Consider the following 121,896-nt stretch of genomic DNA (forward strand, 5'->3'; position numbering starts at 1 on the left):
CTATGGTATGGAGGGCACTTCTGGATCTTGGTATCACGGAGCCAAGACATGCTCAGACCACACTGAACCAGAGCACCCCCCTCTGACAGGCAGTTATAGACACTCCAATCAGGGACAGAAGGGAAATACCACTGAAATGACAACCCCAAGTCAAGGCTTAGCTTCAGTCTTAGGCTGTCATCCTGGGACATCCGGGATGACCTGGAAGCAAGCCAGAATAGAGAAGACTAATTTAGAGTGAGTGCTCAGCAAGTTTAGAACACTATCCAATCTACAGGGGATACAGTATGCTTCTCCCTGTGGGGGAGCTTGCCCTGGCCTTGTCTCTTAGCTCTAGAAGGCCAAGGATCTTTGACTCATTTATTCGTTCAGTGAAACTTTACTGCTGTCTGTTCTGTGCCAGACTCTGTGACAGGCCCCATGCCGGGTGCAGAGGACAAAGAATCGGACACAGTCCTTACCTTCAGGGAATTCAGAATATAATAGAAAAATCATATATTTATAAAGCAACCATTGTGATTCAAGGTAAAAAGGACAGAGGGAGGATTCATAGAGACTTGGCCCTCAAGGAATTCAGAGCCTCGCAGAGGCCTACAGGGCACAACAACAGAAATACATGGCAAACTGTGGTGATGACCAAAGGGAGGCTTCCACTGTGCACTCTGGCAGCACAGGAAAGGATGGCATGACATCTACTGACTAATGCAGTGGGGAAAACTCACAGCCTACTGAAGAAGCCTGAGCAGCCTAATCTGGCTGAAATGGAAGCACTGAATCCTACTACCCTGGAAAGGAGGCTGCGCAGCCTTAGGCTGACCTCTATGGGTCCCTTAGGCTACCCAACAGACAGGGTGCCATGTCTCTGATCTGTGGCTGCAGCTGCATGATATCCCATGGATACGAGGGGGGATTGGTGACCAGGAGAAACAGGTCCAAATATAGCATCCAAATAACGAGGGCCTGAAGTACATAATAGTGGCCTAGGAGTGAGGGCATCAGGAGTTGGGGAGCATGAGCAGCACCAGCAGGTTGAAGGGATCGGAAGATGATCTGGGTACAGATCAGCAGCAGGAGGTCCCTACCTATGCTTTCCTGCACTCCCAGGCATGGGCCATGTGTACTGGATGGATCCATTCTAAGGGTCCCAAGACGGGGGGGGGGGGGGGGGGACATCTACAGGCAAAGGACCACAGCCTCTGTAGTCCTCTCTTCACACTTCTAGATTAGAGGCCTCCAGTCTGCTGTCCTTTTTTCTTCACAGCTGCCATCACCTGCCCAATATTTTTCATTCTACCAACCTGAAAGGGCTAGAAATGGGCTTAGTTAGGATACCAGTATCATGGCATTGGACCCAGGGCCCCGAAGGCTTGGGTAATTGGCACAGAGTTGGAGTGCCTCCAGCTGTTTTTGTTAGTCACGTGGAACATGGACAAGTTGAGCCAGCTTAAAGTTACAGGGCTGGGCAGGAACTTATCTGTAGCCTAAACTGTGGGCCCATGCAGGCCTCCTTCCCTTTCCATACGTGTTGGAAACAGCTCCAGCCTGTTATCATTTCTTCTTCACAGAGGCTTCCACCTACACCATCTCTCTAGCCTCTGTCTCTATCTGTGCCACATTCTCTCTCTTCCTTAAGGTGCCAGGACTCCTACCCTGCTGCTCTTTTGCTTCAGAGCCACCATTGCCCACTCTGTTCCTCTCCCTAATCCTCATTCTGGATTACTTCTGTAATTGGATTACAAATGTCGGATTACCCAACCCTCTTTTCTTGCTATTCCTGAAATATACACACAGGCCCTTTGCCTATGAGGAGTTTCACTGCTAATCACGAAGGAGAAGCAAACATGAAGCAAAGGGGAAGGAGAAAGGGAAGGGCAATTCAGAGATGGAGAAGACATCTAATGAGTGCTGGTACTGGACGGCTGTGGTCCACACTGGCATGTGACTGAGGTCCCTCCTTGGATGGTTCCAAAGAAGTCTTGATATTTTCATTTTCTCCATCCCTTAGACCTTGTTGGAGAATGGAGCCACCCCCCTGTTCCCATCTATTTGGGGATGGTGTTCAGGAAAGCTTTGCAGAACAGGAAGTTTCTACTACTACTCAGGAGAGGGTTGCCCTTCCCCAGCTCCTCTCTATACCAGCAGCTCTGTCACCCCCTCCACTGCCATCTCGACAGAGGTCTTCTCTGACAGTGGGCTTCATATGAAGGAGAGATAAGTATTCATTACCCCACCCAACAACTGGCAGCCCTACATGCCAGACAAAATGTAGACACCCTTTAGCAGGCGATGAAGAGCCACAAATAATTTTCAACCAGGGAATGTCAATAGGAAGCACCTTACATTATGCAAGGCTCTCAAGAATATTTAGGTAAATGTACAAATGAGTGAATGAATGATCATAACTGTGTGCTGGGAGAATAACTTTGACAAATGGCTGAGAGGCTAAGGGAATTTTAAGAAGTCACTCTAAGCCATGGACTTAAGCCATATGCAGGAGTAGGTGAAGTTAATCTCTGCTTTCATCCTGCACGACTCTTCCCCATAGGACTGGGGCACCGCCAACCCCTAGCCTCCTAGGCTATGCTCCAAGACTAACACTTGCTCTCTGGGCCATTATTCAGCACCAAATATAGTTCTCTGATACAAGGTATTTTTCTCCTAAAATAGGAGGAAAACCAAGTATCTCATGATAGAATTTCTGTTACAATAATAGGCTATGGGGAAAGAATCTAAAATAAGAACAACCAATCTGGTATCATCTGAGAGACCCACCACTGGCAAAGTTTAGCCCCAAACCTATCAGACAAAGAGGCAGCCCTACTCCACAAACAGTATTTGTAGCAGGTCCAAAAAAACAGGCCTGATTCAGAGGTCTGAGGTCCAGAGACCTTCCTAATGGTCTTCCTAAAGACATCCTCCATGGGTAAAGAAGTGGCTAGGCCAGAACAACATTCTGAGAAAAATGGGCCTGGGGGAAACCCAGAAGCCTGGTCAAGCCCTGGGGCAGATGACTCCAAGCACAATGAAGATGCAACTAAGACAATGACATCAAGAGCTACCATCACCTCAACTTAAAGCCCAACATCTACAAACTAGCTGCATTGATCTTCTTGAATTTTCTCCCACTTCTAGCCCCATAAACTGTGAGCTCCTTGAGGGCAGAGACCACGGGAAGTTCTGTCCAATGCTTTAAAGTCCTAATCCATGTCCTTTTCTCATCAGGAACCATCCTAGTAAATGAACTTCAGGTTCATCTTCCATAAAAGTAATGCCATCAGAAACAATATGTGCACCTGGGTGGCTCAGTTCATTGAATAACTGACTTTGGCTCAGGTCATGATCTCACAGTTTGTGAGTTCGAGCCCCGCGTTGGCCTCTGTGCTGACAGCTCAGAGCCTGAAGCCTGCTTCAGATTCTGTGTCTCCCTCTCTCTCTGCTCCTTCCCTGCTCATGCTCTGTGTGTGTGTGTGTGTGTGTGTGTGTGTGTGTGTGTGTGTGTCTCTCTCTCAATAATAAATAAATGTTAAAAAAAATTTTTTAAAATATGTGCCATTATCAAGGGCCACTGGCATTGAGCTTCTCATTTTCTCCTTAGGGAGTAAGCATTCCAGATAAGGAAGAAAGATTGAACACAGCTGCAAAGCTGGAGAAGGTAGGTGACCTCATGATCCTACTGTTTTGCCCAATTCCTCTAGGACAGAGAACTTATAGAGTTCTAAACATGATTAAAAGGGTGTGTGTGTGTGTGTTTGTTATTAAGAACAGAACAAAACATCCAGATCTTCCTTCGTGCCAGAACACCTGCTTGTAGCCTCACACCTGGATGAGTGGTGAGTCATTGGAAATGATGAGTCCTCTGACTTCCCTTTTGAGATCAGAGTCTGCTACGGAGCCAGAATTTGCTGATCATGGAGCATGCAGACACTCTGTCTTTCCTAGAAATGAGAAGAAAAATCCCAGAACCAATCCTCTCATTTTACAAATGGAGACCTGACGCCCAGAGAGTTCAGGTGATATGTTCAACATCCCTCAGCAAGACAGTGGCACAACCAGGACCACATCATGGTTTCCCAACTCATAGTTCTTTCCACTGTAGTAGCTATGAAAAAATTTTCATTTTGCTCCTTGGAGGAGAAGGAAAAAAGGTAGGGAGCACAATATTAAGTTTTTGGATTCTCTGTAGGCTTCAATAACTTCTGTTAACCTGGCCTCCATTATCCTGGCTGTGGTTACCTTCTGTGGTTTCCTTTCCATGGAAAATTGGGTCCTAAGTCAGTTTTTAGCTTTCAATTGGCTCAGGGTTCTTATCAGGGCTGGTGAAGTCCCCATGCACATGGCTCAGGATCTCTCGGTCTGTAAACAGGCGGAAGGCAATCTGCTCACACTCTCGCTTGGTCCCACATTCAAACAGACACCCAAACAAGCCCTCCTTTTCCAAAGCAGCCAAATCAGAGTAGCCACAGGGCCCGCAGTGCAAGATCCAGGGGTGGGACCAGCAGGCAGCACCCAAGGGGGTCTGATTGAGGTAGATGCCTAAGTTGACCCTCCTCTTCTTACAGGTTGGGTGTGAGTACAAGAGCCATGATTCAGACAGTGTTCCAGCTTCTTGCTCTAGCCTTAGTGATCTGTCCAGTAGAGGGCTCTGCTGAATGGTAGAAGCATCTTTGCCATTAGGGTCCTGGCACCCACGTAAGATCTCCGGGGGCCGGAAACTCACCACACTGCCTTGGCAGCCATGCGGGGGCTCACAGAGCTGTCGGCTCAGGGCTAGTCTCTGAAAGCATTCACCACGGTCATCGCTGAAAGCCTCCGCCCGGCACCTGTTTGATGTCCGGGCACTGCAATACAGCACGGGGTTGCCACCCCTCCCAGTCACCTCTGCCACTTCGCACTCCACTGTTGCCATGGGCTGAATGAGCCTGCCGTGGTGCCATGTGGCCCCTAGGTCATCACTGTAGATCATCAGGGAATGAGGCTTGGCTTTACATGGTAGCCGGAAGCAAAAGAACCAGTAAGGGATGTAGTAGGCATATGCAGGGATGACCAGCCTCCCCGACTGTAGCTGGATGCCATGACCTGGGCCCACAGCGAATGTGGCCCAACGCTTCACCTCTGCACCAATAACCTCTTCAGTCAAGTCCCTCACCTCGCTCCATGAACAGCCAGTGTCTCGACTGCAGATGAAGCAGAGGCGGGCTGCATTCCTGCCTGACATGACCTGCTGACGCTCGGTGACATGGCCTCGCACACAGATGAAGAATAGGTATACACAGCCGTTTTTCTGCTCCCACACAGGACAGGGGTTCATGGTCCGATGCCCAGGTAATGTGGCTTCCATCAGTGGCTTCAAAGGTCCCCACTAGACAAGGGGAAGGGGGAGAGAGCAGGAGTGAGAGACTACTAGGAATACATGAGGCTCATTAAAAGCATTAGTCTTTTTCAGTGATAAGAAAGAAATGATATTAAAATCTACGAAATCATGAAGGCTCAAGTATTCACTAAATTCTCAAACATTACAGGATGATTTATAAGGCTGGGAAGAGGTAATGCTAGATATTGTATAAGCTGTCCCCTCTGTCTAGAACACTTCCTCACTTTGTCTAGATGCCCAATTCACCCTCCAAACTCAAAAGTCCCCTCCTTTGTAAAGCTTTCTATGAACTTCCTCTGCTCCCCTCCTCTCACCAAAGCAACTGGTAGCTTCCTCTTTGTACACACAGAAGAGTTATAGAACTTATTATATAATAATCATCCTTTTTTGTGTGACTGGCTCCCTTCCTAGATTATGAGTCTTTTGAGGAGTGCCCAGCACATGATAGGAGCTAAACAAATATTTTTTAAAAGAAAGAAAAACCAAGAAAAGTAGAAGGAAGTAGAAAAAAAAAGAAATGAAGAAAACTAAAGCAAAGCGGACAAATATGAAATTTAGGCAAATAAAGGGAAATTTAAAACAAAGAGTTTTTCCTTCCTCTACTATCCTGGGGAGGCAATTCATAACACTGGCATTAAAAACTCAAGCATGGAGTCAGAGATACCTAGTTCAAACCAGCCTTCATCACTCATTGTGTGACCTCAGGCAAGTTACTTGAACTTAACTTTACCTCAAATTCTTTATCAATGAAGTGGAAAATGTAACAACATGCTCACACAGGAGTTGCTGTAAGGCTAAAATGAGATAATGCCTATTCAGACATATTACAAAGAAAGGCCTAATCTCCTTAATAGATTTTTAAAACTGTATTATAAATTGGTAAAAAAAAAAAAAAAATTCCAGAAACCCATCTGAAATGGGCAAAGAGGAAGACCAGACAACTCACAGAAAGAGGAAAAAACAACAAAAACATGTGCAACCTCACACATAAAACAGAAAAGCAAATTAAAATTAAAATTGATGTAGTACCTTTCATCTAACAAACTGGCAACGGCATAAACTTTGACAATATTCTGTTGGCAAAAATGTGAAGAAACAGGTACTCTCTTATATCGACCAAAGTGTAAAATGCTTCAACATTTACGTAGGGCATATCAAAATTCCAGATGCATTCATCCTTTCCCAGCATGCCTAATTCTGGGAATTTATCCTAAGGTATATCTGCTCATCAAATTAAGTATATACAAGATTACTTACTCACTGTGGCATTGCTTGGAAAAGCAAAATATCATGAACCCAAATATTCATCAACGGGACTGGTTACATGAACACACAATGCAAGAGATGCAAAAAGAAAAAGGAAGGCCTCTACACCTTGAGATGGAAAGATCTCCCTAACATATTGTTAAATGAACAAAGCAAAGTACAGACCAGTGGATGCAGCATGCTACTTTTTGCATCAGAAATATGGAGGAAAAGGGCTTCCTGTAACAGCGACCTAGGTAATTTGAACCAACATTTCCATTGAGACTGGAGACGACAGATAAAATATTAAGACAAAAACATCTGGCTAAAAGCATCAGGGAGGAAACAAGACAATGAGGAATTATAGGCCAAGAACTGAGAGAAGTTCATTCAGAGAGGTTGGCCTGGTATTTCAAGTCCTTTTTCCTCTCAGGGTATCTCTGCTAATTCTCAAAGAGATAACTGAAAAGCTGAGAAGCTGAACAATTTGTTTGACAGCCTTATGGGGCTAGGAGGACAAAAATTTGGGGCCCTGGTAAACCCCCATGCTTTAAGATGGAACTTTAAAGAGCTAAATGCAGAGCAAGGGTGAAACTGAAGTAGACTAGCCTTCACAACCACCACTCTAGAAAACTGGCTAGCATTATCTCCTGAAGGGGAACATAAACATACCCTATGATCCAGTAATGACATTTCTAGGCATAAGTCCAGCAAAAATGCATGCACGTATTAGCAAAAACATGTACAAGAATCTTCAGAGAAGCCTGTACACAACAGTTCAGATAAACCTCAAAAATACTGAACAAAAGAAGCCAAACATAAAGAATAAAGATTAAAAACAAGCAAAACTAAACTCCAGAGCTATAAATAAGGATAGTAATTTTCTCTGGGAAAAAGAGGGGGGATAAGAGAAGGTTCTGAGGTATTGTTAGTATTCTATTTCTTGAACAAGTGTTGGCTTTGTCAGTTCACAGAGCAGACATCCATGTTTTGTACATTTGACATTTATGTTATGTTTTCTACATATGTGTTACCACTCCACATTATAAACATTTTAAAGAGGAGTATTGGGGTACCTGGGAAATCTTGTCACACACTACAACACACATGAACTTTCAGGACATTATGCTCAGTGAAATAAGCCAATCACAAAAAAACACACCTACTGTATGATTCCACTTACACGAGGTATCCAAAGTATCTAAAAACTCATAAAAACAAGGAAGAATGGTGGTAGCTAGCAGATGGGGCAGGGGGAAATGAGGGTTGTCCAAAGAGTATAAAGCAGCAGTCTCGATGAAAACGTTGCAGAGATTTGTTGCACCACAATGTGCCTATAGTTAACAAAACTGCAATGTACACTTAAAATGGTTAAGATGGAAAATTTAGGTATATCCTACTACGATTAAAAATTTTTAAATGTTTGGGGCGCCTGGGTGGCGCAGTCAGTTAAGCATCCGACTTCAGCCAGGTCACGATCTCGCGGTCGTGGGTTCGAGCCCCGCGTCGGGCTCTGGGCTGATGGCTCAGAGCCTGGAGCCCGTTTCCGATTCTATGTCTCCCTGTCTCTCTGCCCCTCCCCCGTTCATGCTCTGTCTCTCTCTGTCCCAAAAATAAATAAACGTTGGAAAAAAAATTTTTTTTAATGTTTATTTATTTTTGAGAGGAAGAGAGACAGAGTGTGAGTGGAGGATGGGCAGAGAGAGAAAGGGAGACACAGAATCTGACACAAGTTCCAGGCTCCTAGCTGTCAGCACACAGCCCGATGCAGGGCTCGAACTCACAAACCATGAGGTCATGACCTGAGCCGAACTCGGACACTTAATGACTGAGCCACCCAGGAGCCTCGATCCTACTACAATTTAAAAAAATTTGGGGGGGGGGCACCTGGGTGGCTCAGTCGGTTGGGCATCCAACTTCGGCCCAGGTCATGATCTCACAGTCCATGTTTAAATAAACATTAAAAATTTTTTAAATAAAAAATATATATAATGTATTTTTTTTAAACCAGCAAATTGTGAAAAAGATTAAGAGGTTTTAGCTGATGGTCTACTTAACATTAGTCAACTGTATTATGCAGCTGCCAAAAAAACAAATGCTATTTTATGTATTAAAAGACTGCATTAAAAGGATAAAAAACAGGATAGCCACCTCATTGCTGAGCTGGTCAGTCTATCCTTGGAGCCCTAAATTCAAAGGACCATTCTTTGAAAAAGGACACTGACATTCCAAATCAAATCCCAAAGACAGTAATCACAGCTTTCAAGGGCCCAGAAACGAAATCAAGACTGTGGTCTTAAGAGCCACTAAAAGAATGAAGCTGGCAAGCACCCAAATCAAAAGACTCAGAACGTATGAATACTGCTTTCAGGTACATCAAAGAGCATTCTCTGGAAAAGGGACTTTCTATTATGTATAGATCAGATGTCCCAGAAGCTGGAACAAGACCAATGGGTAATTATAGAGAAGTACAGGTTGTCTCACTCCAAAAACAAAAGTTAACAGTTGCCACAGGATTAAGTTCCTCATCTGAGGAGGTGTGTAAGCAGATCCTTTATAGAAGATGACTAATGTTGAATTCCTACTATGCAATTGCTATTATTAATTACATTTTATAGATGATGAAACAGAGAAGAGTCAAACGTCCCAGGTCACATGGCCAATAAATGGTAGGTCTTGCCTGACTCCAAAGCCATGTTCTTAACCCCTAAGATATTAGTAGCTACCAAGGGAATACAGAAGATCTCTTTACTGGGAAAGAAGCTAGGCTGATGATTCTTCTAACTTCCAGATTCTACAGACAGATAAATCAGAGAACGGAAGGGATAAAATACAGAGAAGGGAGAATGAGTTCAAGTGGACACATCTGTGAACGTTTCTGAGGTTACACAACAAACATGGTCCAGTAAAAAGTGCTCAACAGCCTAACTGTTTGCAATAGAAAGCAGGGCAACACGACCGCAGGCAATGCCTGTCCTGGAGGGAATAAAAAACTAGAACTCCAAGGTAGGCTGCCCGCTTGGCCTCTCTGGAGGCCAATGATACAAGCAGAGGTGTGGTCCTAGGAAGCAGCCATGAGGAAGGCTCATGACAAGATGGGTGAAAGAGCAGGGACTGAAAGTTCCCTAAAGTAAAAATCATTCCCACAAGGAGATGTGAGCAAGTCATCCAGAGCAGAGACAGGGGTTGCTGGCAAGGCCCACATTCAGCAGAAAAGCATTTGCGCTGTAATAGCAAAAAAAGAAAGAAGAAAAAAAAAAAAGTCATCCCTATAGAGGTAATGTTTTCATGGTGATATCTCCATGAGTAGAAAACCAGCAGGATTAGAGTGCCTATTATAAAGATACATGTTTGTTTGTTTACAAAAGGCTCTCAAATCCATGGTCTCATCTGATCCTCACTTCAACCAGCTCTGCAAGAGAAAAGAAAAACGGGATCTGAAATAACCCTATACTCACAGGCCCAAGGGCAGCAATCATTCTTTGCTCTCGAAAAATGCAGTAAAAATGTGCTACTTAGGGGCAAGGGCTCCAACCCCATCTCTGCTGCTCAGTAGGTGTGTGTCTGAGGCAAACCACTTTTAATCCCATTTCCTCCTTTACGATGGGGATAGTATGTACCTCACATAAACCATGCAGAAGGGGGAGGATTGTTGTTATCCTTGCCCTCACCATCTGCTAGTTGTCTTGAACAAGCTACCTATCTCTTGGAATACCAGGATCCCTGATCAGAAAACTGGACTAACGATGCTTCCTTCCTTCCCTGGATGACTTATAAGAACAAAAGAAAATGTGAATGAAAAACACACCACATGTTAGCTGAATTTGAATGAACCGTGGAGGCCTCTGGAATCAGAGATGGAATTTAAAGCCTGTTTCTGCTGTTTTATTACAGCTATGTGACCGTGAGCAAAGTGGCAACCTCTCTGAGCTTCAGTTTCCTCATCTGCAAAATGTGACTGACAACCGTGCCTATGTCACAACAGAGCAGTTATCGAGAATCTAATGTGCACCTAGCACACAGGAAGTACTCAGTAAGTGAGAGCCGTTGCTTTTACTGTTTCTTTTTTTCTTCCTCATCTCCCACGCAGGGTTCTTCCAGCACAGATGGGAAAGGGCACAGGCCCTGAAGTGCTCTAAGCAATGTGGAGAGAGATTGAGGCTGAGAGCCAGATCTGGGATGAGGAGTCACCTGTACCGAGTGCCCAGTCCTCAACCCCCGCCTCAGCACCAGGTGGAGAGCATCCTCATCCCTGCTCGTGGAGCGCTTCTCTGCAAAGGCCAGGAAGGTGTGGGTGGGGGGGATGTAGAGCAGGGCTGGGATCCGGTAGGTGATCCCTCTCTTGTCTTCCTGCTGGAACAGAGGGCTGCTGAAGGAGCACGATGTCACTTCTTCCATGACCTCTGCAAGGATAGGAGGCAGCTAAATGTGGGGCCATACCCAAATGCTGGCCTGTGCACAAGTTCTGCTCTATCATTCTATTTCTGAAGATCACACACAGGGAGGCACGGATGTACTCAAATGTTTACTTTTTTGTCCAAAGGTAACACCATGGTCTCAATAGCACAAAGCAAGCAATACGCATGCTCATTGAACAAATCTATCCTCCACACTCTGGGGAAATCCTATGCAGCCTGTGTCAAGTATGTCTTTACGGAGATTCTGCATGGGCTGCTGCCAAGCATCCAGGGGTATTACCAGCCTGGGTGGTTTCCCATGTCAATTTCTGTGGAGGTTTTAGGCCATTCGGATAATATAAATATAAATCCAAATCCATATGAGGAAAAGCCTGTGGTTAAGAACTCTCTGGGGAAACTTTCCCCCTCTATTAGAGCCTAGGATAAGAGGCAATCTTTATCATCTCTCTGTGTCAGCAAAAAGAATTCTTTTTACCTAGTCCACCATACCAGCGGGTGCAGACTTTCAAGGGACCTAGTTTCACGCAGCGATCTTAGTTCCGCTACACCATGTGGGCCCACAGTTTCATTCACTGCAACAGCAGGTCTACTAAAGCCCAAACTTCTAGGTAAGTGAGAGCAGCAAACATCCAGGGCAACTGAGGTCAGGTTACGGGGCTAACTAGTCTGGTTTTCAGTTTACTCTTGGCTTCTAGGTCCCTGGGAATTTCTCTTACTTTCTTGCAATTTCAGCTATAAAGGACTTTATTATATTTTATCTACAATGTTACAGGTTAGCTAGCCTGTCATAATGCTGAAGATGTAAGTCTGCAGGTACACTTCTCAAAGAAATCAGGGGTTCTACTTCTCAGAGGCCCAAAAAGGGAATCAAGCCAGACAGAAGCAGGCTTAGAATTTTTTTATCTTTCACTATCTGTCATTCAAACCCTTTCATATAAATCACTTGTAAAAATTATCAGACTATAAAAATGAGGCCCAGAAGGCCTTATTCATTTATTTAGTAAATACTTCTGGGTGCCCACTCCAAGTCAGGCCAAAAGGTAGGTGCTGAGGCGACAAAAAGGAATCAGAAGTCCCTGCCCACATCCAAGTGAGGGAGACAGACATACAGGGACAATTACAATATCATGCGATAAGTGCCACATTAGAGGTCAACATGATAGCGTGTAGGAAAACAGAAAAAGGATCTGTCTAGATCAGGGCAGTGGAGGGTTTCTGGAGAGAAAAAAACTGAGTCAAGTGAACTCCTGCCTCATATCCTTATGCTCTGTGCCTAGAACATTCTTGTTTCACATAACCACAGAGTTCACTCCCTAAACTCCTTCAGCCCTGTTCCAATGTCATCTAATCTATGAGGTCTTTCCTGACAACTCCCCTGCCCCTCTCTATCCCCTCTCTGCTCTCTTCTCCATGCCACTTATCATCCAGATTATACTTGTTTAATATATACTACACAACAGAAGCTCCATAAAGGGCAGGGATGAGTCTGTTCTATTCACCGCTACACCATTATACCTAGAACCATGCCTGGTAATTGATAGGCACTTGACGAAGTCATTATCTGTTAAATGACTGAATGAATGAGTGAGCTGGATCTTAAAGGATGAATAGCGAGTCAGCCAACTGAAGGGTGAAAAGGGCAGAGGGGGTGAATGTGAAAAGCCTACAAATGATAGAAAACAGTGAGCTGTGGGGACTGTCGATAGTGCAGCATGACTAGAACAGAGTGCAGAAGTGGGACTGAAGGGGTCAGCAGAATCCAGGTCCTGGGAGGCCTTGCTACCTTATTAGGGTGTTTATCCCACAGAGAGGGAGCCACTCAAGAGTTTTTGGCAGAGGAATGGCATGATCAGGTATGCATTTTAGACCAATCTCCCAGGTAGCCTGTGGGCAATAAACTGAAAGAAAAAGTTGCACTGCTTTTGGCCACAGGTGCCTAGTGTCAATCAAGACAAACTTATCCAAAGGCATACCAATGATTCACTTGGTCACTTGTTTCTAACTTAAAGAAGAACCGTGACTCACTATCATGAGAGGAATGGGGAGTTAGCCTCCGGAGTCCAGAAGAAAAGCCTCCTCCCCTCACTCCCAATTCTGTGCTCTCAGTAGCAGAATTGAAAAGCAAGTGGGAATTGTCTTCTTCACAAAGTACTAGAGCACACTTCTCTCTCCTTAACTCAGGCTCTCCTGCCAGAGAAGGTCAGGCTCTCCTAAGTAAAGATCTGTCCTTGAGCCAAGCTGGCGTGATGGTTAAGAACATAGGATTAGGACCCCACTAGGACTACCTGACTTTGGGCATGTTATTTAACTTTCCTAATGTTTCAGGATCCTCATATATAAAATTCAGTAGAGTTGTAGAGAGAATTAAGCTAAAAATTGAAGTGGCTGTTACAGAGCCCATGCCATAGTATGAGCTCAATATATGGCAGTTATTATTTTTAGACTGTCAATCACTACATATTCTACAGTTGACTGTTGGACAACACAGGGATTAGGGGTGCTGACCCCAACTCTGGGGGTTATAAACTTTTTGTATCACTTTTGACTCCCCTCAAAACTACGAATAGCCTACTGTTGACTGGAAGCCTTACCAATAACATAAATAATTAACACATATTTTGTATGTATAGATGTATTATATACTGTATTCTTACAATAATGTTAGAGAAAAGAAAATGTTAAGAAAATCACAAGTTATAGAAAAAACATTTATAGTACAGTACTATATTTATTTAAAAAATGCTTCTTTAAGTGAAACTGCAATTCTAAGCTGTGTTGTTCAAGGATCAAGGGTAGTCTTATTTCTTGAAACCTGTGTATGGTGATGATGATGATGATGATGATGATGATAACAGTTACAACTCTTTCTTAAAAGTATTTAAATCCATCTACGCCTCTGGGAAAGATTGTATTTAAACTCTCATGCGCCCACACATTAATTACAAGTGAATACCACACTATTAATGATCAGTTAACACATGATTATTAGTTCACACCCATGAATTCCCTGGGTGATAATAATAAAGCAAAGAATAGGCATGGAGTGGGGAGGAGCAACTAGGAAAAAGGAGAGGGAGAGGTAGTGAGGACAGCACCAAAGCGGAAGCACAGCTTCTCATATGGGGCTTGATTCACATCCCATCTATACTTCCGTGTGACCTGGTGCTAGTCACTTAATCTCTCTAGGTCTTGGGACTCCTATGCTTGTAAAATGTAGATAATACCTATATAAGATGACCAATATGAAGAACTACTCAAAAGTGCTTTATAAACTTTAAAGCACTATATAAGTAAAAATATTAAAACTTTCGATGTCTTCACAATTTCACTTATGGCTTTGCTATCACTATAACAATTAGAATCACTATCATTAACTTTTTGTTAATTATGGTTATGTTGATCATGGTGACGACAGTGGTAAGCAGCATAGACGACTCTGGCACTGAAACCCAAACTTTCACACAAACCATATACTGGGAACTAAGGATAGAGAAGGATTAGATACAGTTCTGCTTTGGTGTTGTTCATGTTAGCAGAGGACTCAAGCTATTAATTGCTACTCCATATAATCCTCCCTGCTCTCTTACTGGGAAAGAGTATAGTGTAGCCTGGACTTTGAAGTGTAATGTGGTTTGACACTTACTAGCAAGTCATTTTATCTCTGAGTCTCTTTTTTCTGACTTGTAATGAGGATAATGCCACCTATTTCTCAGCATAAAAGAACAACGTAATTCCAAAGACTCCAGTTAATTCAGTGCAGCAGGCAGCCATCAGTGAACCCCAGAAAGAGGCCTCCCTAACTCATTTATTTATTCCTAACAATTAATATTTAAAAAGCACCCATCCTTTGTCAGGCCTGTTGAGATCCAGCACTCCAAATCCCTCTCATTGTACACATGGGAAAACTCAGGCCCTCGGAGGGGAATAAGCTTATATTAGGCCACTTAAGTTAGTAGCAGCAAGCCTGGACCAAGATTCAGGTCTCCTAAGTTGCAGCTCGGGACTCTCTACAACCCATACAACCCTTTCTGGTAAGGGCTGCCCCTGGCTCGGTTCCCTTTCATCTCTAAAATGGTAATTCTACGGTTTAGGTTTGGCTTCGTTGGAAGGAAAACAAAAATAGACTAGCCAAGAATACTCTCTGGCCATGTCTGAATTCCTGGCCCACTGGAGGGCTCTGACTCAATATTCCCCTCAGACTGGATTTCCTAAGCCCAGGCGGTGCCGCCGAACCTGTCCCCACACTCAGAGTGCCCCACTTTTCGGGGATCTCTGCAATGTCGCAGCCCCGCTCACCTTCACGGGACCCCAGCTCCTCCATCTCTCTCGGAGCAGAGCTGGGCGCCGGGCAGCTCTCACGTCTCGGACACCGAAGCGCGGGAGAATGAACCACGCAGCGGGGAGAGGGAGAGAGACTGCGGAAGACACGGAAGCAACACGAAAACTGAAAAAAAAAAAAGGGCGACACGGCCACGGAGAGAAGGAAACACCGACAGACCCGGACGTCCAGACTACCCAGCCGGGAAGCGATGGCGGGGACGCGCGGAGGCGGCAGCCGGCCGGCGGTTGGACCCACAGTTGGCCGCTGCCCAGAGTCGGCCCCGCCCCCATGGGACGGGCGCAGGCGAGGCCCCGCCCCCTCGGTGCCCGGCGCCGCAGTCCTTTCTCTCCCGCGCCCCTAGCCCGGTCCCAGACACCGTGTGGACCTGCCCCTTGCTCTCCCCGACCACCACCAGCTCCAGCTTAGCCCCGAGACTGGCTTTGGCTCAGGCCCTGGGCCTACCTCTGCTCCCGTGGGCCGGGCAGCAACCTGGCTCCGCCCCCCACCCTTCCATTTCCTCCCCCTTCATCCCTCCCCTCAGTCCCCTTGCCCCACGCTCGTATCTATTGGTTGCCTGTCAGCTCATAGGTATCACCGCCTAAAATTTCCCCAAACAGCCTGGGAGTCCAGCAAAGGTTCCGGCCCGCAAGAAAGAACTCCACAAAAAGAACCAGAGATCCAGCGCATTAGACGAACCCCTCCCCCTAAAAAAATTAAAATTATATGTTATTTTATACGTGTGTACATGATTATATGTTGACAAAATAATAGTATTATAATCCATTGAATAAAAACCCATGAGTTCATATTGACATAATTCTATAGAATTCCAATTAATAAATGTGGACTCTGCTCAGACGATGTGAACACAATATAGCTTATTCTGAACACCTGCTTTTCTTCTGAGTCTGGAATTTTGGTACATGCCAGGCAGAGGGTGCAGACATACCAGTCCCCAGATTCCCTAGGCAGAAACATGGTGCACATGCTGCATTTTCCTTGCTGGGGGAAAGTGTGCTTAGTGCAACCCCTCAGGAGGAGAGAGCATACGAAATACACATGGATTCCTTCAGACTCCACTTGTGTCTTTTTCTCTTATGATCCAATGTGTCTTTACTACATTGCTGTAATAAAGTTGCTGTGAGTGCAACTATTAGGCTGAGTCCCATGAGTCCTTCTAGTGAGTCTATGAACCTAGGGGTGGTCTTGGGAACCCTTAACCAAATACCATATATAGTTTTAAAACTTGTAAAACAATACCATATAGTGTTGAAGAAAATGCATAGGAATAATAAATACTAAATTCAGGGGAGTAGTTACTTCTGAGAGTGCAGGGAGTAGGACATGATTAAGGATACCCAAGGGACTAATTTTTTAAGGTGGTTCATTTTATTATTCTGTAAACCTTATTATTTGTCTAAAACATTTGTTTTTAAAGATTGGCTCCCACAAAGTCCTAGGGCTCTTCACCCAGACTTCTCCAAACTCACAATCACCAATTCTGTAGATCAACCACCAAGTCAATTTTAGAAAAATATCTAAAGCTAATGCCAGATTTCTGTCAATTCTTTGACTGGTGGTCTTGGTCCTATGCCTGAGACAGTGAGTTGCAATCTCTATATTTGGAGGCGATAAGATCTTGGCTCAAATCCAGACTTCCCACTCCCTACCTCAGTGACCTTGGCAAGTTATTTAACTCCTGTGCCTCAGTTTTCTCATCTGTAAAATGGGCACTCTTGGCACATCCTCATTCATGGCTCAAATGAAACAAGTTTCACTTCCTGTAACCTCCTAGGCCTCCATGTTAAAATAGTTACTCCTCTTCCAACCATCACAGTACCTTACACATCACTTCTGATGAATTTTGTTTGCCACTCTATTGGCCACCCTGATTAATCTGACAGAAATGGGACTTAATCCATCCTAAAAGGATAGTATCAACAAAACTCCAAGCAACAGGATGAGACCAATCTACAAAACTGACCTTACCCATACCCAAGGGCCAGGGCTCAACTAGGTAGAAAAACAAACAACATAAAACAAAACAAAACAAACAAACAAAAAAACCAAGAAAACCAACCAACCATAAGCCATCAAGGTCTGCTTTAGAAAGCTGGGTGCCATTCTCTTATATCTGTATTGACCTTAAACCCGGCCTGAGGCATTAATCTGGGTACAGAGAATGTATTAGTGTTTGCAGACTCTACCTGGGCCCACAAGGAAGTCAAGGGCAATTCTATCATCCATAACCACATTGGCCAGTGAACTGAGGCTCACCCAAATGCCTTCCAGGGCTGAGGTGGTATCATTGTTGCCTTCAGCTAAAGTCAGGGATGAATTTCATATCAACATTTCAAACAGGATGACCCTCAAGATAGGATAACTTCTTGCAGAACGTGCACAAATAAATCAGCCAACCCTCCGGGAAGTTCCCCTATGTAACCAAAGGCAGCTTCATCTTGGAGGAATCTCTACAGTCATCTGAGGACTACATGATCTAATGGTGGTTCTTCTTTAAACACTTGAAGGTTGCTTATGACCCTCCCTACGGAACAAGGCACGATGTTTTCAGGGAGGGGGCAAGTTAATGCCTGACTTCCACATAGAAGGTATAGTCCTGAGGTCATATGTGATACCCGTTTACAATTGTTGGGACTTCCTAACTGGGACCTATTATCAATTAGGGGACACAGGTTGACAGTGTCACTAATGAGGCCTCCTGGTACCTGGTAGGCTTCAGAGTCCCCATCCACTTAAGTATGATTGAAACCAGGCCTTATTTTTGGAAAGACGGTCTGATGGCAGTTGGCCCAAACTGTCCCATATGTCCACACCAACAGTGAGGTGGCATTTGTCCACCCCATAAGGAAACAGCAATAGCTACAAGAATGGGGGTGACGGAGACATGTAGAGGTTGTGCATTTTACAGAGAGGAATAGGAGCTGCAAGTGCACCTGATGTTTCCGATAGACTTCTCAGTAGGTTAAAGGGAATGACTATCAAATTGTGGTCAGAGCCATCTAGTGGGGGATGTCAAACCAAGTAGTCAGTCAAGTTTATGGAGTTTGCAACAGCTTGGTAGAATTGTACTAGGCCATTTTCCTTTCAGAGAAAGGCTCTAGAGGTGACTCTTTTTCCAAATGTCATGATCTAGGACCATGTCAAACCAACGAGAGAATCCAAGTGCCTGAAACAGAATTCAATGAGAACCAGAATTCAATGTGACTAGGCTGCCACCTGGAAGTTGTAGTAACAAGGTGGGCCTGGGGATGCTGTTAGGGCAAATATAACATCATGCCTAACAATGGTCAGGGCTGAAAACATAATTTTCAGGATAAATCTACACAACACTCTCCAATCCCTCTCATTTTGATCATTACACCATAAGCAGCTATGAGAGTTAATTTTATGCATCGATTTGACTGGGACACGGGGTCCCCAGATATTTGATTAAGCATTATTCTGGGTATGTCTGAGGATGTTCCTTGATCAGATTACCATTGACTCAGTAGATCCAGTAAAGCAAACTGCCCTGTCAAAAATAGGTGGGTTTCATCCAATCTGTTGGAAACCTGAATAGGACAAAAGTTGGGGTAAAGGAGAATTCACTCTATCTGCCTGTCTTCAAGCCAGGAAATGAGCCTTTTCCTCCTCCTGAACTGGAACTTATACCATCAGTTCTCTTGGTCCTTAGGCCTTTAGATTCAGATTGGAACTACACCACAGGCTCTTCCGATCTCCAGCTTGCCAAGAGCAGGTCCTGGGACTTTCCAGCTTCCATAATCACGTGACCCATTTTCTTATAACACATCTCTTTATATATTCATGAACATATTCATTCTTTTTTTTCTGGAGAATCTTAATACTGCAGTAAAGACAAAGTGACCGCTTCCTGGGGACAGCCACATTCAGTGGCCAAACTGCTTTACAAAGGTGTATTGACCAGGACAAGGTAAGTGAAGTAGTCAGAAATCTTGTGACTGTAGGCTGTTTTTTCAGTAGGCTGTCCCAACATTCAACAATAGTCGATGCCTGTGGATGGAGGAGTGGAAAGTCAATCAAATACTTTGATTATCAGCCCTCTGCTGTTGAGTGGTTTTCACAATAAAGATTCACCACTGTCAGAATGTATGTGGTCAAAGAAAACAAAATCATGAGACAGATTAGTTTCAAGATCAAAACAGGGTAGAGTTGGCTGATTGACTAGAACAGCAACACTGTAACCTGAAAAAGTATCCTGTTGAAGCACTATTGGTAACCTCAAGAGGGAACCAAAGGCCTGACAGAGTTAGTCAGCCAGAAGTGGATGGAGGCCATGCTTGGGCTATGTGGCTTCACTCATGGCTAGACTAAAAGGACTTTTTTTTTCTTTTTTTTAATGTTTATTTATTTTGACAGAGAGAGACAGAGCATGAGCGGGGGAGGGGCAGAGACAGAGACACAGAATCCTAAGCAGGCTCCAGGCTCTGAGCTGTCAGCACAGAGCCTGACGCGGGGCTCGAACTCAAAGACTGCGAGATCATGACCTGAGCTGAAGTCGGAGGCTCAACCGACTGAGCCACCCAGGTGCCCCTAGACTAACAGGACTTTTAACAGGAGTCACAAACCTGGCATGTAGTGGTAGCCTCTGCACCAGAAGCATAAAACTTTTACTCTGTGCCCAGGCTATGATGGTGCATGTAATGTCATATCTGGTATGATGATGGATACAGGCAATGATGGTGGCAATCTGAGTGGTTACAGGCTCCGTCAGCAGTTTGATTCCAGTTGGTCTTCAGTGAATAAGCCCCCACTGTGAGCATCTACATGAGTGATCCAGACAGTTCAACTAATAGCTGCAATTCATTTTTAGTTTGTGGCCCCCAAGAATGTCTTTAATCTGACAGTCTATGTCTGCCAAGTGATAGACCATAGCCCGAGTCAGTAAAAATATAACATGTTTGGTCTCTAAGGTCCCTTGCTTAGGACAAGGGTCATAGCCTTCAATTCAGCCCATTGTGCTGACCAGCCTTTACTGTAGTCAGTTTCCAGAAACATCACTTGACACCGACAGCTCTTAACTTAGCTGGACCATAAGTGAACCAGGCTCAGGCATCTGACTGGGAAAGTCTCTGTAATCAAGGGCCCTTTTGAGCCAGTGGCTTTGCTTCAGGCAGCTGAGTCTTGGAATACAGTCTTTCCAAAGGAGTGGGTATCACTTTTTCAAGTAAAACTAAGATGGGCAGTGGCTGCATCCCCAAAATGCATCATTTCCATTTGACTAGGGAAGGCTGCTGGGCTTTTTGTTAATTTCAAGTTTGAGTTCGTGTAACCCAAAGTGGGGATGTTAGGCCAGGTACCAGGCTTCTACAGGTCAGACGTCATTTCAACAATAGCAGTAGTAGCCTCCCAGCTGTCCAACTTTTTCAAAGGGTGTACTTGGTGCCTGCAAAGGATACGTGGCACTGCTATATTAGGAAATGGGCTGAGTACTCCAGCAGTCACCAAGTTCTCACCTAACTAAAGCTGTTGATTTTCCTTTCTCACCTCTTAGGATTCTGTATTTTGTTATGCTACTCAAGAGGAAACAGGAATCACTTCTCTATAAGCAGTAGTCCCTGAATGGGAGACTTGCAAACTTTCACACTTCAATTTAATGTATAACTGCTGTCAATAACACATTACTGTGAAAGCCATACAACAGTAACACTGAGCCCGTGTAGAGGCTCCCCTACAGTTATTTAGTTTTCCTTTCCTACTACAGACTTTGCCCAAACCCTGCCAGGTGAAGTCAAGCACTCCCCCACTCTCCCCACCAACTACAGGGACTCAGACCAAGCAATCTGAGACCGATATTGCAAGGCACAGCCACAGCCACCAAGAAATCATGTTCCAACCCAAGAGTTTGAGGAAGTCACAGGAGTAGGAGAGGCTAACCTGCAGGGGGCAGCTGGGTCAGCAGGAAGGTCTTTTCTCTGACTCCTGCTCTGGGGTCAGTGCTGCCTTTTCCCTAGTGTACCTCTTGGCTCTGAGGAGCACCTAGGGTTCAGGGGCTATTTTTTTGTTTGCCCACCTTGCATACTACCATGGATCTGTCCCACAGTCCTTGGTACTTCTGACCATTCCTGTGCCCAGGGCTCCCTGTGCCCATGGGACCAAGTAGGATGGTGACTTACATGCTTATATTCAGTAGAGTTGTTAAAAGGGAGTCCCTCTCCTCCTCAAAGATCCCCAACATAAATAGCTTCTTTCCTTAAAACAAAGGGAGAAAAGGATCAGGGGTTATAGAGAGACTGGCCTTGTGCCAGTAAACAAGGTCATGTACTTACTTTCACTTCAAATGGCTACCTGCTTGGTCATAACAAACTCCTAATATATTTGGTCCATTCAAACTCTGTATCTTTATTGCCATTTATTTCACCTTCGGGGAACCCTCTACTCATCAGCCACAGCCATAGAGCCTTCAGCTGGGGCCACAGGCTTACTGCCTTGTTGTCAAAACATTCTTTCCTCCTCCTGTCCAGAAAAGAGTGAACAACAACCTAAGTACCATTTGGGCAATGTGTTTCAATCCTACCTCTTGCTGTTTTGCCTCAAAAATTTCATTAACAGGTGGGACAGTGAAGGACCCTTACCCACTTGCTCAGCAGTATTTCCTACCAGACCCCAGGTTATTTTCTCACATCCTCTCACCCAACCCATGTCCTTTCTCTTGTAGAAAGCCATGGCTACCTGTATCCTGTCCTTGTTACCCAAACTGTCAGAGTAGCCTATGAAAGGGCTACAATTTTATCCTACTTGCAACTAACAGGTTAGCCTACTATTTTATCATGGATACTGGTAGAAGACATGAGACTCCCAGATCAAACACAAAGAACTTTTACACTTACAGGAAGCAACGTGAGCAGGTTTGTGCTAGTTCTTCAAGCCCCCCTCCCCAACAAAAGTGACTTGGGGTAGGTCTAGATAGATGGATGCCTACACATGCAGGGGGATGTGTCACAGGAAAAGAACGCTGAGCTTGGGAGATTCAACATTTTTATAGTGCAAAGTAGGGAAGAGACATTACTTCAATTCTCAAGATTGCTTACTGCCAGAACACTAAGATATGCCCCAGGAAGTGGTCAGGGTCTTACATTCACATGAAGTGAGAACATGCAGGGGTGCTCAGGGCTCATGGTAGATTGCTTCTCCTAACAGTTCTTCATTCTCTAGTGGGTCCCCTTTAACAGCATTATAAGCCAAATCCAGGGAACTAAGAGCTTGAATACTACTCAATATTCATCAATGGTTTCCCATTGTCACAGGGTTTGACACAGGGAACTCTTCCCAAAGGGCCAAAGCTCCCTCACAGCAGTCAAGACCCCCTGCAAAAAGTTCCCAGTCCTTTACTGTGGTCTCTGAACAGATCTAAGCTTGGCCTGATAAATTGTAGGAGGGGTTTGGCTGTTAAGACAACTCAACAGTTGCCATTCTTCCTTAATAGGCATTCTGTACCCGAATCCCTTCTCTCCCAAGCAAACTAGCTGAAGTTTAGAAAATTCACCTGGTTTCTGCCCACAGAAGTAAGGGATTTCCCTCTTTTCATGCTCCTGTAGGGGTGTGTCTGTAACTGCTGTCTGAAAGGAGGAATCTGCTGCCCACTCATGATGAATATTAGTGTCACTAGTTATAATAGGGTGAAGAGCCAAGGCTGCCAGATTAGTGAGGAAATCCATTAATGTTGGGATTCACCGACTGGAAAGTAAGCAACAACCAGGGCACCTTCTGAGCAACTACCTGCCTCTGAACCTACTTTCCCAGTACTCAGAGCTTGCAACCATCTTCTCCAACCCTATTTCTAACAGGGAATAATGTATTTAAATGTGTTTATGGATTTCCGGAGGAGACAAGATAGCAGAACAGCATGGAAGTTTTTTTTGTGTCTTGCATCCATGAAATACAGCCAGATCAACACTAAACCATCTTGTACACCTAGAAAACTGATTTGAGGATGAACACAACAATCTGCACAACATGAACCACAAAATTAAGCAGGTACGCAGCGCGGACAGGTGAACTGGGGAGGAGAGAAGCCGCAAAGGGCAGGGAGCTGTTTTTGCTTGCGGACAGAGAAGATGAGGAAGGGGGGTGGGGAGTATGAGAAAAGCACCCTCCCCCCAAAGCAGCTGGAGAGAAAGTGGAAAAGTGGAAACAGCCGTAGGGACTTAACTAAAAAAGGGAGAAAGGAGAGGGCTTAAATTTCATTAAGGCTCTATAAACAGGGGGAGCAGAGTTTGAAACTCCACAGCTCAATACCTGGTGGTGCTCTGGTGGGAAGGGCGAATCTCCAGGAGCAGAATAGCGTCCGGGAGGTCCACGGGCCACACAGAGAGAAGCAGTTCCATTGCTGGAAGGACATTTGGTAGAGACTGTGTGGCCACCTGGTCGCAGCAGACCCCAGAGAACACCCACATTCGCTGGTGCTGGAACAAGGTCGTTAAGGGTGAAACCTGGTACCAGATGTATGTTGTGATTTTCCATAATCCCTGAAACGCTGGTGCTATATGATCGTGTTAACTTTTTCTGGGGCAGGCTGGCACCCAGTTGCAGTCTCCGGGCATCGGCAGCAGCACAGTCCTGCGAATATTCCTGGGTGTGGCCAGCACTGGCCATTGCTCGGTGAGACCCTCTCCCAAAGGATCTGAGCGGGTCAAAGCCACAGTCCCTCAGAATTGAGGGGTCAGGAAATACAGCCACATCTGAGATAAAACCCAGGAGAGAGGTGCCTCCTGGCAAACTGAAGGCTTGGTCACAGACAGTGTAAAAGCAGGGAGTGGACAGAAGCCGGAGACAAAGGACGGGTGTGCGATTGCTGGTTGGGGAGAGCACAGAGTTCCCACACTTGAGACTGAATAGCTGGGCGAAGCCATTTTCACTCCTCCCGCGCATGCGCATACCCACCTACAAGCACCATAACAATGCACCCAGTAAGGTAAGCAGTGCCATCTAGTGGAGAATGGAGCCGTTTAAACTAAGCCCCGCCCAACTGGGCCAACCTTACTTTTCAGAACAACACAAATCTCGCCGCCTGCTTAGTTTATGGACTATAAAGTGCTTCATAGTTTGACCTCTAGGGGAAAACAATGTAGTTTCAATCGTATTTCAGTCTGTTCACTGTACCTCTATTCAAATTTTTCTTTTTCATGAATACAGAAAGAGAAAAAAATTATTTTTATTTTCAGTTTTTATTAAAAATATTCTTCCTTATTATTTTCTACTATATGTTTTACTTTTTTTTATATTTTTCAAATTATATTTTACTTCCATCATTTCATTTCACTGTTATTCATTTTCTCAAATTTTCAAATGTTTTTTTTGTTTTTCTTTTTTATCCCTTTTTTTTCCTAATCTATTAAACTCCTTTCAAGAACCAGACCACAACACACCTAGGATCTATATTATTTATATGATTTTGTGTGTGTGTTGTTTTTAATTTTTTAATTTTTTTTTTACCTTATCAATTCCTTTTCTTCAAAATGACGAAACGAAGGCATTCAATCCAAAAGAAAGAGCAGGAAGAAATGACAGCTAGGAACTTAACACAGATACAAGCAAGATGTCTGAACCAGAATTTAGAATCGCGATAATAAGAATACTAGCTGGGGTCAAAAACAGATTAGAATCCTTCTCTGTGGAGATAAAAGAAGTAAACGCTAGTCAGGATGAAATAAAAAATGCAATAACTGAGCTGCAATCTCAAATGGATGCCACAGCAGCAAGGATACGAGGCAGAGCAGTGAATCAGCATTATAGAGGACAAACTTATGGAGAATGAAGCAGAAAAAAAGAGAGAGACTAAGACAAAAGACCACAATTTAAAAATTAGAGAAATCAGTGACTCATTAAAAAGGAACAACATAAAAATCATAGGTGTCCCAGAAGATGACGAGAGAGAAAAGGGGTAGGAGGGTTATATGAGCAAATCATAGCGGCAAACTTTCCTAACCTGGGGAAAGACACAGACATCAAAACCCAGGAAGCACAGAGGACTCCCATTAGATTAAACAAAAACCGACCATCAACAAGGCATATCATAGTCAAGTTCACAAAATACTCAGGCGAGGAAAGAATCATGAAAGCAGCAAGGGGAAAAAAGCCCTTAACCTACAAGGGAAGACAGATCAGGTTTGCAGCAGACCTATCCACAGAAACTTGGCAGGACAGAAAGGAGTGGCAGGATATATTCAATGTGCTGAACTGGAAAAATATGCAGCCAAGAATTCTTTATCCAGCCAGCAAGGATGTCATTCAAAATAGAAGGAGAGATTAAAAGTTTCCCAAACAAAAATTAAAGAGGTTTATGACCACTAAACCAGCCCTGCAAGAAATTTTAAGGGGGACTCTCTGAGAGGAAAAAAGATAAAAAGATAAAAAAAAAAAAAAAAAAAGATCAAAAGCAACACAGACTAGAAAGGACCAGAGAACACCACCAGAAACTCCAACTCTACAAGCAACATAATGGCAATAAATTCATATCTTTCAGTACTCACTCTAAACATCAATGGACTAACAGCTCCAATCAAAAGACACGGTAACAGAATGGATAAGAAAACAAGATCCATCTATATGCTGTTTACAAGAGACCCACTTTAGACCTAAAGACACCTTCAGATTGAAAGTAAGGGGACGGAGAACCATCTATTATGCTAATGGTCGACAAAAGAAAGGTGTAGTAGCCATACTTGTATCCTTGATACTTGTATCAGACAATCTAGACTTTAAAATAAAGACTGTAACAAGAGATGAAGAAGGGCATTATATCATAATTAAGGGGTCTATTCACCAAGAAGACCTAACAAGTGTAAATATTTATGTTCCAAATGTGGAAGCACCCAAATATACAAATCAATTAATCACAAACATAAAGAAACTCATTCATAATAATACCATAATAGCAGGGGACTTCAACACCCCACTTACAGCAATGGACAGATCATCTAAACAGAAAATCAACAAAGAAACAATGGCTTTGAATGACACACTGGACTGGATGGACTTAACAGATAATTCAGAACATTTCATCCTAAAGCAGAGGAATATACATTCTTCTCCAGTACACATGGAACGTTCTCCAGAATAGATCACATAATGGGACACAAATTAGCCCTCAACAAGTACAAAAAGACTGAGATCATACCTTGCATATTTTCAGACCACAATGCTATGAAACTTGAAATCAACCACAAGAAAAAAATGTGGAAAGGTAACAAATACTTGGAGACTGAAGAACATCCTACTAAAGAATGAATAGGCTGACCAAGCAGTTAAAGAGGAAATTAAAAACTACATGGAAGCTGATGAAAATAACACCACAGCCAAAAACCTCTAGGACGCAGCAAAGGCAGTCCTAAGAGAGAAGTATATAGCAATCCATGCCTCCCTAAAGAAGAAGAAAGGTCTCAGATATACAACCTAAACTTACACCTTAAAGCTTGGAGCTAGAAAGTAAAGAGCTGGAAAAAGGACAGCAAGTAAAACCCAAAAGCAGAAGGCAGGAAATAATAAAGATTAGAGCAGAAATCAATGCTATCGGGGGGGGGGGGGAGAGATCAATGAAACCAGAAGCTGGTTCTTTGGAAGAATTAACAAAATTGATAAACCCCTAGACAGTTTGATCAAAAATAAAAAGGAAAGGACCCAAATAAATAAAATCAAGAATGAAAGAGGAGAGATGACAACCAATACAGCAGAAATACAAATAAGAGGAGAATATTATGAGCAATTATACACCAATAAAATGGGCAATATGGAAGAAATGGACAAATTCCTAGAAACCTTTAAACTACCAAAACTGAAACAGGAAGAAATAGAAAATTTGAACAGACCCATAACCAGTAAAGAAATCGAATTAGTAATCAAAAATCTCCTAAAAAACAAGAGTCCAGGGCCAGATGGATTTCCAGGGATTCTACCAAACATTTAAAGAAGAGTTAACATCTATTCTCCTGAAGCTGTTCCAAAAAATAGAAATGCAAGGAAAACTTCCAAAGTCAGTCTATGAAGCCAGCATTACCTTGATTCCAAAACCAGACAAAGACCCCACTAAAAAGGAGAACTACAGACCAATTTCCCTGATGAACATGGATGCAAAAATCCTCAACAAGATATTAGCCAACTGGATCCAACAGTACATTAAAAAAATTATTTACCACGACCAAGTGGGATTTATACCTGGGATGCAGGGCTGGTTCAATGTCCACAAAACAATCAATGTGATTCACCACATCAATAAAAGAAATGACAAGAACCACATGATCGACTCAACAGATGTAGAGAAAGCATCTGACAAAATACAGCATCGTTTCTTGATAAAAACCCGTAAGTAGGGATAGAAGGATCATACCTTGAGAGCATAAAAGCCATATATGAAAGACCCAATGCTAATATCATCCTCAGTGGGGAAAAACTGAGAGCTTTCCCCCTAAGGTCAGGAACAAGACAGGGATGTCCATTCTCGCCACTGTTATTCAACACAGTATTGCAAGTCTTAGCCTCAGCAGACAACACAAAGGAATAAAAGGTATCCAAATCGGCCAGGAGGACGTCACGCTTTCACTCTTCGCAGATGACATGATACTCTATATGGAAAACCCAAAAGATTCCAAAAAAAAAATTGCTAGAACTGATCCATGAATTCAGCAAAGTGGCAGGATATAAAATCAATGCACAGAAATCAGTTGTATTCCTATACACCAACAATGAAGCAACAGAAAAAGAAATCAAGGAATCGGTCCCATTGACAATTGCACCAAAAACCATAAAATACCTAGGAATAAATCTAACCAAAGAGGTGAAAAATCTATACACTGAAAATTATAGAAAGCTTATGAAAGAAATTGAAGACACAAAAAAATGCAAAAAGATTCCATGCTCCTGGATAGAAAGAACAAATATTGTTAAAATGTCAATACTACCCAAAGCAGTCTACATATTCAATGCAATCCCTATCAAAATAACACCAGCATTCTTCACAGAGCTGGAACAAACAATCCTAAAATTTGTATGGAATCAGAAAAGACCCCAAATAGCCAAAGCAATCTTGAAAAAGAAAACCAAAGTTGGAGGCATCACAATCCCAAACTTCAAGCTGTATTACAAAGTTGTAATCATCAAGACAGTATGGTACTGGCACAAGAACAGACACTCAGATCAATGGAACGGAATACAGAACCTAGGAATGGACCCACAAACGTATGGCCAACTAATCTTTGACAAACCAGGAAAGAATATCCAATGGAATAAAGACAGTCCCTTCAGGAAGTGGTGCTGGGAAAACTGGACAGCGACATGCAGAAAAATTAACCTGGACTACTTTCTTAAAATTTTTTTTTTTTTCAATGTTTATTTATTTTTGACAGAGAGAGACAGAGCATGAACGGGGGAGGGGCAGAGAGAGAGGGAGACACAGAATCGGAAACAGGCTCCAGGCTCTGAGCCATCAACCCAGAGCCTGACGCGGGGCTCGAACTCACGGACCGCGAGATCGTGACCTGGCTGAAGTCGGACGCTTAACCGACTGCGCCACCCAGGCGCCCCAACCTGGACTACTTTCTTACACCATACACAAAAATAAACTCAAAATGGATGAAAGACCTAAATGTTAAGACAGGAAGCCATCAAAATCCTAGAGGAGAAAGCAGGCAAAAACCTCTTTGACCTTGGCCACAGCAACTTCTTACTCAACATGTCTCCCAAGGCAAGGAAAATAAAAGCAAAAATGAACTATTGGGACCTCATTAAAAAAAAAAAAAAAAAAAAAAAAAAAAAAAAAAAAAGCTTCTGCACAGTGAAGGAAACAATCAGCAAAACAAAAAGGCAACCGACAGAATGGGAGAAGATATTTGCAAATGACATATCAGATAAAGGGTTAGTATCCAAAACCCATAAAGAACTTATCAAACTCAACACTCAAAAAAACAAATAATCCAGTGAAGAAATGGGCAGCAGACATGAATAGACGCTTCTCCAAAGACATCCAGATGGCCAGCCGACACATGAAAAAATGCTCAACATCACTCACCACCAGGGAAATACAAATCAAAACCACAATGAGATACCACCTCACACCTACCAGAATGGCTAACATTAACTACTAAGGCAACAACAGATGTTGGCGAGGATGCAGAAAAAGAGGATCTCTTTTGTGCTGCTGGTGGGAATGCAAACTGGTGCAGTCACTCTGGAAAACAGTATGGGGGTTCCTCAAAAAATTAAAAATAGAACTACCCTATGACCCAGCAATTGCACTAGTAGGTATTTATCCAAGAGATACAGGTATGCTGTTTCAAAGGGGCACATGCACTCCAATGTTTACGGCAGCACTATCAACAACAGCCAAAGTATAGAAAGAACCCAAATGTCCATCAATGGATGAATGATAAAGGTGATGTGGTATATATATATATATATATATATATATATATACACACACACAAACACACAATGGAGTATTACTCGACAATCAAAAAGAATGAAATCTTGCCATTTGCAACTACGTGGATGGAACTACAGGGTATTTTGCTAAAGCAAAATTAGAGAAAGACAAATATCGTATGACTTCACTCATTATCAGGACTTTAAGATACAAAACAGATGAACATAAGGGAAGGGGAAGCAAAACTAGTATAAAAACAGGGAGGGTGACAAAACATAAGAGACTCTTAAATATAGAGAACAAACAGAGGGTTGCTGGAGGGGTTGTGGGTATACATTTCCAGCTATAAAAGGGGTATAAAAGAGGTATACATTTCCAGCTATAAAATAAGTCACAGGATGTAAAGTACAGCATAGGGAATATAGTTAATATTATAATAACATTGTATGGGTTCAGATGGTGAGCATTGAGCATTTCAGAATGTATGGAAGCATCGAATTACTATGTTGTACACCTGAAACATAATATTGTATGTCAACCATACTTCAACTTAAAAATAAATAAATAAATTGGGGGAAAAATAAATGTATTTATGCATTTCAAGCTCTCATTCTGAATGAGGGGCCATAGATAACACCAGACTGTGAAAAAGATCCAGGGCACAAAAAAAGGTTATGAATCCTTGCAATTATTCTTAAAGTAGTTGTCGATATCAGAAGTCATCTGAGTTGAGCACATGTACCTTTGGGCTGGGTTGTTAAGAATATTCTATTTCATGAGGCTGTCAGCAGCAACAGGATGGATAAGCTCTACAAAGAATATTGTGATTTAGCAGTATTCTCAGATGGTTTCCATCAGGGAGACAAAGTTTGGGCTAGGGAGAGGAGTGTCTAGCCAGGGGTAAACAGTTGTTGAGAGAAAGGGCTCTCAACTTAGGAGGAACCTGGACCCCAAAAAATACCACTGGTGTGTGTGTATTCAAAGGAACTCTGCATTTTCTGCCATTCTATCAGGTTGTTCCGAAGCAAAAAGACTGTTTCTAAAACAAAGATATGTAAAAGCATCAAACATTAAATACATGTTAGCAGTTGAAATTTGCAAATAACATTAGATACCTTTCCCCATTCTCCTCACAGTCGTCTATATTTTGGAAGATGCAAGTCCATCCTAGGTGGGTGTGGGGAGTTGACAGCCAGGAGGAAAATGTGATGGGGGTCAGAGTTTCCCAGTGGGAGGGGTGCTGCAGACCTACTCAAGAGGGAGAAGAGCAGCCAAGTGGCACTCAAAATGGGCTGGGGTGACCACTGGCTGCTGTAGGTGCTGAAAGCTGGCGAGAGGTGCTCTGCAGTCCCACAAACGCACGCTGAGGCTTGAGCCTGTTCAAGTGATGTAAACTGTCATAAAATACCACAAGTGGGGCAGGGGGTGGGAAGAGGGGCTGACCAAGTGCAACACATGGCCGGGCTGCTAACCCACTTCTTTATTTAGAAAATCATACTGCCTCAAATGGTTTCTGGAGTCAGGGAAAAAAGTCCTTAAGAGATCCATGCAGCTTATGAAATCTCAAAGTGGGGTTTATGGGCAGATTGAAGGGATTACAGGACTTGTATCTTCATATTCCTAAGAAGTGTTTTCTATGTGGGGCATGTCCGGGGGTAAGGAGCCTAAATCATCTCAAAAGATACTTTTGATCTTTTGATCCAAAACTTCTTTGACAGGGTCAGATACTTCTGAAAGAAGAAACGAGATTTGTTGGAGGTCACAAGTTAGAATAAAGTTGGAAAACAACCCAGGTTTCTGGTCTCTCTCAACTTGAGGACCTACTTTCCCCCCCTCTCCCCTAAACTCACTCCTCCCTTGGAATAGTGAAAAACTAGAAACAAACATATCTTCTAATAGGGAAATAGTTACAATGTTTATACTCTGGTAGATCATGCAACTATTAAAAATGAGTCTGACCTGGGGTGACTGGCTGGCTCGAGTGGTAGAACATAGGATTGGTCTTGGGGTCTTGAGTTCAAGCCCCACGTTGGGTTTACTTACAAAAATAAAAATAAAAATTTTAAATAACAAAAAAAAATGAGTTTGATCGATATATACTGACAGGGAAAGTGCCTAAGAAATATTAAGTTAAAAAAAAAACAAAACAAACCCAAGCTACAGGTGGGGGAAGAGAGCAGGAAAAAACAAAAACTGTAGAACATATTTCAACATAATTCAGTTTTTGTAAAAAACAAAACAAAACAAAACAAAGCAAGACACGGGTCTGTGATGAAAACAAAAAGGTACACCTGGTATGAGAACTCAAAGGAGTCACTGTGGAGAGGGTTATTCCCTAGGCCCACAAGCCCTGGGACCCTTGTGTCTAACAATAATTCCTTCATTGTAAAAATACAATTATCTAATTATACACTTTCAAAAGCTCCATAGCTGACAGAATAGGACTATCACCTTAAAAAGAAAGTTAAAAAAAAAAAAAAAAAAGAAGAAGAAAAAAGGAAACTAGAACCTCAGAGAATTACATGACTTACCCAAGGTTTATAAGAGTAAAGAGTATAGAATCCAAGGCTTCAGCTCCCTGTTCAGTGATGTTCCATATTCCCCCCACTGTGTGGCACTATATAGATAGGGCAACATTCCCATAGGAAAATGTGATAAGCGTTAATTTCTTATAAACTGAATATAGTTTTAGGTACTAGGCTCAGCTGGAACTGTACTTTTGTGAGCCAGAGGGACAATATTCCTACAGGTCAAAGGAGTTGGGCAAGTGCTCAGTCTTTTTCCGACTGTAGTGGGAAAATACTGGAAAAGATGCCAACTCACAACTCTGGAGCCACACAAACCAGGTTTAAATCCTAGTTCTAATACTAGCTGTGTGACAATTATTCAACTTTTGTGCCTCAGTTTTCTCATCTATAAAATGGGGATAGTAACAGTCCCTACTTCTTGGGACTGCTGTGAGCATTGATGAGTTAATACACGTCAAGTACTTGGAACACTGGCTGGGCACAAAGTACTGTGTCATTACTGTTATCCCTGGAGAGCTAGCAGTTCCTCACCAACAGATTCACACAGGTTTCTGACCAGTAAAACAGCCTAGAAAACAAAAGGAACCTATAGTAGTAAGCCTGTTAACACTTGCTGCTCTGTTCATTCCTTTCATCAAGACTATGACTCCATTTTTTCACATCTTCTTTCCTTTTATTGAAAAAAATTTTAGAAAATGGCAGTTAATAAAGGGCACAAACAAATCAACAGGTACATACTAGTGGAAAACAAGACAATATAAAACTAAAAATGCCACTGGCTTCTTTAATTGGTTAAAAGCACAAAATGTAACAGGCAGAAGGTCTGTTTTAAACAAATTAAAAAGCTGTGGTTTTTTCCCAATTCTCCCCCAAGTCAGATATATACACACCCACAAAAATGGTGTGTGAAGGAAAGCTGTCATACACAAGAAGTTGTATCCTGAATTAAGAGAAATAGCTGTTGAAACAGGAATTAACACAACAAGGTCAGCAACAGGTTAACAATTTTAAAAATTGAGTCTTCAAATGCTGCATGGCACAAAGCTATGTGATATAAAGTACTGCTGGGTAGGAAGAAGTCTGTATGGCTAGCAAAAATGCTTTTCTAGAAAAGCAAATCAAAACAACACGATCAGCAGACCTAGGAGGCTAAAGCTAGATATCAGAGCTACAACTTCTCATATCTGAACTAGAAAATCCTATTTATCCAGAATGGACTAAAATTTCAGGACAAAACAGGGACATTTTTAACATATCTTACTTTATCCATTTTAAGTTCTCTGCTTCCTTCTCCCTCATCCCGAAATTCAGCATGATCCAGCAGAAAGATGGCTGCTTTTAAAATTGGCTATTTTATTTTTCTTTCTGTGGCAAGACTGTCGTGGAGCCTGGATATTTCAGGCTCATATGCATCCATGACCAGTGTCCCGCTGTGGTCAAAAAACTTAGCAATGGACTTGGTGAACTCGGCCTCTCGCTGCTGCTTTGTTCTTCCACTGATGAAGGTCAACTTCAGAGTATATTTGTCATCAAACCTAAGCAAAGATAAGAAGTCAAAACCCAAACATAGAGATTCAACTAGTAATACTAGAGCATCAACTGTTTTTGAAGAAAGGACTGAGCTCGCTACTGGTGCTATAGGTCATACACAGATCTTTAAAATAAAAAAAATTAAAAAAAAATTCCAGAGGTTCCTAATTGCCTTCAAGATACAAGTTCTGATGCATTGGTATTACCGTGTCTGCCTTACTGTGCACCTCCTTTACCTTGTCATAGACTGTTCAGTTATACAGACCACTCCTCTTACCTCTGGACTTTGCCCTTATTATGCTAGAAGGGTCTTCCTAGTAGACATTTCTCTCCCATCTCACCGGACTAGTTCCCATTTATTAATATTAGGGCATAAAGTTTTCTGGGAAAGCCTTCCCAAACTGGGTCAGATGTCTCACCTTTGTCATACACTGCACCATCAATCGTCAATTCAACTATTAAGCACCTATCAGATGCAAGGTCTAATGATAGCTCCCATGTGGTCAATGAAATTATCTACTGAAAGGATGTTTGTGTATCTGTGCTCTTCGCTAACCTCAGAGATTCTTGAGGACAAGAATTCTGTCTTATTTGTTTTCTACTCTTAGTTTAGCACTTGGTAGACAATCAAATTTTTATGAATAAATGAAGAACTACGTGTTTTCACAGATGTTCACCAATTCTAGGCTGTTCACAACTCTAGTGCTTGTTCTCTATAATCAATCTAGTTCCAGGTTCTACCTTATTCTAGGACAGAGGGTATCTTTTACTATATGAATTCTAGAGATTCTTTACCTACACCTTAAGGTACCTTGAGGTCCTTTGCTATATCCACCAATTCAAAAGTGTTAATAAAAATCAACCTCTGGCAGGCTGACATTCCTCCCCTGACCATGATCTAACAGTTTCTATCTCCATTTAATTAGGGCACATTCAGTAGATTGTCAAGCTGTTATTATCTTTACGGAAGCAACTGCTTAAGCGTGTTTCTGCATGTTTAAAATAGGAAAACTACCACATAATTTTCAAGATCACTGCCATGGTTAAAACAGTACCTATTATTAACCAGTGCTCAAAAAATCATACCTCAATAAATTATTGTCTAAGAAATAACAATTGTTGGTAAGGATGTGAAGAAAAAGGAACACTTGTGGACTGTTGGAGAGAATGTAAATTGGTGTGGCCACTGTGGAAAACAGTATAGAAGTTCCTCAAAAAATTAAAAATAGAATTATCATATGATCTAGTAATTCCACTACTTGGTATTTGCCACCCCACTCCCCCAAATGAAAACACTAATTTGAAATAGCCTGTATTTGTTGCTGCATTATTTACAAGAGCCAAGATATGGAAGCAGCCCAGGTGTCCATTAACAAATGAATAGATAAGAAAGTCACAAAAAAGGGATGAGATCCTCTCATTCAGGACGGACAATATGGATGGACTTTATGGGTATTATGCTAAATGGAAAAAGAGGAAGACAAATACCACATCATGTCACTTATATGTACAATCTAAACAAAACAAATGAATAAACAAACAAAAAGCAGAATCAGGCTTGTAAATACAGAGAAAAAACTGATGGTTGCCAGAAGGGAGGTAGCTGGGGGATGGGCAAAATACGTGAAGGGGAGTGGGAGATACAGGTTTCCAGTTATGGAATAAGTAACAGGGACAAAAGGCACAGGAGTATAGTCAATGTACTGTGACAGCACTGCATGGTGACAGATGGCAGCTACCCTGGTGAGCTACCTACAGAGCTGATGAATCACTATGCTGTACACCTGAAATTAATATAACACCATGTGTCAACCATACTAAAAAAAAAAAAACAAAAAAACAAAAAATCTTGGCCAGCCAGTTATTCCCAACCCGAAGAGCTGTGAGTGATGGTCTTTAAACTATTTTCAACACCTCAAAATTTTTCTCAAACTCCAGCCAACTGCTGTTAGTTGATTTCCGTAATTTGGGACTTTTAGGCCCAGTTTCACTGGCAGTTCCATGGCTTTGATGGTAGGACATGATCTGATGAGTTGTAATCTGATGCACTTTAGAAATAAATACTCATTAATATTTTATTATTATATGTTATATAACTTACATGTAATATATAACAATTACATCTAAAATATTTTCAGGAAAATATAAATGTTATTATATAATAATTATGTAATACTTATTCAGTACCAACTACACATGTCAAGCAGTTTCAGATGCTAAGGATATACAGCAGTGAACACCACAGACAAAGCTGTGTCTTTTGGGACTTTAACTTTAGCGTATATGAAAGAACCAACAATAAAACAGAAAATATGATGTCCTTTTATTTTTTTTTAATTTTTTTTTTAACGTTTATTTATTTTTGAGACAGAGAGAGACAGAGCATGAACGGGAGAGGGGCAGAGAGAGAGGGAGACACAGAATCGGAAGCAGGCTCCAGGCTCTGAGCCATCAGCCCAGAGCCCGACGCGGGGCTCGAACTCATGGACCGCGAGATCGTGACCTGAGCTGAAGTCGGACGCTTAACCGACTGAGCCACCCAGGCGCCCCTATGATGTCCTTTTAAATATAGCAGGCAGGAAAAGGGTTCACTAAGCAGATATTTAAGCAGAGCCCTAAAGAAAGGAAGAACAAGTTTTCTGGAAAAAGAATAATCCAAGCAAGGAAACAGCAAATGCAATAGCCCTAAGGCAAGAACATGCCTGGAATGTCTGAAGAACATGACGGAATGAGAGAGGAGAGCCACAGGAAATAAGGGGTATGTGTGCTTATGTGTGGGGTGCAGAGAATAGAGGAGTATAGACTTCTAAGCTGGACTTAGGAGTTTAGATTTTTCTCAGAGTGACAGGGTTTTGAACGGAGGATTGAGTTGAAGTGCCTTATGCTCTAAAAAGATCACTCTGCCTGTTGTACTGGAAATAGACTATGAGCAGGGAGAGCAGTTGTGGAGGTCCATGAGGACATTATTACAGTGACCTGAGAGATGAGGGTAGCAGTAGAGATGGCAAGTGATCAGACTGAATATATTTAGAAGACAGCTGACAGGATTTGCTGACAGACTATTGGAAAGACTGAGAGAGAGGAGTCAAAATGACTGAGTACTGGCCGGAGTAAATAGGAGGATGGAAGTGCCATTTATTGAGATAGGAAAACTGGAGGTAGAACAGGTTTGGATGAGGGATAGCAGGCTTAGGTTTTGAATATGTTAATTTTGAAATGCTAAATAGGATCCAATGTCAAACAGAAAAGTGGAGTTCAGGATAGGTCTAGGATGAAAATACAGATTTAGAGATTTTCAGTATAAAGATGGTATTTAAAGTCTTGAAAGTCTAGATAATATTACACTTAGTGAATATAGATAGAGAAGAGGTGCTAGGAACAAGCACTAATGTGGCATTTCAAATTTAGAGCTGTTCCTTCAAATACTGAAGAATCATAAAAGTGACTAGAAAAGCAGACATTAAGGTATGAAGAAAATTAGGAGATTATGGTATCCTAGAAACCTAGTTAAAAAGCAAGTGAAACAAGGAATGAGCGATTCACTGTCAAATGCTGATTGAGTACAAAGATGAAAGAGATATAAAGACAAACAGATCCAAGAGATACAGAGAGAAGAAATGGGGAGCAGAGAAATAAGACCATGTGGGGAGAATAAGGAGAACAAAACCAATTTTTTTAGTTGGAAGAAATTACAGCATGTTTGTATGCCACAAGAAATGATCCAGCAGAGAGGGAAACATCATGTAAATGAGAAGGGAGAGAAGCTAGTGGATAAATGGAGAGGAGGCTTTAGATGGGAACTCCGGAAGAAACAGACTATGATGAGCACCACAAGCAGGTAATGATGGGGGCTTCTGACTGCTTTGATTTTCTCAGCAACAAAAGAATAGGAGGGTAAATATGAGAGAGTAGGATAGGTATGAAACAGAGGAGAAGGTATAAAAGATGCTTTAGGACAGTGAGAGTAACTGGACTACAGAAATGCCATGGAACCGAAGATGGGTAAGGAGGAAGCAAGACAATGAAAGACAAAAGAGACAGTGAAAAGGTGGGAGGCTCAATGCATTAGAGATGCTAGTGAGGCTGAAGAACCACTGGGACAAGAGAACTAGAAAAATAGGAAGCAATGGTCATAGAGCGGGATACCAAAACTGAAATCATTGAAGGTAATTAGTTACCAGTATCAGCAAGGTTTAGGATATGTCCAGGGAAGTAAGTGTTTGAGCCATGGTAGAAAACAAGATGATCAGAGGAGAGGCCAGTGAACAGGAATTATCAACTATTTGGATAATGAAATCACCAAGACTTCCAAAGGAGCTATGTTAGAGAGAATGCCAATGAGCCAAGAGCTATCTTCTTCTTCTTCTTTTTTTTTTTTTTTTTGCCAGGAGCTATCTTCAAGGAAAGAGAAGAGAGTCTATATTTAAGTGCAGTGAGAAGGAACAGAGGTGGCATACCTCCTCACCTCAGGAAACAATAATGTGGCAGCTGGTAAAAATCAGCAGAGAATGTGGAAAAAAACAGAACCCTCGTGCACTGCTAGTGGGATTGAAAATGGTGCAGCTATTACAGAAAACAGTCTGCAATTCCTCAAGCAATTAAAAGAGTTACCGTATGACCCAGCAATTCCTCTCCTAGGTAAGTTACCTGAGAAATGAAAACATTATGTCCACACAAAAACTTGTAGATGGACTGTTTATAGCACCATTATTCACAACAGCCAAAAGGTGGAAACCACTCAAATGTCCATCCACTGATAAATGGATTCACAAAACGTGGTATAGCCATGTCATGGAATATTTGGCATAAAAAGGAATAAAATATCGACACTTGCTACACCATGGGTGAATCTTGGAACATTATGCTAAGTGAAAGAAGCCAGTCACAAAAGATCATGTATTATATGATTCCACTCACATGAAATATCTGGAACTGAGAAATCTATAGAGACAGAAAGCAGATTAATGGTGACTGAAGGCTGAGGGAATTGGTGTGGGGGGGGGCAGGGGAGCAGATTGCTAAAGGGTACAGAGTTTCTTTTTGAGACGATAAAAATGCTTTAAAGTTGGCTGTGGTGATGGTTGCAATATCTGAAAACACACTAGAAACCAATGACCTGTACACTTAAATGTGTGAACTGTACGGTATGTGAACTATATCTCAATAAAGCTGTCAAAAAAATGAGAATGTGTGTATGAATGAGATGAAATGCGTGAATGGAAATAATGAAATCAAGATGCTGCGAGGGTATAGAATTCTACAACTGTTTTAGGGACCTGGCACAAGGTATAGACTTATGATGGCTGAGTTCAAAGGGCAGCTGGGGGCCCTGCCAGGAGAACCCAGCTAGAACATCAGAATCACATTCTGCTCCTCCTCATAGGCATTGGCACAAGCCAGTAAGGAGAGGCTGTTTGGTGTTGATGCTATGCTTACCATCATATATATGAATAACCATACTTGTAATTTGAGAGCCTACTATGTGCTAGGAACTGTGCCATGTGTTTTTAGGACAGTGACTAAGAGCGTGAGTTCTGGGCTCAGATATGGGCTGGAATACCAGCTAGAATTTACTTTTGGGCTCTAGGAATTAATTAAACCCTTTGGGTCTGTGTTCTTACCTATAAAATGGGTGGTTCTAAGATTTAAATGAGATAATGCACTTGGCACGATACCCGGTATATGGTTAACGCTTCACCAACGTTTGCTATTTTTATACTTGGTATATGTACCAGCTGGCATCTTCCCAACAACTCTATGAGTCATTCTGGATCCGGTTTTGACTAAAGCTCAAATAGTTTACATGATATACCAAACATCATACAGCTAGAAAGAGATGAGCTAGGACTTAAACCCAGCTCTGGATACCTAAAAAGACCTCAGGTGTCAGTTGTACTAAGTTATACCCACAGCTGGTCAGGAATTTGGAAAGGTGATTCTCTGAGTTGCCCAGTACATTGCTGCAAAAATTTCTGACTACACAGACTGTAGTCAAGATCACGGAAGATATAGAAGCTAATGGGGTTCTTCAAAGATAATTCACTTCACACTTTTGGCCTTCTTAGTTCTGCATTCTAATTGGCTTCATTTATTGGCCACAAGGAAAGAGACTCATTCTTCATCCTTCTACCAAAGTACTTCCTCCAACAGTTTATCCTCAGAGCACTTCTGTGATAATACAATCTCAGAAGTACAATGTTAGGAAAAACCTTCTAGACCATTCATACCCCTTTCTTCATTTTACATGACTGGTACTATGATCTGCATGGAGTAAGCATACAATAAAATAGTCTGTTGAAAATGACTCAACTCCCAGAGAGAATCCGACAGCAGAATTTAATAGTCTTTGAGGATAGTCATACCTTTTGAGACTGGAGGACAGTTGCCAAATATCATCGGGATCCATTCCTGTAGGATCTTTCCTGTGGGCCACAAGAAAGATGCTCTTCTCCTTATATGAGGTATAAATGGTCAGGATCCCCATCATCACAAAATAGGTTCAGATAAAGTTAAGGAAAAAACACACAAACACACACAAAAGAACACACACACATATACATATATATCTGTATGTGTGTGTGTGTGTGTGTGTGTGTGTGTGTGTGTGTGTGTGTATGCATTTTTAGTGTTGGGCACAGAGAAGTCATTACCATTACATATGGAACCGACACGATTATAAAAAATACCATGATCATGTTTACTTTAAACACCAAACAAATGAAATTTTATCACGGTAGTTCTCTTGGGAGGTCATATATTTATAATTATGTTGCTCTCATTGTTTAAACCTCTTTTGGAATTCCTTTGGGGACTGTCTCCAGAACCTACAACATATTCTCTGGAACCACCTTAATGGTGAAAAAATTCATACTGGGATGATTTATCTGATTACTGAAAGAAGTCAAGGTGCCAATTCTGGGACTATAATTTGGGATCAATTTGGAGAATACCATTTTTAATCAGGGCCTGCTTTATTAAATGGCTTGCTAGAAGAAAAATTCCCAAAGTACATTTTTTTAGAAATATTTCAGGGACACCTGGGTGGCTTAGCTGGTTAAGCACCTGACTCTTGATTTTGGCTCAGGTCATGATCTCACAGTCATGAGTTCAAGCCCCATAGTGGGCTCTGCACTGGACGCCAAGCCTGCTTAAGATTCTTTCTCTCCCTCTCTCACTGCCCCTCTCTGGCTTGACCACACAAGCTTGAGCACTCCCTCTCTCCAGCTTGCGTGCACACAAGCACGAGCTCGCTCTCTCGTTCTTAAAAAAAAAAAAAAAAATCTTTGTAATTCTGAATGTCTATTGCATATGTATGTAACTGAGCAGCATTCAAGCAGACTCCAGTAAGTTCTTAGCACAAGATCACAAAACAACTTCCATTTCAAACCCAGGTCCTCCAGCTCCAGAATAGGATTTAATTGTTATACAAGCCACACCTCTACTCATGCTCACTAACTCTCAGTCCAGCCCTTCAGCTTCAAGGAAACCTGAATCTCCAAAATCTGATCCTTTTCTAATATCCCGGAATGAGTGTCTTAAAACAAACTGGGTCTAATGGAAATGCGGTAGGCTAGAAATGAGAAGAACTGGGTCTCACTATAATGTGTGGTTTGCTATTAGGCACTCACACATGGATTATAATGACCTCTACATTAACAAGTAAACAGAATTAAAGATAAAATAACCACACTAAATTTAAAATATCAATGATAATTACTACCTACAACTACAGATGCCCATGGCTCATACTGTTAAATTCTAACAGTAGCAGGCCCCAGAATCAAAGTTTGTTTTTTGTAGGGAGCAGGGAGGATGATCAGTAGAGATTCTAATAAACAGTCACTAGAGAACAAACCTGAGCATAAATAAAGGATATGATACGACACACAAAGCCAGAACAGGCTTAGATTCTGGAAAGGGATGCATATAATCCCAGATCAAAGCCACTATGGCAAAGAAACAGGAGATGGTACAGATGGTGAGGCGACCGTCAATCAGACCAAAATTCTCCACATACTTGTACTTTTCCAGAAGTACCTAGTAAAAAGAACAAGGAATCAAGCTCACAGAATTGCTTCCTTCCTAGTACCTGTTTTTAATCTTGATTTCCATGTAAAAGTTATATTAAGGATCATAAAAATTACCAAGTAGTTCTCTCCAATCAGGATTTCACCACTCCAAGCAAAAAAGACTCAAGCTGTTCACAATGATCCCAGAGAAAAAGTTCATTAACTTCTCACACATTTTGGTTTTTTTTTTTTAATCCTCAACTTTTCCCGTGGGATGAAGGGAAATTTCTCTTCCCTTTTTAAATAGAGAGATGACCAATCATGAATGAATATCCTATATTCCCCTCAACTCTGTTGGCTCTAGGCTAATTAACCTCAAAAACAATAAACTACCAGCTTTCTGTAATTCAAAAATTAGAGAATTTGACAGAAGCTTGAGGTAGCTAACATTTTAATGCATATTCCCTCATAATAACGTTAAGGATTTTAGAAACTGCTTTATGGCTCAATTCCTACAACTAAAAACTACGGTCATTCCCAGTCACAAAAGAAAAAGATCCTGCAGATGTGCCATAAGCTGTACATATGTTAACAGACTCCCTACCTCAAGAAAATACTTTTTTGGAGCGCCTGGGTGGCTCAGTTAGTTAAGCATCCGGCTTTGGCTCAGGTCATGATCTTGTGGTCTGTGAGTCTGAGCCCCATGTCGGGCTCTGTGCTGACAGCTCAGAGCCTGGAGCCTGCTTCAGATTCTGTGTCTCCCTCGCTCTCCGCCCCTCCCCCGCTTGCACTCTGTCTCCCTCTCTCAAAAATAAACAAACATTAAAAAATTAAAAAAAAAAAAGAAAATACCTTTTTGGCAGAATCATCCAAAGAATTCTTCACAGCGGATCCATCCCATTTGTCAATTTTTACAGGCTTATCATCAATTTTCCACTGTAAAACAGAAAAGTTGTGCATCACCAGGCATGGCATCTTATTGAAAGTAACATGAACTACTTCCTTAAGTGTTTAAAAAACAACAACACAGGCCCCAAATAGTGTTCACTTTAAAGACTCAAGACAGTAAACTAAGACCTAGTACCTAACTGCAGTTTCAACTCCCCAGAAATATATCCAGTTAACACAGGAATTTCCTGGTCAGCACTAGGAAATTTGCTGATAGGCCCCTTCCATTCTCTTAAGGGTGATCTTGCTTAAAACAATGGCTTCTTTGCTAATAATTTCCTTTTTTTCCACTCCCTCTCTAGCTTTAAAAATCTTTGTTTCTGTAGCCTTTTGGAGCTTCCCTCTACCCGCTAGATGGAATGCTGCCTGATTCATGAATCGATTAATAAAGCCAATTAGATCTTTAAAATTTATTTGAAGTTTTTACTTAACAAGACCATCTTTCAAGTACATGTAACATTTACTCTTTGTCCTCTGATGTTACACAGCTAAAAGACAAAACACTTAAAAATGAAATTGAAGGAGATTAGGTCACTAGAATCAGGTGGTACTCATATGATGTTGCCAGTCTTCTATGCTAGAGAGCTCAATCTGGGCTACAGAGACTACAGTGTGAACTCACATATCCCATCCCCATTTCACCCAAATGTGGGAATAGGGAAGAACTCCACTTGTTCATCCTTTCATTCTGTGACCACAAAACTCAGACAATATACACCCATGAACTTTCAGACACTAACAAGATGAGGAACATCTCTTTTAATACATGTTCATCAGCTAACAACTTTTATATTTTACCAGTATGTCTCAACTGTAGGAAAACAGCAAATCCAGTGTAGTCTGTTGGAAAGAACATTTTGAATTAAAAATCAAGTCCTATTATTAGTTATAGGACTTTGGACAAACTCCACTTCAATTTCTCTCATCTACAGAGGTTTAGAAAGGTTCTCCAATACTGTGCTAGCTAGAAGCAAGTGATTGTCTCACACACTGCTGGTAGAAATTCAAAATGGTATAACACCTACTAAGGCAATTTATCACCTTGGATTCCACTTCTGGGAAATTGTCCCTATGTGCATACACAGGAAATAATATACAAGGCTACTCACTGAAGCAGCATTTGTAACAACAAAAAGTAACTCAAGTACTCAACTACAGAGGACTGGTTAAACAAACTTGTAGTGTACCCAGATATCTTGAGAAGGTAGAAGGACATGGGTGGGACTGACTCTTTAATGTATGCCTTTTTAATTTTTAAACATGTGAACATTTCATATAGTAAAAAAAATTCTCAAATGTGAGTGATTCCATGAACAAAGCTTAAGTGGAACAGGGTGCTACAAATAATCTGATAAACCTGTCTTTTATAGATCACAATGCCCAACTTTAAAAAAAAATTTTTTTTTAAGTTTTGTTTTTTTTTTTTTAATGTTTATTTACTTTTGAGAGAGACAGAGACAGAACATGAGCTGGGGAAGGGCAGAGAGAGAGGGAGACACAGAATCCAAAGCAGGCTCCAGGCTCTGAGCTATCAGCACAGAGCCCAACGTGATCTCACAAGCTGAGATCATGACCTGAGCCAAAGTCAGATGCTCAACCGACTGAGCCACCCAGGTGCCCCAGCACAATGCCCAACTCTTAGTTTTTTATATCAAGCGAATACCGCATTTCATAAAAATTACAAACCAGCAGGCCAATACAAAATAGGAATAGATTTTACAGAAAGAGAAGAGAACTTCACATTTATCTTTCTGATTGAGCACAAGTTCAGACACTGCATATGAGAAATAAGGAGACAGACTAAACATCTGTAGAAATATAATACAACAAACTTGTTTTTTAAAACTGTGATCCTATGTACTATTACACAAAAAAGAAAAACTGTTCTGTGAAGTTTGTTGAGAGAAAAAACATGAACTACAACAGCCATACTTCAAGTGATTAAAAGTCAATCAAGGTTTTTTGCCTTTGGTGTCTCATAAAAACAAGAATTTTGAGAAAATTACTCGTGGCAAATACCATTTTGATAACAGCAAGCAAAAGAAAGAACCTGTACAGCCAGAATTCATACTTAAAATTATTTGTGAAACAAAGTCATTAAAAAATTTTGGGGTCATTCCAAAAAGAAAAAATCATATTCTCATAGATACTCAGCTACACATCACTATCTGCAGTACATTAAAGAAACTTGCCTTTACAACTTAGAGGATAATTTCTCAGCAATCTGGGGGGATAAAACACAGAAGCTATTACAGCATGTGCTGAAATAGCCCCAGCTCTACCTCCACTGTCTGGCAGCTAGAAGAAATCTTCAGTAAGTGGCACAGGAACATTTCCACTGACTCACAAAGTTTATGATTTCTGAAGAGATGGAAGCATGATCCATTTTGTGTGCATGAAAACCTTTAGCCTATTCAGAGAAAATAGCATCTCTGCTATAGTACAGAGACACATCTAGAAAAAGGGCAGGAGGATGGACATTAGATGCTTACTTTTCTGACTTATTTTCTGTCATTCTCAAAAACTGCTCAACTAAAATGTATACTACTCTTCCATTTTTCTCTCTCCTGCTATTCAGAGCATTTTAAGAAACTTTTTTTTCCCTCTCTCTCTTATCTTCTTACACCATAAGGGCAATTGCTTTCCTTTTGTAATAAAAAAGACAAAGCAAAGGTTGGTTTCTTTCATATGGGACCTCACAGGATAAATTACCAAGAAAGGTCTGTGCAGAAAAGAGCTAAGATAGGCCTGAGACCGCCATCCTTAGAAAGGCCTGCTTCAAAGGCTGGCCCTTGCTTGGTATTTGGAAAGTTGGCTGGTAAACAGTGACTTACACGGATATAAAACTTTCCCTAAGTGGTAAGAGTGGCTCATTGTGCTTCAGCTGTTTGTATAAATGATGTAGTTTATGCTACACACGAGTTTTCTTTCTAGGAGTCTGGAGTTTTGCCACAGGCTAGGCAGAGGGTGCATACTTAACCAGCTCCCAGTAAAAAACCTGGACACTGAGTTTGTAGTGAGCTTCCTTGGCAGACAACACTCAACACTCCATACGTACTGTCACATCATACTGTTACTGGAGGAATTAAGCACAATTTCTAGGACTCTACTGGCAGAGGGCTCTCAGAATTTTGTACTTGGTTTCCTCCAGACTTCATCCTATGCACCTCTTCCTTTTGCTGAAATAAATCTTGCCTACAAGTAAAACTACATACTCAGTCCTGTGAATCAGTCCTAGTGAATCACTTGAACCAAGTGGACTTAGGGATCCCTGATACAGGCAGTACTGCCAATTAAGATATAGCAATGCTGTAACTTCACACAATTCCTCTTTCCCACACTCCCTCTTGCATGGTACAGTTACATGTATACTGGGCCCAATCAACAATCATAGGCATTGACTTTAAGACCATTGCTATTGTCAATTCCCCTCCTCAGACACTACTTTTATTTCCTTTTGGCTGAATTTTTTTTTTAATATTCATCTCTATATTGCTTTAAAAATTGTTTACATTCTTATTTCTTAATTTCTCAGTTTTTGGCATTAAATCTATTGACTTCTCACAACAAAAGAGGAAATTGAGCCCTTTCATCCCCTGCCACACTCACATTAATTTTCTCTGCTCCCCCCCCACCATCTTTTTAATACATCATAGTAGATCACTAGTGATTTGGTCTTACACCTTAATTTTGGCTAGATTATCCAAACTGTACATTATAATCATAAATGCTATTCACAGATGAGTCATGTATTATACTAGGATTACTTTTTCTTTCCTGATAACTTTTTGTTTTCCTTGGAGCTACTGTTGTTTTGGTTGTTGTTTTCAATCAATGTATTTATCATCAATATAGTGATATTTCGAATTCTCACCCAATTGTTTAAATTTCCTGTCAATATGTGCGAAAGTATTCATCATTCTGTGAATTTCATCTTTTTGGAGTAATTGGTCTTAGAGCCTCCTGACCTACTTTGATCTGGGTGGACTGCTTTCCAGGCTTGCTGTATAGCTATCATCCTGGAATTTCCCTTCACCATCACCCTGGGGGTTCCCATAACCTCCTCTTGGGCTGGACCCCCTTTTCTTAGATACCATGTCTTACTCTCTTCTCAGTTTACTATTCCCTTGATCTGGTGAACACATCCTCTAGTGGGTCCTTGAAAAATGCACACGGGAAATCAATTTTGAGACTACACATCTGAAAACATCCTTTTAGTCTACCCTCACAATTAATACAAATAATTTCTCTTCAAAAAATTTAAAGTTTTATTCCATTGTCTCAAGAGTTTAAGGGACTCCTGAGATTCCTGAAGCCATTCTGATTCCTGATCCTTCATATACAATGTTCTTTCCCTTACAGGAAGTTCTTTATGTTGTGTGTCTAAAAATTTCAGGATGATATCCCTTATGCAGGTCAATTTGCATCCACTGTTAAACTGCTAGTACCACTGATAGGCCTTAAGCAGATTCTCAATATGGAAACCAGTGTCCTTCAGATTAGAAAACTAGAGTCCAGGGATATTAAGCATCACACAGCCAGTAAGTGACAGGCAACTAAATTACTTAGGGCTAACTTATAAACACATGATTCACCATAAAACTGTCCCTTCTTCAGTGATAGAAACTTACTTTTACTTGCCTTAATCTCTGAACTCAACCCCAAGGCAGATTCTGTTTGTGGCCTTCTTCTCAAAGACATATTATATTCAAATCAGAACCTAACTGAATTTAGATTCACTACAGATGTAGGCAAATGCATTCTTTCTTCACTTAATAAGGCAGCCCTTACTATGCAAAGGAGCACAATATAGTGCTTAAAAGATACAGCTTTGGAGTCAGACTACTTGAGTTTTAATTCTCACTTTCCTATTTAATGGATGATATTGGGCAAATAATTTAATCTTTCTCTTAATGTTTATTTTTGCAAGAGCACATAATTTAATCTTTCTATAGCTTTAGTTTGCTCAATTGTAAAATAAAGATAAAAATATCTATTTCACACGTTAGTATGAGGATTAAATACTGTAATTAAAAAACAGCAAAATGCCTGGTACACACAAGTAGTTATTAAAAATTAGCTACTGTTGTTGCTATTAATTATGCAAAGCTAATATACTGCATCACAGTTAGCTGGATTTATATAACATCCCCCTCACTGGGTAACAGGGACTACATGTTTTACATTCTCAGAGTCAGGGACATAACAGTGTCAACAGCTACTTTTTGAAAAGATGTCTAAACAATCTTATAAAGAAAAAAAAGGAAAAGATTTCTAAAATGTTAACTTTCAGTTTAAATTTAACAAATGTATACGTGGCTGAAGTAATCTCACTTGGTTCTTATCCACAGAATTTGAGGGAGGTATAACCAGAGCTATTACTGAGTGCACAATGTGTCCTATGTATTGTGCTAAATGTTTTACATACACCATCTCTTTTAATCCCTATGATAACGCTACTAAGAACAATTACCATCTGCTATGGACAAATGTTTTTGTCTCTCCCCCACAGATCAGATGCTGAAATTCTAACCCCAATGTGATAGTATTGGGCTGTGGGCCTTTGGGAAGTAATTAGGTCATGCGGGTAGAGCCTTCATGGGAGGGATTAGTGCCCTTACAAAAAGACACAAGGGGCGCCTGAATGGCTCAGTCAGTTAAGCGTCCAACTTCGGCTCAGGTCATGATCTCACAGTTCGTGGGTTCAAGCCCTGCATTGGGCTCTGTGCTAAGAGCTCAGAGTCTGGAGCCTGCTTCGGATTGTTTCTCCCTCTTTCTCTGCCCCTCCCCCGCTCACACTCTGTGTCACAAAACTTTTTTTTCAAGAACATGAGAGCTTGTTTCTATTCTGTTTTCCACCATGTGAGGATCCGAGAAGGCTGTCCGCAAGCAGAAGGGCCTTTATCAGAACCCATGCCGGCACCCTGAACTCAGACTTCCCAGCCTCCAGAATCATGAGATAAAGATTTCAGTTGTTTAAGCTACTCGTTCTACGGCATTTTTGATAAGGCAGCTCAAACTGACTAACATCCTTCTTTTATAGATAACAGTAAGGGTTTTAGAAATTTGCCCAAAGTGACAGGAAGTAGTAAAGCCAGACTCAACGGAGTTTTCATGATTTCAAAACCCATTCTCTTTCTCATTATTCCACATTGCTTCCCACAAAGTATAAGGTGCTTCCCACAAAATATAAGGAAAGGAATTATTAGCTATCAAAAACAAAATAAAAAGGCATAAATCCCTGAAGTGATAGCCGTATAGAGGATCCTGATTCCTACCTAATAAGTTATAGCTAACATAAAAAGAATCTAAAAAATGATTTTAATCTTGAATATACCAACAAAACCCACAAAATAGATTTTGAATCTTCCATTTCCCTCCATTTAAAACCAACTGAAATTTAACTGAAAATATAGCTCAAAAAGTCCCATTTAAAATAAATCACTTCCTTGTCAGTACCAACATTAAGAAATAAAAACACTATTGGACCAGCATACCTATTGCCAGATCTAGACAGCTAACCAGTCCACAGAAAATATGCATTTTTTAAACTTTTTGTTAAAGTGTACTTATTTGGGGGGGGGCAGGAGGGGCGGAGAGAGAAAGAGAGAGAATCCCAAGCAGGCTCTGTGCCACTAGTACAGAGCCGAATGTGGGGCTTAATCCCACGAACCACGAGATCATGACGTGAGCTGAAGTAGGGCGCTTACCTGACTGCACCACACAGGCGTCTCAAAAATATGCATTTGATGGTTTTGACTAAACATTACAAAGACTCATTTCAGTTACAATTCTCTGCTGCAAATATGAATAAAAAGTTCTACAAAGATACTTCACTGCAGATATGGCATTAAGAACTTCACTTTTCAGGGCGCCTGGGTGGCTCAGTCGGTTGAGTGTCCGACTTCGGCTCAGGTCATGATCTCACGGCTCATAAGTTCAAGCCCCATGTCGGGCTGTGGTGCTGATAGCTCGGAGACTGGAGCCTGCTTCAGATTCTGTGTCTCCCTCCCTCTCTGCCCCTAACCCACTTGCATTCCGTCTCTGTCTCTCTCAAAAGTAAATAAGCATCAAAAAAAAAAAAAAAAGAACTTCACTTTTCTAAGGACTTCAGGAGGATATTAAACATAATCCAGGTCTTGAGAATATGTAAATAGTACAGGAAGGTATTTTTTTATTTAACCTATTTAAGGATTACAGGCTTTTCCTTTTCCCCATGCATCTTCTGGCGTTAAAGGCAAAAAAAGGACAAAATCCTTGGTCATTAAAGGTATGTCCAGCAAAGCAAAATTGTGTTGAGTATTAAATAACATAAACACTTCTATTTTCTTATTTTAATAGCAGTGAAAACAGAAGTAAGTTATGTAGTGATAAAGACCTCCATGGATTGCTTCATGAAGTTCCTTAGCTTCACAAAGGCCAGTACACAAAGCTTGACAAAGGCTCAAAAGATTCCTCGATTCACACTGAAGAGATGAAGGCTACCAGAGATTAGTGCCAATAGAAGGACCTTGCTCTGATTTACAAAGAGCTGAGTATGACTCTAAGAAACACTAACACTTTTTCTCTCCCTTCTTTGTAAGGTCTCTCCCAGTTTAGAAAAGGGATATAGGCTCCAAAGGAGGAAAAGTAGTAGATGAGGCACTTAACAGGGAGTATATATCCTAGATAGTCTTGTTTAGTTTACTATGTTAAAGGACTTGGACTTTATTCTGAGACAAACAATTGAGAATACTTTAAGCAGAGGAACAAAATAATCAAATTTCTGTTTTTTAAAGTCATTTTTTAAAATATTTATTTTGAGAGGGAGGGAGGGACGGAGGGAGAGAGAGAGAGGGAGGGCGAAGAGGGAGAGAGAATCCCAAACAGGCTCGACACCGTTAGAGCAGAGCCCATGCAGCTCAAACTCATGAACCATAAGATCATGACCTGAGCAGAAATCAAGAGTCAGATGCTTAACCTACTGAGCCACCTAGGTGACCCTAAAAGCCATTTCTAGTGGCAACCTGCTAGATGGTCTGGAGAGGACTAACAATGGAGATAAACACATCAGATTCAGATGACTGACTAAGATGCAGGGCCTAAATAAGAGCAACAGCAAAGGGATAAAAAATTCAGACTTAGGTAACTGAGCTAACGTGATTTTCTAAGAGAAGGTACACAGATGCAAAAAGGAGAAATACCCATTTGTACATGTTGAGTTTGAGATGTTTAAATTCCAGTTATACTGATTTCAGAATTTTCTAAACCAAAATAAGGAGATTATGAAAATTGACGGTAAAGTCAAAAGGCGAGATTACTACATGAGTTGGAAATATGGACCCCCTACCACCCATATGAACACATTTAGCAAAAGATGAAAAGACAGTAAGTTCAAAATAAGAAAAAAATGTTCAATCTGGGGAGAAAATGATGTCTGTCTTGAGAATGTGCACCATCACCTAACTTAGATCCCAACTCGGAAATACCATGATATCTCAAAGAGAGAGATTAGAGCTCTTGACAACATACTTAATTTTCAATTTCAATCTATTTTTTATAAAAATGACCAAGAAATACTGCAAAGAAAATTACTTAATTTTCTTTGATGAATGAGTGGCTTATTAACAGCTGCATTTATCACTGGAGTTAAGTTGGAAGTTAGAAATTACCATGTGTTAATTATGAACATGAACATTAGTGGCAACACCAGAGAAACTGGAAGTAGACTGACTCTGGCTATTTATTCTAATATGCCTATGAGATATCCATGTGAAGATGGCAAGTAGACAGTTGGACACAGAAGTCTGGGGCTCAGAGGACAGGTCCAGGTTGAAAACACAAATGTGGAAGTCATCAACTTACAGATGGTATTTAAGCCATGACACTGGTATCTCTTGGGATGAGTATAGATAGAGGAGAGGGGTTTGCCAATATTTACGGGTCAGGAAGACAAAAGAGTAACAATAATACAGAGGCCAATGAAGGTGGAGGAAAATCAGGGGCAAATAATCTTCTAGAAGCCACATTAAAAAAAAGAGAAAAGTTCAAGAAAGAAGTGTTCAGTGAGTCAAATACTACTGAAAGGTCAAATAATATGAAAAACTATTAGTGAAATTTGACAAAACAAAGGTCAGAACAGAGAAACAATGTAGGCAACTGCTAAAAAAAAGGGGGGGGGGCTGGACAGATGGAGATTGTTAACATCTGTGATATCACTCTTAAATAATTGTGAATGACTGGCTAAGAAAATAGTAATAATTTGAAAACTTTAGAGGATACTCCATAAACACTGTAAAGACAAAAAGAAATGAGTTTTTAAAATTGAGATACAATTCACATACCATAAAACTCACCATTTAAAAATGTACAATTCCAAAAAATGAACTATTGGGACCTCATCAAGATAAAAAGCTTCTGCACAGCAAAGGAAACAATCAACAAAACTAAAAGTCAACCAATGGAAGGGAAGAGGATATTTGCAAATGACAGATCAGTTAAAGGGTTAGTACCCAAAATCTATCTAAGAATTTGTCAAACTCAACACCCAAAAAACAAATAATCCAGTGAAGAAATAGGCAGCAGACATGAACAGACACTTTTCCAAAGGCATCCAGGTGGCTAACAGATACACGAAAAGATGCTCAACATCACTCATCATCAGAGAAATACAAATGAAAACCACAATGAGATACCACCTCACACCTGTCAGAATGACTAAAATAAACAAGTCAGGAAACAATAGATGTTGGCGAGGATGCAGAGAAAGGGGAACCCTTTTGTACTGGTGGGAACGAAAACTGGTGTAGCCACTCAGGAAAACAGTATGGAGGTTCCTCAAAAAATTAAAAATAGAACTACCCTATAACCCAGCAACTGCACTATTAGGTATTTATCCAAAGGATACATAAATGCTGATTCGAAGGAGCACATGCACCCCAATGTTTACAGCAGCGCTATCAACAGGAGCTAAATTATGGAAAGAGCCCAATTGTCTACTGACTGATAAAGGGATATATATGTATATATACATAAAGGGATAAAGAAGATATATGTGTGCACACACACATAGGAATATTACTTGGCAATTGAAAAGAATGAAATCTTGCTTTTGCAACAACGTCAATGGAACTAAAGTGTATTATGCTAAGTGAGAACAGAGAAAGATAAATATCATTATTTCACTCATGTGGAATTTAAGAAACAAAGCAGATGAACATAGGCGAAGGGAAGGAAAAATAAGATAAAAACAGAAAGGGAAGAAAACCATAAGAAACTCTTAAATACACAGAACAAACTGAGGGTTGCTGGAGGGGAGGTGGGTGGGGGTCTGGGCTAAACGGGTGATGGGCATTAAGGAGGGCACTTGTTAGGATGGGCATTGGGTACTATATGAGTGATGAACCACTGGGTTCTGATTCATACGCTGTATGTTAACTTGAATTTAAATAAATTTTTAAAAATAAATAAAATGTAAAAAAAAAAAGACAATGTGCAATTCAGTGGTTTTTATTATACCAAGGTTGTGCAATCATCACCATTAATTCTAGAACATTTTCATCACCCCAAAAAGAAACCCCATAACCACAAGTATTCATTCCCTATCCCCTGCTCCCTATGACCACTAATCTACTTTCTGGGCACTTCGGTTACCTCTACCTCTTGGTTGTTGTGAATAATGCTGCTATGGTAATTCGTGTGCGAGTTTTTATTCAGACATATATATTCAGTGCTCTTGAGTTTATACCCAGGAGTGGAATATGCTAAGTTATATGGCAATTCTATGTTTAACTTTCTGAGGAACTGATAAACTGTTTTCCAAGGTGGCTGCATCATTTTACATTCCCACCAGAAATGTAGGAGGGTTCCAATTTCTCTACATCCTTGTCAACAATGGTTATTTTTTTCTTTTTTTAATTATTATTATTATAGCCATCTCAGTGGTATCTCACGGTGGTTCTCATTTGCATTTCTCTAATGACAAATGATGCTAACCATCTTTTCATGTGTTTACTGGTCATCTGTATATCTTCATATGGAGAAAGGTCATTCAAATCCTTTATTCTTTTAGAAATCAGTTTGTCTTTTTGTTATTGAGTTGTAAAATTTTCTACATAGTCTAGATACTAGGCCCTTATAAGAAATAGGATTTGTAAATATTTTCTCTCATTCTGTGGACTACCTTTTCACTTTCCTGATAGTGTCCCTTGACACAAGAGTTTTTAAGTTTGATGAAGTAAAAAATAATGAGTTTTGAGATATTATTAAAATTCTGCTTCCGGGATGCCTGGGTGGCTCAGTCAGTTACGCATCCAACTCTTGGTTTCGGCACAGGTAATGACCTCATGGTTTGTGGGTTTGAGCTGCCAGCACAGAGTCTGCTTGGGATTCTCTGTCTCCCCCTCTCTCTGCCCCTTCCCTGCTCAAGCTCTCTTTCTCAAAAATAAACATTTAATTAAAAAATAAAGTTTAGTTTGCAAAACAATGTTAAAAAGCCAGCACCTTGTTTCTTTAAACACACACACACAATTACAGCAATGCCATAAAACTATTCATCTTCTTTGTCAGAGGTAGGTCAGGGTCCAGACATGCCACCCAGAAATCTGGCAAGCTAAGATACCATGGAGGACAGCAAAAGGCGATACATGACCTGTCTAAGGACACATGGTTGATATGTAACAAAGCCAAGACTTTAGCGTAGGTCTTCCAACCTCAAAATAGACACTCTTTTCACTACTGCAGTAGTTAGCACATGGTCTGCTCCAGTATGAGAGGCAACGTACCTAAGAAGTAAAGTAAGAGCACTGGATTAAGAACCGGGAAGCCAGGTTTGAGAACTGTAACCAACTCAGCGTGTCAGCTTGGGCAAGTTGCTTCATTTCCCCCTCTTCAACTGTGTCCATAAAATGAGGAGACTGGCACAGATAAGCTTCAATGTCTCTTCACTATAAACATTTTAGAGAAACCACTACTGACTAAACAGAACAGTTGGAAACAAAACAAACAAAAAACTCTTCATATATCAGAACCAGAAAGGATTTAAAAAATAATCTAAGATAGTAGTGCTCAACCTGGAAGTAACTACTAAAATGTAGAGGGGCGCCTGGGTGGCTCAGTTGGTTAAGTGTCTGACTTCAGCTCAGGTCATGATCTCGCGGCTGGTGAGTTCAAGCCCCACATCGGTCTCTGTGCTGTGACAGATCAGAGCCTGGAGACTTGTTTCTGATTCTGGGTCTCCCTCTCTCTCTGCCCCTCTTCTGCTTGCGCTCTCTCTCTCTCTAAAATAAATATTAAAAAAATATTAAAATATAGAGGAAATAAGTAAATAAATAAATAGCTATATGTAAAAACATGCAGCTGTCCAGGTCCCACCTCCAGAGAATCTGATTCAGGTCTGGGATGAGGTCCAGAAACCTGTATTTTTAACTAAAACCCCAACGGAGTCTGATGTCTTCATATCATGTTAGGAAAAAATAGGAAGCTGAAGCCCAGAGTAACCAGCTAATTAGCAGCAGCTATATATAGACAGATAGATAAGTGCTTACTATATGCCAGATATATAGTGCCAGACACCTTCTAAGGTAAATATTATTATTTAAAAAAAAAATTTTTTTTTAACGTTTATTTATTTTTGAGACAGAGAGAGACAGAGCATGAACGGGGGAGGGTCAGAGAGAGGGAGACACAGAATCGGAAACAGGCTCCAGGCTCCGAGCTGTCAGCACAGAGCCCGACGCGGGGCTCGAACTCACGGACTGTGAGATTGTGACCTGAGCCGAAGTCGGCCGCTCAACTGACTGAGCCACCCAGGCGCCCCAAAGGTAAATATTATTATTATTCCCACTTTACAGATGAGGAAACTGAGACACAAAGAGATTTATTAACTTGCCAAGAATACATATCTGCTAAGTGGCAGAGCCAAGATTCAAAGCCAGACATACAGCCTGGCTCCAGAGCCTTTGTTCTCAACTACTAAGATATAAAAGCTGTGCTTTAGGATCAGGATGAACAGTCCAGGATGAACAGTCCAGCCAGGAGACAAAAATTCAGGTATGAAGTTAAAAGGGTCTGAATATAGCTTCTAAAAAACACAGTTTAATACCACATTTTAATAGCCAAAACAATTCACCCAGGAGACAAAAATCCATGGACAAGGCTAAAAGGATTTGGATATAGTTCTGGAAAGCATGGTTTAATACCTATGTCAATTTTAATAGCTAAAACAATTAAGCAAGTAATTTTTCTTTACAGCCTGCTATGTAGAACAAAATGCTTTGATGTATTTTGTGGGCAAAAAAATCTTACTGCAATAATCTAAATTATTCTGTGATAGAAGTTGAAAAATTATATTTGCATACTTATTTTTAAGATCAGGAAGGTAGAATTGCTTTGTTCTCAGTTTCACAGGCACAGAAATTCACATCTGCTTACAGAAAGCTAGAAGCACATTTGCATCTCTTTATTACATTTCTTCACAGGAAGTGCCACTACAGCTGCAGGAAATAAAAATAAAAGCTCTTAAAAAAAATCAAGACAAATAAAATTAAAGAGGCTGTAAGGTAACAGCCTCTCAATCCCACAGAGCAAAAACTTCTTTATTCATTTAGATCCTGCTCCACTGAGAATAACATTTTTCCCCATGTTTCCCTTCCATAGTACCCTCAGTTTTCAGACAATTAGAGGCACCATCTCAAAAGCAGTTTCTGATGATGGAGGGGGCAGATCTGAAGGTTTTTTGTCTGCTAAATTCAATGCTGTAAGTATTTATTCTGTATTGATCACCTCAGAGAACTATAAGAACCTTTCATGGGAAACTGGACAAATACAAATTGGTAGAAAAATACAAGACAGTAGGTCAGGTCATATTAAATGACAGTTTAATTCCCATGTGCAATAAATGCTAGAGAAATTAGAGGAACAACCTGATGTAAAGCTAAAATAAAGTTTTCTGAGAAAAAGCACCTAAACACATCTTGACTTATTTTCTCTCCCCTAGGTCCCTCACTTCTTGGGTTAATTCTGCCGAGTGCTCCTTTGTGAGGCCTTTTATCTACTTCTGCTGCTCAAGTTGGGGTTCTCATCACCTGGTCATTTTCTCTTTACAGCCATTTACAAAGAACATTTACCAAACTGTACAATTTAATATTAACAACAAGCCTATAATACATATGGGAATCCACATTGTTTACAAGGAAATTCAACTTATTGCAACTTATCCAAGGCCATGTGGCCTTTATCATGCTGCACTAGAACTCAAACTTGCCTTTCTTTTTAAATAAACCTTATACGCCAGTAAGGTATAAGGCCTTATCAGAAGACTTTTAATTTCTACTTCAACTTATCTAATTTTCCAAAACCACTGTATATAGTCTCAAAACCTTCAACAGCTTCCTACTCTTGCTCCAAGCAATCCATTTCCTCTTCAATCTGATTCTACCTTCATGTCACTACAGGTCTCTTAGGACAGTCCGCAGTCAACTCACCACCCAAAACATCAGGCACCATCTGCACTATCATTTGCTCAAGGACATTCTTACCTAGTATGCTGTCCTCTCTTCAAAAATAAGATACTAGCTCCACTCTCAGACATGAACGAGGTCTTCCCCTGGGGCCCTCACCCGCTTATCAAGTAGATCTCAGGGATCGTTCTCTCTTGCATTTGAACTTCTGTAAAAAGCACACATCTGAATACACCAAATACTTTTAATATATTGGGTACCTCCATGTCCTATAATCAGCTATACTGAGTTACATTATTTTTTTTTAAGTTTGAGAGAGAGAGAGAATCCAGGCTCCACACCGTCAGCACAAGCCTGACGTGGGGCTCAAACTCACAAACTGTGAGATCATAACCTTAATGGAAATCAAGAGTTGGACATTTAACCGAGTAAGCCACTCAGACACCCCACGGAGTACTTTTTTTTTTTAATTTTTAAAATATTTTATTTATTGAGAGAAAGAGAGGCAGAGCATGAATGAGGGAGGGGCACAGCGAGAGAGGGACACAGAATCCAAAGCAGACTCCAGGCTCTGAGCTGTCAGCACAGAGCCCGACGTGGGGCTCGAACTCACCAGCCATGAGATCATGACCTGAAACGAAGTCAGACGCTCAACCGACGGAGCCACCCAGGCGCCCCCTGCCCCCAGTACTTTCTGACAGAATTCTTTATGTTTTCCTTTGCCATTGAACATATGTATTAGACACTATAGGTCAAAGAGATCATTCATGTATATCACCTCATTTGATTCTCCCCAAAACTGTACTAGTTCAGATGAAGAAAAGTAAGCTTAGTGAGGTTAACTGACTTGCCAGGCCTCATACAGGGTGAAATTAACAAAGCTACTTCAAAGCCTAAATCTTATGATCCTCAAATCCAGTTTCTGCCAATAATGCAATGATGTTGTATACTTTTCAGTAATCATTACCTTAACAGAAACGCCCATGAGTAATGTTTGCTGGTAATGATCTAAACAGAGGGAAAACAAGAGCACTCAATGGGACAGGATAAGCATAGGCTGTTGAGATGCTCACCAGCAGAAAGGCAGGATTTGTGTACGAAAATGACTATCAATTCCCAATACTCTCACGTGTCTTGGAGCAATTTACCATCCCAATTCCCAGAACATGTTCTCCTCTCTTAAAAATGGTTAAGACTGGGGTGCCTGGGTGGCTCAGTCGGTTGAGTGTCTGACTTCGGCTCAGGTCATGATCTGTTAGTGAGTTCAAGCCCCATGTTGGGCTCTGTGCGGACAGCTCAGAGCCTGGATGGAGCCTGCTTCAGATTCTGTGTCTCCCTCTCTCTCTGCTCCTCCCCACTTGTGCTCTGTCTCTCTAAAAAATAAATAAACATTAAAAAAAATTTTTTTTTAATTGGTTAAGACTGTGAGAACCATATGACTCAAAACCAATGACACCTAAAAACAGAAGCAAAAAGACCTGGATCTGAATCCCTCAATATGATCATATATTCATTTCTTAGGCACCTACCATATGTTAGGCACAAGGAATTCCAACAAAAGCTGCTTTCAATTAAAGCAAGAAATCCTATTTACTATATTAAAAGCTCCATACTTAATATTTCTCATCAAACTGGCCCAGGGCCCCCACAATGAGAGAACTGGAAGGGACTAACACACTTTAGGCTAAGTCCCTCATTTAACAGATGAAGCAACAGGGAGAACAAAGCATTATTTGAAGGTCACACAGCTAATTAGAGGCAGAACCAGTACTCCTTGCAAGTGTTTCTAACAAGATGCTCTGCAAAGGGCAAGAAGGCCCAACAGAGGAGTTTTCCCTTTTTCTTTTCCTTTAAGCCTTTGTTGCTAGGACCGCAGTTAAAAAAAAACAACAACAACAACAAAAAATGGATTGGTGGAAAGGGAAAGAGGCAACCTAGAGCATGCAGCAAGTTCACGAATCCGACTCACTGACTGCAATTAGTGGCAGGTATAGGGGTAAAAAGAGGGGGGAGTGGGAAGAAAGCGAGAGAAAAAAAAAATCTCAAAGGCTTCCTGTCATCCCAATAAGGGAAGTTCAGTAATAGCAGTACCGTGATAAAACACCCAGAAACTTGAGTAAGCAAAAGGTCAAGAAGCACTTAGAATCTGCAACAGCACCCAAGTGTGGTGACCGTGATGGGGAGTTTGGGGACTACTGACTTCGAGTAGCTGCTTTCATTCCTTCGGGCTTCAGATTTCCCAATGAAATGGGCACATCAACTGTGACCCCCCAGCACCTCCGAGGAAAACGATGGCTGCATTGAAATGTGGGAATAATCAAATTATCCCCAAAAGCTGTGGTGGCCAGCGTTAAGGACCAGGCACACTTCCAAGAAGAAAAGAAAACCTGAAGGGAATGAGGCAAGGTTCGAGTTGTGGAGATCGGGCTACAAGCGCCCGTAGGGTTCCCAGGGTGGGCCAGGGGAGGACAACCCGCTGAAAAAGCCACAGAAGAAAAGGGGGGCGGGGATGGGAAGGTGGAATCGCTGCCTCCCGGGCCTCCCCAGGTCTCGGCTGTCCCCCCAAAGCGGCTCCTCACCTTATCCAACAAGCCACTGCGGCTACTGCCTGTCCCGCAGCTGGGACCACCGCCAGCCCCACTGCTGCCTCCTCCACCACCAGTCCTCCCGCCCTGTGCAGACGCCGCCGCCATCTTGTCTGCCTCAGCGTCTCCCTCCCCTCCTACTTGTCCGAAGCCGATTGGCTGAAGCTGACGGCGTATCGCGCCGCCAAGAGCCCATCGGGATCCGTAGTTCGGGGCTGGCTGACGTGCGGTGGCAGCGGAAGTGGCCGCGGGGCTTGCCGGGACTTATAGTAGTTAGAAGTTCCGCCCACCGGTTGCCGCCTACGCGGCCTGCCGCAGAGGCGCGGTTACCAAGGGGGTGGAGAAGGTAGTGGTAGGCGCCACCGTGGAGAGGCTCCGAGATTCCCGGGAGGGTCGCGGGCGCGCAGCCCGTCTTGTCCGGACGCGGCCTCCGCGGACGCCTCGGAGGCGGAAGCGACGACGGAGGCAGGTGCGGCTGGAAACTTAGTTTGTGTGAGGGGTTAGAGTCTCCTCTGCTCCAGAAGAGTTTCCAAAGAGGCGGCAGGAACTCTTCCTTCGTCCTTCCTAGCCCCGTTACAGTACTTACTGGTTATTCTCTCTAGTACTGTCCTCTTAGGTGTCAGTAACGTTTTCGTGTTATAGGGAACTCGCATTCACGGAATATCCACCGTCTGCCAGGCTGTGTACTGTGTGCATTTATTATATCCGTCCTGTCAGGTAGTCCACTAACAGCCCCTGCAATTAGTGGCAGATGAGGAAACTAAGAAACTTACCAAGGCCAAATAACGTGTATCCGGACCTGGTTTAGAAGCCAGGGGTTTTTGACGTCAAAACGCGTGGTATGTTCCTTCTGCCACTCTACTTTTAATAGTTTTAGGATGTAAGAGTATTCTACATTTTCTATTCATTTTTGTTAAATAATTTCTATTCACCTTTCTATTCACCTTTTCCATAAATATTTATTGAGAACCAACATTGCTCAGAAGTGTACCAAGGGGGACTGGAGGATCAAGACAGACTTGTTCCCTACTCTCTCTTGGAACGTCTACTCTAGTGACCTAGAGTTATCACATAACGGGATTATATTATACTATGAACTCTTACATTGCATCGCTTGTTTTTGTTTTTATCTCCATTAATCCCTACTAAGTGTCCGAATAATTGAACAAATGCTTACCGAGTGCTTACTATTTAGCAGTCACTGTTTTGGTAACTGGGGATATATTTCTAAATAATGGGCTAAACACCTGTCTTGGTGAAGCTAACGTGATAATAATTATCACTAAATAATATTAGATGGGATTGCTTCACCTGTGAAGCAATCCAGGAAGATGCTCCTGTAGCTTTTTACTGTTTCTCTTTTACATCTTTTCATTTTTCAAGACCCAGCTCTAATGTCATTTGCCCTGTGAAACCTTTCCTGATCCTTAGTTTTTCCTTCTTTGCAGACAGAATGAAGACCTCCTTGGCATTGTGTTTATAGTTCAGTTTAGTTCAGTAAACACTCATTGCATCCCTTCAATGGGCCAGACCCTGTATGAAGTGCTGGGGATAAAGATATAGGTAGGACCTAGGCCTGGCCTTTGAGGGGCTCACAGCCTGGGATTGGGGGTGTGAGGAGTGGGGAACGGACACGTAAGCAGGCCATTATACTACAGCATGATGGAGTGTTTCCATTAAGAGGTGGGCTGAGGTGGTAGCACAGAGAAGGGTCAACATGAGGAGGGGGAGATACAGTAAAGTTGCCTCTGTGAGCCAGGCAAAGAAGAGGGGCAGATGTGTCATAGGCCAAAAGGATGGAAGGCACATGTATGCAAATGAGCACCATTACTCTGTGTGTGTTGGAGCTGGGAGGCCTTACAATTAGGCTGAGATTAGCTGCTTCAAGTTTGAGATAGAGACCCGAGGTAGCTGAAGCTAACTAAGCAGGTGGCCTCTGAGTCTGGAATTTGGACTTTCTTTTTTCCACCATCCAGGTAAAGTTCATACTTGCTTTAGAGTTACTTTCTAGACAATGTAATGTGGTGATTATGTGCCCTTCCTAGCCCACTAGTTGTAAATCCACACCTCCTTACCTGGTATTCTTCATATGGAACTGGAATTTCTAGGATTAGTTGTGTCCAGGTCTGTATGCTCTCCACAAGTCTGAGTCTGATTCATCCTTTGTATATGTATGCCAAATATCTTTTCCCAGACAGTGTCTTATCTTCCAACTCTGTTTTTGCAGTTTTTATCATGTATAAATATATTTTGCATTAGTGATTGTATAAATGATCCTTTCCTTCCTGATTCGTGACTTGCACAACTTATTTAAGCACTCTAGCTCCACCCCATCGTCATAAAATTACTCTCGTTTCGCCTTCTCATCCATGTTTCTGTCTTTTTGTATTTATGGGATCTTTAGTTTTTTGGTATTTTTTTTTAGGCCCCAGCTGAGACACATTTTGGAGCAGAGGGTCACATTAAGATGTAATTAATGAGAAAATACAAGAGGTCTGAATGACAGGCTAAGAAAGAGTATAATATCTCTTTTACAGGTGAAGAAACAAAAAAAAAAGGAAGTCAAAGGGTCTTTCCCAAGATCAAAGATCAAGTAAGTACCCTGCAGATCAGAAACAAGGTTCCCATATTTTGTAAGTTACTGGAGTCTTTTCCCAACAGTCATCATCTCTAACATTCCCCAGCCAGCTGTTTACTCATTCATTCATTCACCTATGTAGCAGATAGGTGTGGTGGGTCACAACAGAGATTACTGAAAAACAGATTGACTGACTCACTATTGATCTTTTTCCATCCATCTGTCAATCCATTCATCTTCCCAACACATTTTTAGTGAATACTAGGTTCTGTGCCAGGCTCTGGAATTACATAGGTGAATAAGGTATCATAGGTCCCACGGCAGGTGAGAAGTTGGTAAGGGGAGCAAAAGTTGGTAAAGGGAGCAAAGAAAAGTGGTAAGCACTATACTAGAAGTATAAGATGTTGTGTGAACACCTAGGAAGGGCATCCAATCCTTTTTGGAAATTCAGTGCCCTGTGTTGAACCAAAGGAGATACCAACAACACTCATTCCACAGATAATTGTGGAATCTATTATGTGCCAGGTGCTGTGTTAGGTAATGGGAGTAAAGAAATGAACACCATAGGTGTTCTCCTTCCTCTAAAGGAATTTAGAGTATAGCTGGGGATATCAGAAATATGTATAAAAACTCCTCGGCCCTGGGAGTACATCATATTCTTCGTTTGGCTCACACACATTTATTGGGATTTCCTATGAGCATTCCAAAGGTGGAAGAAGAAACAGTGAATTGGATATGTTTCCAGACGTGGAGGTTCACGGGCCATTGAAGGAACCCCTTCATGATTGTTAGTAACCTTATGAGATAGAAAGGGCTCCAGCCATGAAAGAGAGAAGAAATACTCCAGTGTTTAGTCAAAGCAGCAGCTATTTCCCTCTGTAAGGTTCAGTGAAGGCATTGCAGAAAAGGTGGCATCTGGACTGGGTCTAGAAAGAAGCTTTTTAAAAATTTATTACCTCATTTAATTCTTACAATAATTCTCCAAGACACAGGTTTTTATCTTCAGTTACATGTGAGAAATTTGAGATACAAAGAGGTAAAGGTATTGCCTAAGGTCATTCAGCTTAGTGTTAGCAACTAGACTCAGATTTAAGCCTCTGATCTCTAAAATTGTTGCCCTTCTTACTGCATCACTCTACCTTGCATATTTGTCACTTCCCAGAAACATTTTCTCAGGACACCTGATCCTATCTTCTCACTCTGCTCCTTCCTTTTACTGAATTTTGTCCTGTACCCTCCATCTCAGGGACCATATCCTTGCCCTAGCCAGGAATGTACAGGTTCCAAAACCTCTGCTACCCCAAGTTTTCTGAAGCTGTTCCAAGGCAGATCTGGGAATGGCTGGATCTCTTTATTTTTTTTTTTTTAAGACTTTATTTTTAAGTAATCTCTGTACCCAACATGGGGCTCGAACCTACAACCCTGAGATCAAGTGCCACACACTCTATTGACTGAGCCAGCCAAGTTCCCTGGCTGGCTTTCTTTAAAGAAAAATCTCAAATCTCTTAAGAGCTCAAGGTTTAAGAAATTTGGGTCATTGATTAGAGATTTATTCCTTACAGAAGTAGCATTTGAACTGAATCTTAAAGCATGAGATTAACCAGATGAACAAGATGGAGAAGGCTATTTTAGGCCAAAGGAACACAGCTAGGGAAGAATGAATGTGTTTGAAGAATAGAAAATGATTCTATGACAGGGGTCAAGCTAATACATATTGTAAGAACTTCTATCTCCTAGAGCTGGGCCACCAATTTGATCTTTTCTAGTAATGTACTCTCTGAAAGAACTTTTAGCCAAAAATCTTGTTCTCAGAAAAATATAAATCTCAACGATTGCAATTAGCATCTTATGTCTAGAAAGCCATCCTCATTTAAAACTGTTCATTGGTAAGCTACTGGTAGAGTTTCCAGAAGTGTTGGGTCTCTGGGAAGGGCTTATCTAGAAGAATCTCCTCCCCAAAATGCATCAGGACCACCAGTGATATTTCTTTTTAAATCAAAATACGATGTTTAAATGGCCCATGTATGTTATAAGGCACTTATTTCTGATACAGAAAATAAGGTCATGCTCAGTACAGAAAATGCATTAGCTTGAGAATTGGGAGAAATGAGCTTTGGACCTGTCCTGTCCAAATACTAGTCATTGGCTACAATATGGTACTGAGTATCTGCAATGTTGCTGTCCAAAAAGAGATGTTCTATAAATGAAAAATATGTAAGTGGCTACTAAAAAATTTAAAATCATATATATATGTATGTGTGTATATATATACATATACATACATATATACACATACATACATATATATATATACATATATACATACATATATATAAATTATTTCTATGAGCCTGATGGGCAGTGCTGACCGGAGCTGGAAAGGTTAGGACATGGGACTCCAGGGGCCTTCAAGAGCAGGCTCAAGTTCGCTCAGTGGGAATCCAATGAAGAAGACTGTTTTAGTATTCTAGGTGGGAGATAGTGAAAGGTTTAATAAAAACAGTACAATGAAACAGTCTTCCTGAGCTAGAATTGTCTTGACCCAGTGACCAGTTAATGGAATCCCATCTCACCTAGCATTATTTTTCTCAGACCTCTCTTTCCAAAGCACAGCTTGGGTCATGGTTTTCCCCAGCTCAGATACTGTCCATAGCTCTCAGTTACCTACAAGGGGAAGCCTGAGCTCCTAGCCTGGCACTGAAAGCCTTTGAGAGCAGGCAGCATCCTCTCTGTCCAGCCTTATTGTCCAAAACTCTCAAACACACATCCTTCTCCTTCCTAGGTCAGGTGGTTTCTTTACTGTGCCACAAGTGCCCACTACCATGCATTTGGTCCTGTGGCCCTTTTTGTTTGGAATGCTTATCCTTTTCTCTATTAGCAATCTCAGTTCATCTCTCAAATCCTGTTTATGTGGTTCAAATTTCATTACTTGCACAGCACATAATCTTGTCTAAAATGTGAACTCCCTCTTTCCTGAAGTCTGTTAAAACAAAGAACATTTCTAGTAAGCACTTAAAAGGTACTAGGCACTACCTTTTTTTTTTTAATTTATTCTCAAGTTAACATACAGTGTAGTCCTGGCTTCAGGAGAAGATTCCAGTAATTCATTACTTACACATAACACCCAGTGCTCATGCCAACATAGGCACTACCTTCCTAACTTGATCCTCCCTTCTGTCTGTTAAGGTGGGTGTTATTACTCCCATTTTATGGGTGAGGAAACCGACGTTCAGAGGGGTACAGTCACAGGGTGGGGAAAGGTAGTCAGGATTTAGACCAAGTCTGTCTGAGCCCAAAGGTGGTCTTTTTAGTGTTCCACTGAGTTAGGAGTGATTTGAACCAAAAAACCCAGGGCCTTGGTCTCCCTCTCTCCCTCTCCATTTGAAGGACCAGTCCATTTTTCTTAAAAAGGGTGGGGGAGGGGATGCCTGGGTAGCTCAGTCAGTTTAGCATTCCACTCTAGATCTCAGGGTCATGAATTGGAGCCCCGCATCAAGTGCTATGTTGGGCTCCTTGTTGGGTCTGAAGCCTACTTTAAAAAAAAAAAAAGTCCAGCCCATTACAGGAGAGGGGCCTTTTGGGTCTCAGAAATAGAGCATATTTCAGGTATGATGGTGCTGGTGGGCTCACAAGCTGTGTTTGGTGAGAGAGCTATGTTGCCCCTTCTCACACTCCCTTACTTTCCTTGCTTGACTCTTAGGGAGATGGCTTCCTCAGGAATCTATAAGCTGGATAACGGGAAGCCTTATTTGAACAACTGCTTTCCAGCCAAAAATCTCCTTCGGATGCCAGAAGAAGGTCAGGTGACTTCTCTAATTGATACTTGGGCTTCAATTGACACCTTTCTCCTACTTCAGAATGACCTCATATCCACTCCTTTCTCTCCAACCCAATTTACTCCTCTCCCCAGCTCTACCCAACCTCATCCCTTCCCATCCATTTTCTCTCTGAATTCTCAGGGAGCTTTCTAAGTGCACATCTAACCATAGTGTTCCCTTCTGTTCAGTTACTTCTCATTGCTGGCTTCTTTACCTGATATTCTGTATTCAGAGTCTAACCTTCCCTTATCCTTTGCTACAACCCCATTCCTTTACATATGCCCTATTCTGTAGTGTTTTCTTTTCACATAGCTTGTTTTATTTGCCCAGAATGTTCCAGCTATCATTCTAGTTATCCAGACTTTTTCCCATCCCATAAGACCCAGCTCTTCCAGTAAGCTGTGTCTAGCTACTCCAGCCCTCAGTGACCATCCTCTCTTGTGAGCCGTCTTCTTCTCTGTGTTTATTATTTGTTGAGTAATCATATTCTGCCAAGCTCCTAAATAAAATGGCTAAATAAAATGACTCTGCTAAGTAGTTTTTCACACATTCATCTAGTTAAAAACTCCCATGGGGCAGGGACTCCTCATAACACTGAGCAGAGCCCTACGGATGCAACACTGCCAAGAAGTAGGAGTTGACTAGATTGAATTTGTTACTTTGAAAGGGTAGAGCAAGGGGGAAGTATCCCTTGTTTACTCCAGATGAAATGACTTGCTGGTTATTCTGTATGTGGAATACTGGAAGAACTTTCTCCTCCAATCCATCCTCCCCACTTCTCTAGAGTGATTTCTTTTTTCACGTAGAGACCTTCTTTGGCCACCTACAAACCCTCCTGTGGGGCTCTCAGTATGAGCTCATAATTTTATACCCACACCCCCTTACACACACAGAGAGATAGAGAAATAAATATAGCCATGTGCATCTGCGTGTGTTAGTATATGTATGTATATTTCCTAGGCTACTGAGAGCAGTGACACCTCAGTTGCAAAGAGTATGCCTGCTGCTTAGATCCTGGTTTCTGAATATGATTCTCCAGTAAAAGAGCCGGGGCTCCTCAGAGAAAACATTGTTTCCAGGGCTGGGGCCAGAAAAATACAAATTGTACCTGGAACGTTGTATAGTAATAGAAAGTACAGAAGTGCTCAGAAAAAATGAGGAGGGTGTATAAGAAGGACATAGGAGCTAACCTGAAGAAGCTCCCAGTGGCCAAAGCTGGGACAACCTAAACAACAAAATAAATAAAGGTAGAATTGGGTTGTAAATAAATATGCATGAGCCCATACTGATAAAAATAAATATTTGAATATTTAAATAAGTGTAGGAAAAGGAACAACTCTTCCTACAGTAGAATTTCAGTTAATGCATGAAGAAGGAATGAAGGAAATAGAAAATCACTGTTAAAACATCACAATAATACTTTTTACAGATAAGAAGCTTCTATGGTTGTGTATCAGGATTCTCCAGAGAAATAGAACCAATAGGATACGTATTTATATCCTACTCATTCTGTTTTCATATACATATGTGTATTATGGAATTGGCTTATGAAATTATGCTGGCATAATTATGAATAATATGCTGGCAAGACTGAAATCTGTAGGGAAGATCTGATGCTGAGGTCTTAAGGCAACAGTTTTTCCTCCTTTGGAAAACCTCAGGTTTTGCTTTTAAGTTTTTTCAACTGATTGAGTGAGGCCCATGTACATTATTGAGGATAGTTTCCTTTACTTAAAGTCAACTGATTGCAGATGTTAGCCACATCTACAAAATACATTGACAGCAACACCTAGATTAGTGTTTGATTGAATAACTGTTTACCATGGCCTAGCCAATTGACATATAAAATCAACCATCACAGATGCTAGTATTAGTGGGTCAAAGTATGGTGAGGAACAGGACATTTGCATAGTCTCAAGGTATCTTTATTAATTACAAAGTGAAAAATAATAACTTCTCAGTAGGGAAGTTGGAACCACCACCCTAACCAAGTGATCAAAATTAACATCACCAGTAATCAGATATATTGATATCACCTGTCATCTGATATCATGCACTGAGAAGGGCACAGCATCACTTCTGTGCTAGTTTTGCCAAAGCACAGAACCTTAGTCTAATTATAGGAAAGCATACAACAAATTCAAATTGAGGGACATTCTATAAAATAATTGACCAGTCCTCTTCAAAAGTGTCAAGATCACAGAAAAAAAGAAAGACTGAAGAAGTGTCACAGATTGGGAGATTCTAAGGAGACATGACAACTAAATGAAATGTGAGATACCCTGGAAACAGAAAGGGGACATTAGTGAGAAATCTGGCAAAATTCAAAGGAGGCTTTGGATTAGTTACTGACGTACCAGTGTTAATTTTTTGCCTTCAATCATTATGATTATTTAAGATGTTAACATTGGGGGAACTGGGTGAAACCTGTAGAGAAACTATTATTTTCACAACTTTTCTAGAAGTCTTATGTCATCTCAAAATGAAAAAATACAGTGGGGGGAACATTCCCATGGATACTCTTTGTGCTAAAAGTCTACCCCTTTAAAACCCAAGCTTCTTGGGATACCTGGGTGGCTCAGTTAGTTAAGCGTCCTACTAGGTCATAATCTCCCAGTTCATGAGATCGAGCCCCCTGTCAGTCTCTGTAGTGTCAGAAAGATTCTCTCGCTTGCTGTCTCATAAAGAACAAACAAACAAAAATCAAAAAACCAATCTCCTTATTCTGATCCTCCAGACCTTTTCTGATCTGAGTCTCCTGACCTCCTTAGCCTCATCTCTTTTCCCTCATGTTCATCTTCTACACAGTCTGAGCCTTACTTTCTGGTCATGTTGGGAATTTGGGCACTAACTCACACTGGAGTCTCTGGGAGGGCTATTAGAATAGGACAAAGGTCTATGCCCCAGATGGGGACAACCCTGAGAAATGGATTATCTGGAATGTCAGGCCCGGAGTGGGAGATGGTTCATGGCAGACATAGGGCAGGAGCTGCATCCAAGAGGCAGGTTGAGTCAGGGCAAGCCCCTGAAGCAGGATAGTGGACTATGAGGACAGGGAGTCAATGCTCAGAGGCACTGAGCTGATTCCCACAGCTCTGTGCTGTTCTTCTGCATGCTCCTGATCTTTTTTGCTTCTGGGTACTTCTTGTGCTCTTCCCTCTGCCCAGGATACCTGTCTTTTCCATCTCCATCTAGTCAACCTTAAACTTACTAGATCTAGCTTTGCCTAGGCTGGTAGCTCCCCTTTCAGTGCTTTTACAGTACCCCTTCTATTATTAAGCTCTTTGAGTCAGGGCCTCTGTCTTACTCATCTCCACAGCCCTAGCTCCTAGCACAATGTTGATGCTCAGAAAAGGTCTGGATGAGTAATTGTGGGTAGGGGCTATGGCTCAGCATTCATTCAGCCATACTCACAATATGGGAAATTCTACGTAGGCCTTGGGAATACTGTGACAAATCAAAGTCTCTGCAGGGCAAAGCAGACAAAAAACAAGCAAACAAAATAATTACAGATTGCAATGAATGCCTTGGAACAAATAAACTGATGTAGGAGGGCACAGATTCTAGAATGTTGTCATGATTTGTTAGGTGAACTTACTAGTAAACCTCATATTCTTTTTTGCTTACACAAATTTTTGAGTTCTTAACACAGTAAAATGTATTGAGTTTTTTTTAAGTGCCAACTGTCCTATCATTTTCTTTTGGCATGGAGCTCAATGCAGGGCTTAAACTCACAACCCTGAGATCAGGGCCTAAGCTGAGATCAAGAGTTGGACACGTTAACTGACTGAGCCATCAGGCACCCCAGAACTGTCATCTTCTTATCCTGAGCTCCTAATATAACCTTTCCCCTATAATAATGGGATCCAAGGTAAAGTCCAGCAAAATGGAGCCTGATGAGTTGACTCCACTCATTTAGCTCTAGCCAAGAGATGAGAGATGGGAGAGTAGCCAGTGTAGGAAAGAATAATCAAGTCTGCTGAGGAGAGTCAGAGAAGGCTTTGTAAAACAGGAGATACTTGATCTGGGGTCTTAAAAGGAAAATTAGCATTTAGAGACAAAAGTGTGGAGTAAGGAATTGAGGAGGTCATTCCACCTCTTTGAGTCTTAGCCTTTTCATCTGTAAAACAGGGACAGTAACATGTCTTTCAGTGGGGTTTGGGGCCAATTAAATGAGGTGGGTATGCAGACACACCTCACCAGCAGCAGCACAGTATCTGGTGCATATCAGGTAATGTGGAGCTATTTTTGGTTTTGGTATTACAGGTAAATACTCTGTAAGCACACTAGTTGTAGCTTTTAGGGGAGTTTGCTCCTTCTCATTTTTCTGATCTTCTCAACAGGCCGAGGACACTGGTTAGTGGCTCGGAAATGTAACCTCAAGAAGAAGCCCAAGAATGTGCTTGAGGCACCAGCTGAAGGTCAGGAAAGCCAGAAGAAGGTTTCTTTTGAGGTCAGGGGGAAGAAAGGATCTCTACATGAAAAACAAGAGGATGTTCCTGGACACATACTGGACCAGGCTTTTCTGGTGAGAGTGAATATATCCTGGAGTGGCTGGCAGCATCAGCTGATGACTGTCTTGATGGGAGACAAGGACTTGCCCTGTTCCACTCTGGTACAACTACCCCGAACCCACCCCAAACTATTAGAGTGATCTTGACTGAGTACAGTCAGGATGATGAAGGGACCCAAAGCTTTCTTTACATGTAAACTTTCTTTATATCCACCTTGTGAGATAGGTATTATTGTCCCTATTATGTTGTTGCCAGTGTGCAGATGGGAAAACTGAGACCCCAAGAAGTAATATGCCTTGGCCATGGTCCCATAGCTAATAATTAGAACTCTGGTCTATTCATTATTAGAACTACTCAGGATGAGAACTCTGGTCTACTGACTCCAAAGCCTGTGCCTTTATAGTATATCAGGTAAAAATTTAATTGAGTTAGAAAGGCAAAGGAGTAGGTCAGGGGAACAGTAAATTGAAAATCCCATTCCTGTACCTGGTAGAGGGTGGAGATTCCCGTTTTCCAGGAATGGAGGGACTGGGGAAATTCCACACTCCACAGACTTTGTCCTTTGGGTTTAGTATCTCACTGAAGTCTAGGGGAGCTGATCAGATAGTACCTAGTACCTGGGGCAGACTTTATGAAGAAGACTGGGGTGGCTGTATTGGAGACCAGCCAGGTAGATCACATCTGCTCTGTGCAATGCCTCAGTGGCTTGGCAAAGAAAGACAAATTTGTAAACCAATATTAATATCTAGTCCAGTTTGCCTAACTCCCTATGAAGAACTATCCAGCATTCTACTCTGTTCTCAGGCTCTACTTATGGTTCTCAACAGGTGGCTTTCTACACAGATCAGATGTTTACAGAGAGCTTTGAGGAGGAAGCTCTGAGGTTGCATCTCACCTCAAGTGGGTAGTGTAAGCTTTTTACAGAGTCCCATGGTATTTCCTTCCATCACAATGTCCACTTCTCACTGGGGGGTGCGGAGGACTGAAACAACAGTACTGAGGAAGGGCAGAAACACTTACTATAGTAGTCTTCTTTTCCCTTTTGTTTCTCACACATATATATTGCCACATTAATTGACATGGTTTGTTACCCATGTTGCTCCTTTATATGGCAGAAGCAATACGGTGTTTTTCAGAGTGATGGGATACCTACCTATCTGGTGGATAGTTTTACTTGAATGTTCCACTGGCACCTCATATTGAGCTGTGCCAATCCCCTTACTCCAAGTCGCAGGACATACCCTTTTTCTTTTTACTATACTGCCTCAGTAATGGCAGCAAGCCAGTAACTTGGGGTTAGCTCGACACTTGCCTCTCCCTTACCACCCCACTCCCACCACTACCAAGCCTGGCACTTCTGTTAAATAGTTTTAAAATCTTTATTTTCCTAATCACCACTGTCTCTACCCTAATCTGAACAACCATCATTTTTTATTAGATTAATTCAATGACCTCCTAACTAGTTTGAACCAACTAGGATGCTTTTATTTCACATAAAGGAAGCCAGGGGCATTGTTATTCCAGGGTAGGTGAGTTTAGTGTTAAAGGCCCAGATTCCTTCATCTTTCTGCTCTTATTTCCTTAGCATGTTAACTTGTCCTCTTGGGCTAATTGCCTTCATGATCCCAAGATGGCTGCAGCAACTCCAGTCATCACATATAAAGAATGACATCCAGAGGTACAAAAAGGATTGTCACTGTCTTATGTCTATTTTCATAAATAAGAAAGAGCTCCCCAGAACTGGCCTCCCACCCCCAGCAGCCAGTGTCTGTTTCATTGGCTAGACCTATAGCATAGGTCCCAACAGTCATTAGTTAGGGGAACATGACCTCCAAGCTTGAATTAGACAGTCAGGACTTATCCTTGGAGCTTGGGCCTAAGGACACATCCACTCAGAGAAGTGTGAATAACTTTGGGATTCTTTAATATGGAAGTAGTAGAGAACTAGCTCTAGGGAAGGTAATTAACAATGTCTGGTGTATTGGTCTCTCATCATCTTTTCTGTGTGTAGTGGACAAAGCTATTTTTATAAAATTGCTGTCAGCTCTTGCAAAAAAAAAAAAAAAAGTCTGTTAGCTTTCCACTGACTGTAGGACAAAATCCACACTCCTTTACACAGTCAGTATGGACCCAGGTGATCCAGTTGGATCAGTCAGTATGGACCCAGGCTGCCTCCCTTCCGTTGTTGTTTTTCATCCTCTCAAAAGCACCTGGCTGTTTCTTGCCCTGATAGCTTTCACAGGCCTGCCACCCACTTCCATGGGACCAACTCCTACTTACCTTTTGGGTCTCACCTGAAATAGTACTTTCTCAACTAAATATTTCCTCACTTTCATACTGAGGTTAGGGCCTTCCGTTCTTGTCTCCTGTAGCATCTTGAATTTCTCCTTTAAAATATTTATCACATTTAGGGGTGCCTGGCTGGCTTAGTCAGTAAAGCATCTGACTCTTGATCTCAGGGTTGTGAGTTCAAGCCCCATGTTGTGTGTAGAAATTACTTAAAATAAATAAATCTGTAAAAAATAAGTGTCACATTTATAAATACTTGCTACTTGGCTTCTATGCTGTTATTAGAATATTCAAAATGCTTAATTCCATGCCTAAACACAATAGATGCTATAACAAAATTATTAACAGAAAAAAGAGTGAAGTTTGGTCAAACAGAAATAGAAGCTCCAATATTGAGATTGTCTTCAAACTTTTTACTTATAAGGAGCAACATATGGTAGTCAAAAGAGCACAGAGTGGATTCAAATCATCTATCACTTACTGCGTGTGGGACCTTAGGCAAGGCATTTTTTCTCTCTTAACCTTATTTCTCTCATTTAAAAAGGAAAATGATCATATTTATGTCAAAGGGTTTAGTTAGGATTAGAAGAAAATGTATTGATATATTTAGCACAATACATGGCTCAAAGTAATGCTTAGTAAGTATTTAGTGAATTAAAGAGTGAACAAACGAACAACCAGGCAAATTATTATACATGTAGTGAGATTGGTAAAGCCCCAGAAATACAGATTTTTTTTTTTAAAGAATCAGGCAGAAAAAGTGGGGCTCAGAAAAGACAGGGAAGGAACAGAGATGAAGGGATCCTCCTAAGAATGCTATAAAGTCAGTGTGACTATCCCCATCTTGCAGATGGGAAACTTAGAGGTAGAAGGGCTGAGGTGGCAGCCCTGTTCTGAGCAACTCCCAAAGCCCATGCTCTTTGCACTGTACCACGCCGCCTTTCTCAACAGGGGGTCATTTGTTGTTTTGGCCAATTATTAAACTTTGTTGGGGCCTTGAGAGCTGACTCTCTGCACTGTGTTCCAGCTGAAGCACCATTGTGTAAGGAAGCCATCAGACCTGTGCAACATTAACGTGAGCGGCCTGAAGTTCTCCAAGGTAGGGCCAGCCAGCAGAGATGGGACTGAGATGAGCCAGACCTGAGGTGGCTTCTGGCTGTTTGTCCACTGTACCACCAGAGTCCCTGAGGACTAGGGACTAGGGGGTGGGGAGGGCCAAAGACTCGCTGTGTGGAAACAACATTTAGATACAATCTTTTGCTCTAAGCCATTGGCCCATGTGAGGTGAATTAAAGGAAGCAGCATTGTGGGAGTTGGTTTGAATTTGTCATAGAATTCTGTTAGGAAAATTGAAGGAAAGGCCATAAAATCTTCATATTTATTAAAGGGGGATAGTGGTTACAGGGGTCTTCAGAGTTTCATTCTCTAAACTTTTCTGAACATTTGAACTATTTCATAATAGAAAAAAAGAAGCAGAAAAGTCATTCTGGCCCTCAGCAAGTGGGTGCTCTTTGCTAAGAATATAGCTTATCCCTGTAGGTCTTTGCTCCTTCTGATAGCAGTTCGGAGCTTTGGCAAGGCCTCCAGGCAGGGAACAAATCTTGTGTTCTTTTGAAATGCTTTCCCACAGGCTAAGGAAAAGGACTTCAAGCATTTTCACTCAGTGATTTACATCAATGCCTCAGAAAACCTGCTGCCTTTAGGTAAGCTTTTTTTCCTGAAAACTATCTTCTGCATCTTAGCCAGCACAGCCAGTCGCTTGTGTTAGAACTTCCCTGTCAGTCCATCCATGACTGGCTGCTCATCTCTTTTTTGGAGTGTGATAGGCTGGGTTCTGGAGAACCGCTGGACTGGGATTTCAACCTAGAGCTGGCACTACCTCCTTCAGAGCATTTCTCTGTGAGCTGGTGCTTCTCTTCCTGTAAATGGAGATAATTCCTTTCCTTTCTTCCTCCCCAAGGTAGGATGCCTTGTAGGGTGAGATGAGACAGGTATATAAAAATGCTTTTAAGCTTATAAGAATTCCTATAGGAGCATAAAGCCTTCTTGTTTAGTCAGCAAGTCCATAGCGACCCCTGCTGGGTGTCAGGACTATGTGAGTGCTTGGCTTTTAGAAATGAATGGGTCCAGTTCTGTTCTGGTGAGCTTAGTTTGTTGGGAAAAATTGGTTCAAACACAGTTATAGCAGGATATGGTAAGTGCAGTAATAGAGGGAATCAGAAAATACGCAAGCATATATGCAAGACATCAACCCAGACCAGAGTGTCAGGAGAAACTTCTGAGGAAGGGGGCACTGAGCAGAGAGACCTAAAAAATGAACAGGAGCACCTCAGGAATCAGAAGGTATTTCAGGCCAATGGAGCAGACGTGGGACAGCAGTGCCTGATCAGGACCCTGCAGAGGCTTTGTATGTTTGCAAGGCATGTGAGTAGGGCAAAATGGATTCTAGAAAGCTTGGCAGGGACTAGAGTATCAAGAGCCCTGAGTTGTTGCTAATCCTGCAGGCAGAAGAGAGCCTTGAAACGCTTGTAAGTAGAGAGGCTCAGTGGTAGCCATGAGGAAAGTAAATGATAAGAAGACAGGGACCAGAAAATCTGGGAGATGATTTCATTTTTTCCAGGGGAGGGGTGGGGAGGCCTGAGCTAGGCAGTTGGGGTAAGGAGGATTGCAAGAGAGATTCAGGAGAGGTAGAAATAACAGGATTTGGTAGCTACTGGGCATATGGAAAGAGGAAGGAACCAAAGGGTTCACTGAGACAGAGAACACTAGAGGAGAGGCAAGTTTAGGGGAAAATATGGTGAGGTCAGTTTTTAATGGTTGAATGTGAGGGATGTTTTTAAAGAAGCATGTGACACAGTCTCTGCCCTTGAGGAAACAGGGTGGTCTATCAGGAACATGGGCTTGAAATACAAAGGCCAATAGGCCTATGAAAAGATGCTCAACCTCACTAATAATTAACAGCATCACAATCCTATATTTTGCCTATCAAATATTGGCAAAAATGAGGACTGATTGATGACAGCCAGCATTGATGGGGACATGGATACTTTCATATTCACTGGCAGAAGTGTAATAAATTGGGGCAACATCTTTGGAAGACAGTTTGGCAGTGTCAAAGTAGTCATTGCCTTTAATCAAGTAGTTTCACTTTCAGGAATTTATCCTACAGAAACAAACTTGTACAAGGACGTTCATTGGAAACATCCTGAAATACCTACCAAGCAGTCTTTTTCTTAGGCTCTACTGAACATTCTGACTCACAAGACCACCATAGACCCCACTTGACACCAGAAGGCTCTAAGTCATTCCATGCAGTGTCCCAGCAGCACAGCATCTGTAGGTGCTCTTTGGTGCACTCCTCACAGCAGTTCATGTGGCAGTCTGTGCCTCCATTCACGGGCCGTTCTCTGTAGCCCCCTGCTCAGGTCCAAGGTCCGAGAGAATAAGACTCTTCATTGGGTAGATGTAGAAGCCACTCTAGATTAGCAGCCTCATTCCCCACAAGAGCAAATAGCTATTGTAATACTCCATAGACATGGCTCCTAGAGTTCTTGCAAAGGACATGACTAATAATGGGAGTCACCACACATCCAAAGCCCAAAGTTATGATGCCCCCTTCAGATGTTTATAGTTCATTTCTAGTTTCTCCTAGTCCAGATGTGATTTACCAGTCTGGCATCATTTTTACCACAATAATATTGCCTAACTATGTTACCGTACCATTTGTTTCAGGTTACCAGGGAACAGGGCGAGAAAGTTAACCCAAAGTCCAATTCTCATACAGAAAGGGAAAAGTGTTCTTATTTTTTGTCCAGATAGCCTAAAGGCTATTGATAAGGGAATGGTTAAATAAATTAAGGTATGTCTATAATATGGAACATAATTCAGACATATGCAGATCTACCTGTTTTGACCTGGAACAATCTTTAAGCCATATCGTTAAGCAAGTCACAGTGTGTATGGTATGATTCTATTTGTGTAACAAGGTGTGTGTGTTTCACTGTACACATGAGAAAAATTCTGGAGTATTATACATGAAACTTTCAATGGTTATCTCTGGGTGTTGAGATTCAAGGGAACTTTTATTCTTCTGTATTTTTAAACATTTTTTGGTAGGCATGTTTTACTTTTATAATAAGAAATGACAAAGATAATTTTTTTTTTTTAAACGTTTATTTATTTTTTGGGACAGAGAGAGACAGAGCATGAACGGGGGAGGGGCAGAGAGAGAGGGAGACACAGAATCGGAAACAGGCTCCAAGCCATCAGCCCAGAGCCTGACGCGGGGCTCGAACTCCCGTACCGCGAGATCGTGACCTGGCTGAAGTCGGACGCTTAACCGACTGCGCCACCCAGGCGCCCCGACAAAGATAATTTTTAAGTGGGCTTTGGAGTTAGACATTAGATTCAATTCTTGGCCCTTTTATTTCCCAGCGATTCCATTCTAGCAAATCACTTAGCCTAGCCAAGCTTCGATTTCCTCGGCAGTAGAATGAGAGTAGTAATCCCTATTGTTCAGTGTTGTTAGAGAGTTAAAGGACATATGTACAAAGCACCTGACCGCAAACCTGGCCTAACCCAGTGAGAACCCAGTAAATGACCACTGTTAACTCTGTCTTAAGGTCTTAAGGTCCTTCACAAGTAGCTGATTTTCTCTTTCTCCTGTAGAGGCATTTCATACATTTCCAGCCTTAAAGGAACTGGAGCTCGCACTTAATGGAATCAAAACCATCTACGTGAAATATGGAGACTTTAAGTTCTTGGAAGTAAGTTGGAGATAGGGAGTTTTTGGTGCCCACCTGTTTCCTTGTAAGGAATGGGTGTAGAGGTCTCTACTGATTATAACTGCTGGGAAGGAGCTCTCTGGGCCTTTACAGCCAGACCCTTGCTTGACAGTAGTCCTCTGGTGAGGGTGGTAGGGTTGGTGGTGGTGATGAGGGTAGTGGTAGTGGCAGCAGTGATACATAGGTGACACTGTATCATACCAATGGCCATTGTACATGGTCTGGGAAAATAAATGCCAAACATCATGTCAAAGGAGTCTGTGCAAAAAAAACGAGTTTAAATAGAATACTATTGGAAGTAGAGTTTGAGGGGAGGTCTGGATCCAGTGGCAGCTAAAGAGCCTTGGAGGTTAAGTGCTAGACATAGCAGATTGGACCAGCTGAACTAGAGGCATTATGGACTGAATCCAGAGACCCATCCTGGTCTGAATGAACCAGATTGGCTCCAGTGGGCTCGGATAAAGAGGCTAAAGGCCTAGTTCATAGGCCCAGAGGGACTGTGAAATAAAACATGAATTCTATGAGCTCTACAGTATACTCTTGACATTTGTACATCCATAGCTGTTCTCTAAATCTCAGATTCAAAATTACAGTAAAATTTGTTTGTATTCTTGTCGTTATCCTAAATTAAGTTTCCCGTAGTGATGTATTTTCTATGCATGTTCTCATACTTCAAGTTAATCACCTCTTCAACTTCCATGAAAACTTTAGGGCCATTTTCCACAAAGAAACAAAGCTTATGTCACTACCTCAGAGGCACTGCATGCATGGAGATTAGAGAACCACAGAATTGGAGCAAGGTGTGGGATTGGGCATCTGGCCAGGCTGATTCACTGAATAATGGACTCTTCCCCACATGTTGGCCTTATAGTAGAAGTGTTTCAGATTCAAATCTCAGCAGAATGTCTGTATGTCATAAACCTTGGGGTTGACCCCAAAGAGTTAATAACTTAAATTATTTAATGAAGGGTCAGCCACTCTTCACAAAAGCCTCACTTAGTCTTGCTAAAGAGAGAGAGAGAGTCCTTCCACAAGAGTGAATATTTCAGAGTTAATGCCCTTTGTATGCCAAAGTTTTAAAAAGTTTTAACTGCTTGGGATGGCAATCTTCTTAAAATGGATTATATGTCCTTGTGTTCTTAAAACATGCTATACTCAATGTAATGGTACTTTTTCTCCATGGTTTCAAGTCATATTGAGGATAGCAGTGATTTACTATGATTTGTAATAGGAGTGGTCCTAAAAATTGTCCAGGAAGCAGAGCTCTTAAAAGTCCAGTAAAACAGAGTGAGTGTAAATTGATAACAACTGGTGTGATTTTGTGCTGTGTTAAAAAAAAAAATTGTATACAATATTTCAGTATAAACAGTGGAAAAGAGATTCCAGATGTTAGAGATAGCCATTAGCCAAACGGGTAGCCATTTCTGTGACGTACAGACCTGGAAGCTTCTTATAACCTTCCATTCTGGGAGTTATTTTACTTTTTAAAAGAGTAGTCATTTGAGTTCCTGTGTGTCATGCATCGTGCCAGGCATCTTGTCTTCCTCACACCCACTATTTCAAGCCCCTATTTCAAGTGCCAGTGGGCCATAGGAAGGGGACATGACTATAGGCTCAGACCCCACAGCTGACTAGCTTGGCTCTAATGGTTCACCGTGATTGTCTTGGATGTCCCACTTCATAGTTTGATACCTTCTGATAAAGATTATTTATCCAGCAGACCCAGCCTTACCCAAGGGAATTTATTTACATAAGAGAGCAGACCAAAGTCAAGATGCCGAATATAAATGAGAAAAGGAAATCTCTTGGCTAATCATTTGTTTCTGTCTCTATGATTTGCAAGGTCTCTCTAAGAAAAAGCATAAAGCTGTCAAAAGTCCTGAATTTGCAGTTCACAGTAATGAATGCTTTGAAGTGTAATAAAACTTGATGTGACTCAGCAGATGCAGGAGGTTAGGAATCTTCTGTTCTTGTTTGCCAGAAAGGCTGCCACCAGAAGAGTAGAATTCTTCAGCAGTCAATTTAGAAAAACTTAACTTTGCCATGATTTGGTTTTCTACATTCAGGTCTGAAAAAGGCTCAGTTGGAGCCCTGCCCTGAGAGTCAGGAGACCTTGTTTCTTGTCTTGATTCTGCCACTACTCTGACATAGTTCCTTGGCCAACTCACTTCCCTTCTCTGGGACTTAAACTCCCCCCTCTATTAATTCTGGGCCAGCTATGAAGTTCTGTGACCTGTGATTCTAAGGCTATTCATTTCTTTGAGCTGCCCTTAATTCTATGGAAAACAAATTTGGACCCAATATTGAATAGCCAAACCAACTAGGACAAGGGTCAGCAAACTTTTTCTGTAGGAGGCCAGACAGTGAATGTTTTAAGGTTTGTGCTCTGTATGGTCATAACTAGTCACAACTGTCATAATTACTTCTGTTATAAAGGAAAGTAGCAATAGATACAATGTAAACAAATGAGCATGGCTGTGCTCCAATAAAACTTTATGATGCTCAAATTTGAATTGCACATAATTTTCACACATTAGTCTTTGATCTTTTTTCAACCATTTAAAAGTGTGAAAATTATTCTTAGCCCAGAGGCCCTACAAAACAGACAGCAGGATGGATGTGGCTCAGAGGCGTTAGTTTACCAACCCCTGAGCTACAACACTGATGAAACAGCTCAGTGTGGTTGGAATGGAGAGTGAAGCACAGTAGAGTGTAGTGACAGATGAGCCTGGAGAGGTGGCAGAAGAGAGACCGTGGGAAGCCTTGGAAGCCTTCCTAAGGAGTTTGAAGTATCCAGTGGATGATAGGTAGGGTTGCTGCATGAAGAATGAGTTGGAGGGAACAAGAATGAGAGATATTAAGGAGATAGAATCCATAGGTCTTATTGACTGCCCACATGTGGGTACGAGGGAGAGGATTTTCCCCACCTTTACAAACTGTGATTATCCGAGCCAGCTTTCCAAGTCTTCTTCCTCGAAAGCTTCTCACTTTGCCCCTGCCAAGTGGAATCACACCTTTGTGTGAACTCTCAAAACTTGGAATTTGCTGATGGCAGCATGAACTCAGCACTCCTTTGGTGCTTGATAGCTTTCATGGCCTGCCCAGTCTTATCAAGCCCTCTGTTATACCACAGACTCTAGTCATACCCAAACTGTTTACAGTTCTCAGAACAGGCTAGGCTACCTCTAGCCTCCTGGTTTCTGTACATGCTTCTTGCTGTACTGCATGTCTTTTTGCCCTCAACAATTTGGTGACTACCAACTAGTTTCTGAAGATAACTCAAGCATCACCTATTCTGTGAAGCTGCTGCATCCTTTGGTAGAGCTGACTATTCCTTCCTGTGTGCTTCCATTGGTCTGTGTTCAGACCTCTATCCCAGCAGCATTGCTACTTAATAGACACATGTATGTATCTAGCTTTCCAACTAGGTTGTGAGCTAGCAGAGAGAGGACAGAGACTGGTACAAAGCAACCTTTAGTGTAAGGTTCTTGAATGAAAGGATGGTTATAATGATGACAGCCAACATTAACTAAGTTCTTACTATGTGGCAAACTCATGCTAAAGGTTTTATCCACATAATTCCTCATAAGGACTCATTATTAAAGTTTATTTATTTTGAGAGAGAGCGAGCGAGCAGGGGAGGGGGCAGAGAGGGAGAAAGAGAATCCCAAGCAGGCTCCACGCTGTCAGTGCAGAGCCTGATGCCGGGCTCCAACTCACGAACTGTGAGATCATGACCTGAGCTGAAATCAAGAGTTGGACACTTAACTGACTGAGCCACACAGGCACCCAAGGACTCATTATTATTTCTACTTTGTAGATAAGGAAGCTCAGGTTAAGTCATTTGTCCAAATCACACATTTGGCCCGTACTCAAACTCAGATCTACAGGGACAATAATTATAACAGTGGAGTCAGACCAAACCCAGTCCTCCTCTGGCAGTGACCTACAGTCAGTTGTTTATATGTCTGACTGTGTAACACTGACGTTGTCGACCAAAGACCTTGTTCCTTCACCAGCTGGATAAGATGCTGAAATTCCCCCCATATTTTTCTTTTTCTTTTCTTTATTTTTTTAATATGAAATTTATTGTCAAATTGGTTTCCATACAACACCCAGTGCTCATCCCAACAGGTGCCCTCCTCAATGTCCATCACCCACTTTCCCCTCCCTCCCACCCCCCATCAACCCTCAGTTTAGTCTCAGGTTTTAAGAGTCTCTTATGATTTGGCTCCCTCCCTAAGCTTCAAAGGGTATGTATGGATGGAAGGGGAGGAGAAGAAGCAGATTTATACATAAGTGCTAAAGTGAGTGTCTAGAGAGGCCCAAAAGAGAGAGAAAAAAGACTAGTTGATACCATTTATCCCAACCGCCTTTGTTTTTGCACATAGACACTCAGTTTACCGACAGGCCCCTGACCCAATTATTTCATAAGTCTAGGTGGCCTTGGTTGATAATGAGGTGAAAGTTTGGGTCATTGCCCTCATAAGCCAGTTCATTTCAGCTGATTTTTTATATGCACCTACTATGTGCAAGGTCCTATGCTAGATTACAAGGATATAGCAATAGAGGAGCATGGCCCTTGACCTGACAGTTTATGGTCTAGTTCACCACTGTGTGCCAGGACTATGCTAGGTACATCCATGTACCAATATCCCTATTCTTAAGATGTGTATCCAACTATCAGATACCTGGTTGACTGTGAGAAGTACCCCTAGATAAAGCACTTAACATCAGGGGAGAGAGAGATTCCATCTGGCTGGGGGATTAGGAAAGATTTTATAAGGATGCAGCTTTTGAGTTGCCCTTTTGGGGCTTGGATTCAGACACATGGGAGAAAGGGCATTCCTGGTTGAGTGAAAAGCTCAAGCAGTTATCTCTAGGTGGGATGATGCAGGGAATGGAAAAGATGTCACTTTGGTCAGCACCACAGGACAAATCAAGATTTGCAGTGGGAGCTAAAGCTAGAAAATAGGCTGGGAAAGGACTGTAATAGGCCTTGAATGTTAATCCAGGGAATCAAGAGGGTTTTAGGCTTGTGAGTGATGGGGCTGCCCAGAAGGTTAAAAAAAAAAAAAAAAGTAGTTAGCTTCCACCTCACATATGAGCATCGTTGTCATGCATAGTGCTTCTACTCTCCCATCTTTTATCTTTGTACCATAGTTCCTGGACCTTTCCTTTAACAGCCTGACTGCAGAGGCCATTTGTGATCTGGGGATTCTGCCACACCTCCGTGTCCTGCTCCTCACAGGCAATGGGCTCACTTCCCTGCCACTCAATTTGGCTGTCACAGAACAGTAAGTTCTACATTCTAAGGTCCATGCCACGTGTTCCCTCATGAACCTTTGGGTGCAAGTTATGCAAAGAAATAGCCCAGAGCAGCTCAGAAGTGCTATAAAGACAGGCTGTAAGTGCTCAAAGCAGCGAAAATGCTACTGACTGAAGTTCCTAAGAAAGACAGTCATGGAAGCAGGGACCCAAAGAATGACTAGGCCTCAGATGGGTGGCCTCACACTCCTCTATGCTATTAGGAGACGTTCAGGTATCTAACAAGTCCCTTTCCCTACCTCTGATTGGTCATGGGTAAATTGTGGACATTGCTCTTGCCAGACTTTTCCCCTTCACAAACCTACTATGCTTTGTATGTTACCATTTTGCACCTTTGTTCAGGCCATGCTTTCTGACCAGAATGTACCAGTCCTTTCTCTGTTCGTAATAATGCCATATACATAGTGCTTACTATGTGCCAGACATGGTTCTCAGCACATATACATATTAACTCATTTGATCCTTACAACAATCCTATGAAATAGGTGTCCTATTATTATCCCTCTTTTATAGATGAGGAAATTGAGGCACAGATATGTTAAATAACTGCTAATAAGTGGCTGAGTCAGAATTTAAGCATGGTCTAGAGACCATGCTTATGGCCATTATGTTCTTTTCTTATGTAGATTCTGCATGTATTCCAAGGGCCTGCTCAGGCCCTCCTCCTTTCCTTACCAGAAGGCTTCCCTGACTGTTTTAGACCATACTTCTTCCTCCCTTCTCTAAGTATCTGTTGAATTTAATGTTTTCCTTCTTACTTTAGAACTTAGTACATTCTATTGTGACTTACATCTCATAAATATACATAAATATATGTATAATAGATAAATGGATGATATACATATAGTCTCCCAAATAGATTGTGAGCACTGTGAGGGCAGAGGCCCTGTCTTACTTATCTTTGATCTGAAGCATCTGGATGATGATCTAGTGCTTTTGCACAAGAAAGTATTCAGTGGATGTTAACCAATTCAGAGATGGTGAAGGTGAAAGTCAGGGTGATAATGTTTATTGTGATGATGGTAGATGTGATGGAGATTACAGAGATGAAAGTGGTTGGTTAGTTTCTCAAGGGGTTAGGACAATGATAGTGATCATTATATTAGGGATTTCATTAGGCTCCTTTTGTTTGCAAGTGACAGAAATCAACTCAAACTAGCTTATACAAAAAGGGAATTTATTGGCTCATGTACCTGTAAGTGCTAAGGTGAGTGCTGGATTCACTTATGGCTGGATACAGGTGTGATCTTTTTTTCCCTCAGTGTTGGCTTCATCTTCACCAGTTTTTCTTTATGACCAGACACGTATCAGTCAGGAATATAAAAACCACTTGAGGTATTGCAAATGGAGAGTAGTTCATTGTTTTTAGTGGGGAGAGATAATAGGTGGCATTTCATTATGGAAAATTCCAAACACACACAGAAGCAGAGTCAATGGCAAAATGAACCTCCATTTACCCATCACCCAGCAATTATTGTCTGACAGTTCTGAGGTCATAGCCAATCATGTTTCACCTATATCCCCACCACACCCAACCTTAGATTATTCTTAAGAAAAATCTCAAGTGTATCCAGCCATAAATGAATATAGCAGATTCATGTGGTTTCATCTGTAAATAATCCAGTGTACAGTTCTAAAAGATAAGGACGCTTGAAAAAAACCAATCAGAGTACCTTTATTACACCTAAATATTAGCAATAATAAATGGAGGGAGTTGGTTACATAGGTGGTGGAAGGGCTGGAAGAGCACAATGGAGAAGAGGGGTATGGAAAGAGCAAAAAGGAAGAAGGTTGATACTCAAGAGATCAGAAGCTGTTCACACTGCTGGACTGGGGCCTACAAGCCTATCCCTGCTGCTGGGCTTTAATTTTTTTTTCAATGTTTGTTTATTTTTGAGAGAGAGAGAATATGAGTGGGGGAAGGGGCAGAGAGAGAGAGAGAGAGAGAGAGAGAGAGAGAGAGAGAATCCAAAGCAGGCTCCAGGCTCTGTGCTGTCAGCACAGAACCCGACACGACCTGAGCTGAAGTCGGGCACTTAACCGACTGAGCCACCCAGGCGCCCCATCCTTGCTGCTGGGCTTTTAGGTCTAAAAGTTGTAAAAGTGCTATAGTTGTAGATCTGCTGCAGATGTGCTGCCTCAGTCAGGGCTGGAACCTCTGCCAGCACAGATGCTGCTGTTAAAACCACCTGTTTTTGTACTGCTGCTACCAGCAAGCTGTCAGGAACCAAATAAGATAGTTGTTGTTCCACCTGTTTTGGTCTTCCAGTCTCACCAATCCCTCCCTTGGCAATATCTCACTGGAAGCCAGTTGGGAAGGTGACCTGGGAAGCGTAGTTTAAGGGTGGCTCTGGCCCCTTACAATACATAGCAGAACACAGAGGAAAGGAATAAAGGTTAAGAGCAAATAGGCAGATGACTGGTGTCACCCACCCCTTGGAAACCCAACATCTACTCTCCTCCTTCTCTCCAAATTTAATTTTCATATAACAGTAGCAACCACAGTATACCTTCAGCTTACATGAAGGAATTTTTTTCCTCTTAGTGAGGACACTTTTACCCTTTTCTCTAAAAGGATGAGACATAGTTCCATCACTCACCATATCCATCTCTGGATGATATTACTCTGTCTTCTAAAGCAGTCACAGTGCCACCTGAATATTTTATAACCTAAAAACTAAGCTGCAGAGTCATTCACCACTAGCAATTTATACACATGCACACATACACACACGCACGCACGTACGCACACATGCACGCACACACATGCACACACACAGCAAGCTAGAAAGAAAATATACACATTTGCTATAATGTTCTTTTCTTAATTGGTCAGGAGGCCATAGTACATATTTATAAATCCTTATTCCATCACCTATTTAATGTCCCCTTCTTCCTTATCCAGCATCTTGGCTGTTTGGACTCTTTAACTGGTGTAGTATCCCAAACATTCATTCCTGAAGGATCAAAGTTATTAATGCTTTTTTATTGGGTTGTAGTCTTCTATTAATGCTTTTTAAAATTGTGGTAACATACACATAACATAAAATTTACCATCCTAACCATTTTCAAATGTGCAGTGGTGTTCACTTAAGTATGTTCACATCATTGTCCTATCCCCACCACCATCTGTCTTCAAACTCTTTTCATCTTGCAGAAATTCCATTTACTTTGACTAATGGAGAGGACACTTCCAAGAGGAACACCTTGTAACTCCCTGTATTCTAATCATATTCTGTCCTCATGGTATAACAGCGATCATACCTACTTTTGACAATCAGTATCAATCACTCAGCCAATATAGTAAACTCCTTGTTTCCTGCCTGTTGGTTTAGTGGAATGAGGAACCCAAGTGGCCAGCAGCAATCTCAGCTTCTAGTTAAGAGAAACTGTTCTTTGTGTCCCTGTAAAAGCATTCCTCCCTAGGCAACTAAGATTCTACTTGCAGGAATGGAGGCAACAATTCTGGAAGTGGATAACTGTAAGAGGATCTGTTCTCATTTCCTTCCATTAATTGCTAGATCCTATGTTCTAGTTATGAAAAAAAAATAGCATCATTATTGGTTGCTGGTTTATATGATACCCCTTCCTGTAAGTCAGAGTGCCCACTTCACAGGGGGTGGTCTAGCTGGTGCAATCAATGAGTTGTTAAAAAAAAAAACAAACCTATTTTACCTTTTAGATCAGCTACTTCTACATCATGAGGTACATGGTAAAAAAGTGAATTACATGTTTACAAACTCATTATTGTACTCATTTGCTATCACATGTGTTCCATGGTTAGAAGCAATTGTATGTGAGGCACCAGGATAATGAATAAGACATTCTGTAATTCTCCAGATGGTGATGCTGGAAGAATATTGTGGTCAGGGAATGCAAATCCATGTCCAAAGTACGTATTCATTCCAGTAAACAAAACAAATTACTGCTCCTTTTATGAAGGAAGGTGCCCACAGTCATCTTGCCACTAGATGGCTGGCTAATTCTTTCAGAAATGGTGCCATGTTAGGGGCTTAACATTGGCTTCTGCTGTTGGCATCTTAGGTACTCAGCAGGGATGATGACCAGATCTGCTTTGGTGAGGGGATGTGTGTAGCCTCCATGCCTGTGCTAAGGGCATTTTGCAAGTACTAGGGTATCCAAGGAGAGAGACCCAACTGACTTTGTGAAATGGGTCATCTTGTCCACTTGATCATTGAGTCTCCTCTGAGTGGATCATCTTTGGGAAACATTCACATGGGATACAAATAATCCTCAAACTCTCTGTCCATTCTGAGAGGTCCATTCACATAATTGCCCCTTAGACCTCTCTGTCAGCAGTTTCACAGTATTTTTTCCAAGCTTTGACTATTCAGCTAAACCATCAGCCACTGCCCATGAATCAGCATAAACCAAGCAAATAGATATATTGCCCTAAGTTTTACCTCTTGGGAGGGTTCCTCTTCCCCTGTCTTTCAGAGACACCCCCCTGTAAAGTTGTAATACTGCAATAGTCTTTCTTTAGTGTCAGAATGTCATGCACAATCATTTGTAAACCCAGCTGGGGGCTCTCTCCTACATTAACTGCTCATAGACTCTTAGTTGTGGGTTGATGGAGAGGTAATAGTACAGCAGGAGTAGGCATCATTGGAACCAAAGCCATATTCATTCACGCAATTTTTCCAGACTTGCTTGAGCCAGATCTCACATATTACTTCACTTGATGAGGGAATTCTGTGACACATTCAGTTCATGATGAGCCACTCAGGTCACATGGCCACTAAGTGTTCCTGTGACCAGGTGTTCAGTCTTTACCAACATGGGGCAGTAAGGCAGAAACTGTTTTTCTTTTTTTTTTTTTTTTTAATTTTTTTTTTCAACGTTTATTTATTTTTGGGACAGAGAGAGACAGAGCATGAACGGGGGAGGGGCAGAGAGAGAGGGAGACACAGAATCGGAAATGGGCTCCAGGCTCTGAGCCATCAGCCCAGAGCCCGACGCGGGGCTCAAACTCCCGGACCACGAGATCGTGACCTGGCTGAAGTCGGACGCTTAACCGACTGCACCACCCAGGCGCCCCCAGAAACTGTTTTTCAAAAGGAAAATAGTTGTTCACAGAATCGGCATAACTTTGCTCAAAAATGATTCTGCAATTGACACCTATAAAAGGCTCCATTCGTAGAGAGGCCACGTAACTTCTCATCCAAACCAGGATATATTTGAGAGGGAAAAGGAACACTATTAATTATTTTGGGATAACAGGTGAAAACTCAAACTGTCCTTGAAAACCAGGATGTAACCCTGTACTGTATAACACACCTTTTTGCCTTAGACACTTAGAGCATAGTTGGACCTATTGAGTCATATTGCCCAATGCCATTGGCCAAGGACATAATGCCCAGAGAACAATTCATGCAGTTGGACCTGTTGCAGAGCCTTGTTTTGCTCTGAGCCTCACACAAAACTGGCATCCTCATGGGATACTCAGTAAGGGTTAGATTGGCACAGATGTTTTATGCATCACTTCCAAAGTCCGAAAAGGTCAACAAAGCTTTGTGCCTTTTTCGTAAGTAACAGGTGGTGCAAGGTGAAGGATTATGTCTTTCACGTTGGAGGTATATCCCAACATGCTCCAGATACCTGGACAACAAGAAAATTAATGAAGGTAGTAGTTCCTTGTATTGGAGATGGGGGTTCCCTCCATCCTTTGACACACATGCATCTTACTAAATCATCTAGAGTATTTGCAACTTACTGCCCATCAGGTCCAATCAACATGATGTTTTGTGGAATACCAAAATAGATTGGTGGTAGATGTAATAGATTATGGTAAACATAAAGAGTTGATGTTGCCCTGGGAGAAGAGGACAAAGATGTACTGTTATCCCAGTCAGACAAAAGCAGACTGTTTCTGGTAGTTCTTGTTGTTTGGTAAGGAGAAGGCAATATTTGATAGGTCCTTAGCTGAATCCCAAGCACCAGGGGCTGTGTTGATGTGCTACAGTAAGAAGAGTCCACATGTGGAACAGCAGCTAAAATTGGAGTCACCACTTGATTAAGCCTGCAGTAAGCTATAGTCATTCTTCAAGACCTGTCTTCTACATAAGACAAACAAGTTTAACAGGAATATCATAAGACTCAGTATCCTTTTACCTTTCTTGTCTTTAGTGATGACAGTAATCTCTGTAGTTACCTCAGGGATGTGGAATAACTAACTTTAGGTTTACTGTTCTAGAAGCAAAATTCCTCAGGCTTCAATCTGTCCCTGCCTTATATAATAGCTCTCACTTTTTGGTCAGTAAACAAATGTGGTTATTCTGTTGGTTGCTTAGTATGTCTATTCTAATTATACATTCAAAAAATAACTATATTTTCAGGAACTGGGGAGATAACCACGATGTAAGTTGATGACTTCACTGGGTTCATTCACAGGCTAAATTTCCATTCTTCCACCTGACCTTTGTAATCCCCTACTTTGAATGATAGACCACCATGCCTTTCATATCCCCAGATATTAACACCAATTTGCAGATATTGTCTGGTAATCCTTGAAAGGCCTAATTTAGGACTGTCAGAATTTTCTGCAGTGTTGATAGTGTTCTATATCTGCATTGTTCAATATGGTAGCCACTAGTCATGTTGAGCACTTGAAATGTGATCATTGTGACTGAAAAACTGAATTTTTACTTTTATTTAAGTCTAATTAGTTTTAATTTAAAGGTAAATAATCAGGAAACTGTATGAGACACCGTGACCTCTGGGCAACTCAAATAATTTTTTTCTCACCAACTCTAGACTTTTTTTTTTTTTTCAACGTTTATTTATTTTTGGGACAGAGAGAGACAGAGCATGAACGGGGGAGGGGCAGAGAGAGAGGGAGACACAGAATCGGAAACAGGCTCCAGGCTCTGGGCCATCATCAGCCCAGAGCCCGACGCGGGGCTCGAACTCACGGACTGCGAGATCGTGACCTGGCTGAAGTCGGACGCTTAACCGACTGCGCCACCCAGGCGCCCCTAGACTTTTTTTATATATATAATTCATGCTTAATTATCTGAAGCTAGTCTTCAGTCTCTGCAAGGACCACACTGTTTCTAGTTCACACTTCCTCCTAGGATTTAGTCCTTCAATGTCCTAATTTAAGGTAGGGGCAGTTTATCAGGGCTTCCCTTCTGTGGCATACCCTGGAATCTAATTTTTGGCCTCTAGACTAGCATAGTTGTTAGAATCTCTGCTCAGCATCTCAACCTCTCTGCCACTTCTGGAGTCAGCAGATAGCCCTAGGGAAAAAGAGACCCCAAATTTTACAAGATCCCCTTTGAGTTTCCTTCTTTTTCCAAATCCGAGCCCCCTAAATTTTCACAGGTTGTTAGTTCCCACATGCCTTAAAGAAATTTGTTTTGTTTTGTTTTTTTTAAGTAGGCTCCATGTTCAACATGGGGCTTGAACTCACAACCCTGAGATCAAGAGTCACATGCTCTACTAACTGAGCCAGCCAGACATCCCAATTGTTTTTAATATATATATTTTGTCTGGATTTTCTAGTTCATACTCAAGGGATAATTGGCCTACATGAGTTAGTCTGCGATACCGTAAACCTTTCCATTCATTTTGGCCAGGTGCCTAGGAACACTCAGTATGAAACCATTTTAAACTAAACTAAACTAGCTGGATATTCTCTGAACCACTCTGATGATACAAATTTGGGCTGTAATTTTGCAAGAGGACCAGTCCTTTTCACCCCAAGGCAGTTTTCTTCTAGCTGTGGGATGAGGGGCATGGGTTTAGTGCTAGTTCCCTCTCTCCTGAGGATATATCTCTTTAGGATCCTACATTCGTGTAGGGGGTCTCCAATTACATGCCCCACCTTCTGTTTTGACAAGATCAGCAAGTGTCCTCAAGGCAAACATGGCTTCTTGTGCTTGGTTTCTGTCTTGACTTTTATATTTTGGTACTACTACTTTACTGTCTTCACATCTCTTATGTGTTTTTAAATGATGAATCTTTTGGGGCGCCTGGGTGGCTCAGGCTCAGGTCATGATCTTGCAGTTTATGAGTTCGAGCCCCACATCGGGCTGTGTGCCTGGAGCCTGCTTGGAGCCTGCTTCAGATTGTATGTCTCCCTCTCTCTCTGCCCTTCCCCCTTCATGCTGTCTTTGTCTATCTCTTTCTCTTTCTCTCTCTCTTAAAGAATAAACAAACATTTAAAAATTAAAAAAAATAAATAATCTTTTTCTTTTTATGTTTTATTCATCATTTTAGTTGTTTTCATTGGGACGCCTTGTTGCATACAGTAAGGCAAGTCTCCACCACTGTGTCCTTCTATTTCTTTATAAGATGGGTAAAATAAATGCACTCCTACTTACATCAGGATATCAATTGAAATAATTGTACTTTGAAAGCTATGAGGCTCCAAACAAGTATTACTGTTATTTTCTTCCCATTTGTCTTCCCACACTCAAAATGCTCTTTGGATTCCTCTTCTTCTGCCAGCCTCTTAAATGTTGATCGTCCCCAGTTTTCTACTCTCAACCCACTGTTTTTATTAATCTTTATAATCTTGATAGTTTCATCCCTCCCAAGTCTTCTTTATTTCTCTACTTCACATCCATCTTCTGAGCTATGAGCCCATATCTTTTACTTATTATATCAAAGTCATCATGCATATGCCCATGCCAAGATCTCCTCCCGTGTCCCTGGCCTCAGTGATGGGCACTGCTCTCCATCAGCAGTGCAGTTGTCTGAGTGAGAAACGTGGGCATCAGCCTGTATTCTTCCCTCACTCACATCCACTCAGTCACCAGATGCTGTGAATTGTACTTTCTAAATGTTTCTCAAACTTGGCCATTTCTGTTGTCCTCCTGTTCAGTCTCACTGCAGCAAATCAGCACAGCCTATGCTACTTGGGATACAGCTAAGGATCTGTCAAATGTTTCTTTCTCTTGATCACCTCCCAACACACCCACCTTACCATCAGCCAGAGGGATGTTCCTAAAATGCACATCTGATTCGATCACTGCTCTACTTGAAGTCCTTCAGCAGCTTCCCAGTGTTCTAAAGATAAACTCCATTAACATTGATCACAAGGCTTTTCATGACCTGACTCTGCTTCTCCATCCTTTCTCTTGACTTTTTTCCATTTCACCATATACCTCATTTATTTTGGACTATTTGTGTCTCCATTTCTGGATAGATCACACTTTATCTCTGTCTGGGTGAGTTAGGGGGATATCTGACCTACTCCCATCATTAGCCTGCCCTATTACATGTTTTGATTGACATCTGAGACTTTGGCTCTCCCATTAAGCCTGTTCCTTTTCCCCCTTGGACCATACGTGTCATCTCTCTCAGACTTGACCAGCACGGGGCAGAGGGGGATGGTTACCTCCTTTTTTCTAAGCACTGTTTTCCTAAAAATGCCTAAAAGAGCACCAGATCTTTAGCAGCCACATCATAAGTCCTCTTTTACACAAGTGAGTTATGAAGCCATGTCTCTCTCATCCTGGGTTGCACTGTGGGTTTTCTGTATCATAGGAGCTGATCTGGCATTTTAATGGGCATTACAACTTGCTAAATTTCATCTGTTTTACTGCAGCTCTTGGTCCAGTCTGTTCTGCAATATTTTTGGCTTAATCAGAAGTCTTACAATGTAAAGTAAAAGAAATCCTCTTTCATCATGTAGATAGGGGAACTAACCAGGACCAGAGATGCTGGACACCAGGTAGAAGTCACCCAGCAAGCAAAGCAGCAGCACCAGAGCCACAGCCTAGGGCTGCTGGTCCCCATTCCCATGCTTCCTTAATATGGCACACAAATTCCCATTCCTGAATCCAATCACTGGGGCATACTCTTAGCTTCTAAAAAAATTAAGTCAAATCTGTTGTATTTTAAATGGTATTAAATTCCTTTTGGCAAGAGAAGGTATAATAAAAATAGCACCACTCTGAACAGCTGGAAACTTCAGCCTCTCCATACTGATAGACTCCTGCCACTTCAAAGAGCTCTTCTACCAAAACTGCCATGAGAAGGACTCCATTGGAGAGCCTGACACTTTCCTCTGCAGCCTCGCTTCTTGTCCTCCTTACCCACCTACTGACTGCCCCCCTATTTTAAGACATCAGTATTAGAGACAAAATTAGGCTTTTCTATGTTATAATTAGGGTACAGCTTTTAAAAGGCAAAACACGATAACTTGTCACAAAAGACAGGACAGAGCTACCTCCTTCATTATGGAATGTAAGAGAAATTTTTCGAAGGCTTATTTTGTAGCTGTTTCACATCTCACTGGAGTGAAAAAGATTGGTCAATTAATTATAAATCAACAGAGCTGCTGTGCACCCTCCTGTAATTGCTCTCAGGTAGAGATTAAAAATTTAGTGCATGAAAGTTGGTCTTTTCAGGAGAAGAAAAGAATCACCTGTGACCTTCAAATACCATGAACTAAAGGCTTCTTTCATCCTTTGTTGAGTATATTGAGTGTTTAATTTGGGTATATGGAGAGGAAGGAGTTGGAGGGAGAACTGAAAACATGATTTGAGTCATCTGTGTTTGTGTACTTAAAAAGGGGCACCTGGTTGGTTCAGTTGGTAGAGCATGGAACTCTTGATCTTGGGGTTATAGGTTTGAACCCCACATTGGGTGTAGAGATTACCTAAAAATATAAAATCTTTTTTTTAAGTTGGAAAAAAATAAAAAAGAATTACATAGGTCTTATCCATCTAGAGGCACAAACGAGGCCACATTAATGGTAGTACCTAAAATGCCCTGACTTCCTACCCTGCCTGTGTGATTCAGGATCTCAGCCCATTAAATTCCACTCTCAGGTGTTTCTGGGTCTCCTCAGAGAGTTTGAGTTTAAAAAGAGACTTCTCAACTCCTTACTGATATGTGCTTTTTATTAAGTTGCTTTAGAAGAGAGCCTCACTGCAGCCAGCCTGCCTTACCCCACATGGACCAAAGCTGTGGTCCATGCCAAGGGGTTTGTCTTCTGGTGATCCCATAGTTACCAATCCTTAGGGTGACACAGCATACCCAGGAGTCTGACCTGACCCAAATTTGTGCAGTATTCTTTCTTCAGAATGTTTTCCCCCAACTTGGGCATGCCTTATTCACTCTGGTATTTTCCATGAGCATTACTAGTGCACCCCATCCTGCCCCAGTCGGGTCTCACTGAGTCCATCTGTGGATGTGTGCAACCTTTCTCCATACAGTAGACTGTATGTGTGAGTAGGATTTGGGGAAGGGGTCAGTTGGGGAGGGAATTACACCTTCCAGTCCTTCTCTACAGGGACCTCTGTGGGACACTAAAGAGGGTTCCCAAGGTGGTTATATCTCTTGATTGATTTCCTGTTCTCCATCTCCATTCCTATTCCCATTCCTACTTCTTGGGGATGGTGGAGTTTGTTCCCTGCCCTTGCTCATTACCCAGGATCCTTGCACTTACAGGGAGGCATCTGTAACGTCACTGACGAACAAGAGGTACATCCTGAGGTTCCCAGTGCTGGAGACGCTGATGCTGGATGACAACAAGCTCTCCAGCCCCAATTGCTTTGCCAGCCTGGCCGGGCTCAGAAGGTAAAGCCACACTCCTCTCTCTGAAGGACCCCCTACCACTGCCAACCTGGCCCACACCCTGAGTGCTGCTTTGGAATCCAAAAGGCCTGAGTTGAAATCCCAATTCCACTACTTACCTCTGCTGTGTGGTCACAGATAATCCATTTCTCCCCTCTGAGCTTTAGCTCAGCCATAAAAGTGGGGCATCAGTAGGACATTTCTGATCAAGTGACTAGATTAGAAGTGGCAAAGAGAAGGGAGGATAAAAAGAGATATTACCAGAGATAGAGTCCTGACCCCTGAGAGAGGAGACAGAAAAAAAAAAAAACCAAAACCAAACCAGAATCAGAAAGATAAGAATTAACTGCTATATTCTACCTATTTAAATAATGAAAATACTGGCATTTATTTATTATTATTATTATTTAAATGCTGGCATTTAAATGGTTAAGCTTTAGATCCCTGGAAGATTTATTTTGGAGTCAGTTACCATTTACTGCATGCTACTTTGTGTAGAGCCATTTACATTGTCTAATTAAACTTCACTGGAGCCTTGAAAGTTATTAACTATCATCCCCATTTTAGAGATAGGGATATTGAGTCCAGAGAGGGTAAGTCACTGGCTCCAGGTCACACAAGGAGTAAGGGTCCAAGCCTGAGTTCATGTTCTTTCCCTAAAGTTGCTAGGTAAATGCTCCTGAGGTATCATTATTGCTGTGATTCTGTATTCACTTTCCTTAATTAAAGACTGAAGAAATTAAGCCTGGACCAAAACAGGATTTTCCGGATCCCGTACCTACAGCAGGTTCAGCTCCAAGACGGGTCAGGGGACTGGGCTAGAGGCAGGGGGAGTCCCCAGAAAGTGCCCCAATCCATGCTGCAGCCCAAGTCGTGGATGTTTGAGGACTCAGATGAACAACCGGATTATACTGTACTGCCCATGAAAAAGGATGTTGACCGGACAGGTGAGTGGTGCCCCTTATTCCAGAGACTCTAGCCCCATGGTGGGAATAAGCTACCAACAGTTTATTTTGGAAATCTGTGACTCCTTGAGGAGCTGCTGCACTGAAACTGCTGGGCCTGGGGAGGTGGAGGTATCCCATGAATTATTTCAATGGCTTCCTAACTGATTCTCCATTAAGGTGTTTTTAAAATCCAATTAAAAGTAAATTTTTAAAAATCTCAAATAACAAGGGGCACCTGGGTGGCTCAGTTGGCTAAGCGTCCAACTCTTGATTTCAGCTCAGGTCATTATCTCAGGGTTGTGAGATCAAGCCCCGCATCAGCACAGAGCCTGCTTAAGATTCTCTCTCTCCCCCTCTCTCTGCCCCTCCCCTGCTTGCTTGCATGCACGCATGCATTCTCTCTCTCTGAAATAAAATTTTAAAAAATCTCTAATAACAAGAAACTCTGAAGTTAGGCTTTCCAGAGATGGCTAATTCTGGGGTACATTGATGTTCTCAAGAGATTCAGGTTCTTTCCATCCTCTTTGCTGCCATCCTTGTCCTGCTTGTTTATCTTTGTAGGTTGATTCCAATTGAGGTCTCAAGATCACTACCACAGGGCCAAGAATCATGTCCAAATGGCAATACTAGAGGCAGAAAAGAAAAGGAATGTCACCTTTATTATAAACCAAAATCTCTTTAATGCATGAGTATATTTCTGGATTATATATTCTGTTCTATTGATCTATTACTGTGCCAATACCACAGTGGGTTTTTTAAATATTTATTTTAAATTGAGAAGTAACCAACATAAAGTAAAAATATAGAAATACTGTATAGATCTTGAATTTTACATGTATATCTCCTTTTAACCACCACCCATATTACAATATAGAGCATTTCCAGCATCCCATTTTGACTTCTATCACCAAAGATAGGTTTGGCGTGATTTGAAATTTATGAATATGGAATTATACAGCATATGCTCTTTGTGTCTGATTTATTTCACTCAACATTATGTCTGTCAGATTCGTTCATGTTGTTGCATATATTGGTAGTTCACTATTTTTCATTTCTCGTATTTTTTCCAAGTTATTTACCCTTTTTACTGTTAATAGACATTTTGGTTATTTTGAGTTTGAGGCTATTATGGATAAAACTACTATAACTTTTATATCTTTTGGTAGGCTTAAGCACCCATTGTCTGTTGAGTATATACCCAGGAATGGAATTCAAAAGTATGTTTAACATTATTTAGTACTTCTAAGTATTTTTCCAATGCAGTCGTACCAGTTTTAATCCCCATATTAATGTAAGAGAATTTCACTTCCAGTTACTCCATATCCACACAAACACTTGGTAATGTCAGTCTTTTTAATTCTACCTATTTGGGGTAGGTAGGTAGTAGTTTCTTATTGTGGCTTTAATTTGCATTATTTAATTTTTTTTTCTTTTAAAGACAGTGAGTGAGCTTGAGCAAGGTAAAAGGGCAGAGAGAGAGAGAGAGAGAGAGAGAGAGAGAGTCTTAAGCAGGCTCCACACACAGCATGGAGACCAACGTGCGGATTGATCCTGTGACCCTGGGATCATGACATGAGCTGGAACTGACTGAGCAACCCAGGCACCCCAACAAGTTCTGTTTTAATTCTTGGTGTTTTCAATGTCCACCCAGACACCCCGAGTTTGCATTTCTTAAGTGACTAATGATCTTACGTACCTTTCATATGTTTATGGGTCACTTTGACCCATATCCTCTTTTGGCAGTGCCTAATCAAGTCTTTGCCTGTATTTAAATTGGGTTATATTTTTCTTGTTGGGTTATATTTTTCTTTTCTTGTTGATTTGCTTGAGTTCTTTATATATGCTGGATACAAGTTCTTTGTAGACCTAAATATTAGAAAAATATTTTCCCAGTCTGTATGTAGCCTCCTTTTTCATGTTTCTAATGGTGAATTTTGATAAATAAAAGTTCTTTATTTTAATGAAGTTCAGTTCAATCTTTAATGGTTAGTTCTTTTTGTTTCCTTTTCAAGAATTTTTTATCTGTCTGAAACCATTAAGATATTTTCCCATATTTTCTTTTGGAAGCTTGATTATTTTAGTTTTTACATTTTGGTCTATGATCTGTCTAGAAGTTTTGTATATGATGTGAAGTAGAGTCAGTTTACTTTTTTAGATGGATATCTAATTGACTCAACAGCACTTGTTGAAAAGACTATATCCTTTTCCCCACTGAGTTGTAAGAGAGGTTTTATGGTAAGGCAGGGTCTGTATGTGTCTAAAATGCTATAGCTTTTTAATATGTTTTGAGAACTGATAGTGAAGTTCTCCAGCTATGTTGTTGCTCTTCAGAATTGCTATAACTATTATAAAGCCTTTGAATTTACATATAAATTTTAGAATCATCTTGTCAGTTTCCACACAATATCCTGCTGGGATTTTGATTAGAATTGTAGTGATCCTATAGACCAATTTGGAGCGAATTTATATTTTTACAATACTGGGCTTTTTAATTTATCAAAGTAATATATCCCACCATGTTTTAGGTCTTTTGAAATTGTTCTCATCAGTGCTTTGTAGTCTCCCGTGGTGAGATCTTGCATATCTTTCGTTAGATTTATTTCTATGTATTTGGTCTTTTTCCATGGTATTGTCATTGGTATTGCTTTTTCATATTACATTTCTGCCTGTTTGTTGCTAGTACATAGAAATTTTGAACTCGTATCCAGTAACCTTTCTAACCGGAGATTATAGGCAGAGGATATACGTTCATGCAGAGTGTGCTGTAGCTCATCTTTCTAGATATGTCTCCCCAGGGAATCGCTTTTGAGCAACCATACTTGCAACAATTGCCCATCCTCTTGCTAACTCCTACTTTGTTTCTTGTATAAACTTATCCCCAAATCTTTTCCAGACACTTGTCATAGGAGAAGTTGTTTGGGCCATGTGGTGTTCTACCCCTATTATCGTTTACTTCATTTTCAGGTAAACTTTATTAGTATAATACCATTAATGTGTGGAAGAGGTCCTGTTAGCCAGGGCAGAGGTGAGTAGTGCCTGCACAGGATCCAGTCCAAGAAGATGCTTAGATTTATGGTTGAACTCAGATATTTATTGGCTCATCTCATTCTGATGGTGCCAAGAATGAAATGACTCCACAGCCTCTTCCTTACTACCATGCTGCTGGTTATTCTTAGTATCTCTTCTGGATTCACTGTCTTAATATATTCTGTTTCTACTAACATAACAGGATATTTTCAAATCCTTTGACAGAATATCATTTATATACATTTCTTTCTTCTAACACAGTCTGATCAATACTGACCGCCGGCTCAGTAAGAGCTCTCACATGTTGCAAAGTCAGAAGGAAGGTCAACATGGCTGAAATATAGTGAGTGAGGGGCAGGATAGCAGGAGATAAGATTGGAGAAGTAGACAGGAGCCAGATCAGGCAGGACCTCAGAGGCCTGGCCAAGGAATTTGGATTTTATTCTGAGTGCACCTCACTACCTGACAGGTATCACAGCCAGCTCCTCTTCCCAGTTAGCATTAGAGATGTGAACCAATGGGAACCCCTCTGGGGGGACCCCTGCTGTACACAGTGGATGAGAGACCCAGACCCCAGCCTCTCTGGGGGCAATCCGTGCTCTCACCAACCTCTGTTATTTCTCTTTTGTTTCAGAGGTTGTGTTCTCATCTTACCCTGGATTTTCAACCTCTGAGGTAGGAACTGCCTGTTTTATATTTGTGCCCTTGAGTTAGAACATTAATTTTAATACACAAAAGTAAGCTAATAAAGCCATGAGAGACATTTATATATATCACACTGAAGAAGCCCATTCAGTGAACAGATACTTACTGAGTACTTAGTGTGTGCCCGGCACTGTGCTGGTCTAGAAACATATAGTGGTAGACTAGACAGTCCAGTCCCTGGCCTCACACAGCCAACAAGCTCGCTTTCACTGTTCTCAGATGTGTTCAGTAGTAATGGTTGGGGCCTCAGGTGGGCAAGCTGGCATTGAAATGAGGCTGCCACCAAGATGAAGCCTGGCGGCTCCCTAATAAGAGCCCCCAAAAGCTAGACTGATCCTTGCCAAGTATACTACCATCTGGGGTCTAATCCTTGGTGTCATAGGCTTAGATGCTTGATTTTCTTCTGGACAGAAAATTGGTTTTTCTCTCAGGGTTAGATAACTACTAACCAAGCTCATGAGGACTGATGCACTAAATATTGATGGATGCATTTACAATAAGAAGTACAACTATACATTTAGCCAACCTGCATCCTTGAAAGGCAGCTCAGTACATTCACTCCCTCCCCACAGATAAAACTGGGTGAGAAATTATATCAGTTAACAATTGGCATATAACAAACCAACCCAACAATTACTTTAAACAATAGCAATTTATTCTCACAAATGTTTGGGCTGGTGAGGTGGTTCTGCTGGTTTTTCCAGGGCTCATTCATGCAGCTGGCTGGTTCCCTGGGGCCTGGGTTCATGGACAACTGGTATGGCCTAGCATCTACATGAAGTATTTATTAAGGACTTCTTTACAACATGGTGGCCTTCGGGTTCCAAGAGAGTGAGGATGAATTGCAGGGCTCTGAAATTCAAACGGTAGCACTTCTGCCACATTCTGTTAGTCAAAGTAAGTCATAGGAATGACAGTGCAGCACAATTCTGTCTGGAGGTAGCACAGACCCCACAAGTTAATAGCACAGTGCCCAACAGGACTGCCTTTACTTCAGATGCTAGCTGCAAGTGAGCTATTCACGCTTATAACAAACTGGCTACAAATTCTGGAGTTCCCACGGCCTTTACAGGCTCAATAATTTAGTAGAACAACTCTTAGAACTCAGGAAAGCCCTATCTTTATGATTACAGTTTTACTATAAAGGGTATAAATGAGGACCAGCCAAATGAAAAGACACATAATGTGAGGTCTAGGAGGGTCCCAGAAAATGGAAATTCCCAACCCCTATCACTGGTTTTTGTTTTGCTCTCACCCGTGACTTACCTGTCCCACTCAGTACAAGTTAGAGCCTAGGAGAGCACAAAACACTTGACCCCAAGTAGGTGCTCTGCTAATGTTCACTGAATGAAAAAGGAAAATTTAAGTGACTTGCTCAAGATTACACAGTGATTAATGGAGCTTAGAACAGAATCTAGTTCACTTGAACTCAGTTATTAGCCCAGCATCTACCCTGTCATTTCCTTTGGTCCCATCCAACTTAAGGAATCAGTGAGTGATTTGTAGGCATGGTTGACCCAGTAACTTCCATTTTCTGCTTAATGAAACATGTTGATCCTGAGGCAGGCTGGGCTGTACTGAGAAACCATGACTCTGCAAGTGACCCAGATGCAACAGGCCACATTCAGGCCCGGAGGCCTGCTTGAAGTCCTCCAGGACTTAGCTATTGATTTATCCTGGAATGAAGAGCCTCCACAGTAGGATGTGAGCTAGCCTAACAGGCTCAGGTTACTCCTGCTCTCCATCTCCCCACTAGGAAAAGTCTACTTTAAAATATTGGGGTATCTGGGTGGCTCAGCCGGTTGAGCATCCGACTTCGGCTCAGGTCATGATCTCACAGTCCGTGGGTTCAAGCCCTGTGTCGGACTCTGTGCTGACAGCCCAGAGCCTGGAGCCTGCTTCGGATTCTCTGTCTCCCTCTCTCTCTGCCTCTGCCCTGGTTATGCTCTGTCTTTGTCTCTCTCTCTCTCTTTCTCAAAAATAAATAAATGTTAAAAATTTTTTTAAAAAATAATAAAATGCAAGCACCTGTCCTTTTGCCATTTGCAGAAATTTTAGCCCAACTGTAGAGAAGGGCCATTTCAGAATAAGCTGCCAAAGGGCAGAAAGTGAGAGGTAGGGGCAAAAAACCTCTAAGCCTACACCACTGCTGTATTGTCATTTGGCCTCATAGAACTTGAAACTGGAACTTTGGGGGCCAGAGAATCAGCTCATCATGTGACCTCAGAGAACTTGAAGCCAGAACTCTGGGCCCTTGGTAACATCTCCCGTTGTGACCCTAGATGCCTCTTTTGGCCAACCCTCTCTAGAATGTCTTGGCAGCATTCAGCTTCTTATCTTTGGGACATTTTGACATAGACCTTTTTTTCCTTCTAAGGAAACCAAGGTATGTGCACTTCCTCCCATATTCAAGATTCTTCCCGTGAAGTCACTGAAGGCCAGAAACCAGACGCTGGCCCCGCCCTTTCCAGAGCTGAGGTACCTTAGCCTGGCCTACAACAAGGTGACTCTCTGCTCTCTGCCTATTTCTTCAGGGGCACAGATGGGAGGATGGGATGCTATCTGCTCTGGCCTGAAGGCCAGCCTTAGAGTTCCCTGCATTACAGATATGTGAGCTCAGGAATTCTCAGGGTGGGAGAAGTGGAGAGTGTAGGCCAAGGCAGAAGTCCATCCATTCAGTCCCAGATATTTATCTAATACCACGTGCCAGGCTCTATGCTAGATACTAGGTATACAGCAGCTCAAAGAAAGATTGGGCCGCTTGCCTTTTGGAGCTTGTCACCCATAGGGAAGACTGATATAGCACAAATAGTCTCAGTATAAGCATGCATAGTGTTATGAAGAAATTCAAAGTGCTATGAAGTATATGACAGGGGTAGTCTAACCTAGTATTTGGGATCAGGAAAGGTTCTTGAGAGAGCGGTGCTTTATCAGTTTAATGAGGTGAAGTGTGAGGAGGAGTGAAGTGAGAAATATTCTAGCTTATAGGAACAGCAGATGTAAAGTCCATGGGACACATTTAACATGTTTCTCCTGCATGTTTTATGGTAACATATTTTTCCAATATCCATGTTCTGTTTGACTTCTGTAAACCCCACCAACTGAGCTCTACTCAAGTCTGAAGTGTAGGCAACTTTGAAGGAACTCTGCTTACACTCCTTCTAAGGCAAGCAGTTGGTACAGCCAAATTCTTCAAGTGTTTCTTCCTAAGAGTTTTATAATTTTAGCTTTGAAATTCAGGTCTTTGATTCATTTTGAGTTAATCTTGAGATGTGGTATGAGATAGGGGTCAAACCTCATTCTTTTGTATGTGGATATGTAGTTTCCTTAGCACCATTTATTGAAAAGACTATTCTTTCTCCATTGAATGGTCTTCTCACCCTTGTCAAAAATCAGTGGCCCATAGATGTATTATGGGTCCCCTCTCATTCTTGAAATTGGTCATTTGTGTCTTCTATTGATCCAAAATAGTTAGAAGTTATCCCTTTTTTTGACTTAAAAAAAAACCAGCTGCTGGTTTCACTGGATTTCTCTACTTATCTCTTTTCCCATTTCATTAATTTCTGCTCATAACTTGATTTCTGCCCTATTCACATGAGTTTAGTTTGCTCCTCTTTTTTGTTTCCCTCTATAGTGTAATTTTAGATCATTGATTTAGACCTTTTTCTTCTTTTTAATATAAGCATGTAAAGCTATAAACTTCTTCTCTAAGCACTGTTTTAGCTGCATCCTACAAATGGTAATTTGTGTTTTTATTTTCATTTTGTTAAACTTTTTCACTTTTTGTTTTGATTTATTTACCCACTGGTTTAGATAAGTGAGATGCTTAATTTCCAAATATATGGAGATCTTCTAGATGTCTCATATTTATTATTTCTAATTTAATTCTGTTGTGGTCAGATAACATAACCTGCAAGATTTCATTCTTCTGACATTTATGGAAACTTGTTGTGTGTCCCATCCTATATGCTATCTTGGTGCATGTTCTCTATGCACTTAAAAAATGTGTATTCTGTACTTTGGGGGATAGTGTTCTATAAATATCAATTACATTAAGGTGGTTGGTAGTATCACTGAGATCATTTCTGTACTATTGTCTCTTCATTTTATCAGTTATCGAGAACAGCATGTTAAAATCTCCAGTTAGATTGTGGATCTGTTTATTTCTCTCCTTAATTCTGTCAGTTTTTGCTTCATGTATTTTGAAGTTTTACTATCACGTACATAAACATTTAGAATTTTTATCTCTACCTGATGTGTCGATCCTTTTATTATTATGACTTGTCTCCCTGTGCCTTGAACAAAATTTCTTGTCTTGCTGTTTTGTCTGATTTTAACATGGATACACAGCTTTCTTAATGCTTGCTAATTGCATAGTCTCTTTCTATCCTTTTACTTTCAACCTCCTTATAGCTTTGTATTTCCAGTCCATCTCTTTGGGACAGCATATAGTTGGGTCTTGCTGGGAGGCCAGAGTGTTTTTCTCTGTGTTCCTATTCTGTACTCAGCTCACAGTCTTCCCCGTGCTCCTACACTTCACATGGATTATCTCCACACTTGTGTTCCTCTCACCCAGCAGGAGACTGCTTGTGCTGGTTACTTAGTGCTTGCTCTTCTGGTGGTTGAGGGCCAAGGGGAGGGTCCAGTCCCAGTCTTAAGAGGATGCTGGGTTCCTGTGTCTGTAGGATGGACCTTCTTAGCGATCCAGTCCCCTGCAAGCAGTCGGAGACCTCTCAGGTCGTGGGCCCAGGTTGGTTTCCTGCCTCAATCTCAGAACAGCGGGTTTTAATTTTTTCCCTCCCCCAGATGTAGGACCCTGGGCCCGACAGGTTTTTCTGACCTTCCTCAGAAACTTAAGGCCTTTGTTCACCAGGCAGAGGGTTGGCTGCCTTTCTGACCTTGGCAGCCGCTCTCTTCCTCCAGGCCCACACCCTGGAGACGGCTCTCTCCAGTCTCATTCCCTGGGTCCAGTCTTTTGCGTACAAACAGCCATGAATTCTCCTTCTGTCTGTAGCTCTCAGAAGTTCTACTCTAGCCCACACTTAGCCTTTAGTGGGCCATTAAAATGGTGAGCTGATTTCTTCCCAATTGCTTGTATAGCACTTGCCATCTCTTCCTCCCATGTTCTGCCACATGTGAGCCAGTCCCGTGTCCCATCTCTCCTTGGAGGTGTTTGTCTTTCCTGAGGTTTCAGGCCACATGATTGCCCTGAGACCTTAGCTCTCTGGTAGATGCAAGAAAGTTATGATGTTATAGGCTATTCTGTCTTTTTTCTTGTTGTTAAGGAGAGGAGCAATACATGCGTACATTTTCTACATGCTCACTTGAGTTTTAAATTATATTTTTCTTTATAATAATTATCACCTAGCATATTATATATCTTTTTCTTTATTACCAGTTGTCTACTGCCAGAATGTAGGTTTGTTTGAGAGCCAGGACTTTGTTTTGCTTACAACTATATCCTCATCATCTAGAATAGCACCTGATACATGATAGTTACTCAGTAAGTTTGATAAATGAATGATGTTTTGATCATGTCAAGGAATACTCATGCTACCTGTGTTGAAATTAATATTCAATTTATTACAGTTACAAATTTTAAAACCAGTTCTGCATTCAAACAGAACTTAAACATCTAGAATATCCACTCAGTAATCTAGTAAGTTTGTGCCAAAAGTAAAGCAATCACTTTAACTCAACCTTTAACTAATATTTCCTTAGTTCATAAATTTGACAGATTAAGCTCTATTTGCCTTAACCCAATGAAATTGGATAGAAACTTTAAGTTGTCCCTGGAGCCCGAGTTTATTTTCAGGGGCATTCAACTCACCTTGTGGGGATAGGCTAGCTATCCTATCTGGTGGCCAAATTCTTCTCACTATATCAGCCAGAATCCCAAACCCATATCTTTTAGCTGGGACTCAATTTCACAGAAAATATGACATACATGCCTTGGGTATCTTTCAGCTTTCTACCAGTTTTAATTATAACTTTCTTCAACTTTTTAGTCACCTGATTTGGATAGGTGGAATTTTGCATCCTGACAAAATTCAATTTAATTTTCCCTCCCCCATTCTGTTGTGACTGCTTCTTGACCACCTGTTTTGCATATAAGAGACTCTGTACCCACTTTAGCCACCATTTTATAGTTATTTATGAACACATATTAGGCTTCTTTGTAGCTTCATCCCCCTTTCCCTCCTTCTCTAGAGTCTAGATAAGAAGTCAGCAAGTGTTTTCTATAAAGGGCCAGATAAATATAATACTCTGTCCCAACTACTCAACTCTGTCCTTGTAGAACAAAGGCAGTATGTAAATGGATGTTTTGTTTTTTTTTTTTTTAATTTATGTATTGTCAAGTTAGCTAACATACAGTGAAGTCTTGGCTTCAGGAGTAGATTTCCATGATTCATCACTTGTATACAACACCCAGGACTCATCCCAGCAAGTGCCCTCCTCAATGCTCATCACCCATTTTCTGCACTCCTCAACCTCCAACCCCCATCAATCCTCAGTTTGTTCTCTGTATTTAAGAATCTCTTATGGTTTGCCTTCCTCTCTGTTTGTATCTTAATTTTCCTTCCCTTTCCCTATGGTAATCTGTTAAGTTTCTCAAATTCCACATATGAGTGAAATCAAATGATATCTGTCATTCTCTGAATGACTTATTTCACTTAGCTTAATACCCTACAGTTCCATCCAGATTGTTGTAAATGGCAAGATTTCATTCTTTTTCATCACCGAGTAGTATTCCATTTGAGCTCTTTCCATAATTTGGTTATTGTTGATTGTGCTGCTGTAAACATTGGGGTACATGCACCCCTACGAAATCATCACTCCTGAATTCTTTGGATAAATTCCTAGTAGTCCTATTGCTGGGCCATAAGGTAGGTAGTTCTATTTTTATTTTTTTGAGGAACCTTCACAGTGTTTTCCAGAGTAGCTGCACCAGTTTGCATTCCCACCAATGGTGCAAGATGGTTCCCCTTTCTCCACATCCTCACCAATCTCTGTTGTTTCCTGAGTTGTTCATTTTAGTCTCTCTACCAGCATGAGGTGGTATCCTAGTGTGGTTTTGATTTGTATTTCCCTGATGATGAGTGATGTTGAGCATCTTTTCATGTATCTGTTAGCCATCTGGATGTCGTCTTTGGAAAAGTGTCTATTCATGTCTTCTGCCCATTTCTTCACTGGCTTATTTGTTTTTCGGGTATTGAGTTTGGTAAGTTCTTTGTAGATTTTGGGTACTAACCCTTTATCAAATATGTAATTTGAAAATATCTTCTCCTATTCCATTAGTTGCCTTTTAGTTTTGTTGATTGTTTCCTTCGCCATACAGAAGATTTTTATCTTTTTTTTTTTTTTAATTTTTTTTTCAACGTTTTTTTATTTTTTTATTTTTGGGACGGAGAGAGACAGAGCATGAATGGGGGAGGGGCAGAGAGAGAGGGAGACACAGAATCGGAAACAGGCTCCAGGCTCCGAGCCATCAGCCCAGAGCCTGACGCGCGGCTCGAACCCACGGACCGTGAGATCGTGACCTGGCTGAAGTCGGACGCTTAACCGACTGCGCCACCCAGGCTCCCCCAGAAGATTTTTATCTTGATGAGGTCCCAATAGTTCATTTTTGCTTTTGTTTCCCTTGCCTCTGGAGACATGTCAAATAAGAAGTTGCTAAAAAAAAAGAAAAAAAAAAAGTTGCTGTGGCTGAAGTCAAAGAGGTTGTTGCCTGTTATCTCCTGTAGGATTTTGATGGTTTCCTGTCTCACATTTAGGTCTTTCATTTGTTTTGAATCTATTTTTGTGTATGGTGTAAGAAAGTGGTCCAGGTTCATTTTTCTGCATGTTGCTGTCCAGTTCTCCCACCACTATTTGCTAAAGAGACTGTCTTTTTTCCATTGGATACTCTTTCCTGCTTTGTCAAAGATTAGTTGGCAATATATTTGTGGGTCCATTTTTGGGTTCTCTATTCTATTCCATTGATCTGTGTGTCTGTTTTTGTGCCAATACCATACTGTCTTGATGATTATAGTTTTGTAACACAGGCTAAAGTCTGGGATTGTGATGCCTCCAGCTTTGGTTTTCTTTTTCAATGTACATAACTTTGGCTATTTGGGGTCTTTTATGGTTCCATACAAATTTTAGGATTATTTGTTCTAGCTTTGAGAAGAATGCTGGTGCTGTTTGTTGGGATTGTATTGAATGTGTAGATTGCTTTGGGTAGTATCGACACTTTAACAATATTTGTTCTTCCAATTCATGAGCATGGAATATTTTTCCATTTCTTTGTGTCTTTTTCAATTTATTTCATAAGTTTTCCATAGTTTTCAGCATACAGATCTTTTACCTCTTTGGTTAGGTTTATTCCTAGGTATTTCATATATTTTAGAGCAACTGTAAATGGAATCAATTCCTTGATTTCTCTTTCTGTTGCTTTGTTATTGGTGTACAGGAAAGCAACCGATTTCTATGCATTGATTTTATATCCTGCACCTTTGCTGAATTCATATACCAGTTCGAGAAGTTTTTTGGTGGAGTCTTTTCAGGTTTTCCACGTAGAGTATCATGTCATCTGCAAAGAGTGAATTTGACCTCTTTGCCAATTTGGATGCCTTTTATTTCTTTGTGTTGTCTGATTGCTGAGGCTAGGGCTTCCAACACTGTGTTAAACAAAACAACAGTGGGGAGAGTGGACATCCCTGCCATGTTCCTGATTTCAGGGGGAAAGCTCTCAGTTTTCCCCACTGAGGAAGGTATTAGCTGTGTGCCTTTCATATATGGCTTTTATGATGTTATATTCCTTCTGTCCTGACTTTCTTGAGGGTTTTTATTAAGAAAGGATGCTATATTTTGTCAAATACTTTTTCTACATCTATTGACAGGATCATATGGTTCTTATTCTTTCTTCTATTAATGTGATGTATCACATTGATTGATTTGCAAATATTAAACCAGCCCTGCAGCCCAGGAATGAATCCCACTTGATCATGGTGAATGACTCCTTTAATGTACTGTTGAATTTGATTTGCTAGTTCATGTTGAGAATTTTTACATCTATATTCATCAGGGATATTGGCCTGTAATTCTCCTTTTTAGTGGGGTCTTTGTCTGGTTTGGGAATCAAGGCAATGCTGACTTCATAGAATGAGTCTGGAAGCTTTCCTTCTGTTTCTATTTTTTGGAAACACCTTGAGAAGAATAGGTATTAACTCTGCTTTAAATGTCTGGTAAAATTCCCCTGGGAAGCCATCCTGCCCAGGATTCTTAATTTGTTGGGAGATTTTTGATAATCCATTCAATTTCTTTGCTGGTCATGGGCCTGTTCAAATTTTCTGTTTCTTCCCTTTTGAGTTTTGGTAGTGTGTGGGTGTCTAGGAATTTGTCCATTTCTTCCAGATTTTCAAATTTGTTGGCATATAATTTTTAATAGTATTCTCTAATAATTGTATTTCTCTAGTGTTGGTTATGATCTTTCCTCTTTCATTTGTGATTTTTATCTATTTGGGTCCTCTCTCTTTTCTTTTTGAGAGGTCTGGCTAGGCATTTATCAATTTTGTTTATTCTTTCAAAAAACCAGTTCTAAGATTCATTTATCTGTTCTGGGTTGTTTGTTTGTTTGTTTGATTTTGGATTCTATCTTGTTTATTTCTGCTCTAATCTTCATTATTTCTCTTCTGCTGGCTTTGGGCTTTCTTTGCTGCTCCTTTCTATTCTAGTTCCTTTAGGTGTAAGGTTGGGTGGTGTATTTGGGGCCTTTCTTGCTTCTTGAGATAGGCCTGAATTACAATGTATTTTCCTCGTAGAACTGCCTTTACTTCATCCCAAAGGGTTTGGTCTGTCATGTTTTCATTTTCATTTCTTCCATATATTTTCTAATTTCTTCTTTAATTTCCTGGTTGACCCATGCATTCTTTAGTAGGATGTTCTTTAACCTCCATGTATTTGGGGACTTTCCAGATTTTCCTTGTGGTTGATTTCAAGTTTCATAGTGTTGTGATCTGAAAATATGCATGGTATGATCTCAATCCTTTTTTATTTTGTGACCCAGTATGTAATCTTTTTGGAGAATATTCCATGTGCACTCAAGAAGAATGTGTATTCTGCTTTTGGATGAAAAGTTCTAACTATATCTGTTAAGTCCATCTGGTCCAATGTGTCATTCAGTCCATTGTTGTAAGTGGAGCATTAAACTCCCCTACAATCATGGTATTAATGTCTATACATTTACTTATGTTTGTGATTAACTGATGTATATATTTGGGTGCTTTCACATTGGGGGCATAAACATTTACAATTGTTAGCTCTTCTTGATGGATATCCCCCTTAATTATGATAGAATGCCCTTCTTCATCTCTTATTACAGTCTTTGTTTTAAAATCCAGCTTGTCTGACAGAAGTATGGCTACTCTGGTTTTCTTTTGCTGTCCAGTAGCATGATAGATTGTTCTCCATCCCCTCACTTTCAATCTGCAGCTGTCCTCAGGTCTATAATGAGTCTTTTGTAGTCAGCATATAGACGAATCTTGTTTTTTGTTTGTTTGTTTGTTTTTTGTTTGTTTTAATTCATTCTGATACCCTGTGTCTTTTGATTGGGGCATTTAGTTCATCTACATTCAGAGTGATTAATTGAAAGATACGGATTTCGTGTCATTATGTTATCGGTAGATTTCACGCTTGTGGTGATGTCTCTGGTCCTTTGTAGTCTTTGCTACTTTCTGCTCACAGAGTCCCTCTTAGGATCTCCTGCAGGGCTGGTTTAGTGGACACAAACTCCTTTAGTTTTTGTTTGTCTGGAAGCCTTTATGTTTCCTTCTATTCTGAATGATAGCCTTGCTGGATAAAGGATTCTTGGCTGAATATTTTTCCTATTCAGAGCATTGAATATTTTCTGCCACTCCCTTCTGGCCTACCAAGTTTCAGTGGACAGGTCTACTACTATCCTTATGTGTCTATCCTTGTAGGATAAGGCCCATTTGTCCCTCACTGCTTTCAGAATTCTCTCTTTATCTTTGTATTTTATTATTTCCACTATGATACATTGTGGTGTTGACCTGTTGTTGATTTTGAAGGGAGTTCTCTGTGCCTCTTGGACTTGGATGCCTGTTTCCTTCCCCAGATTAGGGAAGTTCTCAGCTATAATTTGCTCAAATAAACCTTCTGCCCCTTTCTCTCTTCTTCTTCTGGAACTCCTATGATATGGATATATTTTGTTTCAATGAATCACTTAGGTCTCTAATTCTCCCCTCATGGTCCAATAATTTCCTTTTCCCTCTTTTTTTCAGCTTGATCATTTTCCATAACTTTATCTTCTGTTTCACCTATTCTCTCCTCTGCTTCTTCCATCCTTGCTGTCACTGCATCTAGTTTATTTTGCATCTCATTTACAACATTTCTTAATTCATCGTGACTATTTCTTAGGTCTTTGAGCTCTGCAGCAATACATTCTCTGCTGTCTTCTATGCTTTTTTCAAGGAGCATGACAGTGTTCTGATGAAACTTTATTAAACAGATTGGGGGGGAGACAGATTTGGCCCACAGGTGTTATCTGCTGACCTTGGTTTTTGTACAGCCTTCAAGCTAAGATTGATTCTTATATTTTTAAATGGTTGAAAAAAATCGAAAGAAGGATAATACTTCATGACATATTAAAATTACATGAAATCCAAATTTCATAGTCCATAACTAAAGTTTTATTGGAAAAGAGCCACCACACTTATTTATGAGTTGTCTCTGGCTGTTTTTGTGCTACAACAGCACAGTTGAGTAGTTGCAACTGACATGTTAAGGCCTGTAAAGCCTGAAACATTTACTCTCTGGTCCTTGACAGAAAAGGTTTGCCAAGTCCTGGTCTAGATCTAGATGACCAAATGTTAGAGTTGCTTAAGGCCTGCTCCTTGTCCCTTCTCTTTTAATCACTCTGTACTCTCTCCCTAGGGATGGCTTCACGTACCCACAGGGCCAATTAACAGTGGCTCACAAATTTATAATTCCAGTACAGACCCCTTGTGCCCTATGTACTCTAGACTAGGGTATTCGTTGCCTACCTGAATCTCTACTGGGAGGTCTGAAAGGTACCTCCATAGTACACATATCCAAGTGAATTAATGAGCTTCAAATTTGAGTTTCTTTCCTTGCCCTGTATCTTGGAGAATAGCTCCATCATGCATGTGGCTCACTCAAGCCAAAATGTGGCTGTCATCCTTGATATTTCTCTCTCCTCTACATCCCTCCTCACCATGCATATCTAACCTGTTACCGACTCTTGTCATATTTAGGTCCTCATATTTCTGAAAATCCACATATTAGGTTCTCAAAGACCAAGATCTTTCTAGCTTTTGTCTGACCCCTATTTGCATGTCCAGCCTCATTTTCTGTCTGCTATTAATCACACTGGCCTTCTTTATATCCCTCTAACAGGCTTTCCTCCTCCTTGCTGTGAGGCCTCTCACACATTGCTCTCTGCATGGAGCACTTCCTCTCTGTGTTAGGTAGAACACGTACCATGAGCTGCTGCAACAAACTTTAAATTCTCAGTGACTTCACACAGTTAAAAGTCTATTTCTTTCATAAAATCCATTGTAGGTATCCCAGATGGGCTGGTGGCCTCCCAGGTCTTTCGGAGACCCAGGTCCCTTCTGGCTATGGTTCTGTAATCCCATAGGGCCTTAAGAGGATTTCATTGGCTCCTCTGCATCTGGTGGATAGATGGCTGAGCAGAGGAGGGGAATGAGAAATGTAGAGGATCACATAGGAGGTTTCAAATGGGCTCTGCCCAGAAATGATCCCTTCTACCCAGGTTGCATCAGCTAGAATAGAGTCCTGTGACCACATCTAGCTGCCTAGGAGGCTAGAAGACAGTCTAGCTGTGTGCCCAGAAAGTAGAGGAAACTGTTTTGGTTAATACAGAGGATTCTGTGCCGTACAGTCTGTTCTCCACTGCACTCACAAATTTCCCCCTCCCCATACTTTGGATCTCAGGGAAGCCTTCCCTGTTTCCCTGATTGGAACAAATCACCTGAGGACTTCACACACCCTCCCTTGTGGCACTAATCACAGCTTCAGAACTATCCTCTTTCGTGTTACTACTTCTTCAATGAGTGTTTCCCACCAGGCAGTGCTTCCTGAGGACAGGAGTTCTAGCCGTTTTGCTCATTTCCAACCTAGTGCTTGGCATATGGAGGCATTCAGTAATACTTATTGATTGGATGAACACAAATGAAAGAATAAATAAAGTGGGGCTCCAGAGAAAGATAAACTGAAGGGCCCTCTCTCTCGCAGCCCTCAGGCCTTAATTGTCTTCCATAGGTCCTGAGTCTGACCTTAGATACCCAGGCATCTGAAAGGCCACTGTCCGACTCTTGGCCCCTCTGTTACTGTTCTGTTGCTAATAGACACCCTCCCTAAGGATGTTCCAGCCACTCTGCTCAACAAAGGTTGAGTATTTTTTGCCCTTCAGAGGCCGGCCTCGTGGGGATAGAGCAGCGTTTGGGCCACAGACAGCCATGAAGTCTTCCTTACTGGCTCTGCTTATCCTTTAGATGAATGGGTCCCCCTGACTGCCTGCCCCCTGTCCCTCCCCAGATCAGTGTCCAGGACAGGCCTTAACGAAAGACATCATCAAGAATGCTGTCAACAGACTGAGGTGTGTAGAGGTTGCACTGAGGAAGGTGAAGTGTCAGACAGATTGTATCCTGAAGTCAGAGTCAATGCCCTGCCAACCTTCCAGAGTCCTTGTGAGACAAGTGCTATATGTGTTTGTCCCTGTTTTGTCACCAACATCTTCATTACTTGGTCTGGGCTACATTTCTGGTGTGGAGAAAGGAAAACAGTTCTTAACTTTCAAACAAGAAACTGTGATGTGGAATTTTGGACAGGGGTGGGGCAGGGTCCTCTGGGTGTGAGCAGGTGACGTCGTAGGGACAGACGCTGCCCGGAACTGAGTCCGAGCACAGCAGCATAACTAAGCCGGCTCCACCTCAGCCCTAGCAAGCATGCGGCCTACAGTGTGGGGACTGGCAGCACCTGGGCAGAGGGGGGGCAGTGTCTACCTGAAGCTTTTCCCTACCTTCCTCACAGATCGCGAAGGAAGATGCCATCCTGCCGGTAGCTCTCTTCCCGTCTCTCTGCGAGCTCATCTTTCATAACAACCCTCTGGTGGCCCATACACGAGGTATGGTACCTGCAAGGCTGCGCCCCCGTCCTGGTGCCCAGGGGCAGCGTGGGCACCCCTTAGCCCCACCTCATCAATGTCCAGCCCTGGGTTCTTTGGAGATGGAGAGAAGCACAGATACTGCCGAGCACCTGCTCTGTACCAGCTTACCTGACAGCAGCCCTGTGTGGCAGGCATCACTGTCCCCGTGCACAGTGAAGGAAGCTGAGGATCCAGGAGGTTCATAACCTAATCAAAGTCCCACAGCAATAAAGAGGCAGAGCAGGGAATGGAATACAGAATTATCTAGATCCTGTGTGAGATCTTTAAGTAACACCCTGCTTTGTAGAGCAGTTCTGCTGTGACCTCATTTCCTACTTCCCAGTTGGGGAGGGGTACAGGGCCCTCCCACCCAGAGCATCCTGGGTATACTGGGTGCTGCATTAGCAGCTGCATCTTGTTGGCACTTTAGAATCCTGGGTCCTGGAGTGACACCAGCAGAGTCCTCATCCTTGCTTTTCACTATCCTTGTCATCTTGGGCAAATTTCTTAACCTGTCTGTGCCTCGGTTTCCTCACGTATTGAATGGGAATAATATAGGTACCTACCTCCTGTGGTTGGTCTGAAAATGAAGTAAGTTAATACATGTCCAGCAGTTTGAACAGTGCTGGACACCTAAGAAGCTCCCAGTAAATATCCGCTAATAGTAATCTCACTTCCCCATTGTGGCTCCAGGGGTCCCTCCATTGCTGAAAACCTTCCTCCAGGAGCACCTGGGGATCCACTTGATTCGAAGGAAGATAGTAAAGGCTAAGCATCATATTTTGATGCCTTGGAAGGACTCTCGGAAGGTAAGCTTCCAGGACAGGACTGCCAAGCCCAGAGGAAGTGGAGCCTATTTTAATGCATGCAAATTGACCTGGGGAGGGAGAACCCATTCCCACTCATGGATTCCTTCCCTTAGGTCTGTAGTAGTGGCATTGTCTTCTTTCCATGTCTGTTACATACAGACGCATCTACGGTCACAGGGACCCAGGTGTCAGAGTAGGTAGAAGCTACTATGTGAATGTCATGGAGTCCTACCCCATGAAGAAGGAGCTGTGGAGAAGTGAGGGAGAAATCAGTCTGAAGACCCAGGGATAAGCCTGGCTTCGTCACTTTCCACAGCCACCTGAACTTGGGCAAGAGCTTCACTCTCTGAGCTTCATCTTCTCAACTCTAAGCCTCTCTGAGCTGCTGAGAGGACTGGATGAAGCAACAGATACAAAAATATGTTATGAGGTGCCTGGCTGGTTCAGTTGGTAAAGCATAAAACTAAGAGTTGTGAGTTCGACTCACTCAGCCCCAAGTTGGGTGTAGAGATTACTTAAAAATAAAATCTTCAAAAATAAATGTTATAACCCCCCAAGCCACTATCCATGCAAGTAGTAGCCACCTGTAGGAGTCATGGATGGCTGTGCCAAGCCTAGAATACGCATCTTGTGCCTCTGCCTCTGGAAGCATTTCCTTACGTTGAGAGCATTTCCTTACGCTCCCATAGCCAGTGGTCTTAGACTTGCCTTCTGGGATGCCATAAAGTAAGTCATTTCCCTCCCTCATCTGAAGAATTGCAGAAATTTCTGTGAAATGCTTCCCCTCCTGAACTTTAGCCTTCCTGTAGCTCTAAAAGCTGAATTGGGCATTGCTGGTCCCCAAAGTTAAATAGTTATTCCCTTTCCACCCCCTCTGCACCTTCTGTCCAGCCCTAGACCAGCGCCAAATTACAAGCCAGAAATAGACAGAAATTCAAAAGGTTTCCATCATATTCCTCTTGTTTGTTGCCTCCTCTAAGGATCGGACTACCTAGTTCCCATCAGCCAGCAGAGTGAGCCAGATGCTAAGTTTATAATCCTCATCCCCCAAGATGATTGGCTTTTGCTAATTAAGGAAGCTGAGAATTTTAATAGGAAAGAAGTTATTTCCTTAGTTCTGAACCCTGAGAAAGACTTGCCTTGCAAAACTTCATTTAAGGTATGGGAACCAGCATCCTAAAAGGGGCCTGGTGCTGCTGCCTACCAGAAAGTGCAGGACCATCTCCCACAGGCTTTCCTAAGAGTCCCTGAGGAAGGTCAGGTGCACTGTGTTAAACCTTGATCAGAACAATGAGGCTATTGAGAGCCAGAGTGATATGATAAGGGATGCAGAATGAAGCCCAGAGCCCAGTATGGAAATCAGGTAGTCCGGGCTCTGCCATCAAATAATTCTGTGACCTTGGACAAGGCATTTTACCTCTCTGAGCCCTAGTTTTCTCTTTTATAAAATAAAGATAATTATTTACTGGGTAGTTTGAGGTGTAAATAAAGCAACATCCGTCATGTATAGGGCACATTGTAGATGCCCAGTTAGTGTGATTTCACTCCCTCCCTCCCCCTAGGAGCCCTCACCCAGTCCTCTGATCACTGTACCAAATGGCCTTAGGCTTGTGAGGTCCAGGAGGAGAGACTCTGATTAGGAAGCAAAACAATCCAGCCTTTCTCCCATGACAGGTGAAAACCCAAGTTCCAAAGGTGCCAAAGCAGCCTCTGATTCTTCATCACCTATCCGTGCCCACAATCAAGTCTCCCTCAAAGGAGATGCCAGAGTCTGAGGCAGCGCCAACTAAAGAGCTGTCCACCACCAGAAGCAGTCCTCTGGAGCCAGAGATGCCCATCGAGGGCCTGGAGGGCCTTTCCCTGTCCCACCGGCCCTTTGTGCCACTGCCTCCCATCTGCTCTGACTCTACTGTGCATAGTGAAGAGACCATGTCCCACCAGAGCAACAGACCTGGCCACCTCAGCCCAGAGCACCTGTCAGATGAGGACACCAAGAGCACAGAGTCCATATTCTTGACCCAGGTACCTGGATACCCCTGCCCTTGCCTTGTGCTTAGCTCCCAGAGGCTCCTATACCACCACTGTGTAGCTGGGTTGCTGCAGGCAGCCGGAAGTAAGCACAGGGCAGGTCTGGAAACCAGAAGGAAGCACCCCTGGCAAGACCTGCAGGCTCGTCTGGGAGACCTGCTGAGCCAAGGCCTCCGGTGGGGGTACCCAAAGGGACAGGTCATGGCCCTGTGGCACAGACAGCATCTGGGGTCTGGCTGGGGCATGGTTCTGACTAATTTTTCAGAAGGGCTTCCTGCTGCCTCTGCCTATCTACATAAGTCATGTCACTTCTGATGCTGTCTCTGAATCCTGGGAATACAGATTGCTGAGATACAGGTCCTCGAGATGTCCTCAGTCTGGTGGGGGTTGGATTGTAGGAACAATGCATTAAGTCGGTGCCAAGACTGAGGAAAACCCAGGAGCTGGGAGCCTGGACGCAAGAGGGATCCTCTGCCCAGACCAGGAGGGCTCCTGAAAGAGGTTCCGACGAGCTGAGCTTTGCAGGCTGAGTAGGCAGTAACAAGGTGCGAACCTGGGCAGGAAGGGTGTTCTGGGCAGAGCAAACAACATGAAGCAGGCTGCAGAGGAAAGAAATTAAAATGGCATGTGCAGAAACCACAAATGGGTCAGTGTCTGGGCAGCAGAAGGGTGACACGTAAGAAAAGGGAAATATGAGGCTGGAGGCATTGGCAGGGCCTCCTTGAACTTTATTATTGTACCATTGCCTTTGCTCATCTCCCTACCTCCAGTCTTGCCCTTCCAATCTGCCAGATCTTTCCAAGTGGTACATCCATCTCTTATTCTACAGATGACTTAGAGTGACACACAAATTTATACAATATAAAAGTATCTTTATGAACTGTATCAGAACCTTTTAGAACAAAGCAGAGTATAAATAAATATTTTAAAATGAACTTGAGAAAGTTGGATGAAAGGAAAATACAGACAGGAAAGGAAATGAGTCCCAGGATAATTCTGTCACTCTAACCTGCTCATTATGCTCTGCCGCTCTCCTAACAGAGGTATATTGCAAAATGCAATTCTGAGCTTCCTAGGAGCCAAAGTAGGACAATTAACTGTGGGTCACCGTGACTGAAAAGGCTTTATTTTCCTTGTCAAATTGCCCAGGCTGTGACCTCCAGTGCAGTGTTGAATAGAGGTGGCAAGAAGCAGACAGGTCTTATTCCTGATCTTAAGGGGAAAAGTTTTCAGTCTTTCACCATTAATTCTGATGTTAGTTGTGGGATTTTCATAAATGTACTTTATCAGATTGAGGAAGCTTCGTTCTGTTCATAGTTTATTGAGTGTTTTGTTTTTGTTTTTTTAATCACAAAGGGGCATTAGATTTTACCAAATGCTTTTTCTGTGTCTATTGAAATGATTGTGTGGGTTTTGTCCTTTATCTATCGAAATGGTGAATCACATTAATTGATTTCCATTTGCCTAACCCGTGTAAACCAGGGGTAAATACCACTTGATCATGGCATATAGTCCTTTTTTATATGTTGCCAATTTGGGTTGCTAGTATTTTTTGAAGATTTTTGTGTTACATTCATAGGAATGTTGGTTTCTATCGTCCTTTTGTGATGTCTTTCCTTAGTTTTGGTTTTGGGGTAATATTGACCTCAGAGAATGAGCTGGGAGTATTCCCCTTTCTCCTAATTTTTGTAAGAGTTTGTGAAGGATTGGTGTTAATTCTTTAAATGTTTGGCACAGGAGCGCCTGGGTGGCTCGGTCAGTTAAGTGTCCAGTTCTTGATTTTGGCTCAGGTCACAATCCCAGGGTCATGGGATGGAGCCCTGTGTCAGGCTCTGCGTGGAGATTCTCTCTCTCCCTCTATGCTTCCCTCATTCGTGTGCGTGCGCTCTTTCTTTCTCTCTCTCTCTCTCTGAAATTAAAAAAAACAAATGTTTGGTAGAATTCACTAGTGAAGACATCTGGTCCTTGGCTTTTCTTTGTGGTAATTGTTTCAATTACTAATTCAGTCTCTACTTGTTACAGGTCTGTTCAGATTTTCTATTTCTTTTCAGCCACAGGCTTTAATGAAGGGCATAAACTATATCCCAACATTAAATACAGGTTTCATTAATATGTTTCTTATAAAACCATTAGGTTAGGCTAAAAATGGGAGTTCAGATAATGTTCCCTCACTCCCTTAAAAACTCTTTTGTGGCTTGCCATAGTGAGGATAAAGAAAATAAAAACAAAAACAAGGGGCGCCTGGGTGGCTCAGTCACGTAAGCATACGACTTCGGCTCAGGTCATGATCTCATGGTTCCTGGGTTTGAGCCCCACATCAGCCTCTCTGCTGTCAGCATGGAACTTGCTTCAGATTCTCTGTCCCCTCTCTCCCCTGCTTGCAAGCTCTCTCTCTAGAAATAAACGTTTTTTAAAAATAGAAAAAACAAACCCCCTCAGGTTGGCTTTTAAAAGTCCTTCCTGATCCGAGGCCTGCTTATTGCTCCAGTTGCCCGTCTCTTCACAGTAACCCCAACAATACCAATATGGAGCTCCCCCAAATACACCTTACAGCGTCTTATCTGTGGTTCTCGGCCCCCGCTATTCCTTGCCTACAACAGCCCTCTCTCCTCATCACCTGTAGCTCACCCCTCTCCCCACCCTGCCTGGGGATGGCTCTCCTGCTTCTTCAAGACTTAGCACAGGTTAAGGCATCTCTTCTTCCAGGGAGCTTCCCAGTCACCCCCCACCCCAGACGGGGTTAGGGCTTCCTGTGGGCTCCCCCAGAACCTTTGTGCTCCATTCTCCTACTGCACTTACCAAGGTGCATGATCATTGCCTGCTTTCATATCTGCCTGCTCTCACCCCAGTCTTGGTTCTTGCCCTTAACGGGGCCCAGCATGGGGACTCGCACAGAGCTAATGCTGGCGTCTGTTAATGGAATGAATGAGTACGTTTTTCTTTTGGTCACAGGTGAGTGGGTTGCCTTCCTCCATCCACCAGAAGGATGATTCAGCCGTGAAGGAGGAAGAGCAAAGACCACCCCGCACAGCCCCCAGAGAGGTAAAGAGGGCTTGGAGGAAGCTCCCATCTGCCTCCCTCCCCAGCAAGTATCGTGGCTATGAGGAGCTGCTGACAGCCAAGCCTGATCCAGCCTTTATTGAGCCAAAGGGTATGTGAGGAGAATGGCTCCAGGGCAAGGGGCCCTCTCTGCAGCCTGGAGCAAGTTGGGGCAAAGCTAATGCTTCATTTCAGGACCGGGATGCTATCCTCTCCGTGTCTGTCAAAGGGCCCCTGAGGATATCCTGGTTTGGAGCCTTACATATCAAGACCCGTGGCCTGGGCCTTCATTGGATTTTCAGGAGCCACAGCTCTTCCAATTCCAGCCAGTCCAGGCCCAGCTGCTCTGGTTGGAGAAGTGTCTCCAGGAAGGGTTTGATGAACAGACACCCAGACTGGCCAGATTCCTGAGTTCCTTCCCAGCCCAGCTGAGTCCCAAATTGAACATCCAAAATCCTCTCTATGTGACTTGAGGCAAGGGGGGGGGGGGTAGTGCTCCCTCGGAGCCCCTTATTTCACACTGATGTGTTAGTCATATTTGTGCTCTCAGAGGAACTAGCACTTGACTGTGTGCTCTCTTGGGTGCCAGTCCCTATGGCATAACCCACTGTGTTTAACGACGTTATGTCAGGGTCATTCCTTCTCTCCATGTCAGTGCTACTTTTCCATGAGGATCTGTGCACACAGGGGACAGTTATTCAGGGAATGGATGATGGAGGTCCGGGCACTGCAGATCAGGGAGAGATGAAGCAGTGTGTTCTTGGGGCCTCTCCAATCCTTCCACCCAGGGCTGCTGTGAGACTGGGGAATGAAGAAGTTGGAGGAGACATTCAGTAGGTGGAGGAGGAGTGCCTTGACCCAACCATGCCTTTTTGCCTTAGGAATCCAGAAGAACACACAGGCCCTGCAGTACGTGCTGAAGCACCCGCTGCTGTTCCGCTCCTCCAAGCCCAGGCTTGACACTCTTCAGAAACGCTACGTTCCCAAGGAGAAACGGGTAAATGCGTAACCACCACCTTGTTGTGTGTGCCAGTGGCTCCTCAGGACCCCCAGTTAGAGACGTGGCTGTCACCTCAGGACATTCTGAGGGCTGTGCTTTCCCAGTGCCCCCAGGTGCCCTCCTGCTTGTTGCTGCATCTGCATGAGGGGATGAGGCCAGGAGAGGCGGAGCACCGGACTGTGGTGACACGTTCCTCTTACCTTATGTTAGGCCCAGAGGATCCCCATTCCACCCCCACGGAAGACTCGAGCCCAGCTGTTGGATGACATTCTCATTCGCATGCGGGATCCCCGGAATATTACAGAGGCTCCACTAGGTATAGCTGTGCCCACCCGGTCCCCATCCTCAGTGGCCAGAAGTTTACTCATCTGCTGGTGGGAGGCAGCCGGCATGGACATGTCAGAGCAGGAAGGGCCCTTAGCATCTGCCCTGGCCCTTCCCCATGTGCAGATGGAGAAGCTGGGGCCTGGAGTCACACAGCACGTTACAGGCCAGAACTAAGGCTTGAGGTAGAATTCAGAGGGGACGCCACTGGCTGCCTAATGCCCCAAGCTGGGGAGGCCATTTTCAGTCCCTGTAGCATCCTCCTCTCACACCGTCCCACTCTCTGGGGTGGGGGGGGGGGGGGGCTCTGGACGCAGTCCCCACTGCTTCGGGCTAGCTGGGACCCAGAGCGAGTTTGGTGTCCCTCTGGCTTCTCTCCCTGCAGGAGCTGTCCTGTGCCAGCGGACTGAGCAGAGGCTGGTGAGCCAGAAGCAATACCTGGAGGCCAAGAGGCTGCTGAAGGAGTTTCGGGCACGCTACCGGCAACTGGTGCGCTGCTCACTGCGGACAGTGTTCAGGGCCACAGCATCACGCCCAGGCCACCCAGCACTGAGCGAGGGCCAGCCTAGGTTTGGCCGCTTCCTCAAGTTCATGGATGAGTTCTGCCAGGGTCCCACGGCCAGTGACTCAAAAGACTAAGGTCTGCGCACGGGGCAGTGCCCAGCCTGTGCCCCATACCCTCCCTGAGGGCTCCGCACCCTGGACCGCGCCTTGGGGCTGGGTGCACCGGGTGCAGGCCTCAAACCTTGGCTTGGCCTCGCTCGCTGGCCACAGAGAGTGGGGAACTAACTGGTAAGGACCTCCCCTCCCCGGGCCAGGCAGGACCCAGCGCCTGGCCCAGCAGCAATAAAGAGTGGGTGCACAGAGCAAGGTAGTCCACGTGCTTTCTTGTAGATGGCCAGGCTGCCACGCTGGAGGAGCACCCGGCTGACACACGCATCCTTTAGGAAACCTGCTTGAGTCGCACATCTCCAACAGAGCTGCGATCGGCACTGGGCTGAAAAAACAAGGGGGCTGATGGAACACAGCAGCAGCACGGACTCTGAGGCTCAGAGAAGTTAACTAACCCATCCACAGCCAACAAAGTGTATGTGTGTTGCTGGGGTAGGGGGGCAAAACTGAGGCCTCCAGGCCCCAGAAAAGGTGCTTTTTTTTATGGGGCAGTTTTCAATTTTGA

At 42.0% G+C, this 121,896-nt stretch overlaps 3 protein-coding genes across 3 annotated transcripts; 1 reads left to right on the forward strand and 2 right to left on the reverse strand.

Annotated features, from left to right (window-relative positions):
• Positions 1–3,478: 3,478 nt before the first annotated feature.
• On the reverse strand, positions 3,479–23,790 carry NEU3 (neuraminidase 3). The gene is made up of 4 exons (XM_047072281.1): positions 23,633–23,790; positions 15,331–15,449; positions 10,808–11,019; positions 3,479–5,359 (listed from the first exon to the last, which is right to left on the reverse strand). The coding sequence occupies exons 1-4, from the start codon at positions 23,788–23,790 to the stop codon at positions 4,280–4,282; spliced, it is 1,569 nt and encodes a 522-aa protein (XP_046928237.1). The 3' UTR covers positions 3,479–4,279.
• Positions 23,791–33,036: 9,246 nt separating this feature from the next.
• SPCS2 (signal peptidase complex subunit 2) lies at positions 33,037–59,916 on the reverse strand. Its single transcript, XM_047071460.1, has 5 exons — positions 59,783–59,916; positions 42,670–42,753; positions 41,685–41,845; positions 40,171–40,305; positions 33,037–33,813 (listed from the first exon to the last, which is right to left on the reverse strand). Exons 1-5 carry the CDS (start codon positions 59,894–59,896, stop codon positions 33,627–33,629), a joined length of 681 nt encoding a protein of 226 aa, XP_046927416.1. The 5' UTR covers positions 59,897–59,916; the 3' UTR covers positions 33,037–33,626.
• Positions 59,917–60,124: 208 nt separating this feature from the next.
• XRRA1 (X-ray radiation resistance associated 1) lies at positions 60,125–121,585 on the forward strand. Its single transcript, XM_047071428.1, has 19 exons — positions 60,125–60,257; positions 62,326–62,381; positions 66,067–66,164; positions 70,528–70,712; positions 74,015–74,086; positions 74,618–74,690; positions 77,656–77,753; positions 82,935–83,068; positions 94,524–94,652; positions 95,379–95,596; positions 99,258–99,298; positions 101,706–101,831; positions 113,405–113,498; positions 114,213–114,328; positions 116,003–116,350; positions 119,309–119,507; positions 120,277–120,392; positions 120,606–120,711; positions 121,105–121,585. Exons 3-19 carry the CDS (start codon positions 66,071–66,073, stop codon positions 121,356–121,358), a joined length of 2,403 nt encoding a protein of 800 aa, XP_046927384.1. The 5' UTR covers positions 60,125–60,257; positions 62,326–62,381; positions 66,067–66,070; the 3' UTR covers positions 121,359–121,585.
• Positions 121,586–121,896: the final 311 nt, after the last annotated feature.

Source organism: Lynx rufus, unplaced genomic scaffold, assembly GCF_022079265.1.
Source record: "Lynx rufus isolate CCGP_SWC_20201006 ecotype Redwood Valley unplaced genomic scaffold, mLynRuf1.p SCAF_9, whole genome shotgun sequence".
Taxonomy (NCBI): domain Eukaryota; kingdom Metazoa; phylum Chordata; class Mammalia; order Carnivora; family Felidae; genus Lynx; species Lynx rufus.

What these genes read in the sequence shown, in the direction of transcription:
- NEU3 (XM_047072281.1), bottom strand. Translation starts at nt 23,790, where the DNA reads ATGTGGGTGTTCTCTGGGGTCTGCTGCGACCAGGTGGCCACACAGTCT. An exon ending in TCCCACCAGAGCACCACCAG is followed by an intron (nt 15,450 to 23,632) that starts GTATTGAGCTGT and finishes TGTCTTCCGCAG; the next exon opens with TCTCTCTCCCTCTCCCCGCT. An exon ending in GGACTGGGCACTCGGTACAG is followed by an intron (nt 5,360 to 10,807) that starts GTGACTCCTCAT and finishes CCCCTTGTCTAG; the next exon opens with TGGGGACCTTTGAAGCCACT.
- SPCS2 (XM_047071460.1), bottom strand. Translation starts at nt 59,896, where the DNA reads ATGGCGGCGGCGTCTGCACAGGGCGGGAGGACTGGTGGTGGAGGAGGC. An exon ending in GCAGTGGCTTGTTGGATAAG is followed by an intron (nt 42,754 to 59,782) that starts GTGAGGAGCCGC and finishes TCTGTTTTACAG; the next exon opens with TGGAAAATTGATGATAAGCC. An exon ending in CTGTCCTCCAGTCTCAAAAG is followed by an intron (nt 33,814 to 40,170) that starts GTATGACTATCC and finishes ATCTTTGCTTAG; the next exon opens with GTTTGATGACAAATATACTC.
- XRRA1 (XM_047071428.1), top strand. Translation starts at nt 66,071, where the DNA reads ATGGCTTCCTCAGGAATCTATAAGCTGGATAACGGGAAGCCTTATTTG. An exon ending in AAAGGATGTTGACCGGACAG is followed by an intron (nt 95,597 to 99,257) that starts GTGAGTGGTGCC and finishes CTTTTGTTTCAG; the next exon opens with AGGTTGTGTTCTCATCTTAC. An exon ending in ACGTTCCCAAGGAGAAACGG is followed by an intron (nt 120,393 to 120,605) that starts GTAAATGCGTAA and finishes ACCTTATGTTAG; the next exon opens with GCCCAGAGGATCCCCATTCC.